A 111,074-nucleotide genomic window follows, 5' to 3' on the forward strand; every position below is an offset into this window, starting at 1 on the left:
AAAACAAACCGTAGGTCATTTGCTTGGAACAGTTGGTAAGATTTAAAAAATACGTAGCCTGTAGTATGTCAAATAAATGGTTTTAATGAAGATTTCTTGTTATTTTCCTGCGAGCCTGTGTTTTTGCCTGTGGCCGTGTGGACGGGGCTCTGCGAGCGGCGCGCGCTGCGGACTAACGGCAGACCGCTGTCTCCCAGCATGCTATTCGGCTACGGAAGCCTAGGGGTGCAAACGTGCTATAGTATAATCTGTTACTGACGTAATTCTAACGTCTGATTACACCTGGCCGTATGGAGCGCTTCCAAAAGAAAACAGCAGCTGTACTGACATAAAAACTATATTATTCATAACTTAAAACACTCGCCGAGACAAGAGTATATGACACCAGAAGCCCTTATACGCACAGTTTATACTAGTCACAGATCTCAGAAAATATGCATACCCTCAATAATCCCAGCAGGCACTCGACGTCATTTCAACGTTGTTTCTTGGTTGAAATCTAGTTGCGACGTGGATCAACAAGAATACAACTGCTATTCAATGTGGTTTTGGCAACGATTAATCAACGTCGAAATACACGTTGCTTTCAGGTTGAACAGACCGCCAGATAACAAACACAATGTCCTCTCAAACAAATGTACTTCCCCAGTCCGTACTTTTTTCATGGGTGTATTTTGAGTGATATGGTAACAAATGCGCAAAATTCCCCTTAATAAATAAAATATGTATGTGTATATGTATATGTATATGTATATGTATATGTATATGTATATGTATATGTGTGTATATGTGTGTATATATATATATATATATATATATGTGTGTATATATATATATATATATATATATATATATATATATATATATATATATATATATATATATATATATATATATATATATGTGTGTGTGTGTGTGTGTGTGTGTGTGTGTGTATATATATACACTCACCTAAAGGATTATTAGGAACACCTGTTCAATTTCTCATTAATGCAATTATCTAACCAACCAATCACATGGCAGTTGCTTCAATGCATTTAGGGGTGTGGTCCTGGTCAAGACAATCTCCTGAACTCCAAACTGAATGTCTGAATGGGAAAGAAAGGTGATTTAAGCACTTTTGAGCGTGGCATGGTTGTTGGTGCCAGACGGGCCGGTCTGAGTATTTCACAATCTGCTCAGTTACTGGGATTTTCACGCACAACCATTTCTAGGGTTTACAAAGAATGGTGTGAAAAGGGAAAAACATCCAGTATGCGGCAGTCCTGTGGGCGAAAATGCCTTGTTGATGCTAGAGGTCAGAGGAGAATGGGCCGACTGATTCAAGCTGATAGAAGAGCAACTTTGACTGAAATAACCACTCGTTACAACCGAGGTATGCAGCAAAGCATCTGTGAAGCCACAACACGTACAACCTTGAGGCGGATGGGCTATAACAGCAGAAGACTCCACCGGGTACCACTCATCTCCACTACAAATAGGAAAAAGAGGCTACAATTTGCACAAGCTCACCAAAATTGGACAGTTGAAGACTGGAAAAATGTTGCCTGGTCTGATGAGTCTCGATTTCTGTTGAGACATTCAGATGGTAGAGTCAGAATTTGGCGTAAACAGAATGAGAACATGGATCCATCATGCCTTGTTACTACTGTGCAGGCTGGTGGTGGTGGTGTAATGGTGTGGGGGATGTTTTCTTGGCACACTTTAGGCCCCTTAGTGCCAATTGGGCATCGTTTAAATGCCACGGCCTACCTGAGCATTGTTTCTGACCATGTCCATCCCTTTATGACCACCATGTACCCATCCTCTGATGGCTACTTCCAGCAGGATAATGCACCATGTCACAAAGGTCGAATCATTTCAAATTGGTTTGTTGAACATGACAATGAGTTCACTGTACTAAACTGGCCCCCACAGTCACCAGATCTCAACCCAATAGAGCATCTTTGGGATGTGGTGGAACGGGAGCTTCGTGCCCTGGATGTGCATCCCACAAATCTCCATCAACTGCAAGATGCTATCCCATCAATATGGGCCAACATTTCTAAAGAATGCTTTCAGCACCTTGTTGAATTAAGGCAGTTCTGAAGGCAAAAGGGGGTCAAACACAGTATTAGTATGGTGTTCCTAATACTCCCAATCATAACACTGTTGTACTGTAAAAGGGGACCCTTTCTACTATCAATAGGACCTCAAATCATTTTGACGACTTTCCTTTAAACATTATGAAGTAAGCCGGAAAGATAAAATCTTACATTAATAGAACAAATTGAATTAATTATTAACATTTTTTAAATAATGTATTACAATATTTTTAGCTGAAAGCCAAGAATAAGTATTTTTTCTGTTTTGGGCATCTTTGTAAATGTTTTAATTTCTTTCAATGCACGATTCAGACGACTGGGAAAAGGGTATTTTTAATTACATTGCTATACTTTACACATTTTCAGTTTATTGAGACAAGTGTGTAACAATAAGCAAGATCAAAGCTGCTGTGTTCACACTACAGCGCCGGTCCCTCAGAACACAGTTGTGACTGACAGATGAACTGTCCAATCAGAAAGCCGAGGCAGCTAACAGCCGCCCCCATGCGCGATTGCCTGGTAACCGCCAGCAGCGCACGCTAACAGAGCCGCAGATGCGCAGACTGCACCGCCGAGCTGCGCACTTCATTGCATTTCTTTTATGTTTTGAAACTTCGACTCCTGTGACAAAAGCAATGCCGGCGAATGTGACTGGGTCATGGGTAAAGTTTTTATTGTATTGATTTATAATCATGTTATATATATATATATATATATATATATATATATATATATATATATATATATATATATATATATATATATATATATATATATATACTTTACTGTTTGCTGTAAAAATATACTAAAATATAGCCTGAATTGAACTTTGTAATTATTCAGTACATTACACTCATTTATTATATTTGTTTCTACCATTTCTGTTTACTAAATAAGACACAAATAGTTGTTTAGCCAATGTTTGAACCTCAGCAAGAATAACTTTCATATCATGGTTTATTGTGCATTATGCTTAGCATTTCAGAGGGTAATAAGTTCATACATCTAGGCTAGACAGTTTAAATATCCGATTGTCTGCTTGCAAATTCTGGTATCCTGCGTGCATTTAAATAATGGGGCTTTATACAAATATTTGACTCATATACTGTGTTTACTCATGTCCTCTCAACAAGTACCCAGAGTTAGATTGAGGTGAGAGTGTAATTACAGAGTAAATGCCAAAGGAGACACAGAGTCAGTTGAAACACTGAGATTGAAAATACATTATAAATCATAGAAATGAACAAATCTGATGATGATATATTGTTTTTTAACCTGCAAACATACAGCAGGATGGTCATTTAGTCCCAGAGCTGATGATAATGATTACTGATGACAACAACATCAAAAACAATAATAATAGCCTAATCATGATGAAGACGAACCATAGACCTCATTAGTCAAAAAAAAAGTGTAAAGCCAATTTCCTTTTGCATGACTGACTGTCTTCTACTATTGCATTACACCTATGCCTTTCACTGAATTAAAACCACTGCTGTGCAAATTCCAGCAGCTCATAAAGCTTACTTTTCTCAGCCTCCTGCTTACATCATTACAGGCTGCATGATGTTGGTCTCACCATCAGAAGAATGTCATAGATGGGAGATGGGGATACCTGCTTTTTAATGCATGTATAAGAGGTTGCTTCATAAGACCACTATTACTGACATCATACAATCTTCTCAACTTTTAGTTTCCTAGTGGATATCATGGACACTTCCGCAGTAAATCCCGGAATGACTTCCTACAGGAGTACCGGCTAACTGCCAGGCCCCACCCCCCAGAAAGACTGATACAAAGGCTCAGAGTAAGTGCCTGTCATTCCTTCTTAAGGAAGGTGCTGTGACAAAACACTGGGGCCACACCTTGTGGTCACTGTAAATTATAATAAAAGTAAGGTAGCACTACTGACTTTGAAACAGTGCACTACAGTGCCATCGCACTGCATTAGTAATATCTGCTTGTTATTGGTTCTAACAATATGCAGAACCCCAATGTGAGCAAAATGTGAGTCCACACACAATTAACTTCAGTCAAGAAGCAAAGCACTGAGGAGAAATGCAACCCTAACCCCAATGGAAGCCAATGGAAGTTTCATGGGAATCTTACCTTTATTTTAGACAAAACAAATTTCACGATACAAAGGTGAAGAGTCGAATACATTTATCAGACTCTGTTCCTCTGAGTATCAGGGTTGCACTATGGCACAGTACCGTAGCACAGCAAGGCCGCGAGACAGTAACCTTGTTTACACAGACACACGGGAAGAAATGCAGTTCATCAATAGGCTTTGTAACTAAAATTATCTAACATAATGGTAATGGCTGAGAATTGCATTAAGAATGTCTGTCTTCTAGCAGGCCTCTGTGTGACTGTACTTTTATTGATTGATTGATTGTCAGATGCCATTATCCTGGGCATCCTATTCAAGAGTGACTCACAGTTTACAGAAAAGTGCAGCAGTACAACTCAAAACCAAATTAAAATTAAGCATTAATACAAAGTACAATTAAGAAATTAGTACAGTTAATATAAATTGTATAAAATACAAAGCATGCATCCTAGTTCAAAGAGGTAAGATGTGCAGACATGATGCAATTAAGTCCTAGGTATGAGCTAAAGGGAGGGAGCATAGGAGAAATCACAGTAAACCAACAAGAGATCTAACAATGTATAAGTAAGCAGGAGCATAAGGAAGCACTGTTATATGAAGTGCAAAAATTACAGGAGTGCTCGGCAGGATTTAGTCGTCACATTCACATTCAGAGGAAAACTTTAATCCCTCTCAGACTTGCATGATCACTCTCCTGGACAAGTTGGCGTTATTCATTCCCCACAAAGAAAGCCTCGATTGGCCGATTAGTTGATTGCACATCTGCTGCTCTGTGACAACATATATTATTAGCAATGGGACCAGCCATTCCCCTGCTGAGCTATTCCTCTTAGCAATTCAGAAAATTTTGCTATGTATTTCAGTGCAGCAGCATTCTGTGGAATTTCCTCAACTAGGATTTCTGTGGCTGAAATTCCACATTTGAAAAAATAAAAATCTAATAAAGAAAGAAACGTATTAATGGTTATTAAAAGTTATTCTGAACTAGGAAAATATTAATTCAGGTGTAACTACAAGACCATAGCGAAGAGGAATGCTTCATATTAGAAGACACATGCAGCTGAATTAGAAGAACATACACAACTGATACAGTAGTGTAAAATGGGCAAGCTCAACTGTATTTCTGTTGCTAAAACCTTTTTTTTATTGTATTTTTTCTTAATCAATCTTGTTTCTGCAAGAAGCAGTTTAAAACGAATATGGTGAAAAATACTTACTATGGATTTGAAAGTAAATGAATCTGATGATGGTTCAGCAAATTGAAATGATTTTGGCAGGCTGCCAGTACCTACTGGGGTAAACAAAATACATACAGAATATGTGAAGTAAATAAATAAGACTAAACAACAGATCTGACATGTGAAATTATTTAATGTATTCTAACCTTCTCTCTCAAGTTTCATCATTAACATATTCATGAAGGAGTTTCTGCCACACTAAGTTTACCACTCTATTTTGCATAAGTAATAAGGAAAAGCTCTACAGACTTAACTCTTCCCGAAGCAAAACAAAGACATTTTTTTTTCAATTCATTATCTAAAGAAATTTATTAAACAGCATTTTAAATGCTACTACTATTACTACTACTAAGAAATTATATTTTGTTAACATATCTGAGGTATAACTACAATGTATTGAATAGTGAAGAGTTAGCTACTAAGACCCCAATCCTGAACTGAGAGCCTAACATAGGCTGATTAAGGAGTGATAAATGGCGTTGATTTGAGTTTTTTAATCAAGTAAATGCCACCACTTTCTGAAATTCATCTGCGCAACAATAAAGATGCTCTTTGATGTAGACTACCTTCCATAATGTGCACTAGAGGGTGCTCTAGAACATAAGACAGAGTCTTCTGGTTGTAAAAATGACTAATGGCCACATTTCTGTCTTGTTGAAGGAAAACCCGAGAAAGCACAGTTTCTCCAAGCACGATAACCGCCATGTGTTCCAGGGCAGTGCGGTCTACTTTGAAACGGTAAGTGTGCGTTTATCAGAGATGACTTGTAACAGTAAACTCTTGCATCTAAAATGCACCAAAGTAGTTTTTTTTTTACCTTAAGTTGTTTTTTTCAATATTCCCCTCCCCCCACCAAAAAGGGTAAGGGGTCACACAGAGTGAAGACTGTAGTGGCCGAAGGTGCAAAGTTCAATCCCGATCTGATCACCTGGGCTCCCCTGAAGGACGAGCTGGCTAAATCCGGCCCTCCCCTCACTACGTATCGTGCTTCTTTCTGGTGCTCCCAGCCAACCACAGTGCAGGGCTCGATCCAGCTCCCACACAGACTGCCACCCACCACAGAGGCCTATAGCACCACCTACCGCCACGCCTTCAGTCACTGCCAGCCCAACCTCAGTGTGGTCACAGACATGATGACTGGCAGAGTGGTGAGTGGACCCCTGGACAAAGAGGCCACCTTCACGTACATCAACGGCAGGCTGGAGCACACAGACGAGCGTCCCAAGAGACCCCACACATCCTTCGCCCCCATCTCAGTGTCTGACTGCCTCAAGTGGCACGTAGCACAGTAAAATCAACACAAACAACATCCACATCTACCAAATATAACATCCACTCTGAAATTGGTCTGATTATTTTTATTAGTTTTTAAACCGGATCAATATTTGAACAGTTTTTCTGTGAACTTCACTTACCTTCTCTGACCTAACCCCAGTATTGGGGCGGGTTGCCTTTGCCCCTCATTTACTGATAGAAATAACCCACAGACAACTAGATGTCAGTTTCTGCATCAGTCAAAATGTGAGGTTTATTCTGAGATTGCTACCATGTGAGGTGAGCTGAGATGGGATTGCTGCAATGATTTCCACCGATCCTGCTGTGCCCTGCAGGGACCCTCACACAGAACAGATGCTGCATCTCATTATATTATCCCAGTGATCACATTTCAAGTAAATCATTGTCATTAAAAGCTGTGCTTATAATATATTCATTCAATTACTCCCTGGCAAAAGAGGAGATGCTTGACAGCACTATGCGGCCCTAAATTTAAATGGCTGGTCATAAAACAGCAGAATAAAATTAAACCTCAGCATTACTGAATTAGGTTTCACAAATACTTTGAGCAGATGCGCAATAATGTACAAGAACACAGATAAAAACACAACAGTTTAGAATCAAGTGAAGTTGATAAGCCATCATTTGCTTTGGCATAAATAAGTGCCCCAGCAATTAGCATCAGTTTCGGTGAGAGACTTATCTTAATCTGGATTGTAACTATTTAATCTTATTTTGCATTATATTGTGTGGTGTAGTAGTATATCCGTTCTTGTAAATGGTGCTGTTTGTCGTTTGTTTGTTGTTATGTGTTATTTGTTGTTGGTTGTTGTTACTTGATTTTACTGCTGCCAGCTTGCTTCAGTCACTCCAGGGAACATCTACGGAAGTGTAAGGATGTAGACCAACATTCATCCCCACCTTAAGTTTGATCTGTCATGTGTGAAAATCAAGTGTAAAACAACACCATCAAAATGAAAGCATATTTCCTGTCTAATCAAAGATCTTGTTTTTTGTGCTGCTGTTCTTGAATATATTTTTGTAAATCCTTTAAAAACAGTTTGAGATTAAATAATTATACAAAAAAACTAAAAACTACATACAATTAAAACCTTTTTGTCTTGATTATATCATAAATGAAGATAATGATGATTTTTAAGGTGTGCCACAGAATTCCCCCTGTAAGTATATTTTTATTCCTGTCAGTCTAGGTCTGAACTTTAACAGTGAAGGGCAGACAAAGCTTGATTAATATGTTCTGCTTTGCCTTTTATCTGCTCATTACCATGAAGATAAGACCTGTTTAAAAATCAACAACTTGCCCAGGGGACAAGCTTTACCAGCAACACATGAGAAACAAACAATTCTTCATTCCATAAGAACATTCACTCCTCATCGCTCTGTAGATACATTCACACACTTAAAACACATTTCTGTTCGCAAGTCTACATCTACAGTTTGCTCAGAAGAAATCTAAATTTGGAATAGAAACAGCACACTTTCTGTATGTATGTATAGCAGTGCATACCAGTTAATTAGTTAGACTAACTTTATGATCATAAATCCTGATAATTCAAGACTAAATATCAGTATCAATTTTTTGGGGGCAATTAGTGAAATTAAAATGGCATATCCATTTAATTGTATTGAAACACAATCTGTTGGTATGAGCAGTGTGTGAGGGCAGAATTATAAAAAGCTTGCGTCACTCTCATTAACTGACTAACAACAGTGACCCTGTCATTGGATTCCTGGCTTTTGCTACATTGTTAATAAGCAAGCTGTATGATCAGTCTGTGCTGGTGGTGGGAGAAGCCACCCTAGATTTTATTAGTGATTCATATTCATACAGCACAGGACAGATTTCCCTTTGAGGATCTTTCTGTGATTACTAGGAATTTGTTCCTATAACAGGTGATGAATACAAAATAGGTATATTCCCTTGGGCAGTGTATTGGCCTAATAAACATCAAGCGGTAACTTATTGTATTAGGGAGAAAAACTAAAAAAGGTTGTTTACATTAACTATCAACATGTTTTGGAAATATTGTTAGTTATATATTTAAAGGCTTCTGCTAAATTTGGTTTCCCTTAATGGAAGCCCAAGTTTACTGGGAATTCTAACCTTAACCCAAGCCAACCCTAATTTGTACCCTTAATGTAGATTGAGTCACTTTATTTGAATCTTCAGATTTCTCAGAAACAAACCAAATGTGATTTTGTCTCTGCCTGAAAAAATAAGTTGCATTGTGGAGATACAATTATACACCATGGCTATTTTTCTAACTGTTCTAGGTGTGTACACACTTTCCTCATGTACAAAAAAGAAAAGGTAATAAAATGAAACAACAAGTGAATCAAACAACAAATAAAGTCTTTTTTATTGTATTGTTCAGAATAGAGGCACTACCTCACAAATATAGGCACTGAACTACCAAGTCAGCTTCACTCTGTGTAACATACACACCTTCTAATACAAAGAATTCACAATGAATTCACACATCAGTGTCACAGCACTGCTCCTCACAGTTTGCAGCTACCACCAGTGGAGTAATCAGGAACACAGGGAGACTCATCACATGACAGGATCTAACCAGGGAGAGTGATCACGGAGAGAGGACTCACATGGTATTGATCCACTGTGGCTTTGCTAGATGGGAGATCAAGCCCACAAAGCTGATGCGGAATGAAATCCATGACAAGGCCAAAAAGAGTGTAGGGGTGCTGATACTGTAGATGTCCCGTTTCTGGCAGTCTGTGGGAGTGGATTTCTCACTTCTCTGAGATTAGGTCTCTGGAGGTTTCCATTCACATGTCATCCAATCCAAGCTTTTTCAAATACCTGGGTCCTGGCATGGGAGCTAATTAACTGTGTCACTGGAAATCCAGGACTGGCTCACTCACTCACACCATGTTCAATGTCATTGAGTATGGGCAATCAGCAGGTTAATTAATATGTTTGCAAAGCCCACATTTCTTTACTTACTGCTTCTGACAGTGCACTGCTAGAGAGATCAATCACCCCACTATTCTGCTAGATCTGGAGACTGGTGCAAATGTTCACTGGTCTCTGGTGTGCGTCTGGATCAATACTATGTAAATGGTCACCTCACAAACAAGGGCCAAATCCACTTTACACAAACCACGTGAAGAAACTGTAACAGACTCTTCAAATACAAACAGAAAGAACAGCAGTGAGGATAAAACAAATTCATATATATATATATATATATATATATATATATATATATATATATATATATACTGTGAATGCAGTACACTATTCTGTTTGAAATAATCTGGTTTTACTACACGTATCAAGATTCTTTATTTCAGATACCGATAATAATAATAATAATAATATTAATATGAGCATGTTACTAACAAAAAGCACGAGTTGAGTTTTTAGCAAGTGCCTCTTTTTTTTAGATTTTCTAGTTCTTCAAAGTGGGTCTGGGTGGTTTTGAATACTGAGAGAAAAGCACGAGGGGTGCAACCTTTTCAGTTGAGCCTTGATTCCAAGACTGTGTTTCATCACAATTAAGGAGCCTAAAGCACAGTTGCACAATGGCCAAGCCCACCCTCTGAAGGGCACAGGGTGTGAAGGCCACAGGCATTACCTGATTCTTCTGTTGCTAAGAGCTAGGAACTGGAGACTCTCGATAAAGGGCCAAGGACAGACTGAAAGCTTACCCTGGATAGGTGGGTTCTCCCTTTTCATGCCTCCCATGGCCACAGTCCTCAAAAATGGTTATTACTATTAAATGTTAGGGAATATTACTTAAATCAGAAGTCCTGAAATGCGCATAACATCGACACAAGATTGCAAGAGAGGTGAAACTGTCTCACTGTTTCTCATCTTATGTGGCAAGTGTTAATGGCATACTTCATCAAATCTTTGCAGTTTACACTGTGGAATCGACCCATTGAGGATTTAAGCTGTAGGCTACCTCAGTGCTCCCCAAGACAATAAATGGATGTTTTCAACAGGGCACACATTTAAAATGGTTGAGAAAGGTAACAATGTGGTATGTTTCCTTTGAGAACCAAACCTGAGTCCATTCTGACATTTTAGAGCTTACTTCACCACTCCCACTCCTGACTGGCTGACAGATTTGCAGGGAGCTCATTGCAAAAGCAATCAGAACATCTTACTGGTTGGTTTGATGCCACAGGCCTGTGCTGTAGGAGGTAATTACCCAGCCTCACTGCCTGCTTTTACAAGCTAATTGCTAAATAGAACTGAAACTGCTCAATCACTGGAGGAACTCAGGAACGCTTGTTAAAAATACTGCAGTCTCCCTTTGTATTATTTAAGGCTTACATTGCTGTGCTTTTGTTTTGGCAAAAGTTCACATTATGAGTACAAAGGAAAACTAAATGATTCCAGATCACTACTTGTACGACACTGGTTTTTATAATACTCACTAGAGACACTGTTATCATACTGAAGAGACCTCACTGAGAAGTCACAAAATAGCCATTTGTCCTATGTGTTCTTCCTGTGCCGGCTCTACTAAATGAGTGTACAGTGGCTGCTCAATCATTAATAGAAGCACTGAATGCTTTTTTCTTATCACCCTTGATGCATTTTACTTGCATTTGCAACACAAGCTACAGACAAAATAAATTACTATGTAAAAAAATAGAACTATGCAATTCTGTTTCAGCTTTCCTATGCTACCTCGCAAAGTAATAAACAAGATTTGCCTTGAACAGAGAAACATTAATAGTCATCAGAACACAGTGGTCAATTTCATAATAGGAACACTGCATTTTTAGACCTCCATTTTCACATTGTCTCAGCAGGAATGTTCTCACCAATTTACTTATTACTGACACACAGCACTGAAGACGAGAAAAATAAATCAATTCTCTCTCCTCACATCTGCACAGAACAGAGTTGATATAAGCCATCTTATATCATAAAATGTGTGTGTGTGTATACAGTGGTCACATTTTTTGCATGGTACCTACATATTACTAAAGAAACAGATAAAATATACATTTTGTACTATGATTATAATTCACACCAGAAACAAAAAAATATTCAATCACATACCTTTGTGTCAAGCTCTGTTTTGCTGCTATGTAGGCCAAGAGGAACTGAAAATGTACCTGCCAGGGACTAAATTGCTAAATTATAGACTTTTGCAGTTACATATATTGTCAGAGACCAGTTTCTACTACTCATAAATAAAAACATGATAGGGTACAGGTTTGTAGTTTGCAATTCACTGCTAGGTCAAAGTTTTGATTTCTTGGTCATAGAATCAAGATTGTTTTAAAGTAATGTTGACTTACTAGATTTGACTAGTACGTAATTTTATACTTGGAAGGTGAAAGGACACTACAGAAAATTGAAACTGCCCCCACCCAAAATGGGCCATCACCTCTGGGAAAGATTACAGCGTTGTGTAGAATATATCAGGCAGCTATTTAAGACTGCTTTACCTGGCTTTACTAATGTAAAGCCTTCCTTTGGAGATCACATATTTATTTCATGAAGGTCCCCTAATAGCAATAATGTTCAGTTAAATCAAGGGGATATAAAGTCTGGCAATCCCTGCACATTTGTGTTGCTTTTCATATGAATCTCACTACTTAACAACCTACCCCCCCACCCCACTTATTATCAGATATTCAGGGATTTAAATTAAGCAAACTATAAAACATTAATTTGTCAGGAGAAATTGTTTCCATTTTGTGTTTCCCATGCAAATGTTTTGAACAAATCAGGCATAACTCTGTAGGTTTCTGAAAGGAAAGGATACTGATACACTGACCACCCAGGTCCCACTCAGATGTCTCCAGCTTTGAGCAACAGTATCTGAAAAACCACTGTCAACGTTTCATAACAGAACAAGCAATTGCTGGTAAGAATGCGTTAAATAACACTGTTCCTCCATTTACAAATGGAAGCAGGTAACATTTTGGTGAAGCACTAGTTATAATTTGAAATCTGCAAGATCATTTCAGATAACCAGCTGAGGAGGAATCATTTTGCTAATTCACTGGGTAAATTCCCTATTCACAGGACTTTCATAAAGCTCATAATAGGATCGATGGAAACATCACAGAAGTCAACATTAGCATTTGCTGGAATTCTAAAAGAATAAAGTATACTGTACCACAAGGCCATGAAGAAAAACAACAATAAAAACATTAGTCACTATCAAAGGAGTAATTAAATCTTTAGCCTTATCAAGCACATACCATTTTGTTACATCGTTTGTGCTGGCCTAAAAAAACAAAACAGTCTGATGTGTATTTCCTGAATTTTCCAGCTGGGATAGAGAGTGGTTATAGCAGTTATAGGCCTTTCAGTTGTATGTAACAGCTGGTGTACTGACAGATATATAGAACAAAAATCACTGAAAAACTGGAGGCTGTTTTTATATCTGTAAATCAAGTCGTGTGTAGCCAAAGAAAGGCAGTAGTTTACATCAATGGGACAGCTGAGCAACATCACTAATCCTGGTGTATGTCTGTTTGTGCAACTGTCTTAGCATTGTGGGTGATATGTACCACAATTAATTCCAACTGCATTAGCACAACATACAGTACATACTTTAATTACTAGGACCTGGAGCTCTTAACTTTTTCCTGGGCTGGGAACAATACAAACTACAATCTCTGAATGATAATTAGTCACTGAGAAATCACAGAGTTACTTTGTCAGCATTGCATGAAACAATTATTCAGTTATTCAGATTTTAGTGAGGGGGAGAACGCTGTGAATTGGGTGTAATTTAGCTCTCCAGTAGAAGAATAATTTATGAAAAACTAGTTAATTAACTTGGTGCTGGTATAGAAATGCAGAAGATCAAGGGCAGCTAAGCCACATCCATTAAAAACTTAAAAGCACTGAAGGTGACTAGGTTAAAAAACATATGAAAAAGGTAATTTGCTGTTTATTATCTCTTACAAAATATGTTTTAATAATCATAAATAGAATAGAGAAAAGAAACCTGTGTCAGGTCTGAGAGTTTTCTGACACAAATGGCAGATTCAACAAATACGGCAATTGAAGAGATTAATTTCCTAACCAGTAAAAATAAATCACTCTCAGTTGACATTGCTAAAATAACTGGAAACTCATTCATGCAAAACTAATTCAAAACCAAATTTTTGTTCTGGCTGCATTTGTCAGCTAGTTTTCAAAATTATCTTTAAAGTTGCCTCCAATAAGACTGAATGACTACTTTAGAATGTGTCTTAGGTAAAGAAGAGAATGTATTCATGATCCTCCAGACACCTAGATAATTGGGGCTTTGGATGGAGAAAAAAGTTTTCTACACTATACACACATGAGAAGCAATTTTTCCCTTGTTCAGAAGCTCAGAATAGCCATAATCAAAACAGAACCAGGTCACTATCTTGGGCAACCCTGCAGTTTCACTGTAAATAGGAGTCTTGCTGTTGATCCTTTAATCTGTTTTGTTGTTGCTATTCATCATGGAGTCCTTCAGGAGCTCAGATCAGACCCTCCACTGCTGTCCAGTGAAATATTTGCAATGCTCCTGTGGTTGCAGTCCAAGGGCTAGACTCAGTTCAATTGTTATGTCAGCCGCAGCTAATCCAAGTATTACAGAGCACAGCTACTGATGGGGAAACAAAGGGAAATCCCTTTCAGGGATATAACAGTACTGTCTTACATGGCCATTGAAACCGCCAAGAAGACTACAGTTGTTTCTCTGTTTCCCACAACAAAAATGTCTGGTTTCTTCAACCATCCTGCTTACATGGCAATAGCAGTGCACTTTACTTGAGGGGCTTTTCCCCACTTTACTTTGAGTGTTTCATCCCAGATCTGCAGAATGGTGAGGGAGCCTGTCAAATGGGACATTGATTTTCATGACAGCCCATCAGATTGAGTGACGGCTTGTTAAACCAAGCATCGTCAATAAGGTTCTTTGTCTGAAGATCCATAATTTGTTTCACAACTCCTTCAGACTCAAGCCATCATGCCGTCCCAAGAAGCTGGGGGATGGGACGTACTTATTGGAGGAAATATGACCATTATATTTCTCATTCTAGAAATAGGTCCTGAAAAATTGACTGTGTTCTATGGCCTAAATGGCCTAAAGTAACCTTGTTTTCTCAATAGCTTGCTTAATCCAGTCCAGATGTTTTAAACCTGCTCTTCCTTGATGATGGAAGAAAAGTTGTTAGTCAGATTTAACCCATTGGTTAAAGTATGAAAAATGTGGTAGGCAGAAAAAGCTTTAAAGTGGTCACTACTAAACCACAGATTAAACCTGGTTTAGAGTTCTAAGAAAGAACTGAGTTTTCAGTGTAAATTAGTTAAAATGTAATAGAGTTTTGCTTTACAGAAAGTAGTTTCTGAGGTCACTTTTTGAAGCATCATAGAAATAGATAGCACTTCTGAGTCCCCCTATCAAATGTTTTAAGCTACCGGTATCTAAAAATGCCTATTGTTCGAATATAAGGACTTATTTGCTTTTGCCCACAACTATCACCATTATAGAACTGTTCCTCTTTTCCAAAATGCTCAATTAGTGAAGGATTTTAATGTATAATTTATCCAATAATATAGACAGTGGTGTTTCTGCTTAGTTCCATAATGTTGTTGGTTTTCCAACAAGCAAACAAAAACTGCAATTTACAATTCTTTGTAAATATGGCCCAAGATTCCTTTTGTAAGAATACCCTGTTGTGATTTTAACAACTCTAAAAATCCTTGTTTTGTTTCTTTACTCTTTCAAGTTCCTTGATCAGACCTTGATTCCAGCAGATTCCAAATTTCTTGTGAATGTTCCAAACAAAACAAAGGTAGACACTGTATGTTAATCTCTTCTTTTGTTTTTGACTTGTAGTAAGTCTTTGGTAGAGAAGAACGAGTCAGGTAAGGTGGTCGTGTGCCTGTTGTGTTGTGTGGGGTGGAAGTGGGACGGTTGACTGGTTATTCTTCAAGTGAAACTGAGCTGCTGTCTCGTTGTTTCACATTCAGACGCTCTCTCGCACACAGAGGGCCTCCACGGCATTGCTGGGGCCCTGGGACACCCCTCCGATGAGGAAGAGCATATGTGAGGTCTGCAGGCCGGCACAGGAGCAGCGCGGGCTGGGGAGAGGGGCCAAGTACTCCCAGCGCTTCTTTACAGGGTTGTAGCTCTCCACTGAGGACAAGGGTGATGGCTGGTTCCCTGCACAAACACAAACAAAGCAGTCAGGAGAGGGAAGTAGGGATATCTCTGGGTAGCTCCCTCGAGTAGCACAGCTATTCAGTAAATCACAAATAGGCTAATAGAGTCTATTATAAGCAGGCATTTATAAAACTTTATAGTAGTGATTATACCACTTTATAGCAGTGATTAGAACATTTACATTTACATTCCTCGCATTGAAACCACCTCAAATTTGTATTAATCTATTTCAACAGCACATGGCCTGTATCTCTAATCTTCCTGGTACAAGACTATGAGAAGTCGAGGGTAAATAAACAAAACATAAAAACAACAGGAGGTAATGCTTAATTAGTTTTCACCATCAGTCTACTGTGTCTGCCCAATCACTGCTTAATTTATGGTTACTAAGCCAATCAAATTCTTTTAACTTATGGAAAACCCCTTCTCTGTTCTTCTGTCACTTACACAACAGAATTGGTATTCCCACAAGTAACATGACACGTGAAAATCAGCGAATAAAAAAATAAAAAAGTGGAATTGTATCACTTGTTTGAAAAGGTTTGCTCATGTTCTTATGAAAACTAGATCACTGTATTCAAATTATCAGTTTTAAATTATTAAAATGATTGTTTGGAGTTTTGAGAGGCTTTACCTATAAACCCCAATGTGCAACCCTTCTCCTCTTATTTAAGGTAACTAAATTGAAGGGGCAGATAAAAACGCTTCCCCACAAGACTCTCTTTTCTCAGTGCTGGCTATTCCCATTTAGATTAAACATCTCTGATTGCAGGAAGCCATCTGGAAGACTGCATCTGGGGTGTGAGACTGTTTAGGATGACAAGACAGACCCCCATATATGAATGCAAAACTGATGATGAATCACACTGAGCATTACAGTGAGAGCCAGAGAAGTGTGAACTGACACACTTTCCTCCAGATAATCTAACAGAAGGTTGCACCAGCACTATGTTTGTACACAGATTTGTAATCCGATTGCTGATACACTTTAATCATCACATTGCCCTTGCGAGCTCAACCGACAGCAACAGCGTCTTCTGTATTATTAATGCCGTACATTTGGGTGTAAACACAGGCAGGCCAGGCAGCCTCATTTGCAGTTAAGAGTATTTCTCACCCAGTTTTCCAAATGAAATGCATCAATTGACAATAATTCCCTGATGTCATTGCCCAGATTTGTAAGGATACATTCTTCTTTAAACAAAGTGGAAAAAACTAACTATAGGGATAGTCTGACCTATAAAAATAAGGTATATTGGTCATAGGGGAACAGAAAATCATCCTACAATACTCAATTATAGAATGCATGCATTGAGGAACACACACACAAATCTGCTTTATTTCTGATCTTTTAATAATTACCACCACCACCACCAACATACTGTCCCAAACAAACCAATCACCCACACGGATTCATAATCCTACAGAGGAGTAAGTGTGTTCATCGTGCACTTGGAATACAATCGCTCCTCTTCGGTGGCTGGCAGTTTCTGTGGGACAGCCCGTGATGGGTCAGATTTTCAAAAACACATGATGATGTTAATGCACCTCTTAACAAGGAAGACAGATAAAAGATATCTGGACGCTTATGATTAATAGCAACTTTTCTTGCAGAAGTCTCTTGTGGAACTTCTAAACACACAAGCCTGTCCTACAAAAACATATTATATCGGCTTTAACAGCAACAGTTTTACAGTATCAACAGGTATTACATTGCTGGCTTAAGAGGCAATCCACATGGTGTGGGATTATACTGTCGAACTGGAATCCTAAACACCTGAAATTGTACTGCAAACACATGCTAAACTCTGCTTGCTTCAGCCCAGAAAATTGTTACTAAGTTGAGACTTAGTAAAAGAGATTATGGGAATGATTGCGTGCGTCATGCATCAGATTTCGTGATCAATTTGATCAGAGCTGCCAATAGACCCCCTGCACGGTCAATAAATTCCCTCCTCTTCTGCTTGTTACATCCTTTGGCTCCACGATCTAGGCAGTTGATTTTGCCCTGCTAGACTATAGGACCAATAAAGTCTAACATTGAATTTTGCCTACCATAACCTGGTAGCCCATTAATTACATATAAATTAGATAAATATTTACCTCAAAGGGTTAACTTAAAGATTTGTTTAATTACAATTGTAATATTTTCACAGCCACTGTGGAGAATGTTGGAGAATATATTTTTTTTTGTATTGCATCAACAATAATGCGCTGCATAAAATCAATTTTACAAATGCCACTGTTCAGCCAATGTTGAAGATTCACCACCACTTTTCAGTTTATTTCATCACAAAAAAAAACCTCTCTCTGGTTTCCATGGTAGAAACTTTAATCAAATAAGAGATGGAGTTGTTATTGTTTTCTACAATTGAGAACAAACTGAAGTACAGGGATACAACCTCTGATTGCTTACGTAGTCAAGTGTCAGCTGCTTTATGACAGGCATGCAGCTATGGAGATTGAAAAGTAATTGTTTTTGCTCAAGTCATTTTTTCATCAAAGTATGGCTTTGGTAAGCAGTTACTTGCATATTGACTTTTCAGTCTATAACCATTACTTAGAAAACATCCTTGCAATCAGAGTGCAGTCTTTAGTGTTATATGATTTACATTTATATTGTACATCTAGATGGGTGAAAATAATTCAGAAAACTGCTGAACAAAATGGCCACATATATTGTCGGAATACAGAAATCCTTATTTTCAAGAAAACATCCTGTCTTGCTTCACTCAAACCCAAGACAATACAGTCTTCACTAAAACACTAGATGAAACATACAAGTCATCAATTTCTTTAACTAGATTATGGCATGTGCGCTAATCAACTTAAAGACTGCCTACATTGTTGACTGCCAAACCTCCCAGTTACACCCTTTATGTTCCGAATCATTAGAGTATGATTAGAATTCCTTTAAGGCAATTGTCATTCACTTTTTTTTTTTTTTTAATCTGTCACTTGGCCCAAAAAGGCATTTGAATATAATCAACATAAAAGGTCAAGCAATAACTAATCGCTCAAACAGCTAATTGGAAACAGTGGAGCGACTCTGATGGCATGGTTTACTGGAGCATCAATGCATTCCGGTGATAAATATCATTGGGAGGTTTTTCTCTCTTGTCAGCATGACAGGTGGACAACATTCAGTGTTCGCTGACCTCACACCGAAGGACACTCCGGGGAGACCAGTCCACTTTCAGAGAGAAAAAAAATGAGAGTCAAAAATAACCCCAATGCTGTCACCATCGTCATGGCAGCCTTTCTCTGTGGAGGCCTGTTGTTATTATGGGCCGTGGGAGGGAAGGAAAGACCACACTGCCTCACTTTCCTCAAAACAAAGCTGTAATTAGACAGGGACAGGTATTAGTCATATTTTTGGACATGGTATTGAATTGTTGCCACCTAGTCAGCCCAGGTCTTTAGGCAGCAGCTGGACTGGCCGGCTCCATGCCATTGACAGCTAGAGCTGAGCTCAGAAGAGTCCTGCATTTATGAAAGACTATTGCCATGCACTTCCTGTGAGTTTACTTGCTGCTCACCCATATAACAGTCAAAGGTTAGGGATAGGGCTGCAGGTCAGGGTTGGGGTCACGGCTCATACACGTGATCCACATCAACGCTGAGAGGGAGCAGATGAGACACTCACGGGTTATTCCTGTGGTTTTCCTATGTTAATTTCTTACTAATTTGCTGCCATTATTGTAAAGCGTTACAGTTTCTCCTGATGAAAAAAACAAATTCGCGTAGCAAGGTAAGACTGAGAAACTTCTCAGCATAAAACCGAAAAAGAATGAAAGAATAAAGAACAATTAAAAAAAGGGAAAGGTGAGAGACAATTTAAATTTACCCTACAAAACAGGTTCTTCTCTATCAATGATAATCCAGTCTAGTTCTCCTTGGTTTTAGTTTTGGAGAGTACCCACATATCTGCAAAATCAACACTGGTGGCTGCATTGTACTTTAGAGCTGAGTAAACAGCAAAGGACAAGAAAAACACACAGACATGGCACGCCACAGGGAACACTGCCCTGAAGGAGGCCAGAATGATAAAGAATACTGGCATGAGCACAAGTTTACCTCTGGTATTCAGCTTTTGTCATTATTAATCACCCACTACTTTTGTTAACTTGGTCTGGTTTCCATGGAGACTCTGCAAATGATATACTTTGCAGAATGAGGCATCCAGTTGGGGGAACTATTGTTATATTAATTTATTTCAAGAACAAAGTGCTTAAGCAGAGGCTTGGCCAATTCCTTGTGCCTCCACTTTCCTAATGGCTTATCACTACCGCACTCATACTGACCAATTATTCATCTAAACAGCAGCGGTTTGCAGAATAAATTATTATTGTTATGTCTTTTGTGGGTATATTTATACTCAGACTATAGTCAGACAAACAGATCTGAAAAATGTATGAATCAAACAAACATGAGTTTTATCCTGTGGAATAGCAGCAAAGTACAGTTTTGGCCGTACATTTCAGATCCCGCAGTGGATTGACTATTGCTGTATCATAAATGCACTGCCAAAACCATCTCGACTGTGAAACAGTTTTGAAATGGAAAACATAAAAGGAGAATAATATATCTAAACTGACAAATGACAATTCTGATATATATACAGTAGAAAATGGAGTGCAATTTGGAAGAAACAGCACGCTGTTGAAAGCAAATCTACCCTTTTGCTTTAAGAGAAAAGTATTTGCTCAATGCATACAAACAGTGCTCACTTTGAAACCTGGTCACTAAATGCAAAAATGATACAGAAACTGCAGGAAACACAAAGAAGCTGGGAAAGATGTATGCTTAGAATAACAAGAAGAGATAGAAAAATTAATAAATGGATTCAAGAACAAACACATTTTACATAATCAAAAGAGTGAAAATGTTACAATGGCAGTGGGCCAAATGTACATATTTGATCTGTTCTTGCAAAGGAAGCTATCAAATGGATCCCAAGAGATGAAAACACACCTAGAAGACGACCATATACAAGATGGGAAGATTAAATAATAAACTTTGCAGGCGTGACATAGAAAAGAGAAGCTGAAGATCAAAGCAAACATCTTGGGGAGGCCTTCATCCAGCACTGAATTGATATAGAGTGATGATGATTATATATATTTTATATTATATATATATATATATATATATAATTATAATATATATTTTGCTATAAAGTAGGGGGAAGTTTTAACAGGAACAGAAATAAATGGTACTGCATCCATATTATCAGCTGATGGCCCATTTATTTCAGGGCTTTTGCCAATAAAGAGAACTTACTCCATGCTAGGTTCCTCCACTACCAGAAATATAGAGAAAGGAAATAAAGACAAAAAGCAGCTGTCAAATCCAGCAAGCAGCTGGACTGATAAATGGCTGTTGAGGAGGGACATGGTTCAGTAACTCGGAACATGATTTTAATAAAACTAATAGCAGAGTTAATTAATTCTGGGAAGATTTTAGAAGCTGTGGAGAATTTAATCTCGCTCATATGTGTTTAATTAATTATTTATGACAAAGCAGACCAGATGCTGCTCCACAGTTTTCAATACCTGCCCGCCCCCCCAACCTCATATATATATATATATATATATATTTAATTCCATCTTAACCTTGCAGTTGGGCTTTACCACTCAATTGAGAATAAAAGGGTCACCCATGAGAGAGAGAGACTTTCAATACGGTGAGAGTCACAGTCTCTGTATAAAGGAATCCTTTCACCAGCTTTCACACATCGAAGACTATGAATAATAAGAGGCTTTTATTCACTCAGAGAAAAATAAATAGAAAAGCGCTCAGCTGGGTTTTAAACTAAATTATTTTGGGGGAGTGAGTAAACCAAGAGGTGAGGGAGATCCAATATTTAGGCTCCATGGGATAATGATAGATAGATAATGATACACATGACTACATGGCTCTTGTTTCTTTGCTGTCATCTTATAGGGGAGATGCACTTCTGAACACTGTTCAATTTAAAGAGATGGGAACTCAAGGTGAAAAAAAACAGTAGCTTTGATGCTGTGGATGGCCAGAACTTGTGCATCCCTCCTATAACACACTACCAAGCTTTTGTATTAAAACAAATTACATATGTTATGTTAAACCTGTTGTTTAAGGATTGTATTTGTGCACACATAGATATTGTTACGTTTTTTCTGCAGGGCTACTGTGACATAATGAGTGATGCCTGTAATATAATGGACAAGCCACATGTAGAGAGGCTACACAATCATTTTAATGCTAATAATCCTGACATTATAAGAAAAAATGTTCTGAGCAGTTGAGGCTATTTAAAAGGATGGATTTCTAATTGTATGCCATAAAATCTAAATTGCTGTTCAATTTCAATGAAGTTATAAAATTGATGGATTTTTCAAAGGAATCCATCTTTCTCTCAAATGAACAGAACCATTCTGATCATTTCTCATTCCACTGCCATTATTCAAAAGAATATGATTACTACAGCCCAGCCTAGTTGCTGTTATCTCCAATGCAGACACATGCTGGCCTGCTTTAATGATACATGTCTTTGAAGGAAGGGAAGCTGGTCTAATGTATCATGCCTGATTGTAATTGCATATAATTAACTCAAGGCTATTTGGACAATTAATGGCATACCAAATGTTGTTCAACAGTGATTCATCTTTGCTTTAAAACCATACCGGGTCCTTACCAAGCACCCATTTTTGCATGAAGACTGTTAGCAGCAATAGCACATAGAATAGCACATCATTGAGCAAGAGTCTGGGAAATGTTGTAAGTACTATGCTGTAGTCTACCAGAAGCCCAATCAAACCATGTGAGTGCTTGTGCTGCCATGTTGGAATGTGTGCAAAATGTAACATCCAAAAACCTATTCTCTGTAATCCCAGTGCAGTTTACAGCTCCACTAATGCCATTCAAAGGTGTCCTCCACCCTAACAATCACCATCTGGATTGTTGCTACAATCGTACAGCATAGGAATTCAATCTACCAGTCTCATAACCTCACAAACCTGCTCCAACACAGGAAGCTTCCCTCTGAAACCCATACACACATTCTGCCTCTCCTAATTCCTATTTCCTCAGGTGTCAGTGTTGGTATGCTTTGAACATCTTGACCAGCACATCGCACCACATGTTATTGTGTTGAAGGTCACCTGGAGGAACACTGTACGTACAATCAAGTAACCAAGTTCTGATTCACCACCTAACTGAGAAAATTACTGCACAATGAAGTGTCGCTGATTGTGGAGATAAAAATAGAACTACAAAGGAAGTGAAGAAGGATTTTGAGAGTGGCGTAATTAAAGCTGATATCATCCTGTTTGCCACAGCAATGTACAGGCTGAGCTGGTGTCAGGATGTCAGATTTGAGGATAGAAAATGAGTCAAATGCCCTCTTAGTTGCGTCATTTCAGGCATTGTGCTCCTGCTCGTCTCTTTAACCTTTAGCCCCAAGCCTTTCAGTCGAGTGAAGGACTGTAGGCCGCGGTTGCTAGGAAACACTCACCTAGACCTCCTGCTGCAATGACTCTTCCACCCAGATAGCCAGACACGAAGTCAGCTCGCTTCTCCTTCATCCGAGATGTGCGTGTGGGCTTGTTCCAGATCCCTGCAAGGGCACACAACACAGCCATTGTAATGGACCACCGTGAATAACAGGCAGTATAAGCGGAAGTCCATGTTCAAATCCACCTCACATTGTGCAACATCCCTGGGCTAAAAGGACAGCTTACTTATTAAAGGACTTAACCACATACATGAAACAGAGGGTTCACCAGGGATCTCCAAATATCCTTCATTACTGTGCAGCAGTGTTTCCCAGCCTTGGGGGTGCATTCCCATTCCCACCTACTTACCTGACCAACCTTTACCTGCTTCAGTGCTGGAAACACCTGACAAAGTTGAGAAACGAATATCATTAGGTCCATTAGGGGTTCCATTAAAAGTTCAATTGGAACTGATCCCACAGAGTCAGAGGCCCTGGTGTATACTGATAAGGTTTTTAGCAAATTAAATCTGTATTTTTACTTGTAGCGATAAAAAAAACCTTCAATGTTGTGCAGCGATTACGCTTTAATCCCCACAACTATCTCACTAAATGATAGCTTTGTGCCAGTTGCTGGAGAATATTTCAATTTTCTGCATTCCTTAGCCAGTATCCATGTAAGAAGCCAAAGAAATCCCTCCTAGCAGCCTTCCCTGTGGCTATTTTACTTGAGGACAGTAGAATCAAAAATTGGGCATTACGAGTCACAAAATGTAATCACACCAATTTATTATTACATTATTATTACACTATTTATCATTAATTAGACAAGGTCAGAACTATTTTCAATACCTCACTTGTTTTGCAGATAATTAGACACTTGATTTTTATACTGGCCCTGTCCTTTTCACAAGAAGTCAGGATATTCAGCTAAATAATAAAAAAATAAATGTGTCTCAAATCTGTAAAGGCCTGCTAATTCAAATTAGCAATTAAAAAATGGGGTTGTAAGAATACAAATAAATCCTACTTCAATATTTAAAAAGGCATAAACAAAAGTGTCCATTAAAAAGAATACGGTGGGCTGAATTAAAACTAGGAATGATATGCGTAGCTTCTCAGAGGACAAAGAATTTCAAGGATCGCAATACTGTGCTTAGAAACTACTTGTGGAGAAATGATTCACGCACACCTGTTTATCTTCTGATATGACGGAGTCTGAAAAAGGTTAATCTGAACAGACGTGGTGAAAGCAGACATAGGAGCTCTGCTCTTAGTGTAAATGTGAACGTGTCTGTACGACAAACGTATATATATCGACCCGCTGGAGCGCTGAGAACCGAGTGCACTTCTTCCATCAGCATGAATTAAATCCTTTCTAAGTGGATAATAACAATCTGCCACAGAGTATCTGCATCCCCAGTCCATGGGATGAATTGGGCCGGGGATTTTCTGTGGTCAGAAGTTCTTAATTATAGAAGGCAGGTATTACAATTTTCACTCAAGCTGGCTGTGCAAAATATATCCAACTCCTGAATAATTCATGAGAACACTTTAAGCTACTTGTACAACTAATTTGTGTACTTGAATGACTAATTACGTATTGTTGGCACTCGACTGCAAAGCTCCAACAAAGGGACAGAGAGGGATGTTCAAACAGGAAGAATCCCTTGATGTCCTTTAAGCGTGAAGAAGAAGTGGTAGGTGCACAAAGAAAGTTGAAGTGCGCAGACAATAGAGTGATTTAAGAAGTTAATCACTTCACAATCCAAGGCTTTCCGTGCATAAGGTGCATGGCATTTCTTATACATTGTTAGTCCACAGAATTTCTGCTTCTGCTATGAATGACATACTACAGGTAAAACAGATAAAGGAACAGATAGATAACCTTAGCAGACTTCATCCACTGGCCCTGGTATTAAGAAGATCAATAAAAAGGTTGATATGTCAAGGGCCTAATGGAGCATAGGTTTGTTATAGGCCCAGAATGGCACAGCTCCTTCTGTTAGCGTTTTATTGTTATTTTATATCCTGCACTAAAGCTTCCTCACCTCAATTACTCACATTTAAACCCAGTTCCACACTGTGATGGATGTTTTAAAAACACCTTCTATCTTTCCTCCTACACTGTGACTTCCTTATATGGTCATGGGGTTTATTTTAGGTTATAACATAATTTGACAGATGGATCCTGACTGGCTAGCCATCAGACAGGTCTTTAGATTTGTCATAAGAACAGAACTGACATTTCAGACAATTTCAAAAAATGTGCCCAAGATATCAAATCATTATTTGAAACCATGTGTGAACCAGGCTTTAGGTTTTTAGAAAAGCAAACCATTGAAGGTCGTATTTAGTGAGACTGGAGAATTACAACCCCCAAACAAAAGATGAAGACAACAAACTGGTATCACAACAAAAGACAAAGCAAGAGTAAAAAGGCAACAGTATAATTATGATAACAAACTTCTACAATGCTATAATGGAACACAACTAAAGCTGTACAACATTACACAAATAGTTTCTTAATGACACCAGATCTGTATATTTGTAAGTCAGCACTGTTTGCAATTATAGGCAGTTAATAGTTTAAGCACCTTTCACACATGTAAACATAAAACAGAGCTCTATGAAGAATTACTGTGAACCAAGACTAAAATCATATGGATCTCTCAGACTATGGGGGGAGAAAAAACATTGGCTTTGGATTCAGAAACATTGTCACCTGCCTATGCCTTTCCTCAGTAACGGCAATAAAGTACTGTTTCTGCAGGACCAATTGAACAGGATCACTGTTCCTCTACGTACTGTACCATGCTCTATTTCCACTGAGACGTGTGTTACTGAATCAGCTGTACTGAAGCACAGATCTGTTTTTGGATTTCGGAGTGGAGATGATTGACGAGCCAGCTGGGTAATATTAACAACTGCTTACAAGCTGGGTACCTGTTCATACGCTTAGCTTCCAAAATCAATCAATCATCTCTTGTTTCAGAAGTTCATCTTACTGTTTTCTTTTTAGAGAGAGAGAGAGAGAGAGGTATAAATTGCCCGCCTGCCCTCCCGAATGTGAAATGAGCTTTTCAGTGGGCTCAGCACAGGGTGAAAGACACACACTGAGAGCAATGCTATTCCCAAAATGTTTCAAAGAACTTGCCGATCTCCACACACTAGATTCTAAATAAAACCAACATGTTGTTCTTTATATCTTTTAAAATAATGTACCCAGGGAGCTGAATTAAGTATTTTCCTCCTGTTGTCTTCAAGTTTGTGTTTGTATTCATTCAAGGGCTGAGGGCAGTTGTTTGTTAAGACAGATACTTAAATGGCCTTGTTTGTCTGGGGTCACAGCTTCTGTCTTATTACATCACTTTACACAACCCGCCTCCCTGCCCTACCAATAATAGAATGCTACTACTGCATTTTTTTTCCCATTGGCAGCAACTTATTCAGGGAAATCCACACAAGCAGGGCAATTTCATGTGGAGACGCAGACAGACAAACCAGATTGAAGCAGCTTACAATCAGCACGATCCCACTGCCCTTAGTGACCTGATCAAATCAGTTGACACTCCTTACTACCCTGGGTTACATATTTCCAAAATATTATAGCATGTCCAAGAATTCATGCTAGGTTATTTGAATTAGATAGTTTTAATTTATACTGCCTTGAAACAAAAAAAAATTAAAAAGCTGATCGTGCTTAGTGTTGTTTATATAAAACCCAGAAGTGCCTTACAAAGGTTACATCCGATTTAAAGATATTTTCATTTTGTTTTCATGAATGCTCGTGTCTACTCCATCTGCAGTAGCTCCATTAGGACAGAAACAAAAAAAACTGCTGAGAAATTCAGACAGATATGGGATGACAGGTTGTAATAAACGGAATAGAGGGACAGATGCAATGGTTAGGGGAGGTTGTTTACAGCTAGCCTACTTCAGAAAAGGCCTGCCACAATCATACTGTTATGGCCTCATCAACGCCGCCTGAAATCTGTAACTCCAATATTAATCTGGATTTATCTGTGGGCATTAAATTAATTAGGTGCATCAAAAGAAAGAAAAAAGAAAAAGAAATAGAAAAATAAGAGGGGTGGGCTGCTACGAGTGTCTATGGAATGCCAGTGGCATTACTCCGTTACTGTGAAGTGAAACTAAACGTGAATGTCATGTTGAGAAAATCTCGCTCTCTTTTCCAAAAATCGAGCTTGGCAGCCTTTCAGAACTGCTAATGAATGTTAAGTGCCCAAAATATATAAACAGGCAGGGATCAGGGACGCCTTTCAAACATAATCATTCATTTAATGTCTAGCTTATAAACTGCATCCAGTCTGTCTTTACTTTGTGAGGAATGTAGCACTTTTTATCCCTGTTCTGTGAAATCCTCCTTTTTAGGACATGGGAAAGCTTTTTTCTGCTATAGTGCTCCTGAAATGTCTTTAACAACCTTCGGAAGCCGAATAATATAATGTTGTTTCACATGCTGTGCACTGATCACAGGGCAAAAATGCGAAATGCTAGACATCAAGAGCCTGCCTCCGTTTCATTCAATAAAACCTCTCCGAGTCATTTTTGTATTTTAGTCTTATCATTTCTCCTTGGAGATGATCATAACAATATTATCATTTTTTCCACATTTATTTCATTAGGAAAAGAGCTTTGGGATGGCTGTTGGGAATGTAATGTGGTCTTGACATCTAAAGTGCTCTTCAAACATTTTCTTTTCTGCACTACAAAACTGAGGATTTATTGAGATAACATATTTTCTCCATCAATGTATAACGAGAGAAAAAGATACGTATACATACAATTCAAGTGTCTCTTGATCAAAGCTTAACGGTTTATGACAATTTAACGACTAATTCCAGAAAGGAAAATAATAAAGCACTTGTTTTTCTGCTTTCAGTCCTTTAATATGCTTTTACAATCCTTCAACAGGAATATAGCAGATAGTACACAGAAAAAGAAGCAATTTAGTCAACCTTTTATTTACTTTCTGTTACTAGCAGCTAATGAGCAGCTTTCCCACCCAGTCATTTCTAGAAGTATCGCAGATATATAGCAGAACTGTGTAGTTAATCACAGATTCCTTCGATTCTCCATACAGAGAGATGTGCCCTCTTACTTAAGTTTGATATACCTCGGCTCTTGATTTCCACTTGTGAGCTAGAAGTGGAAGATTGATTTGGCTTCATCAACACAGCGCATCAAGGATTATGAATACTGGAAAAAGAGGAAATGTAACATTACACTACTACACTAGATACAGCTATTTATATGAAAGTAATGCATGCTCCTTTGAAGAAAAAGCCATGGGCATTTCTTGCTGATTGATTGATAAGACATAATTAACAGAACCTCAAATTGGGCATGTATTCAAATGCAAATGAGTGGACATGATAGCTCAGATTGATTAACCAAATTCAAGGATTGATCAGAGGAATCAATACATTAATCCCGGACTTTCATGGTGCTGATTAAAATGCTCCCAAGCATTTGTGTATTGACTTATTTACTCATTTATTTGCACCCCACACTTTGCATACTGATGAGAACAGAAGGAATAGTGACAACATATTTTGCAGACCATATTTTGCATTTTAATCAGGGTGAAGATTTCCATTCTTGCCTTGTAAAATGGATCGCAATGCACAATCACAATAATGCTCTCAAGTACCCATGTGCACTGCAGCACATATTCATTCTGATTGTTTCCAATGGGGAAATCTGGTCAGCCTGGCCAGGATGAGGATGAGATTGAGATGCAGATGAGCTGAATATTTATGTTATAGATTTCGGATACATGGGATTTTCAGATACAAAAATACATAGATGTCTAATATTAACCAAAACCAAAACAAATTGCTAAAACTGCTAAACTCTGGTCTCATTTCAAAATGTCCATGTTTGTTGATTTTCTGTTCCAAAACCTTGAAGATGAGGAAGTCTTCACACCACTTGTAAATACTTATTTCCTTTCAAATTTTATCGTGCTTCCTCTTACTACAACAACAAAGGATTTTTTTGTTGTTGTTATGTACCATCTCTCCCAAGTAAGCAGGAACTGAGCCCACAAAAGGCTTGCATCACTGAAATTCTCTCCTCTGTTGAATAATGACAAGGATGAAGTAGAGCATGTCAGAAGCATTTTACCAGCAGATAAAATAGAGCCATAAATTGAGGAAATGGACCAATCTGGATTAGCATACCATTGTATGTTTCCTTGAGCAATTCAGAGGTTAAACTCTCATCTGTATATGATTTTCAATATATCCTCCATATCTGTTCTTGTTAACAATTTTGTAACAGTTTACATTGGATTAATGTTTCTACTTTATCATGCCTTCTTTCAGTCTAGCATCTCTTCAAAGGCGATGCCTGTGTCTGCCAGGTTTATCTCCAATTGTCCTCCATGAAGTTACGGTTCCTCGTGGGATCTTCAGAAAGATCAGATTGCAGTTTTTCTTGCCTCTCTGAATACAAACGAGGGCAGCATTAAGACATGACTCTCAGTTTTCTTCAAAGCCTATTTATAGCAGAGTGCCAAGAAAGCATAATCTTTCATTCATATGCAAATGCTCAATTACTATAATTAGTTACTTAATTATACCCAAGAATGTAAAAACCGGCATACATAAAAAGCACGCCAATCTGGGCTAATAAAGTCCCGGTGACGTGTAGGTAAAGAGGGTATTTGTGAAGCAATTTGCATGTGTTCATTAATTGATTCAACTTTCTAATTAAAAACAAAAGTCTCGAGTCATTTTAATACCGGAAAACAATAGACCCTGAACTGAAGGGACCCGCTCCTTTAAATGTGTCTAACATAACTGTTCCTTTCAGAAATGGCTTTGTTGTTCTGAAATATACTGCAAGGAAAACTACAGGACATTGAAATTATTATGACAAACAAGGTTTTTGTCCTCATAATTTCAGGGGGGAACCAAGAATAGGACAGGTTCAGCTCTTTGATACCTTTAGTCTGAACTTAGGTAAGGCTACAAGTCTAATTAGTTTCCAGTTCTCCTTATCTTGACCTCAGAGGCCTTTAGTCGAGAGAAACACGTTGACAGGAACACCTTCAAACCCACTGGCATCGTTTATTTTTCCACAGGACATCAACACCTAGGGTACTAATCCATATGAGCATCTGGAGTGGACTGCACACAGCCAAGTGGCTAGACACTGGTGTGTTTGCGTTGGCTCCACTGTGTCTGTGTGGTGTTGTGTCACACACGCAAACACATAAATATTACAGTATTTCTCTGTCAAGGCTGCTCTTTTCATCACGCTGGGCCCGTAAAATGCTCTGTCATTTGCTCACCTTGTACAAGTGGAATATACTTGTAAGCTCACAGCAACAGTCCCAGCGGCTGCTACACAAACCTAGTTGCTGTTTGGCGAGCAGAACAGAAGAAAGCAGCTGACACCTATCTTCTGCATATTCAGTTCACTTTATTTCTCCATCCATTCCAACAGTTTCTGGCAGCAGCTTAAGAAAGAATTGATTTTTCCACAGAAGAAGAAGAAGACTGGAGTTACTCTGCGAAATCAATTTAATGTTTTATCATCTCCGGGTGGAACATATATTTCAAGGACTCCCCCTTCCCTCTCAATGTTCCCAGCATCACATCTGGAGTAGCAGGGCAAAATACCATCAATTCACTTTGAAGAAGCCTGCTTTACATCAGTACGGCTCTGCTGACTGTGTGCCCCTCTGCCCCGTTGCTAAACAAACAAAATGCCATCACTCTGGCTTTCAATTCCGTCCAATTGGAGAACCAGTCAGTGCCATCAAATGGAGGCAAAACACACACACACACAACATTACAGAGACGGAGTGCAGATGCTACTATTTCTAGTTATTACATAAAACACAGCAGCCTTAAGAGAAAAATAACCATAGAAAAAGGCACGTTTTAAGGAAAACTGAATGACAAACTACAAGTGTCTGGTTGCCTTCTGGGTTTATTGACATTTACTTATTTAAAAACTATTCAAGTGGAACTATTATTAAGATGCATAAGTCATCCATCATGGAATGCAATATTTTTATGGATTACTTAATAGCATTCTGAAGGATGTCTTTAGAAATCCTCTATTGTGAGAATCCTGCAGGTTTTCTTGTGACAAATTCAATAATTAACAGAAGTTGCACATCCTTGGTTTAGATCAGGGTATACGTGATCCCAGTCTTTAAAGATGGGTCCAAAGTTGGACAAAACTGTTCTAGGCCATCCTTCTGGCCACACAACCACAAATTGGTAAACAAAATCCTTGCAAACTGCTAGGTGCAGCAAAGGGAAAGCGAGTCATTGTTTCGAGGAGTCTTGTTGACATGCACAAATAAATCATGCATGAACTGCTCCATTCATCCTGTTACTTGACAGAGTTATGCAACAAGATCCTCATAAGTATAGAATTTCCAACATTTTCTCCCTGAAAAAAAAGGCTGCATGATGTGTCACACATTCCTGCTTCATTAACGCTATAGCAAGGCTCTGCAACCAAGGCCCATCAAGACCATGACAAAAGAGTCAAAGATGATCTGCAGTCACACCAAAACTCAAAGAGGAAAACAAAAAAATCTATTCCTTTCCTCATTTTACATTCAGCTACTGTTCCAGCTCTATCTAGAAGCAGTCGTTCTTGTTCATCAGCACTGAATGGATTATCAGAGTGTTTTTTATTTTCTTTTTTGGTTTCTCACCTTTCAGCCTTGAATGCCTTAATCCACCGGCCCAATTAAAGGGCCCCAGTGATGCTTTTAAGACGGATCATTCAAAATCACTTGGCAATCACAGAGTACGCCTGTATTCTCAAAGTAGCTCCAGGCAGCATCACAAACCAATCAGGTACGGTCTCCAGCGAGAGTCCCCTGTGGCACAGAATAAGCGATGTGTAGATCAAGGCTTTTCTCTTTTGCTACCCGAGTGGTGACATCATGATTGACACACGCTCCTGGAAAGAGCACTGCAGAGACTAGAGGAAGGAAGGCAACTCCATGGGCACAAGGAACAATGCTAGCACATGAAACCTTGTCAGCAGGGGCTTGTTTGCTCATTTTAATTGGAACACAGTTTTATAGTTAATTCCCATTTCACAGGCAACACATCTGGTGTGCCCTGAAATTGATTTATTTTTATTCCCCCACTCCATTTTGTGACACAGTCATGGAATCTTAATGGCATAATGGTGAAAACAACATAACACTGTCTCCACTGAAATGCATATTAAAAATCAAACTACATACAATTCCAGGCAAATACATTCTTAGATGGAGTGGTGAGTTTTCAGACTATTGCACTAAAACATACATCTGCAACAGGATCTGAGCATTTAAGGTACAGTGCGGTTAATTAAATATTCAGTGCTATTTCTTAATGTGTGGTTCCAGAAGTATATAGTGCCTTGCAAGAGTATTCATCCCCCTTGGCATTTTTCCTATTTTGTTACATTACAACCTGTAATTTAAATAGATTTTTAATTGGATTTCATGTAATGGACATACACAAAATAGTCCAAATTGGTGAAGTGAAATGAAAAAAATTACTTGTTTTTAAAAATTCTAAAAAATGAAAAAGTGGTGCGTCCATATGTATTCACCCCCTTTGCTATGAAGCCCCTACATAAGATCTGGTGCAACCAATTACCTTCAGAATCACATAATTAGTTAAATAAAGTCCACCTGTGTGCAATCTAAGGGTCACATGATCTCAGTGTATGTATACCTGTTCTGAAAGGCCCCAGAGTCTGCAACACCACTGAGCAAGGGGCACCACCAAGCAGGTGGCACCATGAAGACCAAGGAGCTCTCCAAACAGGTCAGGGACAAAGTTGTGGAGAAGTACAGATCAGGGTTGGGTTATAAAAAAATTACCGAAACTTTGAACATCCCACGGAACACCATTAAATCCATTATTAAAAAATAGAAAGAATATGGCACCACAACAAACCTGCCAAGAGAGGGCTGCCCACCAAAACTCATGGACAAGGCAAGGAGGGCATTAATCAGAGATGCAACAAAGAGACCAAAGATAACCCTGAAGGAGCTGCAAAGCTCCACAGCGGAGATTGGAGTATCTGTCCATAGGACCACTGTAAGCCATACACTCCACAGAGTTGGGCTTTACTTACAGGTGGCCAGAAAAAGGCCATTGCTTAAACGCAAAAATAAGCAAACCCGTTTGCTGTTTGCCAAAAGGCATGTGGGAGACTCCCCAAACATATGGAAGAAGGCACTCTGGTCAGATGAGACTAAAATTTAGCTTTTTGGCCATCAAGGAAAATGCTATGTCTGGTGCAAACCCAACACCTCTCATCACCCCGAGAACACCATTCCCACAGTGAAGCATGGTGGTGGCAGCATCATGCTGTGGGGATGTTTATCATTGGCAGGGACTGGGAAACTGGTCAGAACTGAAGGAATGATGGATGGCGCTAGATACAGGGAAATTCTTGAGGGGAAACCTATTTCAGTCTTCCAGAGATCTGAGACTGGGACGGAGATTTACCTTCCAGCAGGACAATGACCCTAAGCATACTGCTAAAGCAACACTTGAGTGGTTTACAGGGAAACATTTAAATGTCTTGGAATGGCCTAGTCAAAGCCCAGACCTCAATCCAATTGAGAATCTGCGGTATGACTTAAAGATTGCTGTACACCATTGGAACCCATCCAACTTGAAGGAGCTGCCACAGTTTTGCCTTGAAAAATCGGCAATAATCTCGGTGGCTAGATGTGCCAAGCTTATAGAGACGTACCCCAAGAGACTTGCAGCTGTAATTGCTGCAAAATGTGGCTCTACAAAGTACTGACTTTGGGTGGGGGTGAATAGTTATGCATGCTCAAGTTTAGTTTTTTTGTCTGATTTCTTGTTTGTTTCACAATAAAAAAATATTTTGCATCTTCAAAGTGGTAGGCATGTTGTGTAAATCAAATGATACAAATCCCCAAAAAGTCTATTTTAATTCCAGGTTGTAAGGCAACAAAATAGGAAAAATGCCAAGGGGGGTGAATACCTTTGCAAGGCACTGTATTAACAGCAATGTTCTTTGCTGAAGGAAATCATTGGTAATGGATTTGCAATGGACTAGTCCTTATCAAAACCTCTACAGTATTTAATGCATTAGTCACTTAAGGGTGTAGATCATACACCACACTGCACCAAGCTACCTTCAGACTCTTGTCTCTCCATACTTCCCCTCCAGACCGCTGCGGTCTTCCGGTGCCAGAAGACTAACTCTGCCTCCTCTCCACTATCCTTCCTCCAGAGCCGCTCCTTCTCATCCCTGGCCCCTAAGTGGTGGAACGATCTTCCCACCGAAGTCAAAACAGCAGAGTCCTTGACCTCCTTCCAGCGTTTACGTTTCAGACAGTACTTGTAATTTAGTCCTTTACTCTCATGTAAGATAGCACTTTACAATGTTTTATCATACTTCTTGCCTTGCGTTACTAGTACTCGTATTATTTTGATTTCCCCTATGCTCCCTTTCCCTTGGCCCTTGACTGTGACCTAACATCTTGTCTGCACTCAGCATGTACAATCCAGGATGTAAGACCTCATATATTATATACACTTGTGTAAATTGGAATTTGTAAAATGTAATATGCTTTGAATTGCACTGTATTATGTAAATTGGAATTTGTATTTCGCTTATGTTTTGTAAGTCGCCCTGGATAAGGGCGTCTGCCAAGAAATAAATAATAATACCTTGCATATGATATCAATTTTCCCTTCATTTTTTCAAATCCTTCAACCAGGGTTCTGAAGGATTGTTGGTCTTTTATATTTTTCCCCATTATTTGCCATTTTGATCAAACACAGCTTTTGAAAGGACAGGTTCGATCAACATTTGCATATTTTCAAAAGCTCATTTAGTCTTGCTAAGCTTTTGTAAGTCCTTCAGAAGTCTTATTTCTACTGCAACATTAGAATATGTGGGGGAAAAAGGAATATGAATAAATAACGGTAAATCCCACAGAACACAACAGACACAGTATTAGGAGGGCCCATCAATTAAAATGTTTATTTTTTGCCACACTAACTGGCGGCAATCCACCGTCACTAAGCATTATTTAATCTAACATAGAGATCTCTGTTAACAGCTAAAGGAGTTAAGGTCTGCTTGTGACGTATTCACAACAAACTCAAAGTCACACAAAATATGGGGATCCCTGAATATACATACACTGCATTTACAAACTGTACCATTCAAAATGATTACACATTACAAATATACTGTATAAAATGTGGTAGACCATTTGGAAACTAAAATTTTGCAAAGTGTGTAAACTATTTTGGAAAACAGGTGTTTGCAAACAAAAAATAAACTAAATGTAAACCTTCAGAAAACTAAACTTTGCAATGCGTAAACTTGTTCAAATATAGCTGCATATTTCCATTGTGTTTATAACCCTAAGTAAACCATTTGTGAAATGATGGTTTACATAAATGTTTACAACCTGTGTAAACCTTAAGTTTAATATGGTTTACATATGTTCACATATGTTGTAAACACAACATTTCATTCAGTTATTAATAAAGCAAACAAATAAAATGAGAAAAGGCAGGCCTTTGAACAAAAGGCTCTGTAAAGACAAGAATAAGTTATTCGTTAACACCTTATTCACATTACTTTTTTTTTCTTAATGAAAATTATTGTCGGAACTAAAAAATAATAATTCACCTATGGAGCAAAAACAATTGATGTTGGCTGCTCTCAATAGCTTTTTTTCTCACTTTTAAGTTAAGGCACTGCTCCAGCTCAAAAGTTGGTAAAATGCAGTTGAGCAAACAGAGAACAAAACTCAGAAGACCAAGAGCTCTGAATGCAGTGTCAGGACAATGGTGATAATATAATGCACTGCTTGAAGCACACATAACAGTACGTGTGGAAGTCTTGAGTTAAATCATCTATACAGAAAAGATATTCAGTTCATCACCAAGCCAGCACACAATACAGCACCCTTCGGTTTTGGTTAGACAGAGTAAGAAAGAAAGTCACTGAAAAAGCTGATACAAACTCTGTACAAGTAGTGTGAAGAGCAATTAAATAATGTAAAGCAGTCCTTCTCTAATGCAATCAAAGATAAGATGTGAATGCTCGGTCTTATCTTTCACTTCCTTTACAGATAAGACTAAGAGTTTACTGTGAGATCGAATTCTGGGGACATTTACAATAATTATTTTCCAAAGATTTTCTTGGTTTCCAGTCTGAAAAATAAATTTAAAAATCTGTATTTTCATAATATGTAAATGGTGACTGCTGAAGTTAAAAAATAAATAAATAGAGTGGGTTTGAGAAGGAGATGATATTTAGCTAATCTTTGAATTTGTAATGTTTGATGCCTTGTGCTGAACTGTATTCTTGCACTTTGTATTGCACTTATGTTGTAAGTTGCCCTGGATAAGTGCGTCTGCCAAGAAATAAAAAAAATAATAATAATAATGATCTGTGCTTTTCTTTAATTAAAATGGAAGATGACATGAGAACAAGTTCCTGTCAAGTTATATTTTCTTAACAAAGAAACAAAGTTGGGAGCGTTTTGATTAGCACGGTGACTATGGGTGTTTTGCAGCCAACAATTTATTTCTGGTAACATTTGCGGTTTTATGGAGCAAAGATCAATACATATACAAATCCCACAACAACCCGATCCAGCTCACGGATGCGCAGTATTAACGGATGACACCAGGGGTTAAAACGATTGAAATTCATGATTCAAAATGGATATAAGCCCTACTATACAGTCTGTTGATGTGGGGATTGACAGATAGATTTCTCCTAAAGGCCAGCACTTATTTCAACTTCTGCAGCTAAGCCTCTTGCTGCCACTGACCAGCTTAGGAGCTATGTAATCAATGAGAAGTATTTTTGGAACCACGGTTAAAACCTTCCCGAGACTTCACTGCGATTGCTGTAGCGCCGGCCAAGACAGGAGAGGGCAGAGAAGAAACACAGGTCGAGCACATTCGACTCTTTCAGGACATTCCCAAACCACACCACTTTCTCATCAGCTTCAACTACATGGCAATCCGGTTTAACCACATCGAAAAAGGCCTTCCATATTGATATATGATTGGTTTTTGAAGGCAAATAATATTGTTGTTGTCTTACTTATTACTCACAAAATGTAATAAACCCACAAAAAACACAAAAAACCCACATCCAAGGAAGAATGGGGGAGTGGCCAAAGGTATTTTTTAACAGGAGCATATATGCACAAGAAAGAGTGAAGCCTACTGCTAATTTAAGGGACTTTTAATTGAAGATTCCCAGACTAATCTCCCACCAGACAGTCACACACAAAAAAGATTACATCCATTCCCCATGCCATTCATCTTGAGAATTGATGCAATGCACCGCTGCTTATCCAAAATCCAATTGCGATGCTGTTTACTAGTAATACTTTACTAGTTAAGCGTTCCACACACTGGCTTACAGCATTTGCCATATGTTTAGCAAGTGGGGCGCAGCAATTAGCAGATAAGTGTAATCAGTAATTGAAAAGCAGACCTTGAATCAGCACTGGCTATCCAGAAACAGGTGATGTGGTAATGGAATTATCGAAAAACACTGTTGCAGAGAGGAGTACAGTGGAATACATTAACTCAGTGTATCACTCCGGTGAATATTTATGAAGGGGATAGGAATACAAATATTCATGACTAAAGTGCCTCAAGACAGGCATGATATACAGCCTGGACAAGTTACGAAACAGTGCAAGCTGTTTACATAATTCCTACACACACAGAAAAATGCACAAGTAAGAAAGAAACAATTCAATAACACTGCAACTTGCAAGTGAAAAGTCTTCTATTATGTTGCATTTTTCAGAAAAGTGATTACATTTTTGTTGTTGTTGTTGCTATTTTTAAATGACCTGGCCAAGAATAATTAATACATAGGAAATGTCATAAGGCACATAAAACAACAACAGTAGATAACAGTTGTCCTGTCACCATCCAACCCAGTGTTTGTGACCAGTATAGTAATGTGTAGTATTACTACAATAAAACTATCTAAGCATTGTGACTTATATTAGTTCTATCTGCCAAAGCATTTAAACTAATACATTAACATTGGAGATTTCTAGCATTGGCATTTTGGATTTTGCTTGAAGTGGCTTTAGAAGTAATGACAGCTTTTGCCTGATTGTCAAGCTTTATCATATTGGCTCAATAATCTGCTGCAAGCAAAAACATTATTTGACTTTTACTCCCATTTGCTTTTGACAGTAGTCCCGCGGGATACGGTTAAACCTGGAACAGTCAAATGCATACAAAGCAGCCACATCCCAATGCATTTCTGCACCTCATAATCTCTGTATCTGTATTCTGCTTGGCTGCAAATCCTGCCAGACTGTGTCCCCTACATAGCATGTGATTCAATCACATTTCCTTTAGCTCTCAGAGGACTTGAGTGGTTGTAAAATCTTTTTACCATATTGCCATTCCCTCCACCTTAGACACACTCTTACTGATCGGCCAGTGTCTGGTGATGACTATCAATGATGAACTTGGTGGTTAAAATCTAGGGTCATGTGTTCACACTAAGAGCAGAGCTGGGGGAAAATGCAGCTGACAACTCCAGGCTCAAATCCCAAAAGGTCTAGTGTGGGAGTGGGTAAACCTCTTTGTGCAAAACACAACATGGAACTTCTTAAGATAGTGTGGCAGCTGCATGCAATTTCCTGGTTCAGTTATACTAAAGTGACTCTGGGCTGGAACAAATGATTTGAAGGTTTGCTGACCTCCATTTGAGCAGATAATTATGCTGAACTTTTCTCAGGGTATAGGTGAGTTTGTGCCTGGTAGTACTTCTAGGTCTTGGCAGCTCTAAAGCCATATGACAGCCACAGCAGTGGAGCGAACAGGTTCCCAGATTACCAAGGAAGCAGTTACTGTTGTTGTGTTTGAATGTTTTCTGCGTTCTGTTTCTCACATATCAGCATGCTTGGAAATGCTGCAGATGTTTATAAAGCTAATTCTTCAATAAACCACAGCTCTACTTACCTAGGACACTGCTATGGATTGTATGTCTCCCAAGAGGCATATAGATTGAGGATGGAGTTTAATGGTGATAGTGGGATGCTATCTAATGCATTTCCTTTGAAAAAGTACTTATCATGATGGGATGCATTCAGCACAGGGATGCCTATTTAGATCGATAGTTATGACTAACCATCACTGATTATAGGAAAAGCATCTTCTGATAATCTGATTTAAGAATCCCTCTATAAAATTGAATTAGTCTGATGAAGGCTTTATACAGGAAATGTGCTGCATTATCAAAAAATACAAATATTACTATTAACCCATGTCAAAAACCAGGGACATTAGCCCGTAAAAGAGTTTTCCTTTCTTATCATTGAATGGACTGATACAGACAATAATACATGGACTGAAAATTGATGAAAAGGAGAAGGCAGGTCACTGAGCTTGGCCTCTCTATCCCTGAGGTGTGTGCAGTGGAGAGACAGGAGCCCATGGGGATGTCACCCTTCATGTTCAAGAGTGGACAGAGCCAGTCAGCAAGTGTGTGGATAAGGTCACCCTCCAATGTCAAGGGTTACACAGAAATTAAGTAGCTCCTGATATACGACAGCAGCTGCTGTGGTTGACTGACCTTGTGCGGGCCTTCTTAAGTAAGCCCTAGGACCAGCTGGCACTTAAAATTCTTTTGATAGCATTCTGGCTTTGCAATGTGAAAAGCAGCAGCCATTTTGGCCAATCGATAACAATTCCAGGATATGAGCATAAGGTTTAGTCTTTCTTGGGCAATGTTTGAGCAGGACTGTAGCTGAAAAATAACGAGTGACTCCAAACTAATAAAAGGCATATTTATGGGCAATTAATTGTAAATAAATGCTTTTTTTTTTTTTCCTGTTAATGATGTGGAAAAGGAATCAGGGATGGAGTTGGAATGCTGTCATCTGTATCCGAGAGAATTAGAAACCAAGCTTTGTTAACATATGTAAAGTTTAAAGAGAGAGAGAGAGAGAGACAGCAGAGATAAATGAGACCATATGAATTCAAAGTGCGTGCAGTCACTGCCCGTCTCCCTGTCCCTTAGAGAGGGAGGTTAATAAACCAGAGACTAGTCGCTGTAATGGCACACGGGACACTGACTGTTAACAGGGTTAATATACAAGTAAAGTGCAAAGAGCTGGTAATGACTGCCATGGTCAGACACACAGAATTAATGTGCCTTCTGGAGAGGGTCTGAGAGTCAAGATGCTAAAATAAGCAGGGTTAAAGAAAAAGGGGGGGGTCAACAGTCTGCCCTCCAATCTGTTCTCAAAGCGTTTTCATTACTTCACTGGGTGCCTCTGCTGTCCTCACAAGAGGCAATCCAATCTAGTCAAAATTAATAGGTTTTACCTGCTGAATATGCCCAAGTGCCTGTTCTCATATTCAGGCTGCCTTTTACTCCTTGCATTTCCTGTCTGGAGGTGTCTACACACCCCAATGTTAACTGTTTCCTTGAGGAAGTCCATTCTTTAAGCACCCTCTTCCTCCTTCTCCTCTAACACACCTGTTTCTCATCTTATAGCTTTTTGAGTACCAATTACCTGGACTGTTTTTGCGTGAAACAACGGTGCGTGTATTGTAAACTGGGGAATCGTGACACAGAGTCTGTACTGAAGAGAGAGGCCAACGCAAATCCTGTTCTGTTCCAAGATTGAATTCAAACTGAAGTAAATCTCTGCATTATGTTTCCTTCTGAGCTTTTCCCCATTGTTCCCTGCCTGCCTCAATCTAATTTGGAATGTAATATTACTGTTTGCGTGTCTGTCACTACTGCTGTGAGCTAGGAGAAATCAACAAATGTACACAGCCAAAGCCAGCAACCAGACCTTTGCAACAAACTGCATACATCTGACAAGCTTAATCTAACTTGAAGAGTAAAGCACCACATTTATACAATGGACATATTAGTCTACTAACCCTTGCCCTCTGAAAACCCAGGCTGCACCATACTGTGTTGTTGTTGTTGTTTCTTGTTTTGTTTTTAAATTAATTGATGTGGGGTTCCTTTGTAAGCCCAACAAGCATGAAGTGTACAAGTATTTAATATAGCATAACCAGAGTAAAAGTCCAGAAACTTCTCACATCTGACCAACCCTTGTAAAGTGTGAAGAGTGGAAAGCTTTTTTTCTCCTGAATTTTTCTCCTGAATTTCTTGTTTGAGTTCTTTAACAGCTGGTAATTCAGATACTTATAATGATTTTTATAGCACACCGCATGAACTGTGACTCCTGAACACCAGAGCTGTCCACCACTAAACCTTTCATGATAAATGCATTTACAACCAACATGAAAATACACAATTTTAATGGCAATACACTTAGTTCACCCAGTTGAACCTGTGCACGGTAGTACCCAAATTCTATTATAAATGCCACATTTCTAACAGCATATTACAGTCCAATAAGAATCAATCAATCATTTTTTAGTTACTATAGCATCCTCCAAGGGGGAAGCCACAGAGTGCTTTACAGATTGGAGAATGCACAGCTCCAGAAAATATGTAATGTTGAGCTGTGATCTGTGCCTGGGACATTGCCATTAGAAGAGGGAAGCCCTACCAATGACAGAATGAATACATATAAGGCTTATTATTGTGCACCTCAATTCTTCAGGGTGAGCAATCTAATCTAATGGGATTGATGCGGTTAACGGTGCTTAATTGTGACTAATTGAAGTGACAAATTGAAGTCTCAAACTATTATTTCAATTTCACCCAATAAACATGCTTCTGCCTTGACATCCACGTTGGTAAATAACACTTGCCTTAGGTGAAGACTTCTGAAACTTTCATGTTATACTGCTCTGTGCATTGGCAGATTTAATACTGCTTGCACCCTGACCCATTATATTCGTTTCTATCACATGTACTACTGGTTATGGTTCTTGAAAGCCTCCACTATATAATTAAGTGATTAGAGATTCAGACAAGTCAAGTTCACTCATAGTAAATTTAACAGCTGGAATTGTGTGAGGAAAGCAGCAAGGTAAATTAATTGTGAAGAAAAAGGTTCACACAGCTACAAACTAAAACTAAAGACAGAATGAGGGAACACTGGAAAGAAGACACCATGATGAGAATATACCAGTTTACCTCACTTGAGAAAGTACTGTATAGTCTCATTAACAGGTTTAAAGCACAACAATAGCCAGTTTAAAGTGTAGACTATCCAAGTATTCAAGAAGGCCACAGTGGAAACAACATGGCACTGCAGTCTTCAAATAAATCAGTCAGTGTACATCACATTCTCTGACTTCGAGGCACAAACAGCAGTATAGCCACAGGCAATGTACCTACATAAGCAGATAACAATTGCTCCATTTCCTTTGCGGTGGATAACAGATAATAGATGTATAATATTTCTTTGTTCCCCGCTGGCAGGCCAACTGCGTTATTTCTGAAGTTTGTGAGATCCAGACTCACCCAGCTCTGTGTCATACACCTCCACTGCGCTGACAAAGTGAGGGCGGGAGTAGAAGTTGTGAGGCCCGGGCTGCTGGAGCCCCCCCAGGCTGAAGAAACATCTGTCAGTCATGGTACAGCTGGCAAAGGCCCGCCGGCTTGGGATACAGGGAAAACGGGTCCAGCTTTTCACTTCCAAGTCAAAGGCCTCAAATGCAGTGACAGGAAGTTTACCCTGTCTCCCACCTATTGGTAGAAAAAGAGAGACAACGAAAGGGGGAGTGAACACAATCATAACCTCAATACATCAGTTCCCACACGTTTTCTGTAAATTGCGAGTGCTTCATTGATCACTGAGATATTGTTTTTTCAAGGTTTATTCTCGCACAGAACTGTAGTACATATTGAACTGGTTGTTAGATTGACTTATGAATGGCATGTGGACTCCATCTTTGTGCTGTTTACCCCACGTAGAATGCAGACAGCAACACCCCCCCCCCATCTGTCTTATATGCACTCACACTCACACACTTAATCCTATCACTGTCATTATTTGCTCCCTTCTGCTATAAAATACAATGTGAACCTACAGACATTCACCCAAACTGACAAGCGTTTCAAACTGTAAAAACACATAGTATTCAATCTCACCATGAACGAAACACCATAGCTAATTTTCAATGGGGATGCAAGTAAATGCTGGAATGTGACAGCTCTGTGCTGTGCATAGGTTTTTCACATTTGCAGGCTAAAGGTATTTCTATATGCATATTTACAGTCCTGCTAGCCTTCTTTTTTAAATATATATAAAACAAATATTCATAGTTCACAGAAAAATATTTATTGAAGTGACAATTCAATTAGATTTTGAAGCACACCTGAAGGTTCAAAGATAGTAATTATCCCCACAGCCAAACTTCCAGGAGAGGGACTTTTCACATTCATATATTCTTTCAAAGGGTGTCTCTCAAACAAATATAAAAAATACCTTCTTAAGACCTTTTAGTTCTTATTCTGATGTGGAACATAGTCAGTTTTGACTTCAGGTTTGACTCATCCTGGGGATACAGTGTTTGCTGTGTCAAAGCAGATATTCTACAGAGATCCTGCTAACTTATGGCAACTCTTTGAATTATGGAAGGGAGTCAGGGGACTATTTTGTTTAACTAGGAGATTGCAAACCCCTCGCATACAACAAGAAGCTGGGCCTGTTCCTGAGCAGTCACTTGCATTGCTACCTACTGCGCAGGCACTGTTACAACTGAACAGATTCAGGTAAGGATGAGATCCAGGGAGAGAAAGACTGAAATACAGCACTAACAGCTAACAGCCTCACATTTATGGCTAAAGACCTTTGAGATGCATCTAAAGCCTGCACAAAGAGTGCCCTGGATTCCATGCTTTCTAAATAAGGGCGCTGAAATGGTTCCAGAAAACATGCAGCACAAAGTCAGGCTGTGTGAAAAATGTCAGATTTATAGCACGCCTTCAAATCCCCTCTCTCTTGCCAAAGAAGGAATGCTGGGGGCAACATTTTCTATGCTTTTGATCTTCTGCCATGCTTGGCTCCAATTGTCTTCCAGGAGAAAATGTCGAGAGAAAGAAGAATAAAATAAAAAACGTTAAGCTGCAAAACATTCTAAACTCAAGAGCTCCAGTTAAGAGTGGCTTTTTTATTTTAAAGTGCTCCCTCTGTAGAAAGTTTAGCCAAGCACTATTTAATAATGAGTAAGAGCCTGGATCTCAACAAATTATTTACCGCAGGTCTTAAGTATTGCAATCATTCACTGTCTCTCCACACAGAATGGCAATTGACAGACATTCTCCAATTCTTATATTCAATACTTGTACCAAACACTTTTCATCACTTAATTGAAGAAAAGGTTTTGTTTTGAGGAGTGCAGGGCCACTGTGCATAGATCACCCTGGCAAAACGATTCTTCAGTCCTTCTCTGGCAAAATTGCACTTTTACTCTAAACTGCACTGGAAACAGAAAGAAAGGAATAAGTAGCATTTCGGTTGTGCATGAATTGGCAAACATTCTGGCCCAAAAGAATATAGCAGCTGTGTAATTAAAACACCTCTCCTGTCATTTTGAGAGCATCAGGAGGAATAACGCACTAAAAGGCATACAATTAAAATAAAACCCCAACACAATGTTTCCATGGCAAGCTAGCGACACATATAAGCCTAATCACAGTGTCCTAAAATCAATGCTGGGATTAGACAGTTCTTTACATTTGTATGATTTTTAAAACCTCTAGTGAAGTAATAGCCATGGTATTAGCTCATTAAAATGACACAATGGCAATGTAAAGAGAATGTGCTTCATAGCTAAATAAATGTTTGCCATTTGATTTCTGTTGTTACCGATGAGGACACACTGTTCTGGTAAATTGTTACATTACAGCAATCCTGCAAGATAAATACTTTGGAAAGACAATTTTGTGTTCTGTCATTTTATATAAGCAATTACCTTAAAAAAATAGGTATAAACAGGTATTACACTTCGAATTGTGTTGCTTTCATCTAGCACTGAAGTTCAGTTTAGATAGTAGAGGTAATTCAGCCACATTACGAAGTTTTTTTTTTATTACGAAGCAAATAAAAGTAAAAGCTAGTCATCCTGACGGAGTTTTTCAATGAGCAACATCACAGGGCTTTAGCTGTAACATGAAGTCCTTCATTGTGCTTCAGCTGAAACAGGGAAGATGTTCACCTCAGCCCAGATATCTTGAGAGGAGTGTCCTGTGATCGTGAACTGCACTTACATCTACAGGCAGGTTAGAAAGATGAACAAATTCAATCACAGACAGCAAAACATACACTCACCTAAAGGATTATTAGGAACACCATACTAATACTGTGTTTGACCCCCTTTCGCCTTCATGACTGCCTTAATTAAACAAGGTGCTGAAAGCATTCTTTAGAAATGTTGGCCCATATTGATAGGATAGCATCTTGCAGTTGATGGAGATTTGTGGGATGCACATCCAGGGCACGAAGCTCCCGTTCCACCACATCCCAAAGATGCTCTATTGGGTTGAGATCTGGTGACTGTGGGGGCCAGTGTAGTACAGTGAACTCATTGTCATGTTCAAGAAACCAATTTGAAATGATTCGACCTTTGTGACATGGTGCATTATCCTGCTGGAAGTAGCCATCAGAGGATGGGTACATGGTGGTCATAAAGGGATGGACATGGTCAGAAACAATGCTCAGGTAGGCCGTGGCATTTAAACGATGCCCAATTGGCACTAAGGGGCCTAAAGTGTGGCAAGAAAACATCCCCCACACCATTACACCACCACCACCAGCCTGCACAGTAGTAACAAGGCATGATGGATCCATGTTCTCATTCCGTTTATGCCAAATTCTGACAGAAATCGAGACTCATCAGACCAGGCAACATTTTTCCAGTCTTCAACTGTCCAATTTTGGTGAGCTTGTGCAAATTGTAGCCTCTTTTTCCTATTTGTAGTGGAGATGAGTGGTACCTGGTGGGGTCTTCTGCTGTTGTAGCCCATCCGCCTCAAGGTTGTACGTGTTGTGGCTTCACAAATGCTTTGCTGCATACCTCGGTTGTAACGAGTGGTTATTTCAGTCAAAGTTGCTCTTCTATCAGCTTGAATCAGTCGGCCCATTCTCCTCTGACCTCTAGCATCAACGAGGCATTTTCGCCCACAGGACTGCCGCATACTGGATGTTTTTCCCTTTTCACACCATTCTTTGTAAACCCTAGAAATGGTTGTGCGTGAAAATCCCAGTAACTGAGCAGATTGTGAAATACTCAGACCAGCCCGTCTGGCACCAACAACCATGCCACGCTCAAAATTGCTTAAATCACCTTTCTTTCCCATTCAGACATTCAGTTTGGAGTTCAGGAGATTGTCTTGACCAGGACCACACCCCTAAATGCATTGAAGCAACTGCCATGTGATTGGTTGGTTAGATAATTGCATTAATGAGAAATTGAACAGGTGTTCCTAATAATCCTTTAGGTGAGTGTATATGACTTCCATTGGTTAAAAAAACGGATATGGCCAAATATACTCTATGTAAGGAAAACAAATAGGACAGGCCTCCTTTCACCAGTACTGGATCTATGAGGCGATGTACCGTTTAGAGGATTAAGCTTGTTGAAGATAGCATTCCCACTAGATTTCTAATACATTGCACTGGTGAAATACTTACCTACCTACAGTGAGGGAAAAAAGTATTTGATCCCCTGCTGAATTTGTACGTTTGCCCACTGACAAAGAAATGATCAGTCTATAATTTTAATGGTAGGTGTATTTTAACAGTGAGAGACAGAATAACAACAAAAAAATCCAGAAAAACGCATTTCAAAAAAGTTATAAATTGATTTGCATGTTAATGAGGGAAATAAGTATTTGACCCCTTCGACTTAGTACTTGGTGGCAAAACCCTTGTTGGCAATCACAGAGGTCAGACGTTTCTTGTAGTTGGCCACCAGGTTTGCACACATCTCAGGAGGGATTTTGTCCCACTCCTCTTTGCAGATCCTCTCCAAGTCATTAAGGTTTCGAGGCTGACGTTTGGCAACTCGAACCTTCAGCTCCCTCCACAGATTTTCTATGGGATTAAGGTCTGGAGACTGGCTAGGCCACTCCAGGACCTTAATGTGCTTCTTCTTGAGCCACTCCTTTGTTGCCTTGGCCGTGTGTTTTGGGTCATTGTCATGCTGGAATACCCATCCACGACCCATTTTAAATGCCCTGGCTGAGGGAAGGAGGTTCTCACCCAAGATTTGATGGTACATGGCCCCGTCCATCGTCCCTTTGATGCGGTGCAGTTGTCCTGTCCCCTTAGCAGAAAAACACCCCCAAAGCATAATGTTTCCACCTGCATGTTTGACGGTGGGGATGGTGTTCTTGGGGTCATTCCTCCTCCTCCAAACACGGCGAATTGAGTTGATGCCAAAGAGCTCGATTTTGGTCTTATCTGACCACAACACTTTCACCCAGTTCTCCTCTGAATCATTCAGATGTTCATTGGCAAACTTCAGACGGGTCTGTACATGTGCTTGCTTGAGCAGGGGGACCTTGCGGGCGCTGCAGGATTTCAGTCCTTCACGGCGTAGTGTGTTACCAATTGTTTTCTTGGTGACTATGGTCCCAGCTGCCTTGAGATCATTAACAAGATCCTCCCATGTAGTTCTGGGCTGATTCCTCACCGTTCTCATGATCATTGAAACTCCACGAGGTGAGATCTTGCATGGAGCTCCAGACCGAGGGAGACTGACAGTTATTTTGTGTTTCTTCTTCAACCAACTGTTGTCACCTTCTCACCAAGCTGCTTGGCGATGGTCTTGTAGCCCATTCCAGCCTTGTGTAGGTCTACAATTTTGTCCCTGACATCCTTGGACAGCTCTTTGGTCTTGGCCATGGTGGAGAGTTTGGAATCTGATTGATTGATTGCTTCTGTGGACAGGTGTCTTTTATACAGGTAACAAGCTGAGATTAGGAGCACTCCCTTTAAGAGAGTGCTCCTTATCTCAGCTCGTTACCTGTATAAAAGACACCTGGGAGCCAGAAATCTTGCTGATTGATAGGGGATCAAATACTTATTTCCCTCATTAACATGCAAATCAATTTATAACTTTTTTGAAATGTGTTTTTCTGGATTTTTTTGCTGTTATTCTGTCTCTCACTGTTAAAATACACCTACCATTAAAATTATAGACTGATCATTTATTTGTCAGTGGGCAAACGTACAAAATCAGCAGGGGATCAAATACTTTTTTCCCTCACTGTACATATTGAATTGATGATCATTAGCACCTGTTTGGTATAATTGTTTAATCATACACCTGACTATATGCCTACAAAATCCCTGACTTTGTACAAGTGTACCTAGAAGAATTGATGCTGTTTTGATGGCAAAGGGTGGTCACACCAAATACGGATTTGATTTAGCTTTTTTTTCTGTTCTTTATATAATCTATTAACATGTCTATTTTTGAAAGCATTCTTACTTTACAACATTTTTTCAAACCTGCCTAAAACTTTTGCACAGAACTGTATATAAATAAAAAAACATAATAAGGTTTTCATATATTTGGAATTCAGTATAAATATATAATATTATAAATATGTGAGTTTTCCATATGGCTTCCCTGACTCTCCTAGATATTAGTGAAAGCTAGGGTTGTGCCAACTGTGACTTCAACACCTGCATACACCACGCACATGTTAGTAGCCCTCCCCAAATGCTGGAAGTGCAGAATGGTTTATGATATCTTATGATTCATTATAATGAACAATCTGCCTTCAGGGGCCCGTGCGCAGGGCCAGCATTACACCTCTGCCGTCTTTGCCTCTAAAATGCATCTGGAGCACAGAGTGGAAATCAGTTACAAAGCGAGGCTGTTCCATGCAATAATACAAGACGATGCGATTTAGCCTCCCGGACACTGTGGTACCAGCTGCATTCAGAATATTTCCAGAAATGAAATTATTACCCTGCATTTTCATTCCTCATATTCTGCTAACCTAATTCTGTTGCCTTAACTCACTGCTGCCTGGAAGGTAATATTTCCTGTCAGGGGTCTCAGATAAAGTCCCAGAAGGGAAAGATTGCAATTGAACCCAATAATCTGTCAAAACATTTTGAAAAAATTCCACTAAGTGGCACCAATCAAAACTGAATAGAGTCCAACTGGTTGCCTTTCCCTTGGCTGTAATCAACAGATGACCAAATATAAAATGCAAAACGACAGTTCCTTCCTTGGTAGTCTTTTTAATTCAAAATTAGGACACTCAACAAAAACCTTTGTGGATACTCAGGTTACATGATGATAGTACATTTAAACAAACAAATATTTCTGACAGCTCATCCCTGTGTTTGTAAGTATTCTAATGAATTCAATACATTAATCACTAGAAAACAAATTAATGTTTCAGCTACATGCATGAAATCCTTAGCAAAATAAAACAAAGCCTTCTGTGCAATATCCCTTCTGCTTGCGAAACACCTCGCATTGCCGTGGGAATGTGGTGTAAAGAACCCAGTTGTTTTGTTTAGTTTTTTCATTTGTTAGCACACATTTGAAACAATTTTAGGCACATCTGTGAGTATTTTTTCAACCACGGTCAGATATATTACTGTGAGGTAACAGAGTGTTCAAGCCAAGAACTACAGATCTCTGAGTCAGTACTGATGAAACGCGTCACATGAAGGGTCATTACTGATCAATGTCTGTAGAAGTTAACTATACACTGCTAAGAAGAAGAAAAAATGTAATAGACAAAGATATAAACACAGGCTTTGCTTGTTTGGGGTTGTGGGTACCTTATTTGGTTTCTCCAGATGGTGAACACTGACAACTGAAGGCTGGAGCTGAAATGAAGCATCATTATTTCTCAGCGACGGGCCCTGCCAAACCTCACAGCCTTTCTGAAGGATTTACTGTGGCAGGCCCATGACTGACAGCAGCATTGATTACAGCCCCCTACTTATGATCAGAACTTTTCCCACTTGCTCATTTTTCAGAGTGCCCACTAAAAGCGCAGAAAAATTGAATCCTTGCTTGGGATATTAGGGCGCATCCTTATGTAGTGTACAGGAGTGGGAGCTGTGGTTTCCACAGGCTGTAGATGGATCAAGTCGTACATGTAGTTATAGTATTCACACTCTTCATTTAAATAACGCTTTGTAACTAACAGCTCCTCCTGACTTCCGTCTCAACTGGAATCTTTACAGGCTGAATTAGTGCTCAGATAATTGTGAAAATATATGAAGTATACTGTATTGAACAATAATTATGAAAATAAACCACTGAATCGTTGAGTCACTGCACTGTTTCAGATAAAGATTGTGAATACATTTGTCTACAGTTTCCCAAGACACGCCATGCCTATTATGGTTATGTTTTGTGTCTGGTGTGTTGTGTGCTGCACGTGTCCTCTCTCAGCAGCTCTCACCCAGCACGTAGACCTTGTTCCCGCGGGAGAAGGAGGAGGCCCCATATCGTGGCGTGGGCATGGAGGGCAGGGGCTGCCACTGGTCCTTGGCAGGTTCGTAGACTCGCACCAGAGCCTGGGGCGCCGTGTCTGAGCCCATCCCTCCCAGGGCATACACCTTCCCCTCTGCAATACAGAAAGAGAGCCAGGGTCAGGGTCAGTCTCCAGGACAGGGAGCAGACAGTGCCAGCACTGTGCAGACATACCTGCCACATCGCACCTAAAACCTGGAGAAGAAAAAAATCCTGATTGGAAACTGACTGGAACAATACAGTAATTGATTCTTCTTTATCCCCCAGCTAATGATAGAATTAATATTGTCCAGCTGTGTTTATACCTTCACAATGGATTCTATCAGCAAAATGCACTGGTACCTTTAACAAATGAAGGGTAATAATAAATATATAAATATATACACCTCACTGAACAATTTCTCTAAAATGTCTTATTTGAGACAATATTTGGCAACATTCTAAAATAGAACACACAGATTTAGTGACCTTTCCGTTTCAATCTTCACTGTTTACTTTAAATCTGCTCCCCCTGCCCCCCTTCCCCCGAGACTGACTTCTTTCCCATGTAATTGAAAGCACTGCAGCAAGACTTGAGCTTTCAAGAAAATAAAATGCAGTTCAGAACAAATTATGTGCCAGGGAGGGTTGATCCTAACATTTTTTGGTTCCTCTAAATAAATGATCTGAATGGGAAGCTGGGATGACTGAAATGTTCCTTGGGTAAGAGCTCAGAGGCAAAACTAAACTGCAAACAGGTAGGTAAATGTTAATATTGCCAAACATCCATTTGCAGTGGGGCAGGGACACAACTGCATTAATTAATTATGGAAATAAAAAGCCACTCATATGAAAAGCACAAACAGAAGGGGATTTACATTTCATTCAAGCCAAGAAAGTTAGCTCCAATGTGGCACTTTTCCAACAGAGTGGAAACCTGAGACAAAAAAAAACTCCAAAATATATATTATGACATTTTCTAATCAACCAAGATATGGTTATTTGCCACTATTAACGTAATATAACTCTCTGCATCCTAATTTATCCGGAGACTTGTTCATGCACAGCTGGAACACGTGAAGTCCCCCATGTCATTAAAAAGAGGCATTAATCACAATAAACTCTTCTTCATTGAAATGGATGGTTATGCATAGCGCTCTACACTTGGTTCCCAGGTTATATTTATCATGTAAGCTTTAGATAACGTAGCAGAAAGGGGTCTGTTTGAATTCCCATTGCAGCACTGGAGATGTAGGTGGGGAGTGTGGGTGGGTAGGGTCAGCCTGTTCTATCCATTCGGGAGACTAATATGGAATAGATACAGCTGCTGTGAGCCTCAGACTCAATCCCCTGGTCACTTATCACCTGTACACACAAGTTCCACTTCACTGGCTTCGAAACCATACCCACAAGCACATGAATCCTTTTTTTATCATTTCAGCTAGACTGCAGTCCCCTCATAGAGATAGCCATGCAACGTCACTGAAGACAGGCTAGACAGCAATTAAATGAGCTTTCACTTGACATTATATTACACATGGTGTATAATGTGTGTAATTACATTATGCAAAAATAAAAAAGGAATCATATTTTGATATCCTATATATATATATATATATATATATATATATATATATATATATATATATATATATATATGAACTATAGACTGAACTATATTTACATAGTGTGGGGAAAAAATACATTCTATTGCTTCTCTATTTTAATGTTCGACCCAAGCACAATAAATAACTTTATGAGAAGTTTATATATTTAGATATGGGGGAGTCAAATGTGTTAAATGTAGAAGTCAAGTTCTTGTATGTTTGCGTTTACAATCTGTGTATGCGGCTGTGTCTGCAGGAAACCGAGTCACTGCGCTGCTCTGCCCCCGTGACTGTCCCTCACTGCCAGTCAGCACTTTAATGCGCCCCATCAGTCTTTGCCATCTCTGCCGCACCAGCGTTATGACTGCAGTTTATTAGGCAGCTACTTAATGGCTGTCACAGAGCCTTCGCTGGGGCCGTGCAAATCCGAGTCGCCAAGCTGCTCTAACAACCGTGAGAGCACTGCTGACAGAACTAAGCCTCTGGAATCATTTTAAACTGGCTAGCAGAAAATAAATAAAAATCCTCCTTAATTTCAAACTTTGCCCATTTGACTTTACTGACTTCACAGCACGGACTTCAAGTCCTAGAGAACCCGCGGTGCCTTTTGGTTAATATTCCCCTTGACTTCTTGACAACTTCATTGGATCAATTACTCACTTAATAGGTCTAAATCACCACTTTTTCCAAGTGCTCAGCAATTGAGGGGATTAAGTTCCCTGGAAAACCTAGCTCTCTAGGAAAAGTGTTAAATATATTCACCTTAGGTGTCGCCAACACCTGTCAAACAGATTTTGAGGTCGATCAACTATATAGATATGAATTATGATGAAGATACAGTTCATGCATTAGAGTACTTAGACACCTAGGTAAATCATTTTTTCACACAAAATATTTGCTTTGCTGCTTAAATGGTTATGTATGTGTTGTTGTGTTTTTTGTGCTTTTTATATTATTGAATACATAGCTGCAAACTGCTGTCTGAAACAACACAAATATAATTCAGGGTGAAAAAAATCCATAAACAGCACAGCAGTTGTAGTTTAGTTTCACTTCACATTACAGTACTATACAGCAAGATTGTTTGACTGATTGGCTGATTTTATGCAATCATCTGACCTAAGTATCAGTTCTAGTGTATCATTTCAGCTCAGCTTATTTGACTTTAATATACTGAACTGTGCATTTACAGGCTAGCCCACCAGTTCATTTCTTTACAGTCAAGGGTAAGGATGTGATTCTATTCAAAGGCCCTTGAAAGATAATTGAAAGATCATTGATTAGATCTAAACAAATTCCAGTATTATTTAAATACTTCCCTTAAATAAATATATAAAACTTTACATATCACAAAACACATTACATTCCATAAAACTTTCAAATTTTAAAGCCATGAATTACATGAAAAACAACAATCGAATACCATCCATAATTGGCATTCTTTTTTAAAAGGGTCAAGATTACAGTGATTGATGCAATAACTCGGTGACATTAAAAAAATGGATATACAATAAATAAATAAAACAATCAAATCCTGTCTGATGCAGATTCCAAGGCCACAATCAAAGTAATGGAGGAGCATCAGCTCACTTGGGCAATATTTCGACTCTCCCTGACATGGGACATACAGTTTAAATGGTCTCAGCATCAACTGAAAGCCAAAACTATATAATTTCCCCAATTCCCTATGGTTTTGAAATTCTATGCATTAAACATGACACGTATTTCAGTGAAATAATGCAGCAGGAGTGAGGGTTGTGTCGAAGAGCTCTGACTCATCAGTGCGTGAGAGACCAGAGGCCTTCACATAGTAGGACCAGCAGCCTACTGAGGCCTACTCCTGCTGGACTACGCCTCCATCCTAGCATCTCTAGGGGTGGCCTGAACTCTCCCAAGTTCCAATCTGGAATCGGGGAAACTGTTCTAATTAGTTTAACTTTACTCTGATCTCTGCTCGTTTCCCTGGAGACGCCATGGCAACGCAAACGCACCCGACACAAATTAAAGAGACACAACTCCAGCTTTCAACCCGTCCTTCCCACACACAACACGCACAAACACGCATGCACATGCACACACATACACTCATTAAACGCCCTCTGTCCGACACCTTCAGAAACACTTCACCAATTTATGTTCATTCTCACGACTGTGGATTCAATTTAAAGGGAAAAAGTATTTATAGTTTGGTCTATTGTTTTATAATGAAGACATTCAAAATTGTTCTTTGAGTGGCTAAAGAAGATTGATTGTTTGCAGATTTAACTCAAACCACTGTAATCAAAAGAGCTGAAGAATAGGTTGGAATCTATATATTACCAAAGCTATGCCATATTGTGCATTCACAATTCCTGTACTGTACACTCATGGGGTGGCTACAGTGATATACTGTGGGTCACACTAGTGGCACTAGTAGGATCTGTCCCAAGGTAGACTCATTAATGTAATAACTAACCAAAACAAAATATACAATAGAAGCATGTAAGATCTCTAGTGGAGACTAAGATGAGGTGAATTAAGAACTGAAATCTGGAGGCCATTTATTTTCAAGGAGCTGTAGTCATTTGGAGGGAGTGTCCCAGGCATGTTTGAGCTGACACTCTGGTATTCTTCAGGAAATATATGTATGAGATGATGGGATCACCTCACAGCCAAACAAAATGTGCCAAATGCACCAGTCTCATGTTAAACCCTTTTTTGTTTGTTTTTTGTTCCTATGACATGTAACATATTGAATTATATCACATTAAAGGAGAGAGTGAGAAAACCCCACAAAATGCATTTGTATGACCCAGATTTAAACAAAATGTCTAGTATTGGTCAACACACAACTGAAAAAACACAGAGTTCAAAGAAGAGAAAACAGACTAGAAGGATAACATTTATTTTGCTTGGAACCCACAAGAACATGGATGTAAGAGTCCTTTCAACCCTAAACTCTATTTCTAACACAGCACAGATTCCAGGACCAGAAAACTTGAACAGAGTAGTTAGTACCAGTGCAATGAGGAGGCTAGGCTTTACAAAGTATTCCAGTAGAGGGAAGTTACAATGTTGCATTGGATTCACTGGTATCCTTCCAGGAAAAACTTGGAGGTTTTCTAAATCATTAAGCTAACAATAACAAAATGAGCCAGATGGGGAGAACAGCATCTTATTTTATCCGAGTGTCTAACCCTTTTGGGAGACACAAAATATAAAAGAGCAGAAGCATACAAACCAATCTCACTTAAGGGAGTAAAGATTCCATCAGTGACAAAGGTTAAAAACACAATTCTCATGACTCCAGCGCAGGAGAACATTCACCAGCTTTCTGAACCTCCTCTCAAGGAAGGAACAAGCCTGCAGCAGTTGAGGGACGCTTATGCTAAAATAAAACAGTCCCCCTAGCACACTTGAAATTATTAGTTATGCCAAATTAACTTTGCCATTCATCTTAAAGATAGATTTTGTTTTTAATCTTATATGGAGTTATATCGCTGTTCATCCCATTATTATCCAGACCCTCTTTGCACTGGCTCTGCAAATGTATTTCTCATGTGTTCATGCCATAGCCAACATGTAGACAAAGATGTAATATGATGGTGGCAAAACCCTAAGACTAAAAAGGAGCACATAACAAAACATCAATGAATGGTAATTTGCCTTATGCAAGGCTGATCATTATACCCATGGGCACCTAAGTGTTTTGGGAAAACTGGACAATTACACTATTTTAACAGGTCCTCATGTTTAAGTATCTGGGCTCTGTGAAATTCGATTAAATGCATTCTGTAGAAATGAGAAATCAGTGCCTATCAGGCTGCAGTTGTTTTTTTAATAGTATCAGTTAGTGTTTTGTTCATACCATGAGTGAGAAAATTATTGAATGAACTATAATTACAGTGCTCGATTTTAAATTGACCTTTTCTACCTAGTCTGTCAGGATCCGCATAATGAAGTCACATTTAACAATCATTTGCATGAGAGGGTCTTCTTTTCAATATGAATATCACATCTAAAAAAAAAAAATGTTACATAAAATAATTAAATAAAACAAAACCATAGTACGGGAAGTCTAATAGCAATATAAAATACAAAGTTACATGTTCTTTTGGTCAGTTTTTGTTTATAATATATTTATGTGCTTGAAGTAAAACACCAACGATGTAAAAAGTGTAACAAACTATACTCATTGATATAGGAAAAGAACAAATAGTCAGAATGCAGTTTGAATGTTAGAAAAGCTTACATTGTCTACTTTATCCTCTTTTTGAGCACTTAAAAGAGATAGTCTTAGTAAGAAACCCTCTCTCTGAGTGATGTTGTTGCACGGTTCCCTTTATTTTGTTTTCTATTAATGTTTGCAAACAAATTCTGATAGTAAGCTCTACGCTCGGTTGTAAAAGGGACAAGGGCTTATAGTTGTAAAAATTGAGTTTTTTATATGTATATGTAATACAACACTAAACTGCTGATGAAATATAGTGGATTTAAATTAGCTTCCTCAAAAAGTGAAGGTAGAAGGGTCAATGCCAAGGGAATAGAAGATAAGGTATTGTAATATTTCTACATTAAATACAGAAAATAAAACTGTTAAACCCTGACCAGTTTCAGACACACAATGCCACATATATAATGTGATGTCTGCTTCTCTCAAGAGTTGTACATCACTGAAAGGCTAAAGCAACTGATTAGAAACTGAATAGTCACACAAAAAAACTAATTAAAGTACAAGAAACAGAAAACTTGGTATAACTGTGCATCTGGAAGTACAATTGCACACATTCCACAAGGGGATTGGGAATGATCCTGTCAGAGTGCTTTTGTTATTTTAAGCAGGGAATTGAAACAAACAAGGCCTTCAATGTCATTACATACAGATTGATTGAAATATACCATAGGTTAAGGTACAATGTGCTACCTTGAGTCTAAATGCAAGGGTTGGCTGTCCTGAATGATCCTTCCAATTCAACTGGGACAAGAGCACCAAATAATAAAAATAAAGCAAGAAAAGAGAATCACAACTGAAGAAATTAAACATCTTTTGAAACACTCCAGCATGCCTTTTTCTGCTCTAGTTCAATGGGCAATGTGGAGAAAATAAAATAAACGTTTTATGACAAAGAACTACAATATTTGCTCTAATATTTATTTATTTATTTATTAGCAGATGCCCTTATCCAGCAATACAGTCTAGCATTACAGATCAAAGCATAGTAGAAATTACAAGTTCAAAGAGAAGTGCATAAAAGAAATATACAGTTAATTACTATTACTTTCTAAATTAAGAAAAAACTATGAATTCGCCAATTAATGTATTTTATGACGTCCCAATTTGGAATGACCACTCTAGCCTGCCACTTCTCCCCTTGAAGGTGAAAACAACATAGTGCATAGTCCAAAATGTGCATTTCAGGCCATTTCCTTTCTGTGCTCTACTCCCATAGTACAAACAGCAGGGCTAAACTGCTGCAAGGAAGAATACTTGCACACTTACAGGAAACTGCAACCTCAGAGGTTCCCAGCAAGCCAAGGAAAACGAAAGGCATACTTCAAGCCCAGCCAAGCCAGGATTCAGTCACAGCTGAGTGGGCCCGTAACTGCCTATAATCATTATTATTTCTCTAATTGTGACACTTTCTGGGTACCGAGATTGTTCTTAGAATTGGTCAGCCCCCTTGCATGTGTTATACATGTTTTACAAATTGTACCAGTTCAAGGTCCTAAAAGCAGGTCCTAATATGATTGTCCATTTGTAATTTATACCATATAATTTTATTTTGAATGTACTTCACTTGTGCTTGATTGTGTCCTGTGATAAAATGACTGGTTTACTGTTTTGAGAAGGTGCTCGATTGGAGGTCTTTTATGTAATAAAATAAAAACACAATCCTGATCGATGATTGGCCTTGTGGAAGATCACAGTGCTTATTGTTCAGGGAAGCACATGTGCATGAGCAGAGGAAAAGTGGTGCGTGCTGAGAAACACAACCTGATATTGTATTCTACGTGTCCTTTCAAGATAAACAAAGGAGAGCTGGGAAACCCAAAGCACCAATCTGTCATCAGAAGATAAACCAATGGCAGAGGAAGACAGTTTACTCTTCAGAAATCAATTAGAAAGGTGTTCCGAGTCTTTTGATGTTCTGAAAATGTGCATCTGTTTTGAGTGTCATAAATTAAAGGTTGAATGGAAACTCAAATAATTATGTAATCAATCTCAGGATTCAACAGACACCTTTCCCAGCTGTCCTCTTTACGCTGCAACCAAAAGAAACGCAAATACTTTGGGGAACCAAACCTGAGGAGACATGGAGGCCTCTGTTTGATAAGGACAAAAAAACAAAATCATCAGCAAGCAGCATACAGCAAAGCAGTCTGAAGAGCGACACAAGGGAAATGCTCAATGTGCAAGGAGGTATCTACAAACACATACTCAATGTTAATGGACATGGCACAATAGCGTGTGTGGTCAGAGTCTCCCATCGTCTCAGGTACAACTCTGAGCGTTGGATCTACACCGTGGCAAGATCAGAGCCACAATCCGACAATGCCAAAAGCTCGGCCCCCTGATGCAGGCGGCCTGAACGATCTACCATGTTGAGAGAAGGTTAACCTCATCGTGACGAGCCCATATACGATGACCCCCAATACACCTTCTCTCTAAGACTGCATTGAGATGATGTTTTTAAAATAATGTATGTGTTAGTTTTTATCCTAATTTTATCCATCCATGGTACAACAGTGCTCGTGCAGTACTCCCACCACCATAGATTCTGCATGCCCATACCACAGATGTGTCTGAATAAATACCTTCCTTGAGAGGGCTGAACCAGGAGGTTAAAGCATTTATTGTATTATTGTGGCAAACCTGGTATGGACATGGTTAATGTATTAATGTGGTCTCAGTTTGTGTCCTGTGCTCAGAGAAAGCTGTTTATTTGTCACCTTCAGATATGAAAAAGGAAATGTCTAAAAAAAGATAAATCAATATAAAATGACCTTTAAAGACAGTCATGTCCACTCTCAGAATTATATATATATAAAATCAATTTACAAAAAAAGCTGGAATGCATAGCTCTGATACCAAAAAAGCACTGGAAAAAATTAAGAGACCACTTAACATTGATTTCTGAACTCCAGAGCTGTAAATATACAATATAATATTTATTTAGTTCACCTGGGATTCTATTTCCACTGTTTGCCAGCAGGTTTGGCCTTTTTATTTTTCATTTTATGAAACTGCAGCCGGTGAGAAAGTCTCTTACAATAAGTGTTCCAACTGCAGTTTTCATTCACATTTATCAATTATTATAAAAGATTAAAATACAGCTTTTGTTTCTGGTGAAGGGCTGTCCTTATTGGAATGCTACACAAATAGCTTCCATTATCTATCCACCTAGTAAGACCTCCACTTCAAGGTACGGTGAATTCAGCGAAAAGCTTTTAAGTGAATGAAGCACTAGTCAGACTTGAAGCAGTGAGCCAATTTACTGTCTTTCATAACCCGGAGCACTGTGGAACCTGGAAGACAGAATCTTGCCAACTAGAGAACAAAGCAAAAAATAACTGGAAGGAAAAAACTAAGAATTGTACAGATAAACAATCTTACCCAAAGCAATACAGCACAAAGAGCTTTTATTTATTTAATTGTTTGTCTTACGAAATCAAAATAATCCGCAAAACTCCAAGAAAAAATGTATTTTACCATTATGGTAAATATGCATGTTATGGATAACTATAAATCACAAAGAAGAAACAAGTCAATCTCAGAACAGCATTTCCAAATGTATTACCTCTTATCTTAAGTATAAATATGTTCTTGTTCATAGAATTATCAGTATTCACATCAGTTACCAATGATGTTTTAAGACACTTAATGTGAGTGGTGCAAGTTTCACAGGATGTACATTTGTTTTTAATAATTTAATTACATTTAACAAACATGGAAACACAACACAGATTGGTTACTGTAAGTCAGTTAGCAGTGGATCCTGGAATAAAGCCTTTTAAGACTGAGAGAAAGGCAGTTGATTATTAAATTTAACGAAGATAAATGTATTTTTCACTGTAAAGTCATTTGTGAATTGTGTGAGTAATCTCTATGTATCGTGTCTCTTAATGTACAAGAGATGTGCAGCCAGCTCAGCTTCACAGTCTTATACAATAAGCGACACTGTCCACACAACCTATGAATTGATATAACATGTTTGGTAGATATGCATGTAATTACTACATATTACTGTTCTAATACCACAGCACACAAACAGGGGAACGGTGCAAAATAATTAAAAAATATTAACAGGATTTTTTCTCTAGCTAGGAAGTTGTTTTTTTTATATATATCTTCATGGATTGTATAAATGAAGCCCAGTACAGACATTCTGAGACATTTCCCTAGAGTGAATCAGCAGAGCTTGTAGTTATTGCTGTTTCACTTCAGTGGACTGATATTGTACCCTTTTAAAGCTGAAAGTCTCAAAATTGTTGCTTTTCCCCTGCACTGCAGTATTTGCAGCGTGTTTTATCCTGAAAGCTTCATCCAACACCCCCACCCCGGCCACCCTCCCCAAGTTTAAAAGTAATAAAATGAGAAGGAAGCAGAATGGACCTATTTTATCAAGACAAATGCTTCACAAAAGTGTAATTTGCCACATATGTTTTGAAGGGAAATATCGCATAACTGAATGGGAACTTCAGGGCTAAATGTAATTGCGAACATTTTATTAATATTCAAGTTCCGTCTTATGAAATCTGTATCTTCTTTTTTTTTTCTTTCACAGGCTGCTCTTTGGTGAAAAGGCTATGATATATAAATCCCCAATTATGTAAAATCAAATCAACTACAAGTCACTTAATTACTTACAACTTATACTCAGAAATGTATTTTTTACAGGATTACACATCTATGAAATGGTTTAGTTTCAAATATGCTAAGTGAATCAACATTTGAACATGAGCCACTGATTTGCGGCAATGACACTGTTACGTGCGTGTGCTGTTCTCCTCATATCCCTATTGTACGCAGGTGTCCCGCTGTGATTGGCTCTCGTCCCCGTCACTCAACTCCGCTGTTCCGTGCTGTTCCTGTCCAATCAGATGTCTCCAACTACTGCTTAAATACCCCTCATTCCTCCATTACGGGAGACTACCGATTGCAAACGCCATTTCGTGGTGATGCCCTGTCTGTTTGTGTAAAATACCTTTGTGATTGATTGTTTTTCCTTGTGTAAATATCCATATTCTTCTCTGTTTTGTTTCCGTTTACATTGTACTGTGTATTGTGCTCTGTTCAGCGGAGAACGGGTAGATAGGTGAGACACCCATGGGTTCACACGCTTACACGTAGGGATGTATGTTGTCTAGCACATGAGGTATTTAGGTAGGGGCGGTGATCACCCCTCTGTACTAGTTGTTAGGTTTAGATAGTTTAGTTAGTGTAGCTAGTTAGGGTCGTCCTACAAATCCAAGTCAGGTAGTGGTTTACTCTTTTGTTCATTATTTGTATCATTATCATCACGTGTTTTTGTATACTGTACATACTTGTACATACTCCCCTCCCCATTGAAAATAAACCCTTCATATATCTTATTGATATTGTGTTGGTTTTTGCACTCCCTTCACTCTCCCACTACTGCATTTGTGTTTTATGTTACGTACTCTTATCCCCTTACATCAGCCACTTGGGGTCGTAACATAATTGGGGGCTCGTCCGGGAGTTTTTTTCTGGCCGGTGTTGCACGCAAATAGTGGTGGTGTTTGTGTGGGTGTTGTGCTGTGCTGTGCAGGTGGTGTGTTTATATTATTGGTATTGGTTTTTGCGGTGTATTCTGTCACAATTATGGCCAGTTTTGATTTAAGTGCTTTTCTGAGTGTCCTGTCTCTGGATCAGCTTGATGTGTGTCGCTGATTTATATGCTATAGCGGATCACTTCTGTTTCAAGTTCCGAGGAACATTGTTAAAGCACAGCTTAGACAGATCGTCATGGATAAGTTGGTGGAAGGCAAGTGCTCGTTGTGCCTCCGGTGTTGCCTGATCCTGCCCGTGTCCCTGATCCTGCCCGTGCCACGCTTTGACCCACTCTCCCCTGGGTTTTCTGGGTCCGCGGCGAGAGGTAGACTTAAGATCCGTCTGGCACGTCTTCATCTTTTCGGTGATGTCCCCACTCGCACTACAGTTTTGGAACACGATTTAAACGTGGGAAACGCTGCTCCTATTAAACAACATGCCTATCGCGTTAATTCTACCAACAGGGACATCATGAAACAGGAGGTAGCATATCTGCTAGAAAATGGCCTTGCTACGCCGAGTTCTAGTCCCTGGAGTTCCCCTTGTATTTTGGTCCCTAAACCCAACGGTGCCTTCCGATTTTGTACGGATTAGGTGAATGCCGTGACTGTCCCAGATTCGTTCCCGTTACCAAGATTAGATGATTGCATAGATAAGGTTGGCTCCGCCATCTTTGTCAGTAAGTAAGGTTGCCTGAAAGGTTACTGGCAAGTACTATTAACCCCTCGTGCCTCCGAGATCTCTGCTTTCGTGACCCCAGATGACTTTCTGCAGTACTCTGTCATGTCCTTCGGCATGCGCAACGCTCCTGCCACTTTTCAGCGTTTGGTGAATTGAATCTTGTCTGTCGTTCCACACTGTGATGCATATCTGGATGACTTAGTTGTTTATTCATCCGACTGGTCGTCTCATATCATGACGTTACGAGCTGTATTTGAGAGTTTAGCCCAGGCGTCATTAACACTCAACCTGGCTAAATGTGAATTTGGAAAAGCTACGGTTTCCTACCTTGGCAAACAGGTTGGCCATGGTCAGGTGCGTCCACTGGACGCCAAGGTATCTGCTATTGTCTCCTTCCCCACGCCCACGACCCGGCGCGAGTTGTGGCGTTTTCTAGGCATGGCGGGCTACCATCGTAGTTTTTGTAGAAACTTTTCTGCGGTAGTCGCTCCACTCACCAGTCTCCTTAGTCCCTCATCTGCATTTGTTTGGTCCGATGAATGCCAGCATGCCTTTGAGGAGGCTAAAGCACTCCTGTGCAGTACTCCTGTTCTCGCTGCCCCTGACTTTGGACGTCCTTTCAAGTTGGAGGTGGATGCGAGTGCTCGGGGAGCAGGTGCTGTCCTGTTACAGGGGGGTGGTGATGGTGTTGATCACCCTGTGTGTTATTTCTCTCGGAAATTCAATAAGTGCCAAGTCAATTACTCCACAATCGAGCAGGAAGCATTAGCATTATTATTAGCGTTGCAGTTCTTTGAAGTTTATAATGGCTCCAGTGCTCTGCCGATTGTTGTATACACTGATCACAATCCCTTGGTTTTCCTGCAGCGCATGTACAACCAAAATCAGCGTCTTATGCGCTGGTCCCTCATTGTTCAGAATTACAATGTAGACATCCGTCATAAGAAAGGGCATCAGCAATAATATTCTCCGAGCCTTTCTCGTGTATAACTACCATACTCTTCACGTAAATGTCCTTAGTCCAACTTGTGTCTTCCCCACCCCCCTGAATTTGTTATCTATATTCTAAAATACTGTATTGGGTGCTTGTTGGTATCACAAACCCTGAGGGGTTTGCTCTTTAATGGTGGGGGTGTTACGTGCGTGTGCTGTTCTCCTCATATCCCTATTGTACACAGGTGTCCCGCTGTGATTGGCTCTCGTCCCCGTCACTCAACTCCGCTGTTCCGTGCTGTTCCTGTCCAATCAGATGTCTCCAACTACTGCTTAAATACCCCTCAATCCTCCATTACGGGAGACTACCGATTGCAACGCCATTTCGTGTTTTGTTTTAGTGTTAGCCGACACCGCCCAGGGTGTTTTCCTTTGTTCATTATTTGTATCATTATCATCATGTGTTTTTGTATACTGTACATACTTGTACATACTCCCCTCCCCATTGTAAATAAACCCTTCTTATATATATATATATATATATATATATAATCTTATTGATATTGTGTTGGTTTTTGCACTCCCTTCACTCTCCCACTACTGCATTTGTGTGTTTTATGTTACGTACTCTTATCCCCTTACATCAGCCACTTGGGGTCGTAACATTCACAAACTCAGTGTTCTCAATACCCACTTTAATTACATATAGGAGAGCCCTGTTAAAATGAAGATATTGAATTTCCAAAGACCAAGATTGTCAAAGCCTGCCACAATAATCAATGAACCTTGGTAAATACTTTCAAACAGAAATAACAGAACAATAATATTAACTTAATCCAGCACCATAGTAACAAAATTAAAATCCTTAAACCAGTAAACCCAGTTTAGTCATAGTGGCTGTTAAATGAATCTTATCAGACACGTGCAGAACACCACCTTAATAGTATGAAGCACTACAGGAAAAGGTTACAACCCATCATTGTGTTACTGTAAACTGTCAGTGTAGCAAGTATGAAAGTGAGCCAGCAGAGAGACTGGAGGTAACACACACGGAGATGATTTATAAAGATAGTGATCATAATGCAGACGTCCCATTCCACTCCTCTCCACTTTCATTCCATCTAAACTGCTAATCTGTTAATCTGACACGGGAGAGAGAATGGAGGAGACGTCTTTACATCCAGGAATTGATCAGGGACTGATGAGTGTCATTTTGAAAGAATAATCTGGTGTCTGGCTGCTCATCACAGAGTCCTGAACACTCCCAGCAAGTGGAGGAGGGCTGATATGTACCCACGTGCGAATACACTGCACACCACCTGACAGAGTAATTACAGGCTGTTAATGGGCATTTTAACACACTCCAGAGAAAGATGTGTGAAGCCAGGTTCTTAATGATACATCCTGATTACTTCATTTATCTCAGGTCCATTTCCCTATTTTTTGGTAATTATGCTAATTTTCTGATCCCACTGATAACCACTGTTTAACCACACTCTTCATAACGTACCGAGTGTGATATTTAAATCACATTAAAGTATATCTGAGGCAAAGTAATGTGTTAAATGTAGTTGTAGAAGTATGATCCTAAATAAAATGACTATTACAGTGGGATGAAATTTTAGCTACTGTGTTGCACTTGTATTTTAAATCATAATTAATGTAGGTTAGGTTGAACTGGCAGTTCACTGTGCAGTTGAAGGTATGTGACTGGGGAGGATAAGTGTGTCCTTTTCTGTATCTGCTCATTGACAGAGATGATCCTTTCTCTTCATGCAATGATTATTGCCTAATACAGTATCATTTAGATATTGTTTGATTGCACATATTAAAAAATACACACAAAACACATTTGCTGTAAATCAATTACATATATGATGTATAGGACCAAAACACTGTGGATAGAATCGGAAAGATATTCTGTTTGTTGAATTTACTCCACATAATTGAAGGCTTCAGGAATTTCAAATGCAGTGAGTGTGAAGTGACGGAGGCAGTGATTGCTTCAACAAAAATAAAATGCATTTAAATCACCCAGGCAACAAATATAAACACTGTCAAGAAGACTGAAAAGCAAGCTGAAACAAACTGCACAGAGAAAAAACAGTATGGTACTTAAAAAGTTGATTTTAACACATATTGTTGAGCTTGGCAACAACAGCTCTGCTCACTAATTGGGACACACACCTGCTTGAGACACTACTGTATGGTTACCTGCAGAAAGAAATCCTCAATAACGGTTTGATCTCAGCCTGTTGTATTCTACAGCTACAGCAATATGTCTGTTCTGTGGGTCTCGGTGTGTTTTTCATACTTTGCAGCACACAATCAAAGGTCACGGCAAGCTCAGATAATTCTTTTCTGGAAGGTGTTATTACAGAGAATAATGTTACAAATGGAAAAAACGGCCTTGACAATCCCTCTGGTTAGGTTCTCCTGAGAAAAACTGTTGAAATTAAATGTACTTTGATAACAGGCTCAATATGACGATATATTTTAAAAGCTCTGTGCACCAGGAAAGAGTAAATTGAACCAAATGGTGTTTTTCTGGGCTGCTACTTTCTAAGTATGAAATATTTCATGTATTTTTTACTATTTATTTATTGGCAGACACCAATATCCATGGTGAATTTCCTCAGACAATGTCTCCAAGTTCCATTAAATATAAAATGTTTGATTGCAGAATGTTTTGGATTATTCACATAGAAAAAGTTAGGACATTGACTTATAATAATATATGTGTGTGTATATATATATAAAACTGAATAAGTGGTTCTTCTCCAAAAGAGGATTTAAACATATTGCTGTTGTTTTACTTTCCTGAAAACCTAGTTAACCTACAATCTGCTACAGGAAAATCAATCACCTTGCTGACTACAATAGCTCATTAATTTAGCTTTTGTTAGCTCCTTTGTGTGAGTGAATGAAGTGGTGAACGAGCAAGAAAGCACATTTAATAGAATGCAACAACCTTTAAAGCTGTGGATAGTGAGATTAGAATGGGGGATGGAGTATTCCAGCCGCCCCAGGAAAGGGTGAAGCTCAGCAAGGAGGAAATCAAAAAAACAGGTTAAAGGGGAACAGACAGGGGAAAAATAAAACCTGACAGTACAAGTCCTGCAGCAGACGTTCCCGATTGAGGTGAATTCTGGACAGTTTTTGCTGCTGTTTCTTTTTCCTCCTCTGGAAGCCCCCAGGAGAACATGCTGGAGACTGAACACATTGGTCACCATATGCTGTGTGCCGGTACTGATTAACTCTCACACCCAGCCCCAGCACCCCCCCACCCACAACCTGTCCTGCCACTGAGTGCAGAAGGGGGACTACTGTGTAGGGGATCTGGGCTCCATCGAATTTCACATCAGTGACTGGGAACTGCAGGCCCTGTAGGTTTCTAATTAGGCTTATTAATAATGCACTATTTTATAAGCCAGTCTGCGGTCTTCTATGAAGCGGTACAGCAAGGCACCTTCCAGAGTTCCCCAGCATGGGTGTGTGCTTTCTTAAGATTCCTTGACCTCGGCCTAAATAGAGAGTCTCCCGAGACCCCCAACATATATTCCACACAAAATGTCTCGCCATCCACAGGAGATGGTTCCCCTGTTGTGAGGATATGAATTGAGACCTCCCTTTAATGGCTATGGGTACAGATACAAATATTACATAAAAGATGTAGAGACTTGGATTATATTGCTTGTTGCTAAGGAAACTTGTGTGAACTTCCATCCATCTTTTAAACGTATGTGATTTTAGTGGAAAATGGGCCATATTGAGATCGTTTTTTAAGTACTTTTTTTGAATGGCTGAAATAGTAGGATGAGGTTTAAGGAACAGATAAATATTTCCACATGCTGGGCCTGTCAGTCGTTGTGACGAGTGCGAGTGAAAATCGACTTTAATTAGTGCAAAGGTATTTTAGAGAGTGGTTTAACTAACAATAGAGAATGCAACCCATCATAATTATAGAAGGTACAGCAAATATAAATAATGAGATGCAAGACTACAGTGCATCCGGAAAGTATTCACAGCGCTTCACTTTTTCCACATTTTGTTATGTTACACCCTTATTCCAAAATGGATTAAATTCATTATTTTCTTCAAAATTCTACAAACAATACCCCATAATGACAACGTGAAAGAAGTTAATTTGAAATCTTTGCAAATTTATTAAAAATAAAAAACAAAAAAAAGCACATGTACATAAGTATTCACAGCCTTTGCTCAATACTTTGTTGAAGCACCTTTGGCACCAATTACAGCCTCAAATCTTTTTGAGTATGATGCTACAAGCTTGGCACACCTATTTTAGGGCAGTTTCTCCCATTCTTCTTTGCAGGACCTCTCAAGCTCCATCAGGTTGGATGGGGAGCATCGGTGCACAGCCATTTTCAGATCTCTCCAGAGATGTTCAATCGGGTTCTGTCTGGGCTCTGGCTGGGCCACTCAAGGACATTCACAGAGTTGTCCTGCAGCCACTCCTTTTTTATCTTGGCTGTGTGCTTAGGGTCGTTGCCCCAGTCTGAGGTCCAGAGCGCTATGGAGCAGGTTTTCATCAAGGATGTCTCATCAAGGATGTCTCTGTACAATGCTGCATTCATCTTTCCCTCGATCCTGACTAGTCTCCCAGTTCTTGCTGTTGAAAAACATCCCCACGGCATGATGCTGCCACCACCATGCTTCACTGTAGGGATGGTATTGGCCAGGTGATGAGCGGTGCCTGGTTTCCTCCAGACATGACGCTTGCCATTCAGGCCAAAGAGTTCAAGCTTTGTTTCATCAGACCAGAGGATTTTGTTTCTCATGGTCTGAGAGTCCTTCAGGTGCCTTTTGGCAAACTCCAGGCGGCCTGTCATGTGCCTTTTACTGAGGAGTGGCTTCTGTCTGGCCACTCTACCATACAGGCCTGATTGGTGGTGCTGCAGAGATGGTTGTTCTTCTGGAAGGTTCTCCTCTCTCTACAGAGACACGCTGGAGCTCTGTCAGAGTGACCATCGGGTTCTTGGTCACCTCCCTGACTAAGGCCCTTCTCCCCCGATCGCTCAGTTTGGCCGGGCGGCCAGCTCTAGGAAGAGTCCTGGTGGTTCCAAACTTCTTCCATTTACGGATGATGGAGACCACTGTGCTCATTGTGACCTTCAATGCTGCAGAATTTTTTCTGTACCCTTCCCCAGATCTGTGCCTCAACACAATCCTGTCTCGGAGGTCTACAGACAATTCCTTGGACTTCATGGCTTGGTTTGTGCTCTGACATGCACTGTTAACTGTTGGACCTTATATAGACAGGTGTGTGCCTTTCCAAATCATGTCCAATCAACTGAATTTACCACAGGTGGACTCCAATCAAGTTGTAGAACATCTCAAGGATGATCAGTGGAAACAGGATGCACCTGAGCTCAATTTTGAGTGTCATGGCAAAGGCTGTGAATACTTATGTACATGTGCTTTTTTTGGTTTTTTATTTTTAATAAATTTGCAAATATTTCAAACAAACTTGTTTGTAGAATTTTGAGGAAAATAAATTTAATCCATTTTGGAATAAGGCTGTAACATAACAAAATGTGGGAAAAGTGAAGCGCTATGAATACTTTTCGGATGCACTGTACATAGAGACAACATCCTTGCCAATGTCAGTACTTGTACTATTACAAATAGGTTGCTATCGTGTCATGAAGGCAAAGAGATGAGAGTTCAGAGGTGAAAAACAATACCATCCCCCCCCAAGCCTGCTACCTCAATACAACATCGGTAACCAGACCTGTGATGTTTCCTACATATCCACATTTCCCAAGTGCTAGAAAATCAGCATAAATTAAACATCTTTTATCTAGGGAAATGAGACAATGCAAACATTTGGCCCCGATTGCACTAAATGAAGCTATTTATCTTGGGTGAAATTATTTCAGGAAATTGATCGATTTAGATTTTACATTTGTCAGAGAATGAACAGCAGAACAGCAGAAACCTCGGCTACAACAATGGCGGCATCTGCATTTGTGTGGTGAACGCAATTGGTGAAAACATTACGTAAACGATTCGATTTGCGTGGTGTAGTTACATACATACCATGGGTGAAGCAATACTGTAGAAGGATGTGTGTATATTTTCTGCAGAGTTTTAAAGAGAAGATGCATCACACATGTGGAGCTGAAGCCTGCGTTGTCTGAATCTCCCTCGCCATCTGTGAGCTGCACAGAGCAGCATCACATAGGCAACTCAAACAGCTCCCCGGAGTGAAACTGACACTCCCTCACCAGACTGAAGATCAGCACAGAAATCTGTTACTTTTTCCTTCAGTTTTTCAAATTTATCTTTCTAAAACAGAGGTTTCCTTGCTAAGCTTTTTCAAATCTTTGCTGCTGCCAAGACAAGTAAGTCTGCAAAAAGACCAAAACAATAACTGCGGTTGGTATGGGGTTATTGTTGTAATTCGTATTGTATAAAGATTTCATAACATTAAATTAACAAAATAAAATAAAACACGCCTTGTATATTAAAGTGTCTTCATTCCTGTCTGCACTGTGTACAGTTCGGTAACCAGCTACCAGACAGGATTGCATGAGTTCAGAGAACAATAGGATCTGACCATCTTTTGCACCGAGTCTCAAAGACTGTTGGTTTGCTTTGATGTACTGCTCACTGATGAAAAACACAAAATACAGAAAGGGTTTACCATTGTGGGGAAGGAGGCTTGACTTTTTTGTTTAAACAGTCCTTCATAAATGCCATGGTTTGGATCTGTAAAATTAAATGCCATAATTTAAAAACTGAAAATCACAGTATCTCTTCCAAGACAAACTCTGCCCGGGGGAGAACTGCACCCTTGGAGGTCAGATGAATGCATGCGAGCAACAGGAGAGGTGCTCAATTAGACTGAAAATCAGACTCAGAGGCTGAGTTTCCTTGACTTGTGAAATGGGGAAGAGTATCAATGGTGAATATGCTCCATGCTCACAAAATGATCTAAGATTGTCAGCTTTAGCCTGATTGTCAAGATAATGGATGTATTCGACTTTTAAGGAATTTTACATGTTGAAATGCCAAATTAGTTTAAAAACAAATAGATGGGGGAGGAAGGATTTTGCAATTTCTGAATTCGCTGTATTCAGAACTGCTGTAAATGGGCTCAAATCATGAAAAATGCACATTTGGGGCACACATTTCTTGCAGCTAATGTATTCAGAGCAAACAACAGTAAAAACGTATTGTACTGTACACTATTATTATTATTATTATTTTTATTTCTTGGCAGACGCCCTTATCCAGGGTGACTTACAACATAAGACCAACTGTATATCTGTGAAAAGGCTCTTCCGTACCTTTTTCACTACCCCGTGCCCCCCTACAGCCATCACTGTAGCCCATGCTTACCGGCATTGCGGTGTTGTTGTTCGCTAATGCCCGTTTTGGGTCTTAATGAAACATGAACCCAGTTTATTGTGGTAGAATATATATATATATATATATATATATATATATATATATATATATATATATATATATATATATATATATATAATATATTTTATATATTGTATTGCTAAATCTATATCTGTCCTGCAGGAGGTCTTGGAGTGTTTAAACTTGTCTAAACTTACAGAGTGGGGGGGTGTTGGCATCTCTCTGCTGTGTCCCTCTGTTGCGCTTCCTGGAGTGCGAGTGGGTGCACTCCAGGATGGCTGCGCGCCACTGCATGTATCAGTGTCTGAAGCTGTTATTGGAGGGGTGGGAGTACTCGCACCCTGAATATGGGCAGTGTGGTGGAGGAGGAGCCAGTGCAATGAGGGGGAACATCTCAGTGCCAAAATGAATGTCTCATGGTGAGCTGGCAGCTGGTCTACCAGCAGGAGCAGCGATGGAGAACAGAACCAGGTCCATGACGAGATGGAGGAGAGGCAAGCAGACCCTCAGAGGATGGCAACAGCAGGCAAGAGAGCCATCGGTCGAGGCCGTGCCAGCTCCTGAACCAAATCCAGCTGCGCCAGCATTGGCTGGAATTAACACCTGGACGTGAGCAGCAGTTCCCAAACTTGAAAACGGGGATGACATCGAACAATATTTAACTACTTTTGAGAGGCTGGCCACTGCCTTTAGGTGGCCGAGGGCGGAGTGGGCCGTGCATCTGGTGCCTTTTCTCACCGGTAAGGCCCGCAGTGCCTATGTAGCCATGGATATGGCGGAGTCAATGGACTATGATTGAGTTAGGGAAGCCACCTTAATTAAATATGAAATTAATTAAGAAGTATACCGCCAAAGGTTCCGGGAGCTAGACACTCATTTTGGAGCAGTTTCTCTGCACTCTATCTCCTGAAGTGAGAGTGTGGGTAAAAGAGCACAGCCCACAGACTGGCCAGCGAGCTGCTGAGCTGGTGGAGTCGTTCCTCTCTGCTCGTCGGGGTCTGAAGAACTTCCGCTATGAGAGGATCTCCAAACCATCTCCGATGAGGGGTAAGTCTGTGGGTTTTGGTGGGGGAAGTGGTCCTGTAGGCGAGGGAAAAGACACCTTGATGCTAGAATGTTTAGAGCCAGTGTTAAAGCAAGAGCAAGACCCCTGCAGGCAGAATAGAGCAAGGGCCACCTATATGTTACTTTTGTGGAAAGGAGGGACACATTAAGCCAGAGTGTCCTGCCTTTAAGGCCAAAGGCACCAGTTTATGTCGTTTTCCCCGGCCAGCCACCCATGGGAAGGAAACCACAGAGGTTCTGGGTAGGATGCAGATCTTACCAGTCACAGTAAATTATATACCTACCACAGCCTTGCTAGACACTGGTAGCACCCAGACTTTAGTGCAGCCCTACTTGGTAGAGAGTCTGGGCCAGTGAGGGGTTCGGAGTTTAAAGGTGTGATGTGTTAATGGAGATGAGCATGAGTACCCCACAGCTGAGGTGTATTTAATTGTGCAGGGACAGACCGTTAAGCCTGTTAACATGGTGGTGACCAGATCCCAAGCTAGACAGTTGGTTGGGCAGGCTCCCAGTCATCACACCAGCAGCAGTTCCTTCAGGCCATGCCCTTTAGCCAGAGTGAGATTCCCTGTGAGTCTAGGGATAGACCAAAGAAGAGTCGGAGTCAGAGGTGGCGAGAGAGGATATTGGGTACAGTCACAGCTGAGAAAGAGTTAAATCCTAGGGAGCCTGAGCCAGTGCAGTCAGATGGGGATGGTTGGTGGAAGGTACCAGGAGATTTAGGTCAGCTACAGAAAGATGACCCAACTTTACAAAATGCATTCAGTAAAGTCACTGAGATAGAAGGTGGGAAGACTGATGTAGCCCCCACTTTGTCTGGGGAGAGTTATGTAGTGCGGGAGGGGTTGTTATATCATCAGCCAGAGGGGGGTGCTCCAGAGCAACTTGTAGTGCCCCATAGTCTGAGAGCAAAAGTGTTGTATCTGAGCCATAGCATTCCCTGGGCAGGTCACATGGGAAGTGTTAAGACCTTAGACTGCATTGTTAACCGCTTTTACTGGCCAAGGTTAAACACTGAGGTGCAGGAGTATTGTAAGACCTGCCCCAAGTGCCAGTTGACCAGTTAGAAAAGGGCAGTTTCCTCTACAACCTATGCCTATTATTGATGTCCCCTTCTCTCGTATAGGCATGGATATTGTAGGCCCTTTAGAGAGGAGCCAGTTTGGTTATAGGTTCATTTTGGTGCTTTGTGACTATGCAACCCGTTACCTGGTGGCCTTCCCACTCCGTAGGATAACCGCTAGGGCAATAGCTCATGTCCTGTTGCAGTTTATTTCTCGTGTAGGGATTCCTTGGGAGATAGTTACAGATCAGGGCACAGCTTTCCTGTCCAAGACCCTTCGTCAGGTTTATAATCTGCTAGGCATTAGGGGTATCAGGACCACTCCCTACCACCCGCAGACTGATGGCCTGGTGGAGTGCTAAAACCAGACATTAAAGGCCATGCTGAGGAAGTATGTGGCTGCGAATGGCAAGGACTGGGACCGATGGCTTCCTTTCCTGTTGTTTGCCTACCTGGAGGTCCCTCAAGCCTCCACCGGGTACTCTCCTTTTGAACTCCTCTATGGGAGGCCGGTGAGGGGACCCCTCGATATTCTCTGTGAAGCCTGTGAGAAGCCCAAAACCTCTGAGCCAACCACAGTTCTGCACTATGTGCTGCAAATGAGGGAGAAGATGGCGGGGATGGCGGAGTTGGTGTGGGAAAACATGGAGAAGGCCCAGCAGCGACAAAAGGACTGTTTTGACAAAAAAGCTAAGCCTAGAGTCTTCCTGCTAGGACAGGAGGTCCTGCTGCTTTTGCCGACTACTGAAAACAAATTGTTAGCGCAATGGCATGGACCCTATTAAGTCCTAGGGAAAATGGGGCCTGTCACTTATGATATCGAGATGCTAGAGCATAGGAAGCTTAAGCAGACTTTTCATGTTAACCTCCTCAAGGCATGGAAGTCACAGGGGCTGCCTGTCAGTCAACAGCTCTTTGTTCGTGCTGTCAAAGAGGAGGAAGACCAGACTGAGCAATTCTTCCCCTCTAATGCTCAAAGCACTGCTGTCGACCTTGACCTCTCACACTTCACTGCACAGCAGCTGGCTGGCCTGGTGGCCATCTTCCCACCAGACCTGTTTCAAGACAAGCCCAGCTACACTCCCCATAGTGGCACACAACATCCCTCTCAAGGACCCGACTCCTGTAAGGCAGCGGATGTACTAGATCCCAGAACGGCTGCTCCCAGTCCTCAAGTAAGAGTTGGAAATCATGAAGTCCGTAGGGGTCATTGAAAGGTTGCACAGTGAGTGGAGCAACCCTATTGTCCTGGTTCCCAAGAAGGATGGGAGTATTAGGTTTTGTATTAATTTTAGAAAGGTTCATTCCCAGTCCCACTTTGACGCCTATCCAACTCCCTGACTGGATGACCTGATTGAGCCCTTGGGTAAAGCCAACTATATTAGCACTCTAGATTTATGCAAGGGTTATTGGCAGGTGCCTCTGTTCCCCCAGGCTAAGCAGTACACTGCCTTTAGGACACCCCATGGCCTATTCCACTTTAACGTTATGCTATTTGGTCTCCAGGGGGCGCCAGCAACCTTTCAGAGGCTCATGAATAAGGTCTTGGAGGACACTGATTCCTATGCTGTGGCATACCTGGATGACATTGTAGTCTACAGCCGAACTTGGGAAGAGCATCTCCAGCACTTGGGCGAGGTGTTGCAACATCTTTACCAGGCAGGCCTGACAGTTCAGCCCAAAAAGTGTTCCCTTGCTAAACAAGAGGCTAAATACTTGGGCTACCTATTAGGCTGTGGAGTAATTTGGCGTCAACAAGACAAAGTGCAGGCCGTGAGGAATTGTCATCGGCCCCGCACTAAGACTGAAGTTAAATCCTTCATTGGAAAAGTTGGATGGTACAGGAGATTTATCCCCAACTTCTCCACAAGAGCTGCCCCACTCAGGGGGCAATCAAAAGCCAGAGTCCTATATGAGTCAGAAGCTGTGGCCAAGAGAGACCCAATACTCAGCCGTTGAGCTGGAGTGTTTGGCCGTGAAGTGGGCCTTGGACACCTTCAAGTATCACCTGCTCGGCAGGGACTTCACCCTCGAGATAGACCACCAAGCCCTTCAGTGGCTCCACAGATAGACTCAAATGACCGCATTTCCAGATGGGTGCTGGAGATGTAGCCTTACTGGTTCTCTATCCAGTATCGGCCTGGGAAGTTGAACACCATGGCTGACTTTCTGTCTCGCCATTCAGATGTTAAGTCTCCAGGGGGGAAGGAAAATGTGAAAAGGCTCTTCCGTACCTTTTTCACTACCCTGTGCCCCCCTACAGCCATCACTGTAGCCCATGCTTACTGGCATTGCAGTGTTGTTGGTTGCTAATGTCCGTTTTGGTTCTTAATGAAACATGAACCCAGTTTGTTGGGGTAGAATATATATATTATTATATGTCTATCGCTAGATCTATATCTGTGCTGCAGGAGGTCTTGGAGTGTTTAAACCTGTCTAAACTTACAGAGTGGGGGGGTGTTGGTGTCTCTCTGCTGCGTCTCTCTGTTGCGCTTTCTGGAGTGTGAGTGGGTGCACTCCAGGATGGCTGTGCGCCACTGCATGTATCGGTGTCTGAAGCGGTTATTGTAGGGGTATTATTCGCACCTTGAATAATATAACCTCAGGAGGGAATTTTGGTGGCGTCTCCAGTATGTAACATGCTTTTGCTGGAGACTGTTTACACGTGAGAATCTACTGGACTGTGTCAGAAAGTCTTTTTGGTTAAATTGTTACATTTTCTTAGCTGGCTACCAATTTATCCACCTGCTTTAGTGGTATGGCCTGATTAGGGTAGGGCTGTGGGGAACTATTTAAATGGTTAGTTCAGATCTGGAGGGGGGGCTCACACAGCTTGTGGTGAGGCTGTGCCAGGGGGCTGAGGTTTGTGTACATACTTTCTTATTTATGTTTATTTATGTAAGTCTGGGAGATTAGTTGATTATTTTTGATATTTTGTTAACAAACAAGCCCTGTTGTTTTATCACCGACCTTCTGGTATGGATTGTCATTATTCTCCACCCACACTAGTGCCTTGCTACAGACTATCCCTTTATTAGTGGTGGTATCAACAACCACCCCACAATATCATATCAGGACATGACCCGCCATAATTAGATGACCTGATAACTTTGCTGGAGTGTGTTTGGAACAGCGACAACTTCTTCAGACTATGACTTCAGATTGGTTAACAAAAATTGCGACTAGGTGGTTGAGCACCCTGGAGAGAGCTGTAGACGTATGGTTGCTTATGTAATACAGCGAAGCCAGCAACTATCTCCAAGTCCAGTGAAGCACACAGATGCCTGCTTCCCCTCTGCGTTCGATATCTTGCAGATGCGTAACGGGAACCTCCGCTGTGCTGCTGTCGTCAATCACAGCTCACACCGCCTTTCAATCCACATGTCCAGAAGACAGTAACAGTGTGGGGCTTGATCTATTATTAGAAGCTGTGGTGTGTCAAAACAGGCTGTTAAAACCCTGAGCATCCCTACCCAGGCATAACTGAATTACCACTGCAATGACAGATAATTATACATATGAGAAACCAATTGAAATGGTTTATAAGCTTTCATTCAACCATTCGCTTTTTCTTCACAAAATCTAAAACAAGTCTCTTAACACCTACACAAACGATAGACCCTTCACACATCAGGTACACTGCTTACTATTTTAAAATCTCTTGAAAATACAATAGCTTTGCTTATCCTGTTGAACAATAATAGCTTTCATGACTATTTCAAGTTTAACATGTCACGCAAAAAGACATCTGAACTGTGTGCGTACCTCCAATGCATGTACGAATGAGGTCAATACAGTTTACAGAAAAGCCATTCACATATTGTTGGATCATAAATAAATACTATATATATATATATATATATATATATATATATATATATATATATATTATCCTATAATTTAAAACTGACTTGAACATTCTTGTGAGAAAAGTATCTTAACCCCCAGTCTGAAGAACAGAAGAAGGGATTGGAGAGAGAGAAAACATCATTCTCATTTAACACCAGCCGTTCCTGTGAGCTTATTTGAGCCTCTGAGTGGATCAATGACTTATACAAGTCTGAGGGCGAGTCCAAAGTTCACCTACCAGTGAATCACTAAGTACATAACCAAACCCTGTTGTGGTTTAATTTATTGATAGAAGACACTTTATGCATTTTTTTTAATCAAATGCTATAGAGTACAACTTCACCGGTGGGCATAAGTTTTAATTTACTGTAGCCTTGAGTGTCAGTTTGCTCCAAAGCTGCTCCAAACTGGCTCTGCACTAGCACTGCTGCAGTTTTCAAAGAAAAAAAAAAGCTTTCTAAATAAAATTAAAACCGGTACACATAACTGAAAATAAAATATATGCACCATAGTGGCCTGTGTCTGTAACCATCATAGCAACAACAACATAGTCCTTTCAAACTGCATGTTAGTTGACATCCTATCTTAAATGCACACCTTCACAAGATTAAATAAAAAGATTAGCATTTAAAAATGTACTAAATTAGGATGTCAGCACTATATATGTAACTCAACATCTCTAGTAGAGGAATTGTGTAGGTAGGGGGAAAGGTTTGGCAATAGAGGGAAACTGGATCACCACTAGGGGGATTTTCTCAGTAACACCTGGCAATCATGGACAGAGTCCAGGGTGGCCGTCTGCGAGGTGGCAGCACACTAATATCATGCTTACTGACATGGTTGGATGAACCTGAGAGCATTAAGAAACTCCAAAAGGAATTCCACACATTTTATTAGAATGCTAATATTTATACTAAATTCTGTTCATTTCAATATCTCTAATTCCTATCAAGCCAGGGCTCTTGGGTGGTGCTGCCTAGTTGTGACAGACAGCTTCCCCCTCTCCTGCCATCCTCAGTCACTGTCTATCATGTGGAAGTCCCGCCCACTTTACGTCATATCCTCTCCAGGGGCATATTTTTCAAATTTAATGAATGCGGGCTGTGCTCTGGACCAAACAGGGCTGAGAACGATGGGTAAGCATTCAAACTGACTGGGCACCAGCTGGAGGTGGTGTGGGTCCAGTGGAAATGAGCCCGTTGGGATCTAGGATCAGCCCAGTGTCGCATGTAGAACAGGTGCCAGGCAGGACAAACCAGGAGGACTTACGCCATAGAGGATAATCTCTGTACAGGCGGGCTTAACGGCTATAAGTAAGATCCGAGACTGGACAACAGCCTAACTCAGATAAGACTAGGATTCCTCCCCTGAGCTTCTATCCCACCCTCCTCTGCTTTCCGATTCCCCGCAATTTCTGCTAAAAAAAAAAAAAAAGAGAAATGACAAATATTTACGGGGGATTCTTTCCAAATAGGCAGACATACTTGAAAGCTGCTCTGTGTAAATCCTTGTGAAAAGCAGTGGCAATACATATTTAACGCCCTGGAATGGAGCCTCAACAAACATAACAACAGGAACAGAATAAATAATTTCTCGCCCCAGATAATCAGCTTATTCTGCAGGGAGCTCCAGCCTGGTTGACATACCTCTGCATTTTCACACTGCAATGTAGAAATAGCAGACGCATCTGTGGATCAGTGTTTGGGTCAGGCAATGACTGTGAGATGCCTGTTGCACAAATTAAATTGCCTGTTTTCCAAAAATTAAACACTTCGTGTGTCTACTTACTCTGAATCGATAATAAGAAATTATACCTTTTTTACTGTTTTATATATGCCATAAAGTACTATTAGTTTTGATTCCATAGTCTGTAGAAGGCATCAGTGCACCATGAGATGTTGTGAAACTTTTCAAAATGTATTTTGTGATCAGAACTTAAAAAATAAACAATTGTTCCTATTGTTCTAATAGTTTTTTTTAAATCTTTTTCCAAGTCTTTTCCATTGCTGAATTGCACTCAAAGCCTGAATCTTACTTCTTAAATAGAGAACGATCACTTTTCTGTTTGCAGGAAAAGTGTTTATCATTGATCATCAGGGGTGTCCAACCCTGGCCCTGGAGAGACCCAATCCACTTCATTTTATAGGTCACACTAAATCACCAACTTCTAAACACTGGGAACACATGGGAATTATTAATCAATTAAGCAAATCACCCAAGGGGATTCTTCCCTCAGGAGGCTTCAGTATTCAGATTATTCTTCCAATAGTTTCTAAAGAACTGAATTGACCAAACCTATTGCTTCATTTATCAGAATGAAATATTTCCAGGTGTTTATAAATTGGTGATCCAAGGGTGACCTCTAAAACTTGCTGGTTAGGGGCTCTCCAAGACCAGGGTTGGAAATCCCTGTTCTAGACCCTTCTTCAGAACTACAAACACATGAGCAAAGGAGGCTGGTACAAAGTCTGGGAGGTGACACACACAAACAATAGTTTGGATGGCACTGCAAAAAGCATTTATGCAAACTGTGGCAAGGAATAAGCCTGCAACTTAAAAGAGTAAAACTATGTTTCCCCAGAAGTTAACTTTCTCTTAATAGCTCCTCTGGCAATAACACATTGTAAGGTTCAAAGCTGCCAATGACAAGGATACTGATTCAATCATGGCTGGAGAAAAACAAGTGGATTAAATGCACTACAAGTGGAAAATAACTTGTATAGCATGAATAGCAACAGAAACCTAGATTACATTAAACCTATTAACTCAATGGAACTGTGATGCCAGTGTAGGGAAGAGGCATATTTTATATAATAAAGGTCTGCAGCAAGGGAACATAGTGACAATAGCCATTCACAGTTAACATACACACAATTTGTGCTAAATGAATGGTTGTTTAAAAATACATGCAAGGACTTATCCATTATATTTTGAAAATTAGTTTGAATTCTAAGAAATTGCCTGCCATGTTAAAAGCTAACAATAAATTACTAATGTCTGCATTCTGTTCCTACCCAGCTGGAGTGAAAAGGATTTGACCTGTATCACTGTAAGTGGGGCATGCTGGGACTTGTCCCTGGTCTGAAGTAAATTAAACATCTCCAGGAAAAACACAAACATTGACTTTTATGCTGCATGTCTGTATTAAACACATATCACAGATAACAATGACAACTAAAAGAAAATGTGTCACTCATTTATGTACAGACTAGAAGCATCTCTATGGTTTGGGGTGTTAACATGAGAAACCAGATAACGCTGATAAATGGTTTTGTAAAAAACGAAAGATCTCCAGAGCCACACTTTCATTAGAAAATTGCATGAATTGTTTGAGACCAAAATAAATAATGAAACATGGGGGTTTAAGGCAATATGATGTCTGTCATAATACCATTACAAGGTTCATATCAATTACATTTTCATAGATTTCAGTTACATATATATGATTCTTAGTCATTTCCACTTAGATTTCTACCTGCCTTGCTGACTATAACAGCAAAAGTAGAACCAAAACCAACCATTTTCCCAAAGCTGAAGGTGAGTTCGTAAAGTCTAATCATTTTCTGTTGGCTAAAGGTCATGTTGGTCTCATTACTTATTGGTTTTCCTGAAGTTCACATGATCAGGGTTTGATCAGGGTTTGATCACAACAGACGCAACATGCAGAATGTCTCATTAAATAAGCAAAAAGTGAGGACGGAAGTGACAGCACAGTGCAGATGCCTTAAACATCTCCTTTAAGCAGTAGTCCATCCGGGCCACTTAAATGACGACAGTGTGCTTTGAAGGACTCCGCTAGCATGCAATTAACTTTCACAGCTGCTTGTGGCACAATGGTGCTCAACTGTCACCCTGCAGTTTGTGGCATCTTTAATTTAAAAAAAATCTAGTGTTCAAATTCTTAAAAAGGATTAAATTAAAGCAAACAATCAGTCTCGACAAGCAATCCCAAGTACAGATGTAACAAAAGCCCTGAGAAACTCTGGCCTTTAAGGACGGCAGAAGTAAAACACTGATATTGTGCAACTTTCACTCAATTTCAAGCATCATCAAGTTCATCAAAAATTGAACATGTTCCTCACCAATCCCACCATTTCCACCTAGTGTTCATGGAGCCACCTAGGCATTGGGGTCTTGTTGGTTTTTATGTCACACTTTGTCTTTGGCTAGGTGACACCACTTGTCGGCATTCTAAGCAGATGCTAATAAATTGTAGATTTGAAAGGGTTAATTACCTGCTCGTAGCAACCGTTTTCCATAGAAACAGACAGCCATTGCCATAGTAACACTGAAGGCTGCTGTTGGATCTTGGTTGTCTGTAACGGCACTCTAAGAAGTGTAAATTAAACAGTTTATGGAAGCTGATTTACTGCTTGTAAAATCCCAAAAGAAGGATTGTAACCATTTATAGCTACAGCAACCAGTCTAAGAGCAATATGTCATTATGTAGAGGAAATTAATCGAAGCACAAAAGAACTCTTCCAAGGGCTCCATTAAAACCTGGGGGAAAAAAAAGGACAAACTCTCTCTAACTTGCCAGAAAACACTTTTGCTGGATTGGCTTTAAAGCTCCTTTTTGGAATGTATTGATCTTCATAATTAGTAAAATACAGAGCCAGTCTTTTTTTAGATGTAAAAACAACTAAAGTACTGGGCTGAACAGTGTAGCTGGAATGGACAGGATATGTTTAAAGTGGGGTTCATAATGAAACCAAGTGACAGGAAGCCAAATCAGAACCAGCATCACTAGAAGCAGAGAGTGCTCGGAAACCTGGGCAGACATGTTTCAGTACACCGTAGCCAGACTGACCAGCTCAGCTGACCCTGAGCAGAAGCAGGGGAAAAGTCACAGAATCCATGCACATCACCTATGGCTAAAACAATAGTGATTAGACTTCACTGCCTCTCAGAAACCTCTCCTAAACCTACTTCCCCTGCCTAAATTTAGCCACTACAGTATGAGAATCACATCCTGAATCTTAGGTATTAGACAGCTCTGATGTGTCACAGAATGAAATTTTAACAACCTGTGTGTTCGTGTTAGAGAGAAATCCTTCACCTCTCTTGTCCGATTTCACAAAAGACTCCATTCGAACGAACGAGAAGTCTTGCTGTACTGCAAAACAGGGCAGAGAAACACTGCTGAGACATTATAGGGAGTGCTCCCATCAGAAAACATTATGGATGTGCCCTTCACTGTCTCAGATTCTGTTTTGGAGGATTTTTATCTAAAAAAGTTGAATGTTGCCTTTTAAAAACTGATTCTGCTCCTCTGTGACTGTATGTAGTAAATTTATCATCTTTAACTTCCTATAGAAAAGTCTGGGTATAAAAACGAACAGTCGGTTTTAAGGTCAATTTACTGTGTAATTGTGAAAAATTATTGCATTTAGTCAGTCTCTTTAACGTGTACAAAACACTGTGCTAATGCAGTTAAGGATGTATACAAAAATATGTGCATGTTAAATTGATGTCTCATGCCAAAACATTTAATTCTGTGAAAACCCAAAATGTTCTCAATGAAGTGTGAATGCATCTTATTTCTTTCCTGTCTGAATTCATATACAGAAAAAATTAAGAGACCACTTAACATTGCTCTCTGAACTTGGAGCGGTCTCAAATACTGCAAAAGTACCAGGATGTGGCCACACACCTTCACAAACCACACTGAAACATTCCTGTCACGACGGTTGGCCGGTGTGGGGCCTGACAGTGAACGAGGTTAGCACAGGTCTGCTGTCAGACAGAGTCGCCTGACAAAGGGTGATGACTGTTAAATGGAAACCTTGTCCCTTTATCCTTCAGTGTGTCCCTCTGATCCCCTCTGGCAGGTTTGTTAATGCATCAGGCCCCTTTGATCAAAAGGAGTGATTTTTCATTATGAAGAAAACAAAAAAAATCTATAGCAGCCAAGGAACTATAGATGAAAATAATACGGTCAACATTACTGGTATAAACAGACTCAACATTTCACTATACAGACCCAAGCAGAAACAAACGCACATAAAAAGCAGCTAGGTATGTTTCCCCCATAGCATCCAATGACTAAGGTCAGTCTTGGACAATGTATTTAAAAGGCCCACCCTTGAACATTACTACAATCGCACAATGGACAGATAGATGTCATTCCACTCACAGTCAATTCTAGTGTAAGAAGAGCATTTGCTTCCTATTGTCTCTTTCCATCACCTGACCACTGGCGCAATCCATTACCAATGAAGGGAGGCTGGTCTTAATACATTTCTTAATACAGCTGAAGTAAAAATAAAGCCAAAAAAAAGTCTGTTTAGGTTTATAGACAGGAGTGGAAAAGTTGGAGAAGTCTTAACCCCTGGCCTTACACAAGCCTAAAATAGTGTTAGGTGCCCCAGCTCCCACTGCTGGAGCATCTATAATGAGTGCAGCACGGTGCTTTTTCAATCCTTGGGGAGGATTCACACGGCTACAGAAGTATATCTCTCCGTCATTTCCATTCACTCGGCACAGGCTTTTGAAAAAGCTCTTTGAACTGGAAGATTAGTTGGCAAACCAAATAATCTAAGCAGACGGCATATCAGAGAAGCACAGAAAATAACTGCAACAGCATAAGCAAACATGAATAAATGGAATAGCAACAACATTATAGTAATAGTACTACTACTAGTAATAATAATAATAATAATAATAATATTATTATTATTATTATTATTATTATTATTATTATTATTATTAATAAAACAGATGCATAACAAGTTTGTTCTACTTTCAGACAAATCCATCTCTTAAACTTTCGAGCTTTCTGTACAGTATTCTGGAGTAAGCCACAGTCTGGGCATGAATATACATTAGACTTCTCCCCACAGCACTGTCCAGGACTTTTACTCTCTTGTACCCTTTTTCACATAAGTACTGTACCTGCCTGTGGGGAGCCCTGGGCTACAGTACTGTCAGATTACATATTTCTCTGCAGAAGTGTTTAAATCATCACATCTGTCAGTGCACAGTTTGCCTGGTTCCACATGTCAGTCTGTTAAGAAACAATACCACCATCTCCTCAGGTCCCTGCCAGGCATCAGACGGACAGAGAGACAGGCAGACAAACAGAACACTCTAATCCTGACGGCTGCCAAAACTGCTTATCTCCCTTTGGTGTTGATCCTAACTGCTCAACACAATTAAATGAATTACTGCCAGGCCTTTCAAGCATGCATATTGCACAGACTAAACTGCATTCATTTGTATCGCATACTCAGAGTTGTTACAACATTCTGCACACTTGTAATCCATTTCACTGCTCTCTTTCTCAGTGTGGACTATTTCTCAGAGCCCATTGCATGAGTCTTCACTTCTGCATGCTAAATCAAACTGTATGTTGCAATACACACACAGATTCTTATTAAAACGGAGTCTAAAAATTATGTTTGGGCTTATGAGAGTACTGAGCATTTGATGTCACGCTGAGAGACTTAAATGATGGATGATTATATAAAGAATGTCGTCTTCCTTTATTTGATCAAAATCTGAACACGAAGCTATCAGAAGTACTTTGTTCTGTTAAGGGCTTTTTGAGGACTTTGATTTCAGTTATATGAACGTTGTATGCTTTCCTCATGTTTGTAAAGAATATTTACTTAAAAAATAAAAAGAAACCATCCCAACCCACCCCCCACCCCCAACCCCCAGAGCAGAAAGCAACTGTCTGCACAATGTACTGCTCTGGGTTGTTGGTTTAAAAGGAACATGCAGGATTTCTTCAGACAGAAAAGCTTACAGCGGCAACACACATTTCCCAGTGACCAACTCATTGGACTGACTGCAGTCCAAATCACAGGCATCAAACCGAAAAAAATCCTCAAGGCGGGGTTGGGGGTAACGTGGACATCAGCGGCGTAGGAAAGCCCCCAAAATGCGCGCCCACCACCTCCGCCTGAGTGCCTGTTCCACTGAGTGCAAACCTCAAGCTGAGAGCCTTCAGAAAGGCTTCTGTCCACTGACTAGCAGTGGGGGCGGCCTGGCATCAGCCAGTGCAAATTATCTTTATACAACCCCTCCTGGGCACCCAACCTGTCAATTTCAATTCTAGGGCCCAATGCGATGAGTTTGACTGGAGCAGCATCCAATGGAAGTGCAGGCCCAACCTGTAGACGCTCACATCATCACAAAGCTCTGTGTTTACTCACACACCCTACTTAACCTCACACAGACTTGACAAAACTATACACAGCAGTCACTTGACTTTCTCTGTTCTCTCCCTCAAATATTTAGTAAAGCAGACTGTATGACTGTTAAATAACTACACAGCCACACAGACACCTCTTTGCCTGTATTCAGATCAAAACAGCCTGTGCTCTAACAACTGAAGTCTGTTCAACAATAGGCTTGTTTTGTTTCTTTTTTCTACTGCTGTTAAAATGCAATCGGCACAAATGTCACAAAATGTTGCACTGCAGCATTCACAGGTCACATGCACTTAATTCTGCTTGTTTGTTTGTTTACATAGAGTTCAATTATATGAAAAAAGAAAAGCATCCATATCAGAAAAATAAACTGTGGGGAAAAAATATAATTCCTGAGCATTTGATATATTAAACACCTAGAAATTCAAAATTGGCGATGAATTCACCTATACACATTTGAACTGTAAGTCATATTAGTTTAAAGGGCCAATGGAAAAAGTGTCAATATAAATACAGGTTTCCATGCGTCACATTCTGTCACCTTTGTAGAATACTGGGTTGTAGGATGCTGGTTTATAAATATTATACATCTGTCCTGAAAACTAGAATATTGTGAGTGAATCACCTGAGGAATGACAGGGGATTAGGTTGTATAGGTTTTGCTTTGAGTTGCGCTCTCTCAAAGTTGTGCATTGACACTGACATGAGGGTTCTCAGCAGCAAAGTGCAAGACTAATATAGACAAATGCAAATCCTTCAAAATGGTAACCTGGAACATATGATATGAAATGTGCAAAAGAGACACAAGATATAAAAGGAGATGCCTAGAAGCTATCAGGTTAACATGCGTTTCCCTCCCACTGAGCAGCTACATGACACTTAATGTTATAGTAGAAATGTATCTGTGCACATTTCTCATTTTTTATTCCACAGCTCTGATCAGCTCTGACGTTGGAGGGAACAATGTCCTCTCCAATTTGAAAATGTTTGAGAATGGTGCTCTTCTGATCAACTGAATTTTTAACCAACCTCACAGGTAGAACTGCTGAACATTTCACTTAATATTCCAAAATGCACAAGCCCTGCCCTATAACTATCAGTCTGATCTATTACCTGCACACGATCTCGTGGATATCAATTACATGGGATGTGTTCTTCAGACGTGAAATGACAACACTTAATGACATGTGAATGTTGCATTACATTGCTCCCATAGCTCTCATTTGGTTTTCTGCCACACATAATTAAGCACTTTATTAATAAGGAGGATCTACAGACTTTAATTACCTATTCCTCAGGTAATATAAGACACTTCTACTGAACTGCAATAAAAAAAATCACAAATGGTGTCAAGACTGGATCTGCACATGACATTCATCAACAACAGTAGGGTACACTGCATGTCTTTACAATACCATGTTAATAAAGGATGATTCATGCGGTTGCCACTGAGTATTTCAAAAGACCAGCTTTGCCAGTCCTATACAGCCTCATTTTGAGCTACAAGATCGGAGTGTTTTCAAGTAGTCAAGCGGCATGCTTAGTGACATTTGCAGTTAACACTCAGCAGCAGAAGAACTAGTGGACTTCAAATGGGAATACATTACCTAGGGAAAGTTTTGAAGATGAAACTACTTCAATTCAGCTTTTTTCAATTCTGAAAAAAATTAAGAAAAGGAGCTGAAATAGTGTCCTTGTTCATTCTCAATCCAACAATACATTAAGCTATTACAGAAAGACCTGTTATGGAAAAATTACACAGTGTGCCTAGCCATTACCGCACTGGGGATCTCGTCCTTTAGCTCGGTGGTTCTTACAAAGAGAACGAGGATGTAAGATTGAATTGTGTCAGTAATAGGAAATAAGAGAGTGATGCCTCCGGTGTTTATGATGACCAACCACAGTAAGGTAACGTCCTTGTTAAACAATGTGGGAAACAATGAGACAGAAATATAAAATGATGTACCTGTACCCTCTCTTGGCAGGTCTTAAAACCTCTAGTTTGGTGTTGTACTTAAGAAAGCCATCACAGGACTGCTGGCCCACCACGGTGGCTGTCAGGCTCCAGTTGAGAGATCCATTAGAGCACAGCACAGCAGCACTGCTGTCACAGGAGTCCTCCTACTGTAATTCACAGTATCTACCCTGAACACAATCCTGCCATGTGTCTCCTGTAGGTTCTATTTACCCAGTCGGGTGAATAGTTAATCTGTTCGAAGCATTCATTTATCACAAACTTATTTTTCTATTCAGAAATTGTTCTCTCCGATAGAAATTCAGGATTCCTGGTGTGCTACTTTTCAAGCAAAAATCTCTACTGCTCAATCCAACAAACAAACCAACTAAAACAAAAAAAACCAGCCTTCTTACCACTGAGTAGGACTGTATGCCCAGCCCTGTTCCTGTCTGACATTGAAAAAAGACAATCCCCCCTCCCCCCAAAAAAGAGAAACACTGCCATAGCAGGGACATAGTTATTCAGTTGAGATTATAAGGCTCTCGTTATGACTCTCCACGGCTTGCTGAGGATGTTGAGAAGGTAACAGAAGTCACAGCAGTAGGGTGAAGAAACATGGCTGTGCCGGCATCATCTTGGGAGCGGAAAGTTGATAAAATCTGATATTTGTTCAACAAGATACTTTTAAAGATACAATTAAAATACTGTCTGTGGTCCCTATGGGAGGCTCTTACAGGAAGCAAGAAAGTTGATATACAAATTACCCTTACTCCTGGTCCAATCTCTCTGACTGACAGCGTTGATTGTTCTCAGATGCACAGGGCTGACAGGAGGACTTGTCACCCTGATTATCACAGATGTCTGTCTCCGTGTGACAGAAACACAGTCGTCACACAGAAAGGCAGTGGGTGATAGTCTCCAGGGAGAGACTAATGTGAATCTGAGGAATATTAGAGGCTGATTGGCTACGTCCCACTGATGTGAAACCAGGAGAAATTCAGAAACGATACCTCAAACAGAAGTCACATCATACACTGGTTATCACCCCCTGCCCGCTTCCACTGAGTTACTTTGGTCTGTTAGGGAGGTAACTGTTTATAATTTAAGAGTCTGAAGAACAGTGTTGCATGTAAGCGATTAAATAATCAATAGTATACGTCTCTTGTATTAAATAATTCATTTACGCATTCCCACTAGAATTTATCAGCTCATTATCCTTCATTACAATCAGGTGAGGCACAATACTACATACCAAATGAACCTGGATTTCTTCTGCTCCCAGTGAACAACAGCAGTCTCATATTAACAGATCACTAAATCCTGGTCTACGAGAAAAAACTAAACTTGTATCGAAAAAGCCAGGCAGGTCCAATAGAGTGCCTGCCTCTGTGCAGTCCTACACTCCTGTCATTGAGACTGTGGGGTTAGACTAAGGGGGAGCTGCTGGTCCAGACAGAAACTGGGCCGGTCTCACCCTCCTGATTGAAAGGTATTATATGTGAACCTGTGATAGGCAGGGAGGCAGTCAAGGGGAGCTCTACGTAACTCAGCCTCCGTCATTCTAAAAATGTCTTTGTTGTGCTTCTGGGTCATTCCCCACACACCTGTTGCCAGGCAACAGCAATGCTCTCTCAGCCCGCCAGAGTTGAGGTGTCTGTGTGAGTGAACATGCAGCCTGGCTGGTTTGCATCTATGTAATCTACTGAAGGGCTCCAGGGTAGCATCAGACTGTCAGCCTACTGCAAATTTTTCTGTGGAAAGTGAGTAAAGGGTCAGGAACGGTTGTGACCTATGCCGTCAAAAACGCACAATTTCATTGGAGTTATATATATTTTTGTAAATATACTGAGAGGGAGAGGGAGAGGGAGAGGGAGAGAGAGAGAGAGAGACCGAGAGAGAGAAAGAGAAATATGTTAATTTGTCTTTAGGATATTATAATACAAATCTGTGACTTCCATAACCTATATATCAGCAGAAGAATATTTAATAGAAGAAGCAAGATGTTCATATTTAAACACATGACAGACACAGAATGAGACTCATCCGGAGAGTGAGGCAGCTGGACTGGAGGAATCCATGTGAGGTCACCTAATCTTATTATAGTAATGCGGGTGCTGCTGTTGCTGTAAAATAATGCAACCCATGGTGTATTATAGTGCATTAAAGCCAAGTCTTCAAACCTTGTTATCAGCAGACGACCTGACTCTCAAGAGATCTCCACAGACCACATAACCACATAAAAAATCACTATTAGCAATGCTCACCTCTCCGGGTGTTTATTGTGTTGGTAACATTAAAAAAAGTTTAGTTTTCTTTTTGACAAACACAGATTAAACAAGAGAGGAAAAAATATAATTAAAGCAATGCATAATCCCACTTATGGTACAGTACAGAAAAAAAGATGCATCTCAGCTGCAATGACACTTGTTTTAATTTCCTCAGCAGAAATGCAATCTATACACAAAATAAAAACTAGGTTTATTGGTGAATATAACCCTAGCCTCAAACAAAATCAAAGTAATCCCTAGGCATCATTGTAAATATAGATAAATTAGTGAAAGAATTACTCTAAACACATACTAACCAAAAACAGAACAGTAATGCCATTCCCAACTCTACCTGTATACCACCATCCAGACACATCCTTCAAGCCAGTCTAATGCTTAAACCAAAGACTGAGCTTAGACACACAGATACAGTTAGATCTTACAGGGCAATGTGTGTAAGTTGTGAGAGCAGTAAACTAGCAGTGTTATACTGTAGTTACACCAATCTCAATCTGTGACAGGACTTCACAATGCTGATTGAAATCAAAGTAATGGCTTTTGAATACTGCTTCAAATTGCTTGTTTAATTAACTTTTAGATAATTAGTGAACATCAGTTGTTCTATTAATTTCTGATGCATTACCCTTGGTGATCGGGTTGTTGTAAGGGCAATAAAACCTAAAGGTGCAAATGCCATGTGAATAAAAAGGTCTATGAAGATGGATGAACCTGGAGAGGGAGCTGACAAAACTGATCATCTCTCTGTAGTCTGGCTTGGCTGGGGGAAAAAAAAATCATGTTAAAGAGAAAAAGAAAAACTAAAGAAAAGACAAAATTGCAGCAATTTATGAGATTTAAGTCAATCAAATGTATTTTATATAGTGCTTATTACATTTCTAGCACTTGTTTCCTATAATTAACATTCATTTTTAATTACCTTAGATCAGTGGGCAGCACTGGGTTTGTAGCTAGTCACAAATTACAAGGAGGGAACAAGCTGTTGATGTTAGTATTAAATAAAGAATTTGTGATAATTGCTTTGCTTTAATGCTACTCAGCAAATTTAGCCCTGTGGAATCTAACAAGTTTTGTAAACTGTATTATGTTCCAATTTCATGCAAATTAATTGTATTACATTAGAACGGTATTTCACTAGTATCAAAGCAACAACAGTGTGTTTTTGTGTATATTTCCTTTCATCTATTGAACAAGGTAATACACATGATTGCTACTAACCGTTATTTTGTACAGAGCTGATTAAATATCCAGTCACCCGGGTCCAATTTCAGCTGAATCACAGCATTTTTCATAACTCTGAAATAGGTCAGCTTTGGATTTGCATATCTTCCATGAATTAACCGGTTTGAAAAAGACAGATTCTACATCAAAGATTTGCACACTCTCGCGGCTGTGCGATTATTATGAATGATTATTTTTTTAATAACCCGTAAACTGCAGACTGTGACCTAAATCCAGCTGCCACTTCTCAGTAGTTACACTAGTGCTTCCAGTTTGTTCTTCTTTTTATTCACAACCCACACAATATAAAAGCCTAACTTTGGGTTTCCCCCAGCACATTTGGAAAAACAAAGTGTCTCCAAACATTCTACAGGCATTCTTACATTGCGATTTGATTGTATTATTTCATGTTGAATGTGAATATAGCAAAGACAAAGCTACTTATTTGTATTCGCCACAAAGCTTTTAATAATAGATCCACATTTTTTTCTTCAATGTTTCTTTAAACTGAAAATGTTTTCCCAATTCTGTTCAGACAGGTTATTCAGGCAGAAACAGAGGTTTTGTTGTTTGATGCTGAATCACTTACCTTTTGATGTATCATTTGTACTAACACCTTAACACCACATTCCTCATAAAGCTCCTGCAAAATATCCAACCCCCAGCCACTTGTTAATTCCTGAATCATGTTGTGAGAAATCTGACATCAAATGTTAATATTATAGGAGATCGGAGCATGATAAGAGCATTTCAACTGAAAATGCAAAAATACAAATTACCATGTCTGTGCGTGACATGCATTCAACATTAAAGATTACAAGACAAATAGAAACTTAGCAGTGTATGAATAATCGTTTTAAACACAATTATTTCCTTCTTTAAGTTCAACAGAATTCAAAACTGTCCATATACACGGAGCACAATGTCTAGAGAAATCCATGAGCTCCTTGCACACAAGACACTATATAATCACATCCATTTTATTGAGTTCTTGCTAACATTAATCTAGATGCCATTGTCTGCATTCCCTCCAGTACCAAACACCTATTTATTACTTGTGGGGATGTCTAAATTGCACAATGTTGTATAAATCACTGCTACCCATTACCATGGCAAATGGAAAAACACCATGAAAATAATCAGGCACCCCACTCGTAGGGATATTTGTCCAACATTTGATATTCAATTAAAACCCAGTAAAGTAACATAACAAGCAAATGGCATTGCTTTACCATAAAGATCCACTTATTTAAGAGTCATTGCACAATTTGGTGGGAAATTAGATCAATAAAGTCAGTGGCCACCTGTGCTGCTGAGGTTTCCTATTTTGGATAATCTCTAAATGACTACATGGAGCACGCCACCTACTTAACTGGTTAATTTAGTCTTTGGATATTGAGGATTTACAGGCATATAAACCTGCTGTATTGTGGCTGGCTAGTCATCTTCCTCTGTCAATCACAGTCTCTGCTTGTTTCCATTAAAGGCAATGTTAGCATAACTGGATGACAAGCACTAACACTCAGAGAACAGGTCTAAAGGCCGTGGAGTGGAATGCCAAGTGAAGAAAAAAAGTGACAATGCATTGTTACTAGCAGAGAGATGTAGACAAAACCCTGTTGCCGAGACCTTTCAGTATTCAAGGACGGGGGCCATTTAGCTGAAACAAACTAAATAATACCAACACTGCCTTAGTGTACATTTATTGACAAAGGTATGAGCTAATGTGTCTTGATCAGCTAACAGCTGATCTGGTTGCAACTCCCACCTTTCACGTCATCTCGGATTTTATTGATGGTTCCAATTGAAAAAGGCGTTACATTCTCACTTACTAGCTTAAGTTAGATTTCACACTGTTTTCTGCTTTGCAAGTGTATGTGGCACAGGGTAAATAACATAACATCTGAAACAGGTAATGCAAAAAATAGAGTAAGCAAAACATTAGTCAAACAGGAACAAAAAATATAATTGATGTTATGAAAGTCACTCAGAGGTGTGCAACGCTCTTGTTTAAATGTGAATCAAGAGTGGGCTTGTAATACACCATCAGCAGAAACAATGAGCACACCCTGCATCGTTAGCCCCCTGTTCCACTGAATTAACAAAATATAATTATATTAATAGTTATTAATAGTATTATATCATATGAAATGAAGACATCACAAGAAGGAGAACACCTGCACCAGATGATGGTAAAATGTATATCTGGGGATATTTTACAAAGATCATGACCTTTAACCTTGAAGTCTGAGCCCTTCCCAGTGCTTGTGCCTATTGTTGAACAAGAGCTCTAAGGTATGGTTCATGAGAATACTACATTACTGTACATGTTATGGCATTATAAAAAAACAGAAGGCAACCAAGGCATAAAAACTATATATGTAAAATGCAATATCATGTTGTTTTGGGACCTGCCACTGCCAGTAAGTTCACTGTATCTTTACAAGCTTGTTCTCTGAATCTAATTTGGCTGTCATTTCTGCTCAAACCCAGAAGGAGAATCTACTGTATAAGGTAAGGGGTCTCTTACCTTTCTCCACTGAGGTGATGCCCATGGAAGGCTGGCCCAGGTTGGCCTTCTTCTCCCACTTGCTCTCATCAGTGTTGTAGACCTCCACGGAGGACAGGGGGCTCTGCTCCGCATCCATACCCCCAATCACCAGCAGATTCTTACCCAGGGAGACGGCAGTGGCCCCAGCACGGGCGGTGGGCAAGGAAGGAAGCGTTGTCCACGTCTGGGAGCCAACATCCAGCACCTCGGCCGTGTCCAAGGGCAGCCCCGTCTCACTGCAGCCGCCCACCACGTAGAGTAGGCCATCGTGGTAAACAGGGGTGCAGTACACTCGCCGGGTGGGCATCGGGGGGAACACCTCCCAGTACAGGGACTTCACGCTGCTCACTGCCATCTCGGGTACAGGCATTTCTCCTCAAGACGATAGATACAGTTCATAATCCAAAACCCAGACCATGGAGGGAAAGAACAAAAAAAAAAAAAAAAAAAACTACACATTAAAAAAAAATCCAAAGTTTTAATTTTTTTTAAGTGTCCGTTTCTTGTGACGCATTCTTTCTTCAGGGCTGGTCCCCATCCGCTAATTAGCGTGCTTCAGTAGCCTTCCACTGCAGTGCCAGGAATTGTACATCAGTCTCTGTTGAGAACCAAAAACGAAAATGCCACACTCCCGGCAGCTCCGTGCTCGTTAATTTGCTGTCATTTCCAGCAACCAGCCTGGTGTTGTGTGAGAAGGGTTGCAGTTAAGGAGAGGAAATATTAAAGCAGTGCTCGGCATGGGCATATTGGGAGGTGAAAGGCTAGCTTTTGATCTCCTGCATACACATTTCTCGTATTTTGTAGTTTGTTTATTTTGAGTCACAAACCCAGCCTCCCTGCAGGCTGCCTGCGGATTAATTTTGAAATGGAGCTTCGATAAGGCAAAGGCCAAGACGAGAGTGGGGAGAGCAAAGGAAACCCATACGGCTGTCGTCTAAAGAGGAAAAGAATATCCAGGTCGATGGCTTTCAGGATCACAAGAACACCTTGACTCCACCAGCTGCTGATCTTATAACCAATTGAATTTAAACATAGCAACAAAGTCTTAGAACGTTTTCTTTTACTCCAGATCCAATCTGGTCCAGGTGAGGAGCCGGCTTCCGAAGGCAAGGCAGGACAAAAAGCAGACCGACAGCCTTTTAAAACAGATTGCTCCAGTGAAATAAAGATCGTAAGAGCTTGCCAGTGCCATTAAATAAATGAACACCTAGTTCTCAAGCCAGCTTCAGCGTTCACTGAAGTCAAAGCCAGGTCCTGCTTGGCAGAATATTCACCCCAAATGGCAAAGTCCCAGTGGAAAGAGATGGGGAGAATCAAAATCTCTGACACAGAAAATTAAATCAGTGACATTTACAAACAGAGTTCCAATGTCATCTTTTGTTCAGTCATAATCCTGTCTATCCTGCTAAAGCAGACTAACACTGACCAGCAAGGACCATGTTCTTCACAGGTCAATATCCATATGGCTTAAGGCTGGTAAGAGTTTGCAGTGGACTTGTAAGGTACTAGCAGCCTTTGTCAAAGAGTCTGAGGGGCAGATATGGGAGTGGGGCAGTGCTGGGGTTGGGCACTCATCTAACAACCTTTAAGTGACTGGAGGCAAGTGGCTCTGTAGGAGTTTTCTAAACTGACACAGCTAAAGTTTTCTCATTTGTTTTCCTGAGTGAAGAAAGAGTAATCCTGCATAATTTAAAAACAGACGGTACATCAGAGAGATGAAACCCTTAGTGTTATTAAAGCCTGTATCAGGGCCCTGCCCCTCCTCTTCAATGTGAAACGTCAGCTTGTAAGTACAGCCAAGCTACAGGCTCCTTCATTAAATATTTAGGTGTTAATTACTATTACCCTTAATCAGCCACAAGTCATAAGGGAAAAATACAAACATATATATATTTTAAGTACATATATATATGTTTATATATGTTTTTTCTTTATTTTACAGATTTTAGTACTGTAACTGATCCCCTGGTGAGACTATGAGATTACAGGTATCTGTCTTAAATAAGTACAGCCAGGGCCATTATTCTGTGTTGTGACGTCAGTACCTCTACCACAATAAGGAAGGCAATACAGCCACTGGAACTGGAGACTCTTTATTTTAGAGATTACTGCCTGTGCGGAGGGTCTCCTCAGGTGCGGGAGAGGCCATGGGCACAGCCCAGTGTGTGAGCCACCAGAGCCGGTGATGGACAGTGCTGATGCGGAGGTGAGAAGTCTGGGGCATGAAACTGATGATCAGCATGCACCTCCTGGCCCAAGGAAAATCCCTCGCACTCAGCAGTGCATCAAGGTCCTCAGTCTTCTGTCGACAGCCTGGAGAACTCAGGAGAGATCAAAGAGCTCTGACTGCCTCTCCTATGGGGGTTTATGGTTTGACGTTCTGCGAGGTACAAAAACATGCGGCTTCCCATTCGAAAAAGAAGGTTCTTATGTGTACGTCTTGATATTTTCAGGCTGTCTTTACTTTTCCTTGCTTTCTGAAGAAAAACAAAACAGTAAAATGTTAACAGTGCCATAGAAAGTAGGAGTCATATTTGTACTATTCAATTCACACAAGACATTTCTCACACCAATGAAAGACATTTTGTCCTAACGTGTGAATTAGTTAGCAGGTTTACTGACTGGCTTCTTTGTCTGTGAACACTGATAGGATATGATTTTATTCTGAAATTAAGATTGTAGAACCCGTCTTTAGAAACCGCTGAGAAACTGAGAAATCCATCTAAACGAAATTAGTTTTCTAAGCTGACACATCTAATGAAGAAAGTTTGGGCCCACGACACACTCGAGATATGAATAAACCATTTTAGAAACACATTTAATAGGAAAGACAAGCCAGAAAACAATGTAATTCTTTCCTGCAGGATCATGTTTAAACCGAACAGGGAAAATGTCAGCAAAGTACTGACAATATCAGCCAAGTAATGAAATGCAAACAGTATCCTGCCTTATAGTCAACTGATTGTAATGATTCCTCAAGGGTTTTTGGTGTGATTTAATTTGCAACAAGTGGAATTTTAAGAAGCGATACCAGCTATTTTAAGAATGTCAGTCTCCCTCAAATAACTCCTCATCTCCATACATAATAGAAAGATCACTCTAATCATCTCAGAAAGTAGATATCTCACCTTCTAGACTCCTCAACACATATGCAACTGCCCTGGAGCCACCTCCAAAGCCAGGAGGGGAAGAAGCTGCCATTTTTTGTAGATAATTCAAGCATGTGGAAAGATATCTTTTCAGATCTACAGCACGTCCATTTCACGCTAGCTTTGTACCCAGCAGGGAAGCATTTGTGTAAACGTGATTGATATTATCAGCTTTGACTCAGGGGATCACTTCAAATGATCTAGGTCACACTGCTGTTCAGCTGAAAAAAACAGCCAGGTGCCCCTAGACAAACGAACTGCTGAATGAGATCAGACGATATGTACAATCTCCATGGGAAGTGTTAGTGCTGGTCTGGTCTAGGGATGCTGCATCATTAACCAGCTTCTGATGTGATGCTCCTTCCCTCTCCCTGTACAGATCCCATACTTGTACTGGCCTAACGTGTGCAGCGAAACTCATCTCTTAGTTAAGACTTCAGTTTTTGGTAACCTAAACTTTTTTTTAACTTCTGGCAGTTTACCGCTTACCTTTGTACCATTTCAGGTTATTCACTGGACTTAAATTTCAATAAAAACTGGACAAATGGGGGTGTTCTAAAACTTTTGACCAGTAGTGTATAAATAGACATATACATTATGTACTGAATACAAAGTCAGCTGGGTATAAGCTGCATACAGTGAAATAATTTGTTGATGTCATGCACAGTGAATGTAAAGGTGACCAAAACTGGATGCCAGGAAAAGTAGATTGCATAGCGTTTACTAACAGTCCAGGACATCCCCTAGCGGTCCATGTTTTTTCTAGGACATAAGACAGCTGTTCATATTGTAGTTAACATTATTTGTCATAATACAGTGTGTTTTATATTAAACATTTAAATTTAACAAAATAACTGCAGGAATGTTTATACACCACCAGTCTACAAACAAAATACCTTTTTCTTTTTTTTTGACAACTCGGTAACTGCAGAAATCTGACCTGTCACTGTGTCCCCAGGACTAAGGATTAGAAAAAAAAACTAAAACAACCCTGGATGAGTGCACTGCAAGGTAATATTTAAATGGTTTAAACTATGATAGTTTTAATTTCTCTTGTAAAACCAGCATTAAAAAAAAAAATTACCCATGCTAAAGCCTGCCATTAATATTGAAGAGTTTCGCTTAAAGTGATTTCATCGTTGTTCAATTACCGCAGTGAAGTGTTGCTGTTTATGCAGCGCTCTGAGCCACTACTGCCTGTTTCAGCTTAATCCCCTCTTGTCTCTTCACATACCATCCTAGTCCTCTTCTCAGAGGCCAAAGAGCAGTCATTTGTATGCACTTCATTAGTTACCCATAAAGTGTGCCATTGAATATGAAATTTTGATGGCGCTGTAATCTATAATTCATCCCCTTCTTTTCTTGCTTGATTTCCACTTATGTTCCAAGCAGGCCTCTGATCCCCAACACTCCTCCCTCCACTGCCATCCCATAGTCCCTTTTCAGCCATCTAGGTACAGCTAAGGAGGATTGTTTATGACACTCCTACATAACACAGGTTTGACAGGGAGGGCGGGAAACACAAATGTGTGAAAGCAGCAACCACAGTTGGAAATTATATTTGATGTCTAATTTCAACCTTATTTTAATAGGATAATAACACCAAAAGTACAGGATCATAGCAATTTCAAACAACAAAAACGAATTAGATTTTAGATTCAGGCAGGAGCGGTTCAGTAACCATTGGTCTACTGTTGTATAGTTAATGATGATAATCACTCTTACCCAATTTATATTGGGCTTTCACTAGTGTTTCCATATAACTGATATAAAAAAAGTATACACACACATATATATATATATATATATATATAGCATATTTCTAGAAAATGCATTCAGAGTTCATGGTTAGTGCTACTGAAGTATTCTGCTACTTGTTTGGTTTGAAAGTGGACATTTTAAAGCTGGTTTTCGATTCATTTTCCAATATTAAAGGCTGGCTCTGTAGTACCATTTTGTGCAGATATAGCCCATGCTTCAAAAAGTTAATACTTAAGCTTTTAAACCTTTCCAATTGATACAGTGTAGAGCCCTATCCCTGAAAGACTACTACATTTGACAATTCTGCTATCAAACTCCGAGAACCAGTGGCTGTTTTAATATATTCTGTCTATTAATACACACATTTGCCCATTGAAAATAAAGAAAATTAAAACAGAAAAAAAAGCTGCTGTTCATATTTTCCAGATCACACTGTACAGTTATTGCTGAGGGAAGATAATGAAGCAATACCTGATTCTTGACCCATTTTAATTAAGCTCTTAACTAAATCAGACCCTTGTGCAAAGGGCCAGGGCTCTCCACTGTGCATCCTAAGTAAATCACCTCAGGAAAAAGAAAATGAGAAGAGACTATTTCCAATTTTGCACAAATTATACACCACAGAGTGCTGAACACAGCTCCAAAGTATTATACTCAGGGAATTTGAGTCCACTCATTAGAAAAAACATAATATTAAGGTCACTGCTACTTTTACTGGCATACCTAATTAAACCCGACCATAATTTGAGTTAATCTTTAAATCTAGAACATACCTGAAATTCATAGACTTATGTTAAAGGCAAACACTGACACAAAGGTCGGGTTCAGTTTTATGTAGAAGTAATACAGTACCCCCCATGGGGACTGTTAGAATCCTAGCCTTTAATTGGGGAACAAACTTTGCTCTGATCAATTCTACTACATAATTCAATTATAATTACCTGTTGACTGATTATTCATGTTTGTGTTGCTTAAAAAAGTAACATAGGAAAATATTCAATGTCTTTCTTGAGTTGAGTATGATTGTATTTTACCCGTGAAAACAGAAAAGGCTGAACGGCTCGGTACCCAGTTAGGAGGAAAAGGAATCTCTTACTGTTGGAGGCAAACTAACTGAATCCCAACATCTGCTAACGTCTGCTTACTGTAAAGACTGACAGAAGATTGTTTAATTGGATTAACGAAGAACAGACAAGAGGAGAAGAATACAAGTGGAGAAGAAGGCAGGTTTCACTTATAGCTGTCATATTACATTGTTAACTCCACCCAGCGATGTATCAGATGTGTTGGTATATCATGCCGTTCAATTAGCTTTTGTTCCTGGCTTAATTAAGGCGGAGATTAAGCCGAATATTCCAGTGAGGTACTTGAGCTTAAAGGGCAAGTTGATAACAGACATGAAACTAAGGAGGTTGCAGTGTTACTGCAGCATGTAAGACTGGATTAAAGCCCCGTGGATTTTACAAAAACTGAGAACTAAGAGAACTCAAAAGGCAGGCAGCTATAAAACAATGGCGATCAGGAGAATTTGTATTAAATTGGTTCATTATAATAGACATCATAAAGGTGGTGTTATCTTAGCTGAGCTCAAATAGGAAACTTGATCCAGTCTAGTTATTTCCAAAGAGTAACATAACTGTTCAAACCTCCTCCTCAGTTTCCTATGTACCTGCTGCACCCTTGAACTTTGTCACAAGCAGTCGGCAAACTTGTTTTACAACACTGAGCAATACTGTTGACCCTCTATAGCAGGGGTGCCAGTCCTGGGGTACACAGTACAGTGCCTCCCAGTTTGTGTTCCAACAGGAGCGTTCAATTGTTCAATTAATGTCATTATTTCCTTGGGTAGGCTTATCTAAGGCTCTCACGTTTTAGTTTTACAGCTGATAACTTAAAATATGTTGATTATTCAAAATATTGAACCCACAGCACATTTCAGAGTCTGGAGAGAAGTGTTCAGTTCATCGGGTCATCGTTTAATTAGACCAATACAGACACCAAGAGCTGGGCTGGAGCAAAAAACAGCAGACAATGTGGTCCTCCAGGACTGGTGTCTGACACCCTGCTCTATAGCTTCACTTTAAGTTTGGGAATGAGGGATAAAACAAAAAAATGAATAACTACCCCACCCCATGAAAAAAACATAAAAAGAAATGACATCTCAGTTTTACCGACTGATTTTCATATCCAGATTGACATCTGCAAAATAGTGTTCTGAGACTCCTTTTTTAATTATCTGGACATCAGTACCAGTACCAGACAATGCTAATGGATGATGCTGGCCACCCTATATCCCACCTCCCTGCTCTCCCTCTTACAGGTACAGTGCCAGGAGTGTGCCGCAGTCCAGCCGACTGCGGTCTTTCATAAAGCATGGGGCTTCCCCACGTCATTACATTCGCCTGCATTTTGCAAGTGCTGTAGTGTGGTTCCAGAAAACAAATTTGTTTGTAGATGTGTGTTGTTTGTGTGTGTTCATATTCTATAACTGGACTTTTTCCAAGTGCTGAGAAATGTTTTACAACATAGCACAAAATCATCTAAAACTGCCAAGTCATAGCATTGTCCGCATAGACAAGATAGGGGGGTGAGAAAACTGTTCTCCACACCTGCAATGCTCTATTTACCAGTGAGCTGTATTGTGGTCTCACTTGTCAGTACTTTACAAGAGAGACCTGAAGTGTAGCTAAAACTGTAGACTGCCACTAAACTCACACTCTTCAGATCTGCTGGGACCCTCTAATGGAAATCCTGAATTTCTCAAGGCTGTGCGTTATCTATAAAGCACTAACCCAATCCTGTAGCTTTTAATGAAAGTGTGGAAGAATAATACAACAAAAATGGGGGCAAACTGATGAAGCAAGCATTTTACTGTATTAATATTCTCAGAGAGTGCCTTCAGACACATTCAGACGGGCCTGATTTAAGGCTTAAATGTGTCACGGGAAGAATTGTATTTTTTTCTGTCTCTGCATAAAAGCTTTCTGTTGCAGGGCATCCATTAACCTTCAATTACACTTAAACCAGAATACACTTCCAATTATAATGTCAGTTTTCCCTGCATTTTTCATAGAGTGAAAAGCAGCCCCTTGTGTCCTCCTGTGCTACACGGTCATCTTTCCATGAGGGTTCCCTACACAACATGAGAGGATTCTTATTCCTGTAATTGGGAGACGAGAAGAGGCTTGTCGTTATTATTTAAATTGGGTGATGAGAGGATCGTTTCACTATTATCGCCTTAATTTCAAGGTCATGAGACAGGCACGGTGTAACATTCAGGACTTTCACTCACAGCATTAGAGAACTGCACCCGCCTTTTCTGATCTGTACTTGAAAATATGTGCAACTCATGTGTTAATTCAGGCTCTGACTTTATGTGTTTATGTATATGTCAGAAAGCAAGATTTGGGGAATCCACAATGCAAGAGTAAGAGTAGCTATCTGCTACGTGACAGAGAGGTACCTTAGAGAGTCACAGTACTCTCTCCCACACCCTCAGAGAGCTCACAGCCCAACACTTTCATTGGAGAATTAGGACTGCGGAAAGAAGGATATTGTAATATGTCTAGGGGCGGGTGGAGGGGTTGCGGGGGCACGACATCCGTCTGGTGCTGTGTATGGTGTTTTAGAAAAAATAAATAACACACAGCCTTGTATGCCATATGAACACTGCCCTGGTACTTGAAAAGGGCTGTATGCCAGACTGGGTTGAGAGACTGAGAGTTTGCAAACAGGTGTCAGAGGCGGTGAATGCTGTACGTTGGCATCATGGGAACTGCTCAAGCCGCAGCTGCTCACCAACCCCACACACTAGACTACTGAACAGGCCAGGTCATTGAAATCACATACATTATCACTGGTGTCTCTACACTGGAGGGGAGAATAACCTGGTAATAGTGCTTTATAATGAACATGGCCCATTACACTTTCAGCACAAGATGATTTCAAATGAGGCTGAAGGCTTGTTTAATAGAAAGTCTGCACCTCATTTCCCCGTGTCATACTCTCACATGTCAGTGCAGCTCCAGGGCTTGAATACACATTTACAATGCTTACCCTCCAACCAGCACGAGCTCTGATCCCCACCATGGTTTCTTCACACGAGCAGCTGCGTTAGGAGCTGGTCTGAAAGGGACATTGCAAACAGGGCTGCCCAAGACCAACAGGCCTGCTACCTATGTACCTTTAGGCACATAGCCGATACAGTATAGGGCTCAGTGCACTGCAATAGAAACAAGTCATTAAGGAAACTATTTTTCTACTATAATGACAGTCTTCATCCAGTGCCATCTCTTCTGAATTAAGCGTTTTTCGATGGATACATCCGGTGTGGCCAAGTAGTACACACAGACCAACAATCATTCAGTGTGAAACCTGGCAGTGCAGGAACACAAACTCTCATGCTGCTACAGGAAAGATTTTCACTTCCTCTAATCTATTTTCTGTCAGCCCTGCTAGCCTTTCATCCATCTTTCCTTTTGTAGTGGAATCTTACCATCTTTATTTATTTACTTCACCGTTTGTCTCACGGTTTGTTTACTTTATCACTTTCGCTGAAATCAAACTGGTCACCTCTTTGGTTCCCCTTCGGTCACTGTGCAAGACAGCCCGGCAAGAGCAGGAAAAACATTCTGTGAAGGGAGGACAGGGCTGGAGAAGGCCTGGGACTGTTCTTAAGAGACAGGAAGTCACATTCCCTTCATTACATTGTAATTTCTCAAGCTGAAGCGGGATGATGCACACTCCTACGGAAAATTCAAGCCAAAGGGAGGAGACGGGATCACTGACTGAAGAGCAGTGACTAAGATGAAAAACAATCAATCATTTGAGCCATTTTCAACAGGAGCTAAACTTGGGCTATGCATTTAAGCCGTACACAGAAGAAAATACAAACACACACTAAAGTAATTTGGTAACCAGTCTGATATAAATTAAACAGAATTATCTTTAAATAAATACATGCTAAGATACATTTGTATTTGTATACAATTAATTTGTTTGTTTAACATTCTAGTTTGATTTTGTGGAAAACAAATGCAAACTAGGACTTTCAGACTGGATTCACAAGGCGCTCATCTGTCACAGATACAATTCTCTCAATGACTAATAACTAAGCCAACGTTAATATTGCAGTTCTTGCCACAAGATATAAGTATATGTTCATAGCTTATTGCCCAGAAGGTAGTAAGACTAAACTTTCAAGAAACTAGGAAAGCCATACATCCTACTAAATGTGTTTTTCACTGACTGACACTTGTATTTTACCTGCAGACCTGTACGTTTACTAATTAATGTTGTTCTGCTAGTGATGAGTTGGTATAAATTGCTCAGGGCGCAGGGGCATTGTGCACAGATAGGGATACACATGTACATATCTGTGGTGAAAGGTCAATAACAGAAGGAAATCTGTCAGTGCCTGAGATTTAAAACATATCTGGTTTGCAGCAAGTGTCATCAGACCAAACATCAATGCTGAATATGTTAACAGACTTAAGGCACCTATGGAAACGGATGTGTCTGTTTAGGGCTGATCTCTGGATTGTGGTAAACCTTCATTACACAATTCTTTGAACAATTCTATCAGTAAAGTTGTCTTGATAATGATATCCTTTCAAACACAATTCAAGGAATATAATCTTTATAGAATTAAAAATGATCCTGAATTAAAGCATGTATGCATCATTACCTTCAGCTACTCAACATTTTTGTACGTTGTGAAATGTTCAATACAAACGTATTACATTAATTAGTTCCACCTAATAATTAAACACAATGCCTCGGTTTCCGAACGATTACTGTTAAATTACAACTTGAAATTCACGTTTTAATTGTGTCAGAGTGCACGGATGTCTTCCAAAGAAGTATTCGTGTAATTGAAATTATTTATTTGTATGTAACAAACTCAATAAGGAGATGTTTTAAGTAATAAAGCCCAGACAAGAGAAGAACATGAATAATTGAAATGCATGTGTCCCATTATATAGAAAAGGCAACGATGTTTTTTTCATCCATTAACAACCCAAAAATACAACAATACACATAATAATAGCCTAATAATCATAATAATAATCATTTAATTCCTTGCATATTCACATGAAAAAACGATGCATATGTTAAGAAATTACTTGTTACTTCTTTGAGTGACTGATTGATCGAGGCAAAGCGTAGAAATAAATAAAGTTGAACTGGTAATGATAAACTGACCGCGGGCATGCACAGCAGAATAAGCCCAGTGACCATAAACGCTTGGCTGAATTACCTCACCACGAAATTACTGTACTATTGTAGGGAGCAGGAACATGTCAAACTAAAAGTGTTTTAAAACAAGTTTCTCTTAAACCCATTTGCACAGGTCACGATGCAGATAGAAAACTTGACAATGATCACCGATATTGCTGTTATTTCCCTTATCTGCTTATTTCTGCTCCTAAATGCAAGTCTCTGCCTGTATGATGTCCAAGCATGACAACAGAGCACCACGCACACAGCCTGCATCGGGCACAGTGACCATACTACAATATAGGTATTATTGTTACATACGCATGATATCAGTATAATAATAATAATACAAATAATCACGAACTAATCGAGATCAAAATACATTCAGAGACTATGTGTTTTTTTACTAGTGCTCAGGGTGTGTTAAAAATGCATTATAACCAGAGGCAATATTAGTAATGAGATGGGTTGTTTTTCATTCGCACTCGGCCACAAGAGACGCGACCAGCCGCGACGCCGCTCCTCCCGCAGAGCTGCTCCGACGCGCCGTCTCACCTGGCCTGCTCACCTGTCACCCGGCTTCAAACTGGAAAGTGCGGCGAAGACAGAGAAAGAAACTTAAAAAGCTGGTCATGTTGCCTTTACCTTTCGCCCGGGCTCTGTATCCCGGAGGAACTTCTTCCCGGCTCTTGAAACTGCTCAGACGTGCCAAGCCCCCGCTCTCCGCTCCTCCGCGCCGCGCTGCTCCGGCGCTTGTGCCGCGGCTGGAGAGGGTGCACTGCTTCCCATTGATGTCTCTCCTCCCTCGGCTCTTGAGCTGCTGCCGGGCGGCGTGTGCGCTGGCTGCTCCCGCTCGTTTCCAGCGCTGCCGACAGGTCGGATGGGTGCTTTTGTGTCGTGCGCTACACCTTGATCGGCAGCGACAACTGCTACGATATGAGCCCGAAACTCCCCCGTCGCTCGTCCTTTCCGTGTGTCTACCTGTCTGCGAGCGGAGGCAAGACCATGTGTCCCGACTCAAACGGGTTTACTCAGGATCTCGTCACATCTGTCTGTTTTCCAGCACATGCATCGTAATCCATTTTTAGATAAGGGCAGAGGGGAGGGGAGGATAAAGTAAACATTACAAGAGCATTCATTATTTTAGAGTTAAAGTAACCTTAACATAATTCAGTTGAAACATGTTTAGATGTGTACATACTGAATTGAAATTATTGAAATAATAATAATAATTTTAATAAAAGGCATGACACTAGAGTTAACCATGGTGCCAAGAGACGGAGACATGTGTGCTGTTTATAACAGACCGACATCAGAGAGAGACTCCTTTGGTCTCCCTGACTTCTCTGTTCTCTCCCTGTTTACATTACTGGTGCTGGATATGTAGTCTGTTGAAACCAGTGACTGCACAATCCTCTCCCAGTGCTCTGCAACTTCGTACAGCGCCTAACTCGGACAATGGTGGTCAGTGAAATGGACACTAGGAGACCAGCAGTAGTACTCCACAGCAGTAGCACCGAGTCTTGTTTGTGTTCAGTTACTGAAGAAATAACCTTGAAAAGTCTCCTTGGAGAAAGACGCATGGCATATAAATGAGTACATACAGCATAGCCTACCAATAAGCACAAATAGTCTATTTATTACATTGAAATCAACGTTCATAACCCAACAGGTCTTAATGAAGTTCCTAAACATGTGTAGTCTCAAGATCAATTAATACATGTTTTTCCACAAGAATTCTGCATTTGGTATATTAAATTGACCAAGACCATGGTTAACAGTAGGCCACTGTCCAGCATTTTCTTTTTTAAAACAGTGAGACCTTGTTGTAATATCATGTTGGCCATGCTCTCATATTGGTGGCGGTACATCTTAGGTATGATTGAACTGCTGCTACACATTTACACCCGGTTGGGTAAATCTTCACCTCTTTCGAGTCAGTCGTCCCCCCCCTCCTCCTGCTGTAACATCTTTGCTTGTGTGTGCATGGTTAAGTAACTGGATTCAGCTAAATTTGCATTTGCTTAATAGCGAATTTAAAACAGCAGGTTGAGACTGCAAATCCTGTGCTATGCAAATGCAAGATCACAGCAAATCCATATCGAGTGTTCGCGGCGGCCTGTTCCATGCCAGGCCTGAAATGCAGCTCTCGATTAAGTATGGAGGTTCCTAGCTTGTGCGATTCATTATTCCAGTCTCATGCTGGGTCTGTGTCCCTTTCTCTGTCCAGGAAATTAAGTATATTCCCAAATGATGTGAGACAAAAATCCAGACTCTTGGATACAGTCACATTCGTCAGAGCCCTCCCCGGCACACATATCCTTTAAGCTTTGTTTAATACACATAATGGGAAAACACAAAATCACATCCGAATGTATCTTTCAGATTAGGCAAAAGGTGCTCTTTTACTGAAGCAATTTATTTGTAAATGAATAAGACTGCATAAGATCATTTTCTCTTGGATGCATCCCAGTATGATATGCAAAGAAGGATCTACTTTTCTATCTAGCAGAACATCTATCTTATTACTGGCGCTTGGTTTCTCTTCTCTTACTCCACATCATCATATTGCCTTATTGCCTGTGCAGCAGTGTTTAATCATAAATTAGTAGAAATGAATCCAGCATCTCAAACTCAGTATTTGGAAAGCATCAGTGAGACCAAACATTATTGTCAATGGCGCTTGACAATACAGTACAGATTAGAAACTTTGTACGGATTTAAAAAGCACAAAAATCTGCAAACACTAATGACAGTGAATGAGTTGATCACATTCTAGGATGCCGTGATACGGAATTTGCAAAGATTTGAGCAGCTGTGGTAGCAGGCAAGGTTTATTGTGATGCACAATTACTTTTTGTGAAAAAGCTTATAGACTTGTTACATGACCAATAAACTGTTCCTAGGCAAATTATCTTTCAGCCCTTTATTCAACACATATATTTAACGGACAGCTATAAATTATGTAAACAAGCTATTGCAAAAATATATATATATCTTCAAACACAATCACTATAGTTTCCATAAAACAATCTTGTGGAAAGCAGTTTATGGACAAAACAGTTTATATATGTTGTAGACTGGGAGATTACGAAGACATAATTTTCTATGTGTGCAAATATATATATATATATATATATACACTCACCTAAAGGATTATTAGGAACACCTGTTCAATTTCTCATTAATGCAATTATCTAACCAACCAATCACATGGCAGTTGCTTCAATGCATTGAGGGGTGTGGTCCTGGTCAAGACAATCTCCTGAACTCCAAACTGAATGTCTGAATGGGAAAGAAAGGTGATTTAAGCAATTTTGAGCGTGGCATGGTTGTTGGTGCCAGACGGGCCGGTCTGAGTATTTCACAATCTGCTCAGTTACTGGGATTTTCACGCACAACCATTTCTAGGGTTTACAAAGAATGGTGTGAAAAGGGAAAAACATCCAGTATGCGGCAGTCCTGTGGGCGAAAATGCCTTGTTGATGCTAGAGGTCAGAGGAGAATGGGCCGACTGATTCAAGCTGATAGAAGAGCAACTTTGACTGAAATAACCACTCGTTACAACCGAGGTATGCAGCAAAGCATTTGTGAAGCCACAACACGTACAACCTTGAGGCGGATGGGCTACAACAGCAGAAGACCCCACCGGGTACCACTCATCTCCACTACAAATAGGAAAAAGAGGCTACAATTTGCACAAGCTCACCAAAATTGGACAGTTGAAGACTGGAAAAATGTTGCTGGTCTGATGAGTCTCGATTTCTGTTGAGACATTCAGATGGTAGAGTCAGAATTTGGCGTAAACAGAATGAGAACATGGATCCATCATGCCTTGTTACCACTGTGCAGGCTGGTGGTGGTGGTGTAATGGTGTGGGGGATGTTTTCTTGGCACACTTTAGGCCCCTTAGTGCCAATTGGGCATCGTTTAAATGCCACGGCGTACCTGAGCATTGTTTCTGACCATGTCCATCCCTTTATGACCACCATGTACCCATCCTCTGATGGCTACTTCCAGCAGGATAATGCACCATGTCACAAAGGTCCAATCATTTCAAATTGGTTCCTTGAACATGACAATGAGTTCACTGTACTAAACTGGCCCCCACAGTCACCAGATCTCAACCCAATAGAGCATCTTTGGGATGTGGTGGAACGGGAGCTTCGTGCCCTGGATGTGCATCCCACAAATCTCCATCAACTGCAAGATGCTATCCCATCAATATGGGCCAACATTTCTAAAGAATGCTTTCAGCACCTTGTTGAATCAATGCCACGTAGAATTAAGGCAGTTCTGAAGGCGAAAGGGGGTCAAACACAGTATTAGTATGGTGTTCCTAATAATCCTTTAGGTGAGTGTATATAGGCTGCAGAACATTAATAACCGAGGGATACCACTGAAGTGTAGGAAATTGAACAACACTAGCTAGTCAATCATCCTTCATGTCACATGATCTCATTCCGCAGCACAAGGAGACGAACGGCAGCCCAGACCGTGCTGTGAAATGAGAAGGGATTCCCAGTGAAGAGTATTCTATATGTAACCCAATTTGCAGAGATGAACTCGAATAAGTTGCCTAAGTTTGAGTCATCCAGCCCATGGCTGTAATTGCTCACTTCTAGTCTATGCACAAACATACACAGAGAGAAACCCCGACCAGACCCCTACTGCTGCAGTTTCTACAGAGAACGCGTGTGGAGACCAGGGAGCAGTCATTAGATGACCATGTGCTCCTTGATGACCAAGAGTCCAAGCTTGCAGGTAGGAATCAATTGGAATAATTGATGTTGAAACTTTGGATCAATCAAGAATAATTACATTACTGCCCCCGTGTGGAATACTGAGGAATGAAGCTATTAGTTATATTACAAAACAAAACAAAAAACACCAGCTAGTAATGCAATATCACAGAAGAGAGCTTTTAAAATGGACGTGACTTGTCTCAGTCTTTCATGGTACTTCGGTATGAACACAGACTGACGGATTCATTCGTATGCTTAAATTAGCTAAGTACATTGGATTGATTCCCTGTCAAAACTTAAAAAAAAAAGCCATTGTTTTTTCCCCCCTTTGACAGCGTGACATCATAGAGATATTAATTATTAACAGCAGGCATTCCCACCCCCTGGCTATTATTAACGGTCCATTAATTGCAGGGACCCACAGCAATACATCAGACTGTAAAACAGAATACTACAAAAGGCCATGCGTAAGGCAACACTGCATAATTACTAACTGCTGTTAAGCTTTTAAAAAAAAAATAAAGATATCAGATGTAACAATTAACAATACCACACAGCTTTGCCTTGTTTAGATTACAAATGTTCCAGTAGGGCATGCCTCAGAGAAGAGCTGAAACAAGAGAAAAAAAATAGGAGACTCTGAATTGTAACTACGCTGCTCATTCCTCCTGCTCCATACAGCTGTATAAATCACATTATGCACTCTCTCCCCAGCTCAGTCATTTGCCAGATTTGTATCTTTCACCTTCCCTATCTGAAGGCACCCCGCTTTTTGTAAAGGGCGTTTGCTGTTAGACTCTCACAGCGGGAGAGATCATTGACCAGTTTAAGCAAGAATCAATAAAAAGAAAACTCAAAGGCCCTTCCATTATGCCTTGGAAGCGTTGCAGTTAAACCAACAAGCAACAGTGGGATGGACAGAGAGCTGGTTAACAAGTTGCATACTGAAGCCAGAGCCGGGGAATTATGTCCTCAAGATACCACAGCTACCTGCAGACAGCACTTCCTCCAGCGATGCCAGCAATACAGTAACAAGGGCACTCGAACAATGGTGACCACAGGGCAAATACAATGAAACACATACAATTGTATCTTTTATGGATGTTTCATTAGAATACAGAAGATATATGTAGAATATAAGGTGTATACAAGAAAACAACTGAAAATACCCTTTGATGTCAGTGGCTAGTTCTACAACTCTGGATAAAAAATAAGAGACCACTGCAAAATTATCAGTTTCTCTGGTTTACTATTTATAGTTATGTGTTTGGGTATAATGAACATTTTTGTTTTATTCAAAAAACTACTGACATAATTTCTCCCAAATTCCAAATAAAAATATGAATGGAATGGAATGGCTGCCATACATGTAGAGATGCTGATTTAAGAAACATTTGCAGTGGTCTCTAAATTTTTTCCAGAGCTGTATATTGAGTTGAGTTGGTATTCACTACAATACAGATTTCTTTAAGGAAATATAAAGTAAATAAAACTGTACAGTACTGTGCAAACGTTTTAGGCAGGTGTGAAAAAATGCTGTAAAGTAAGAATGCTTTCAAAAATAGACATGTTAATAGATTATATTTTTTCAATTAACAAAATGCAAAGTGAGTGAACAGAAGGCCTTCAAAACTGCATCAATTCTTCTAGGTACACTTGCACACAGTTTTTGAAGGAACTCGGCAGGTAGGTTGGCCCAAACATCTTGGAGAACTAACCACAGTCCTTCTGTGGATTTAGGCAGCCTCAGTTGCTTCTCTCTTCATATAATCCCAGACAGACTCGATGTTGAGATCAGGGCTCTGTGGGGGCCAAACAATCACTTCCAGGACTCCTTGTTCTTCTTTAGGCTGAAGATAGTTCTTAATGACTGTCAC

General features: G+C 40.0%; 2 protein-coding genes across 3 annotated transcripts; one reads left to right on the forward strand and one right to left on the reverse strand.

Moving 5' to 3' along the window:
* The first annotated feature begins 2,614 nt into the window (after nucleotides 1-2,614).
* LOC136737515 (uncharacterized) lies at nucleotides 2,615-9,062 on the forward strand. 2 transcript variants are annotated; one of them, XM_066698197.1, is made up of 4 exons: nucleotides 2,615-2,746; nucleotides 3,778-3,891; nucleotides 6,096-6,173; nucleotides 6,296-9,062. In XM_066698197.1, the coding sequence occupies exons 1-4, from the start codon at nucleotides 2,639-2,641 to the stop codon at nucleotides 6,725-6,727; spliced, it is 732 nt and encodes a 243-aa protein (XP_066554294.1). In that variant the 5' UTR covers nucleotides 2,615-2,638; the 3' UTR covers nucleotides 6,728-9,062. The 2 variants fall into 2 exon arrangements, with proteins under 2 accessions (XP_066554294.1, XP_066554295.1); XM_066698198.1 differs by lacking the exon at nucleotides 3,778-3,891.
* Nucleotides 9,063-9,067: 5 nt separating this feature from the next.
* On the reverse strand, nucleotides 9,068-105,517 carry klhdc8b (kelch domain containing 8B). Its single transcript, XM_066698196.1, has 6 exons — nucleotides 105,098-105,517; nucleotides 93,303-95,800; nucleotides 50,736-50,900; nucleotides 42,810-43,034; nucleotides 23,373-23,474; nucleotides 9,068-15,877 (listed from the first exon to the last, which is right to left on the reverse strand). Exons 2-6 carry the CDS (start codon nucleotides 93,691-93,693, stop codon nucleotides 15,681-15,683), a joined length of 1,080 nt encoding a protein of 359 aa, XP_066554293.1. The 5' UTR covers nucleotides 93,694-95,800; nucleotides 105,098-105,517; the 3' UTR covers nucleotides 9,068-15,680.
* Nucleotides 105,518-111,074: the final 5,557 nt, after the last annotated feature.

The sequence above is a fragment of the Amia ocellicauda genome, chromosome 3, assembly GCF_036373705.1.
Source record: "Amia ocellicauda isolate fAmiCal2 chromosome 3, fAmiCal2.hap1, whole genome shotgun sequence".
NCBI lineage: Eukaryota > Metazoa > Chordata > Actinopteri > Amiiformes > Amiidae > Amia > Amia ocellicauda.

What these genes read in the sequence shown, in the direction of transcription:
- LOC136737515 (XM_066698197.1), top strand. Translation starts at nt 2,639, where the DNA reads ATGCGCAGACTGCACCGCCGAGCTGCGCACTTCATTGCATTTCTTTTA. An exon ending in GACTGATACAAAGGCTCAGA is followed by an intron (nt 3,892 to 6,095) that starts GTAAGTGCCTGT and finishes GTCTTGTTGAAG; the next exon opens with GAAAACCCGAGAAAGCACAG. An exon ending in GTGCGGTCTACTTTGAAACG is followed by an intron (nt 6,174 to 6,295) that starts GTAAGTGTGCGT and finishes CCCACCAAAAAG; the next exon opens with GGTAAGGGGTCACACAGAGT.
- klhdc8b (XM_066698196.1), bottom strand. Translation starts at nt 93,693, where the DNA reads ATGCCTGTACCCGAGATGGCAGTGAGCAGCGTGAAGTCCCTGTACTGG. An exon ending in CATCACCTCAGTGGAGAAAG is followed by an intron (nt 50,901 to 93,302) that starts GTAAGAGACCCC and finishes TCTGTATTGCAG; the next exon opens with AGGGGAAGGTGTATGCCCTG. An exon ending in GGTGTATGACACAGAGCTGG is followed by an intron (nt 23,475 to 42,809) that starts GTGAGTCTGGAT and finishes GTGCCCTTGCAG; the next exon opens with GGATCTGGAACAAGCCCACA.